Source organism: Mustelus asterias, chromosome 16, assembly GCF_964213995.1.
Source record: "Mustelus asterias chromosome 16, sMusAst1.hap1.1, whole genome shotgun sequence".
In the NCBI taxonomy this organism is placed as follows: domain Eukaryota; kingdom Metazoa; phylum Chordata; class Chondrichthyes; order Carcharhiniformes; family Triakidae; genus Mustelus; species Mustelus asterias.
In genome coordinates, this window is record NC_135816.1 from 66061570 (window position 1) to 66205748 (window position 144179).

Genomic DNA, 144179 nt, shown 5'->3' on the forward strand with positions numbered 1-144179 from the left:
GAGATGAGGGGGTTAGCTTATGAGGAGAGATTGAGTAGATTGGGCCTGTACTCGTTGGAGTTTAGAAGGCTGAGGGGAGATCTTATAGAGACATATAAGATAATGAAGGGGCTAGACAGGGTAGAGGCAGAGAGATTCTTTCCACTTAGAAAGGAAATAAGAACTAGAGGACACAGCCTCAAAATAAGGGGGAGTCAGTTTAGAACAGAGTTGAAGAGGAACTTCTTCTCTCAGAGGGTAGTGAATCTCTGGAACTCTCTGCTCATTGAAGCAGTGGAGGCTACCTCGTTAAATATGTTTAAGTCACAGGTAGATAGATTTCTGATCAATAAGGGAATTAAGGGTTATGGGGAGCAGGCGGGTAAGTGGAACTAAACCACTATCAGATCAGCCATGATCTTATTGAATGGCGGGGCAGGTTCGAGAGGCTAGATGGCCTACTCCTGCTCCTATTTCTTATGTTCTTATATTCTTATGTACATCCTTTGAAATTGCTGTTCGAAGTGACGCATGGGAAAGGAAGGGAGCCATTTGACCCCCCACTCCCCTCACCTGGTTGTAACACTTCTGGTTCTCGACCCATGAGAACAGTTTGTCTCTCTATTCACTTTGTTCCGATCCCTCATGATTTTGAACACATCTATCAGATGACCTCTCAACTTTGTCTAAAAGTGCTATAATCTCTATGTGTCATTGGGGTCCTTTGGAGGGCTGGAATATATCATACTGAAGGACTACATCGGGCCGCTTTGAGTGCCTGGTCTTGGGCAGAACCATCCCTGAATGAGCATAAGCTATCTGAAATGGCTAGCTGGAAAGTAACACCAAGGACACTGAGTTTGGCAGCAGTGAGAGCATGGAGACTGTTATCCTGAGAGAGTACAGCAGGTGAGCCAGAATCACTCCCTGGTGAAGCATCACAGCAAAATTTGTAATGTGCTGGAGCACAGATTTCAGAATCAAGGCCAAGAGCTGAGTGGCCTTGGCAGAATGCAATCTGAGCATCAGTGAACCGGCTATTGCTGAGTAAGTGCCACTTGATTGCACTGCTGATGATCTCTTCCAACACTTTGCTAATGATTGAAAGTAGACTGATGGAGCAGTAATTGCTGAGTTCGATTAGTCCTGCCTTTTGTGGAGAGGACACACTTGCGGAATGTTTCATATTGCTGGATAGATGCCAGCATTGTAACTGTACTAGAACAGCTTGGCTAAGGGTGAGGCTAATTCTGGAGTGCAAGTCTTCGTTGTTCCAGAATGTTGACACAGGGCCTGCAACCTTTGCAATTTCCAGTGCCATCAGCTATTTCTTGACATTTTGTGGAGTAAATCGAATTGGCTAGCAACTGTGATGTAGATGTCAGGATGAGGCCATGATGGATCATCCAGTTGACACTACTGGTTGAAGATAGTTGCAAATGTTTCAACCTTTTCTTTTGTTTCGATTTGATTTCATTTGATTTATTATTGTCATATATATTAGTATCCAGTGAAAAGTATTGTTTCTTGTGTGCTATACAGACAAAGCATATTATATATCGAGAAGGAAAGGAGAAAGTGAAGAATTACAGTCATAGCTAAGGTGTAGAGAAAAATGAACTTAATGTGAGTTGGTCCATTCAAAAGTCTGAAGGCAGCAGGGAAGAAACTGTTCTTGAGTCAGTTGGTATGTGTCCTCAGACTTTTGTATCTTTTTCCCGATGGAAGAAGGTGGAAGAAAGGATGTCCGGGGCGCGTGGGGTCCTTAATTATGCTGGCTGCTTTTCTGAGACAGCGGGAAGTGTAGACGGAGTCAATGGATGAGAGGCTGGTTTGAGTAATGGACTGGGCTTCGTTCATGACCCTTTGTAGTTACTTTTGGTCTTGGTGAGAGCAGGAGCCATACCAAACTGTGATACAACCAGAAATAATGCTTTCTATGGTGCATCTGTAAAAGTTGGTGAGAGTCATTGCGGACATGCCAAATTTCATTGGTCCTCTGAGAAAGTAGAGGCATTGGTGGGCTTTCTTAACTTTCCTTTTGTACAGATGTGTTGGTTTCCCCCATGATTGAGGGTGGGTATTTTTGTGGACACTCCTCCTCTGGTTAGTTGTTTAATTGTTCCCTCTCCTCATTTTGACCTCCTGCACTGAGTCCACCAATGTCGCACCAGAAAATCTAAGGGCATTCTCTCTGAACTGAGGCTCCATTACTAACCTTCTCCTTTTTGTTATTTTAAAAAATAGACAGTGCAGAAGGAGGCCATTTGACTCATCGAGTCTGCACCGACCCTCTGAATGAGCACCGCACCCAGGTCCACCCCCTGCTCTATCCCCATAACCCTGCACATGTACCATGTCACCCAGAGGTACCCACACAGACACCAGGAGAATGTGCAAACTCCACGCAGACAGTCAGCCAAGGCTGGAATTGGACCTCGGTCCCTGGTGCTCTGAGGCAGCAGTGCCACCATACCGACAGAAACCATTCCATCAGTTGCTACATCTCGTATGCCTCTCCCCTTTCAGAGGGACAGGCTGCCCTTAAGAAGTGCAGGTTGACTACTAGTCATATTAGTCACACACGCCCTAAGCCCCCATTGGCAGCACATTTTGTGCCACAATCATTCAGATATTTAGGCTGCGTGACATTTGTCTGCTTACTGTGTCACTTTGTCTGGGGGCCTCACCTGAAATCAAATCCCATTTCCCCATCACCCTGTGCTCACTGGCCTCCATTGGTTCCCAATCAAGCAAGTGCTTGATTTTAAGATTCTCATCCTTGATTGCAAATCTCTCCATGGCCTTACCCCAGCTTATTCCTGTAATCTCCTTCAGCCCCACAAGCACTTGAGATATTTGCATTCCTCTAATTCTAGCCTCTTGAGCATCCCAGTTTTAATCACTCCACTGTCTGTGGCCAAGCCATCAGTTGTCTAGGCCCTAGCTCTGGAATTCCCTCCCTCTCCACCTCTTTACATCGCTTCCCTCTTTTAAGACTCTCCATAAAACCTACCTCTTTAACCAACCTTTTGGTCAGCTGAATGAATATCACCTTTGAATGTCACATACTAAGGTCACACTTTGTTTTATATTGCTTCTGTGTATGTCTTAGGGCATTTAAAAATGTATTTATTAGTCACAAGTAGGCTTACATTAACACTACAATGAAACTACTGTGAAAATCCCCTAGTTGCCACACTCTGGCACCTGTTCGGGTATACCGAGGGAGAAATTAGCATGGCCAATCCACCTAACGAGCACATTTTTCAAATTGCGGGAAGAAACTGGAGCTTCTGGAGGAAACACACGCAGATACGGGGAGAATGTGCAAACTCCACACAGATAGTGACCCAAGCCGGGAATCGAACCCGGGTCCCTGGTGCTATGAGGTAGCAGTGCTAACCACTGTGCCACCGTGCTGCCCTCAAATGCATCACCAACGAGGATGGGATTTTAGTCAGTAAAAAGTGTTTTACAAACATAAATTTTTCGGTACCGCCCATCGCCACTGGAATCATCGTGGGCAAGCCCGAAAATTTGAAGGACCATTTAAAGGAACGTTGACCTTGGGGCAGGAATTTCCGGTCTTGGGGTGGACGCGACTGGAAAATCTTGCACTCAAGTTTTTGTTCTCAGTAGGGATAGGTTAGCGAAGTGTTAAAGAAATCTTCCAAGACACCTTTTGCACAGCTTCAGAGAAGTTGTCACACGTTGAACCCAAAGCAAAAGCATTGAGTGACAATCAGCCCTGAGCTATTAATAAACAAACCACTCACATCATTTGCAAATGCAGTTTGGGTGGTGGCAATACTGAAAGGGGCATGAGCCTTTGTTTTGAATTTCTATGCACCAAAGATGGCCCAGTACATTGTCAGTATGACAGCTACAACTATCAGGGCCTTGATCACTGATGGTCTCCTGTTGCTTTAATCTACGTACACAAATTGGATGCTGAAACCAATTGTCAGCTTGCTAGACTACAAATAACACTAAAAGGGAGAACAGTGGGAACAGAGAGTTCAAAAGCAATCTGGGGTTGTTATTCCCCTACTGAACCATGAGGCACAAGTTGCAATGAAAATTGTTACTTCGACCTAATCTATATGCTCGGAGGGAGCTGCATGCACAGTCACGCCATTGCTTCTTTCCTTCCTAGCTCCATGGGAATAGATTTTTAAAAAATTAAACATGTCTTTAGTTGGTGGTCCTGAGATTAGTCATAATCATACAGCATAGGAAAAGGCCCTTCAGCCCATTGTGTCTGGGCCAGTCAAAGACAAACCACTGATCTATTCTAATCCCATTTTCCAGCACTTGGCCCATAAGACTCAAGAACAACTTCTTACCTGCTGCTGTCAGAATGGACTTACCTTGCATTAAGTTAATCTTTCTCTACACCCGAGCTATGATTGTAACACTGCATTCTGCACTCTCTCGTTTTCTTCTCTATTAACGGTATGTTTTGTCTGTATAGCGTGCAAGAAACGATACTTTTCACTGTATGTTAATACATGTGACAATAATAAATCAAATCATATCAAATCAAATAAAATAGTCTTGTATGCCTTGATATCGCAAGTGCACATCTAAAAATGTAATGTGATGAGTGTCTCTGCCTCCACCATCCTTTCAGATTCTCACCATCCTTTGGGTGACATTTTTCCTCACCTCCCCTCTAAATCTCCTGCTCCTTACCTTAAATCCATGCCCCCCCTAGTCATTGATCCCTCATTTTTTTACACCTCAATCGTGGTGTGTCCCCAGTCTCCACTGCTCCAAGAAAAGCAACACCAGTCTATCCAATCTCTCTTCATAACTAAAACTCTGCAGCCCTGGCAACATCCTGGTAAATCTTCTCTGCACATTTCCAGTGCTGTCACATCCCCCCTATACTGTACATTCCAGAATTACACACAATGCTCGAACTGTAGCTTAGCCAATGTTTTACATAATTCCAGCATAACCTCCCTGCTCTGAAACTCTATGCCTTGGCTAATAAAGGCAAGTATACCATATGCCTTTTTAACCACTTTCTCCACCTATCCTGCTACCTTAAAGGACCAATGTGCATTCACGCCAATATCCCTCTAATCCTCTGTGCTTTCCAGGGTCCTGCTGTTCCATCATAGATTGTTGAAGAATTTTGAATAGGGCGACTCATTCTGTAAAACAAACCTTCTAGGTGCCACGTTAATATGTTCAAAGGTTGCAGTCTAGGTCTCTGCCCTGCACACCTAAGAGATGGCTCCACAAATTTTAGTAGTACTACCCATGCCTGTACAAATTGGGTATAAGCTGTATGTTATCTGTGCAAGAAGTGGGAAAAGCACACACCATTTTCTTTACTCCAGGCACTGCAGTTAAAGATTTCCAGAAAGATTTTGACCAGTTAAGCAAGTAGGCATCTTAGCAGTAAAGGAAGCTTAACTTTGATACACCAATATCAAAACTGGTGTAACAATTCTGAAATTGACTGAATTTGGCAGATAATTTTTGTTTCCTCTGTCAGGGGGAGAGTGCAAAAGGGGACTGTGATGGAATTGAAGTATGAGGGCAGGGATTGTAAAAGGACGAAAGTATAGGAACAAGATTACATAATGAGAGACAGAATTAGTCTAGCACGGAGGGAGAATACTAAAGTGGGTAAATTACCATCTGGTTATTGCTGTGACAGGATTGATAGCTGCCATTGTCCTTTGATGGAGACATGTATGATGCTCAAAGCATTCAGAATAGATCATTCATTTGAACGAAGGACTTGTACTTATATAGCCCCTCTCATAACTTGCAGACATTCAAAAGCATTTTACAGGCAATGAAACACTTCGAAGTGTTATTACTGCTGTAATGTAGATAACGCAGTATTTAATTTGAGTACAACAGGGTCCCACAAACAACAGCATGGTTACCATATAATCTATTATTGTAACGTTGATTGAGGGAAGAATGATGGCCAGGACTACGATCATAACTCGCCTGTTCTCCTTCAAAATTGTGGGATCTTTCATGATCACCTTAGAGGGCAGATGAGCTTCTGACTCATCCGAAAGACTGACAGTGCAGCATTTCCCCTGGGACTGGACTGGAGTGTCAGCTTTGATATTTCTGCTTAAGTCTCCAGAATGAGACTTGATCCTGGGACCTTCAGAGTCAGAATTACAATTACTTACAAGTATCCTATGGTTTTTCTTCTAGTACTCGCTTCATTTTTTTCTTCATTCCTTGTTGGATGTGGGTGTTTCTAGCAAGGCCAGCATTTAATTCCCATCCCTATTGTTTGTACGTGTCTACTGCTGTTGTGTATACAAACGCGGTTTTGAATCCTGGGCATATCTAATTGTCTATGTGTAGTTCTGAGGCATTCCATGGGGGGGTGTTTACTTGCCTTTGGTTATGACTCTGGCAGCACATTGGTGGAACTTTTAGGAAAATGCCATAAATGCTTTTAATTAACAGCTTTCCAAAACCGATAAGTTGTAGTAATATTTGATATATGGCAGCACGCCAGAGTACAGTGACGAGAATTCTTTTGGATATCACTATATTTACATAGATACTGGCTGAGGATGGCATGCTCCAATTCATAGAGAACACCAGGCTTGCTTATCTGGACTGGATGATGTATAAAATGGCTATTCTGCGCAAAACTCCAGTAACATAACAGTGGGGGCAGGGAGAGAAAGACCAAAAGATAGAGAGCATGAGAACATGAAGTCAAAGGAGATGAAGTGGGCCAAATGGGCTCTTGAATTAGCTCTGTCATTCCAAACATCATGTTGAACTTCTACATCAATACCACAGCTTCTGAGCTTCTGTCAAACCCTACAATATAGGCCCATTGTGCTCAATCTCTCCTTATAGGACATCCCTTTCATCCCAGGGACCAATCCAGTGGGGTTTTGTTTCAGGTCATTTGAGTCACATATCCTTCCTTCAGTATGGAGTCCAAAACTGTACACAGCACTCCAGGTGTGGGCTCAGCAAAGCCCTATATAATTGCAGCAAGATTCCTTACTCTTATACTTCAAACAACTTGCATTAAAGGCTAAAATATCATGTGCCTTCCTAAATGCGTGTTGTAAGTGCATATTAAGTTATGTGTACAACCCCCCCCCCCCCCCCCCCCGGCCTCCGCTCAATTAATCTGCATAGAAACACCTAGGGCGGGATTCTCCAATCTTGTTTGCCCTGCCACTGCTGCCAGCGAGAATGGAGAATTTGGCACTCAACCAATACTCCGCTCACTGCACTGGAGGATCCCAGCTGTGGGCAAGGTCAGATGTTTCCAGTGCTAGTCTATCATCTTCCAACAAATATTCTCCTTTTCCATTCTTCTTACCAAAATGGGTGATTTCACACTTGCGCACATGATACTTGATTTGAAATGTCTTGCCCCATGACTTGACTGGTCTGAATCTTTTTGCAACCCTTAGCTTCCTCCTTAATGCTTACTTTCCCATCTGACTTTACATCATCAGCAAACTTGGGAATATTACACTTGGGTGGGAATTTTACCATTTTGAGTCTAAGTGCCAGATCTGGGCGTCAAATAGATCCGCGCCTGGAATCCTCTTTCCAGCGCGCCCATACGCGTTTTGCCGGCTCCGGCCCGATCCGCGCTGTGGGCGGGGCTTAGCGCTGGCGGACCGATCGGAGCTCTGAACTGCGCGTGTGCAGTTCGAAAAAAATCTGACAGCGTGCCCGGGCGCAAAAAAAAAGCAGAAAGCGGAGAGAGCGGCTCTCTGACGTTCACCCTCTGGTCGGGGGGGGGGGGGGGGGGGGGTGTGTGGGAGGGTAGGAGGTGTGACTGATCATCCCCTGGAGGGGGGGGGTGGAGAGGAGGTGTGACGTATCATCCCCTGGGGGGTGGGGGGAGGGGGGTGTGGCGTATCATCCCCTGGGGTGGGGGGGGAGGGTGGAGAGGGGGTGTGACCGATCATCCCCTGGGTGGGGGGAGGAGAGGGGGTGTGACGTCTCATCCTCTGGTCGGGGGGGTTCCGCTGTGTGTCTGTGGCCGATCCCTCCTGGCACCATCACTGGTACACTACCAGCCACAGATTACTCTTCCCTGCAGGTGCGAGAGAGCGGGAGAGATGGTTGTGGCTGGTAGTGAACCAGTGATGGTGCCAGGGGGAATCGGCCACAGACAGGCAGCGGAACCCCCCCCCCCGACCAGAGGATGAGATGTCACACCCCCTCTCCTCCCCCCCCCTCCGCCCCCCCCCCCAGGGGATGATCGGTCACACCCCCTCCCTTCCCACCCACCCAAGAGGATGAGACGTCACACCCCCTCTCCTCCTCCCACCCCCCTCCCGCCCCGACCGGAGGATGACCTGGGTCAGAGAGCCGTTGCAGTCTCTTCGGAGGCTGCAGCGGCGACTTCAGATTTTTATTTTGCAGGTCAGTAACAGTGCGGACGCGGATCGGGCCAGAAGACGGTAAAGTGGGATTTGGCGGTAGAGTTGGGCGCGCGGTTCATTACGTCAATTTAAATGCATGCAAATGCATTTAAATCGTCAGGCCGCCCGATTCGGGCGTGGGCTGCACCCGCGCCCGAATTGGGTGTCGGTAAAGGTGCGATCTGCTCGGATTCGGGTGCAGATTGCATTAAAGGCCCGACGCCCAACTTTACCGTGATTTCGCGCCCGAAGTTTTGGTAAAATCCGGCCCATTGATTGTAAATAGCTGAGGTCCACATCACTAATCCTTGCAGTAGTCTACCACCCACACCGTTATTCCAGTTGTGCAGGCAGGGAAGGAGAGATAAACTGAAACCCCTCCAATTCTCTTTTCTTCTGTCCACGGTGAGTGTGGCTTATTTTTGAAAAGGTAAATGTGTGTGTTTGTAAATGCCCGTTAATGTGTGGTCAATTTTAAAAGTTTATTTATTCGTGTCACAAGCAGGCTTACATTAACATTGCAATGAAGTTACTGTGAAAATCCCCTAGTTGCCACACTCCGGTGCCTGTTCGGGTACACCGAGGGAAAATTTAGCATGGCCAATGCACCTAACCAGCATGTTTTTTGGACTGTGGGAGGAAACCAGAACACCTGGAGGAAGCCCACGCAGACATGGGGAGAACATGCAGACTCCGCACAGACAGTGATCCAAGCTGGGAATCGAACGCGGGTCCTTGTTGCTGTGAGGCAGCAGTGCTAACCACTGTGCCACCATGCTGCTCCAGCCACCTTGCTGCCCCAAGTAGGCCTTCGTGCATTTGAACAAAGAGAATTATTTATTCACATCACATTCAAAAATGTATGCTACTTCGGTCACACATCCTATTCCTGAAGGATACAATTAAGGAGACAGTGCACTTCTGCAAATATAAGCCAATAGAAAGGTTAACAGTCTGTGTGTCTTTGAGGGTCCAGTGAAGAAGGAAGCTTTTTCATATTCTTGAGTTGTAGTTTGGATTTGTTCAGATGGCTAGGAATTGGATATCAGATTTACTTCAAAGAGAAGAATGTTCAGTAGGTCATTAAGTGAGGCCCTCATGGCTGTGTCATCAGGAGGTCTAACTTCTTTACAGGTGATGTTGGAGCTTTGGAATGGGGGCTCGGAGGATATATTTTAAAATACTTTTTAACCTCTTGGTCCTTAAAAAGCAAAGCCAGCACAGTCTTTATCTGCAGCTGTTATTTTGTTGGTGTTAATCTGCAGATTGCCTCCAAGTCTCTTCTGAGCTTTATATCAGAGAAGTAGTTCCAGTTACTGGCAGGGGGGTTAGCTTGAGGAGCCGGGGTGGGGGGAAGGATTGGGGCTGGCCCTGACACATCTGGGAGGCCAGCGATTGAGGGGTGGGGGGGTTGCACAGCCAGCGATGGGGTGTTGCTGGGCTGGCATGGGGGGATTGGTCCTTGGGGGGATTGGTGGGACAGCATTGCAGGGTTGCGCGGCCACCCAGAAATCGAGCTGGCCAGCGATCGGGAGGCCGGCAGTGCGGGGCTACGGCACATGCGCCGACCTCTGTTCTGACAGTTCAGCGCATGTGCATGCCCACTCAGGGCTATGCTACGGGCCTCTCGAGTGAGAATAGGCCTGCCCCTGGATTTTCATCGTGAATCTCTCTGAGGCACTCTGCAGTGTGCTGAGTGTGGGAGATTCATTTTGAAAATCCTGCAAAAGAAACCAGTGGGAGTTACTCCAGTTTTTACATGAATTCGGCACTTCGAATTTTTTTTGGGAGAATCCTGGCCAATATCCTTAAACTAGTAAACGTAACGGGAGTAATTTAAAGGCAAGTCATGGCGAGTTTCATGATAATGGAGAAAAAAAACCAAAATTACATATGAAAATATTGGACATTAAATAAAATCGGAGTTATTTAAAAATGGAAACACAAGTTATTGGCTGAAATGCTGCAAAGTGATTCTCTTACAGACATTGGAACTGCATCATGTCACCAGACAGGGCACTTCTGAAAGTATCCAGAAACTAATTACCATCTCTGGTAGACACAGAGGGACATAATGAACAGAGATTCCCTGTGTAATGCCCAAACAGATTGGATTCAAACACTGGAATAAAAGCCAGTTGAAATCTGCCACAAACGTGCGTCTGTGTGCGTGTGCATGCGTGTGTTTGTGTGTGCGCATGCGTATGTGTCTATGTCTGTTGTGTTTGTGTGTGCATGTATAACAAATGCTGGAATTTTGATTTTGATTTGATTTATTATTGTCACATGTATTAGCATACAATGAAAAGTATTGTTTCTTGCGTGCTATATACACAAAGCATACCATTCATAGAGAAGGAAATGAGAGAGTGCAAAATGTAGTATTACAGTCACAGCTAGGGTGTAGACAAAGATCAACTTAATGCGAGGGTAAATCCATTCAAAAGTCTCATGGGAAGAAGTTGTTCTTGAGTCGATTGGTAATTGGCCTCAGAATTTTTTTTTTCCCGACAGAAGAAGGTGGAAGAGAGAATGTCAGGTGTGCATAGGGTCCTTAATTATGCTGGCTGCTTTGCCGAGGCAGCGGAAAGTGTAGACGGAGGCTGGTTTGAGTGATGGATTGGGCTATGTTCACGACCTTTTGTAGTTTCTTGCGGTGTTGGACAGAGCAGGAGCCATACAAAGCTGTGATACAACCAGAAAGAATGCTTTCTATGGTGCATTTGTAAAAGTTGGTGAGAGTCATAGCTGACATGCCAAATTTCCTTAGTCTTCTGTGAAAGTAAAGGCTTTGGTGGGTTTTCTTAACTATAGCGTCGGCATGGGGGGATGAGAACAAGTTGTTGGTGACCTGGACACCTAAATACCTGAAGCTCTCGACCCTTTTTACTTTGTCCCCATTGATGTAGACGGCGACATTTTCTCCTTTACGCTTCCTGAAGTCAATGACAATCTCCTTCGTTTTGTTAACATTGAGGGAGAGATTATTGTTGCTGCACCAATTCACCAGATTCTCTATCTCATTCCTGTACTCTGTCTCGTCATTGTTTGAGATATGAGGGTTAGCAGGAGTATCTCAAGTTTAGGCATGAGTCCTAATTGTTAGAAATTGCTGATGGGAAAATGATGGTGGTGTGATGCACTGAATAATGTGAGATGTTGATGGAATCATAGCTAAGAGATTCCTTTGAAGGTACATTCACTGACCTTGACCACTTGTCTGAAATCACTGAACTTTTCCTGACAGCTGCCAGCTCCATAAACTCAGGCTCTGGGAATTACCCTGCAAGGGTACTTGCCCCTATTCCTTTCCTTGAGGGCCTCGAAGCATCACTCCTCCTTATGACGTCCTTCAGTAATGCCTTCAGTGCCATATTCAATGACATAGAGCCTTCTTTCTGCCCTGTTACTCCATTTGCTATCCTGTTCCTAACACCAAAGCCTTCTTCAAACTGTTCAAGCAGCTAAGGCGACATTAGTGCCACCTCCCTTTGAGAGGGACAGGCTGCCTTTAAGAGACACAAGCTGAGGTCACCTGCTGAACATTCAGCCAGTCAACAATGCATTCAGCACTGTGTTGCATACTGCACTCAGCAGTCAGTACAAAGTTTGTGCTTCAACAGTAAAATACATGGAGTAATCAAATTGGCAAATATATCAAGTTCATAGAATACATTCAAGTCCCACATCCAATAACGGGCCTAAAGCCGTTTTCTCTGCTTTGCCTCTAGGTTTTGTTAATTTCTTTCTTTTTACAAACTTGTAAAAACTCTTAAAATATACCTTGTTACATTTTTTGCTAGTTTAGTCTCACATTCTATTTTCTCCCTCTTTATCAATTTTCTAGCCATCCTTCATTGAATTTTGAAATCCTCCCAATCCCCAGGCTGAATATATTTTTGGACTCATTATAAGCCACTTCTTTGTCAGAGGCTTTTTCGAAGGATGGAAGTGTCAATTACAAGGGGGCACAGGTTCAAGGTGAGAGGGGGAAGGTTTAAGCGAGACGTCCGGGAGGTCAGCAATCGGTCTGTGGGGGGATTGGTGGGGCAGCGATGCGGGGTCACGGAGCTGGCCAGCGATCGGGAGACCAGCCGTGCGTGGCTATTGCGCATGCGCCGATCTCCGCTCTGACAGATTGGTGCATGCACAGTGACCCGCTCAGCATTATGCTGCCGGCCTCTCCAGCGGGAATCGACCCCAGCCACTGATTTTTAATGATATTTATGCTAGTGCACTCTGCAATGCACAGAGTGTGGGAGATTCATTTTGAAAATCCCACTGAAAAATATGTGATTTACTGCAGTTTTTACACAAACTCCACCGCATAAATTTCCATTTACCTGAGGGAGCAGACAACAAAGGAAGTGACAAAATAGAGAAAGAACAACAAAAACACAAGAGTAGAGAAAAAGAATGAAATATAAAGGAGAATGAATCGAGAGGCAGAGAAAAAGAGCAAGAGAAAAGTAGGAAGAGAGAAGGGAAACATACAACATGAGAAAGAAGAGAGATGGCTTTGTTGCCTTGACATACAAATAAGCTCATTGGTGTGTTTGCATCTCCAAGCTGAACTATTGAGAAATCCACACAGATTGCATTTTGGCTTCTCTGCCATGGAGTGTGCACTTCCCATAAGAATACTTCCTGCTTACCTATGCTCAAATGCTAAAATCACGTGCTAGCATGCTGGAGAAGAGCTGAAATACATTGCTTTAAATTGGAAAATAAAAATATGTATTTCTATTGCATCCTGAAAGTTTCCCAGTGGGCTTCACAGCCAATAAATTACATTGTAAAGTGCAGTCGCTGTTGCCAAACCCAGCGATCAACTTGACAGAGCAAGACTCCCCACGAATGATAAATTAAATAGGTGACCAACTATACAGGCTGAGGGTGAACCTCCTTGTAGCCTTTAAATCTTTATCATGGGATCTTTGCTCGCCATTTGAATTTTAATGCATCATCTGAAAGATAAACCTTCAAAGAGACTGGGGAGAGTTTAAACTAGATAGGTTGGCGGGAGGGGATCAAGACGAGGTGACTGGGAGCGAGGAAGTTAGCTCGCAAACAGAGAAGGGTTATCGACAGTGCAAGAGGGAGGATGGATGGGGGATAGAGAAGGGGAGAGCTCAGACCAAAGAATTGAGATGTGTTTACTTTGATGCCAGGAGTATAGTGAATAAAGGGGATGAGCTCAGAGCGTGGATCAATGCCTGGAAGTGTGATGTGGTGGCCATTATGGAGACTTGGATGTCTCAGGGACAGGACTGGATACTCCAGGTGCTGGGATTCAGATGTTTCAGGAAGGACAGGGAGGGAGGCAAGAGAGGGGGTGGAGTGGCACTGCTGATCAGGGATAGTGTCACAGCTGTAGAGAAGGTGTATGCTGTGGAGGGATTGTCTACAGAGTCTCTGTGGGTGGAAGTTCGAAGTGGGAAGGGGTCGATCACTTTGCTGGGAGTTTTTAATAGGCCGCCCAATAGTAACAGGGAGGTGGAGGAGCAGATAGGGAAACAGATCCTGGAGAGATGCAATAATAGCAGAGTTGTTGTGATGGGAGACTTTAATTTCCCAAACATAGATTGGGATATCCCTAGGATAAGGGGATTGGATGGGGAGGTGTTCGTTAGGTGTGTTCAGGAGGGTTTCCTGACACAGCATGTGGACAAGCCTACAAGAGGAGAGGCTGTACTTGATCTGATACTGACCAATGAACCTGGACAGGTGTCAGATCTCTCAGTGGGAGAGCATCTTGGGGATAGCGATCATAACTCTATCTCCTTTATGCTTGCATTGGAAAAAGAGAGGGTCAGGCAAGCTAGGAAAGTGTTTATATGGAGTAAGGGGAAATATGAAGACATAAGGCAGCAAATTAGAGGAGTAAATTGGAAGGAGGTATTCTCGGGGAAATGTACTGAAGAGAGGTGGCAGTTTTTCAAGGAGTGTCTGTCTAGAGTTCTACAGGACAACGCTCCGAGCAGACAGGGAGGAGTTGGTAGGTTAAAGGAACCGTGGTGCATGAAAACTGTGTGGGACCTAGTCGAGAAGAAAAGGAAAGCATACAAAAGGTTCAGAGAACTTGGTGAAGATAGGGATCTGGATGAGTATACGCTTGTAGGAAGGGACTAAAGAAGGAAATTAGGAGAGCCAAAAGGGGTCACGAGAAGGCCTTGGCAGGTAGGATTAAGGAAAACCCTAAGGCGTTCTATAAATATGTGAAGAGTAAAAGGATGAGACGTGAAAGAATAGGGCCTATAAAAGGTGAAGGCGGGAAAGTCTGTACGGAACCAGTAGAAATGGCAGAGGTGCTTAATGAGTAATTTGCCTCAGTTTTCACAGAGGAGAAGGACCTGGGTGGATGTACTGCGGGCTTGCGGTGGACTGAAAAGATTGAGTATGTGGACTTTAACAAAGAGGTTGTGCTGGAATCTTTGAATGGCGTCAAGATAGATAAGTCGCTGGGTCCGGATGGGATGTATCCCAGGTTACTGTGGGAGGCAAGGGAAGAGATTGCAGAGCCTCGGGCGATGATCTTTGTGTCGTCGATGGAAACGGGAGAGGTGCCGGAGGATTGGAGGATTGCGGATGTGGTTCCTATTTTCAAGAAGGGGAATAGGGATAGCCCGGGAAATTACCGACCGGTGAGTCTAACCTCAGTGGTTGGTAAGCTGATGGAGAAGATCCTGAGGGACAAGATTTATGAGCATTTAGAGAGGTTTAGTATGCTCAAGAATACTCAGCATGGCTTTGTCAAAGGCAGATCGTGCCTTACGAGCCTGGTGGAGTTCTTCGAAAATGTGACTAAACACATTGACGAAGGGAAAGCGGTAGATGGGGTTTATATGGATTTTAGCAAGGCGTTCGATAAGGTCCCCATTGCAAGGCTTCTAGAAAAAGTGAGAGGGCATGGGATCCAAGGGGCTGCTGCCCTGTGGATCCAGAACTGGCTTGCCCAAAGGAGGCAGAGAGTGGGTATAGATGGGCCTTTTTCTAAATGGAGGTCGGTCACCAGTGGTGTGCCCCAGGGATCTGTTCTGGGACCCTTGCTGTTTGTCATTTTCATAAATGACCTGGATGTCCAAAGATGTGCGGGTTAGGTTGATTGGCCATGCTAAAATTGCCCCTTAGTATCCTGAGATGCGTAGGTTAGAGGGATTAGTGGCTAAAATATGTAGGGATATGGGGGTAGGGCCTGGGTCGGAGTGTGGTCGGTGCAGACTCGATGGGCCGAATGGCCTCTTTCTGTACTGTAGGGTTTCTATGATTCTATGGATGAGGAAGTGGAGGGATGGGTTGGTAAGTTTGCCGACGACACGAAGGTTGGCGGGGTTGTGGATAGTCTGGAGGGATGTCAGAAGTTACAGAGGGACATAGATAGGATGCAAGACTGGGCGGAGAAGTGGCAGGTGGACTTCAACCCAGATAAATGCGTATGGTCTATTTTGGCAGGTCAAATGGGATGAAGGAGTACAATATAAAGGGAAAGGCTCTTAGTACTGTAGAGGATCAGAAGGACCTTGGGGTCCGGGTCCATAGGACTCTAAAATCGGCCCCGCAGGTGGAGGAGGTGGTTAAGAAGGCATATGGTGTGCTGGCCTTTATCAATCGAGGGATTGAGTTTCGGAGTCCGGGGATAATGATGCAGCTATATAAGACCCTCGTCAGACCCTACTTGGAGTACTGTGCTCAGTTCTGGTCGCCTCATTACAGGAAGGATGTGGAAAAGATTGAAAGGGTGCAGAGGAGATTTACAAGGATGTTGCCTGGATTGCATGACATGCCTTATGAGGATAGGCTGAGGGAGCTCGGTCTTTTCTCCTGGGAGAGATGTAGGATGAGAGGAGACCTAATAGAGGTATATAAGATGTTGAGAGGCATAGATCGGGTGGACATTCAGAGGCTTTTTCCCAGGGTGGAAATGGCTGCTACGAGAGGACACAGGTTTAAGGTGCTGGGGGGTAGGTACAGGGGAAATGTTAGGGGGAAGTTTTTCACACAGAGAGTGGTGGGCGAGTGGAATCAGCTGCCGTCAGTGGTGGTGGAGGCAAACTCAATAGGGTCTTTTAAGAGACTCCTGGATGAGTACATGGGAATTAATAGGATGGAGGGTTATAGGTAGGCCTAAAAAGTAGGGATATGTTCGGCACAACTTGTGGGGCCGAAGGGCCTGTTTTGTGCTGTTGTTTTTCTATGTTTCTATGTTTCTATGAGACAGCATTTCTTTGGTTTAGCACTGAATTCATGGCCTCAGGGAGATCTAAAGGACTTTTAGAACAGTCCTAAAGCAGCTTCAGAAGGAATGTGGGAGTGATGGTTCCACTGTGTTATTCATTGGCATCTAGCAAGGGTCCGGAATCTGAAATATTTCCCACTGAATATTTACAGCTCCTGATAGATAGATCTCAGCTGTGGCTCAGTGGTGACAATCTCACTTTCTGAGTTAGAATCCAGGGACTTGAAAATGTAATCTAGGTTGATGCTCCAATCTAGTATCTATGTGCATTTTAGTTTTGGACTTAGACATTAAAATGAGTCACCCACTCAACTCTCACCACCCTCTGCCTCCCAGGTGGATGTAAAAGTCCCATGACAGTACTTGAAGACCCGAGGAGTTCTTCTCTGTGTCTTGTCCAATATTTATCCACAGACGAATCTTGGCTAAAGGTTAAGCTCATATTATTGAAGGTACATTATTGATCTTGTGGGGAAGATAGGAATGGCAGCTGACAGAGTCGGGATAATGGGAAGGTACTCTAACTGACATGATGTGACTTGTTGTGATCCGCAAGAATCTGTGTTGATGCCTCAACCAATACTATATTTATTGAGGACTTAGATGATGGGATAGAAAATGACATTTTCAAGTTTGCCAATGATAAATGTTAGACAGTGCTGCAAACACTGTAGATAGAGACATAAATTGATAAAGTGCATCGAGGGCATTGGCAACCATAGGCTTCCACTGAATATGCTTCGCAAAGTGGTTTGCTATTGCCTTCTGCAATGTGACTGACCAGAAAACTCTCCTGTTTTTACCACCTGCCATCAAGGCAAGGCTTACAGACTGATAATCCATCTTGTTTGGCCACATTATGAACACATTTTCCATGCTCATCAAGTCCTGAGTGGAATTTGAATCCAGAACTTCAGACCCAGAGATAGGGAGACGATCACTGCACCACAAAACCACCTTGACATTCAGTGAAATAGGATTAATGGTGCTAGAAGGCAGAAGTTATGCTACAGTTATAAAAAGCCCTGGGTGGATCCCAATTGAAGTCATCTGACTGAAGAGGTTCGAGGAAATAAATGGCCTGCTCCTGTTCCTATCCCACAAATAAACATCACTGAAACACAATGGGTGGAATTTAATATACTGGAAGGTGGCGGGTGGGATGAGGTGGTACCTTCCCAGCATCACTCAGTCAAGTTCAGGGTGGGAAGGGTCGAGGATAGCCTTTTTGCCCTGGGCGAAGTGAGGCCCTTACCAGCCACTTAAGGGCTTCAGTGTGGCCCCAGTGGCAGGTAGGGGCCACGCCATATACACAAGCCGCCAGGTAAACTCTGACTTGCATACCCACAGCCTGGAAGGGGATGTCCCTCCTTCTCAGGCACCCTGTGTCCAATAGAGGGAACCCACTAGCATTATGGAAGGAACATGCAAGAAGACAAAAACCATCCTTTACAATGACCCCTCTCCTCTCCCCTCTGCGGGGCCTCCCTGACATGCCCCAGTGATTCTGTTCCACTCACCTTTGTCCAGGGGCTTCAGCTCCTCCTCAGGCATATTGCAGTACAGCCAGTGGCCACCACCTCCCATGATATTGCCAGGACTGGAGGGCTGCCAACCTCTGATTGTCCTTGGTGAAGCCGAGAACTGCCACCCCCCCCCCCCCCCCCCCCTGCCCCCCATCAATGGAACTCCTGGAAATAGCCATGGCAGGGTTTTCACTGGCTCTGCAGCCACTGGATGAACTCAATGCCACGGCCACTGAATCCTGCCTATCAGCTGGTCATTATCGCAGTGAACGGTGGTGAAGGATGGTTGCTCACCCCTGACCTCAAAGATAGCCCTGCCGAGGGATCCAATAATATAGACGGTCAGAACTTTTATCACCTTGACATGCAATTGATTGTGATGTTGTTAATGAGATTCCCAGTGCGGAGTTGCAGTGATGTCATCGAGCTGCCCAAGTAGCCAATCACATTAAGCAATTCTCACAGACAGCCAGCTAGGAAAAGAAAAAGTACTGATAATCAAATCAGTATTTTAAAATTTTGCAGAGTACAAAATAAAGATTCAGAAATACACAATGGATTGAGATAGGAACTGAAGTGCTGTGAACAAACTGCATTTCTTTAAGTATTGGAAAATCGTAGTTTTAAAAATGTAGTAATTAATTTTAATGAAGTCAGACATTTAGCAGCATTCCACAATGTATTTTTAGTGACGGTTCTGTTGTTCATTAATAGTTATTATTCAGAACACAGTTAAAATCAGATACACCTCATTGAACGTGGCAGTGTGGAAAAGGACAGGATCTGGCCAAATGATTGTTGGGAGTGGGGGCAATGTCCGTAGTGTCGCCCAGGGTGAAACACTGCATGGCAGACCACAACTTCAGTGATTTTGTATCAATCTGTCAGTTCACCATCAAAATCCCAAGCAACCTCTGGATCATGATTGCTATTGGTGAAACCTTGGGCTGGATCCTCCGAACTCACTCGCAGCTGAGATTCTCCAGTCCCACGGTAATGGATAGAGTTTTGACTGAACACCAAATTTTTCCTTCTCGCTAGCAGTGGTGGTGGTGAGGCATGAATCATAGGATCATAGAATCATAGCATCCCGACAGTGTAAAAGGAAGCCATTCAGCCCATTGAATCTGTACTGACTCTGAAAGAGCATTTTATCCAGTCCCACCCCCGCCTCATTCCCGTAACCCATGCATTTGCTCCATTAATCCCCCTAGTTTATATATCTTTGAACACTAAGGGGCAATTTAGCATGGTCAATCCACCTAACCTGCACATCTTTGGAGTGTGGGAGGAAACCAGAGCACCCGGAGGAAAATCATGCAGACACAGGGAGAAAGTGCAAACTCCACACTGACAGCCATCCAAGGCTGGAATTGAACCCGACTTCCTGGCGCTGTGAGGCAGCAGTGCCGTGAACGGCTGAAGAATTCCAGCCCTTGTTTACAAACTGGCTGTCCCACATCCCACAGTTCAACAGCGACTGCGCTTTAAAGGTACTTCAATGGTGGGAGGGAACTTTGTCCCAGGAGGTGACAGGTGCTATTGCTTTATTTCCCAATTTGTAGTTTCGAATATTTTCCTGTGTTCTGTTGAAAGCCAAGAAATGAGGTCTGAAGCTGTTGTAGCAATAGCCACAATAGGAAATCTGACCTTCCGCGAGAGATCTCCATTACAACGAGGCAGGGATAAATTTGGTCTGTGTTTAAAAAATTTTTTTTTTAAACTCAATTTATTGAATCATAAAATCATTATAGAATTCCTACAGTGCAGAAGGAGGCCATTCGGCCCATCGAATCTGCACCGACCACAATCCTACCCGGGCCTTATATTCCTGTAATTTCACATATTTACTCTGCTAATCCTGTGACACTGGGGTCAATTTAGCATGGCCAATCAACCTAATCTGCACATTTTTGGACTGTGGGAGGAAATCGGAGCACCCGGTGGAAACCCACGCAGACACGGGGAGAAGGTGCAAACATTTTTCAAGTTACAAAGCCAGAGTGGACCAGGCAGACCCAAATCCATCTCCTTGCTTGTTCCAAAAAAAAAATTCAAATTGAATCCAATTGATGGTCCCCACAAGAAGGACAAATAAAATCCCAGCTGACAAGACCTGATCCTAGGCTTTGGTCGGATGCTTGATCGTAGCCACCCTTCCTGATCAATGACCCAGCCCTTGGTCTATCACAGAGGTGACCCCCCCCCCCCAGGGGTAGATGTCAGCTGCTCCTCAAAACGCCCATATCCGCTACCCAACTACCCTTTTCTGTCCCACTTCGTGCGTCGAGATTATGAAGGGGTTGTGCGGGAAGATCGGTCAGACCTCAAGCACCTTATTGCAACAAGAAGAAATTACATCAAACCACTTGAGAAACTATAGCCGGATCATCTCAGCAGCCTCATGCTCTGACTGATTGACTGATTCCATCGGCAGCCTCCTGAAGAAGATAAAAAGAAGCGGCAGCGACTTTCAGAGACTCAGGTCTTTAGAGTGGGCAAGACTTCCCCCAGGGCAGTGAGATTCACTGCTGCCTGTTGAGAATGTGAATGAAGGATGTGCCATTTCACACGATTGAAATAGACAAGGAAACTGACCAACTCTCTCCACCGCCTCCCTCAGTCCCTGACTGAGCGGCACTCGAAGCGGGTTTACAATCACACTCCCGGCTCCTGGAGCCTATCCTTGGGCATGGAGAGTTGGAACCGGACCGATGAAGGGAGCTGGAGGCTGAACGCCTCCGAAGGCTGGGGCACGCCGAGCAACTCCTCGGATCTGACCGCGGGGCAGCTGCTGCACGACGCCACCATGATGCACATCTTGCCCTCGGTGTATGGCATCCTGTGCGTGGTCGGGGTGGGGGCAAACAGCCTGGTTATCTACACGCTGCTGGCATGCAAGAGCAAAGGGGTGTCCGACATTTACGTGCTGAGCCTGGCCACCGCCGACCTGCTGTTCCTCCTGGGGATGCCCTTCACCATCCACCAGCTGGTCCGGGACAGACACTGGGTGTTCGGGCAGTTCATGTGCAAGGCGGTCACCGTCCTGGATGTCACCAACCAGTTCACCACGGTGGGCATCATTACCGTCCTGTGTGTGGACAGGTAAGACAAATCCTGGGCGGAGGGGGGAGTGGGGGTCAAGTTACAGATATCAACCCCCAAAACCTTCAAGTTTATGAATGAGATGAACTTTTATGGGACAGTTTGAATCTACCAGCGGCATAATCCTGTAAGAAGTCTATGAGGACATGAACTTGCAAGTATATGTAATGTATGATTAATATCCTATTTCCCAACGCCCCGGGAGCATTTACACTCATCTTTTTTAAAAAAAAGAACTATTGGACAGGATGAGAGTATTTCCCCCCAAAGCAATATTTATCTCTGGAGCCTGTTTGACGTGAAATTTGATTTGCGATCTGGACACATTTCTCAGAAACAGGAATGTGGAGACTGCTTCAGTCTGTGTAGCACAGTGAAGCTCAATAGTTAGGTGAATGCAGCGGACTGGGTAAGAAGCGAAGCTCTGTGGATCAAAGTGGGAGCCCAGTTTCTTTACCAGGGAATCTCATGGTTTGAGGGGTGGTGAGGGGCTGGGAAGAGGGTGAGTAAGGTCGGCAGGTTAATTGTCTTGTCTCGCATCAGGTTTCTTTATTCTATTTCCTTCTTGAATCACGACTGAGTAATTTCGGTTGCTGTATACTAATGCGAACTCTTCTTTCCGCTGTGATTTCTCGACACGATTGTGCTTTCACGGATTGATACTTGCAGAATTTAAGAAAGGGATCATTGGGAGTGTGCCAACATTTGCCCGGGGAAGCCCAGGGACGCGTCATTAGGATCACAGAATGAGGCCATTCGTCCCATCCTGTCTGCGCTGGCTCTCCGAATGAGCGATGCACTTATTTCCAATTCTCCTGCCTTCTCCCCCTAAGAAGTTTAACAACACCAGGTTAAAGTCCAACAGGTTTATTTGGTAGCAAAAGCCACACAAGCTTTCGAGGCTCCCCCTAAGCCCGCTCATTTCTTCTTTTCTGAATACAGCCTAATTCGTTTTTCAATGCTTCGATTGAACCTATTCCACACTCTCAGGCAGTGCATCACAGGCTGCAACCATTGGCTGGGCAAAAAAGCCTTTTTCTCATGTCGCTTTAGCTTCTTTTGCCAATTGCTTTAAATTTAAATTCTCTCATTATGGATCCTTTCACAAGTGGGGACAGTTTGTCGCTATCTATTCTGTTCAGACCCCGCACAATTCTGAATGCCTCTGTTAAATCTCTCATCAGCCTTCTCCTCTCTAAGGAAAACAATTCCAGCTTCTCCAATCTATCTTCACAACCAAAGATTCCTAATCCCTGGAACCATTCTCATGAATCTTTTCTGCGTCCTCTCTAATGCCTTCATATCTTTCCGAAACCCAGTTCCTACAGAACTGGATGCAATACTCCAGTTGAGACCAGTGAGTGTCTTCTACAAGTTCAACATCGTTCCTTGCTCTTGTATTCTATGAATCTATTAATAAATAAATGTTACACCCTTGTTCAAAAAAAGTTGTCAAAATAGCCCCAGCAATTACAGACCAGTCAATTTAACATCAGTAGTGGGCAAGCTTCTAGAAACGGGGGCGATTCTCCCATCCTGACCCGCAACTTTCTGGTGGTTCGGGCTGGGAGATGCGCGTCGCTGGCCTTGTTCCGGGATTTGCGCATCCGCTCAGAATGCATGCGCCTTTCCCAGAGCCGGTGAACAGTCGGAGATCAGACCATGCTGGAAACTGGCGGGACGACTGGTAAATCATTTGAATCTTTTAAAGATATGTTTTAAATGTATTTTAAGTGCAATTATCAGGAACTTACCGGTCCCGATTGAATCTCCCACCCTGGCAGGAGTACTTCATTCCAGCGGGGTTTAGACTAGTTCCCCACGTTTGGGGAGACCCCGCCGGAATGAAGGGGGGGACAATTGGGGCCCCCTGACAGTGCCAGCCTGTATCCCCTGGCACTGCCCAAGGGGCAAAGTGCCCATGCCAAGGGGGCACCTTGGCACTGCCCACTGGGCATCGGGCAGTGCCAAGTGGGTGGTGATTAGGGGCAATCGTGGGGGTGGGGGGTCCCACTGCCACTCTGCATGGGGATCAGTCTGGGATGGAGGGAGGGCAGCAATTGGGAAGGGTTGGGAGCCGGGTGGTCTGCCGGGCATTGCCTGCCGGGGTGAGGGGAGTGGGGGATCGCCACTGCTGGGGGGAAGTAGGCTGGACATCGGTGCGCCCCGGGAGTGGGGGATCGCCACTGCTGGGGGGAGGTAGGCTGGACATCGGGGCGCCCCGGGAGTGGGGGGGGTCAGGGCTGGCCTGGGAATTGTTGTGAGGGTCACGTGAGGGGGTTGGAGGGGCTGCAGTGAGGGGATCCTGGGCTGGCCAGCAAACAGGGAGTCTGACAGATTGGAGCATGCGCAGAGTTCCAGAAATGTCAGACTCTGGCGTGAATAGGCCCCGCCTCCCCTGGGTTTTTAATGAGATTCATGATTGGGACCTCTGCAGTGCACAGAGTGGGGAGATTCAAGTGAGGAGTTGAACTGACAAAACAGTCATGATCTAGAACAGTTTTCCCACTAATTCTGCGCTTTTGGGAGAATCGCCCCCATTCAGGATAGAATCAGTAGTCACATGGAAAAACATGGGTTGATTAGGAAGAACCAACATGGACATCTAATGGGGAAGTCACGTTTAACTAACTTGCTGGAATTTTCTGAGGATGTAACAGACAGGAGGATAATGCTGTTGAAGTGATGTACATGGACTTTGAAAGGGCATTCAATACAGTGCCACACAACAGGCTTGTGTGAAAAGTTCAAGCTCATGGAATGAATGGGACAGAAGCAATGTGAATATAAAATTGGCTGAATAATAGGAAACAGAGAACATTGGTAACTGGCTATTTTTCAGGCTGGAGGAATGTTTGCAGCGGAGTTCCCCAGGGCTCAGTATTGGGACCCTTGGTTTTCCTGATTATATATTAAAGATCTAGATCTTGGTGTGCAGGGGACAATTTCAAAGTTTGTGGATGACACAAAACTTGAAAATATTATAAACTATGAAGACAGTGTAGAACTTCAAAAGGACAAAGGCAAGTTGGTGGAGTGGGTAGATAGGTGGCAGATGAAGTTCAGTGGGGAGAAGTGTGATATGATGTATTTTGGAAAGAAGAATATGGAGAGACAATATTTAAAAAGCAGTAAAATTCTTAAAGGCGTGCGGGAGCAGAGAGACCTGAGAATATATGTGCGTAGATCGTTGAAGGTGGTAGGACAGGAGGAGAGAACAGTTAATAAAGTATATAGCATTCTGGGTTTCACTAATAGGGGCATAGAGTACAAGAGCAAGGAGGTTATGCTAAACTTATACGAGACATTAGTTAGACCTCAGCTGGAATATTGTGTACAGTTCTGGGTGCCACACTGTAGGAAGGATGTGATCGCATTGGGGAGAGTGCTGAAGTGGTTTACAAAAATGAGAAACCTCAGTATTGAGGATAGTTTGGAGAGATTGGGACTGGTCTCCTTGGAGACTAAAAGGCTAAGAGGAGATTTGTTTGAGATGTTCAATATCATGAGAGGCAGACAGAATAGATAGGGAGGATCCTTTCCTGCTCATAAAAGGATCAAAAATGAAAGGGCACAGATTTAAAGTGATTTGCAAAAGAAGCAAATGTGATGTGAGAAAATTCTTTTTCACCCAGCGAGTAGTTTGGGTATGGAATGCAGTGCTTGAACATGTGGTGGAGGCAGATTCAATTGAAGCATTCAAGAGGACACTAGATGATTACTTGAATAGAAATAATGTGCATGGGTATGGGGAAAAGGCAGGGGAATGGCTCTAAGTCATAATGCTCATTTGGAGAGCCAGTACAGACACCATGGGCTGAATGGCCTCTGTTTGCACAATAACTATTCTGTGATTCCGAACTTACTACATACTTTATTAAACGCCCTCCTGTCATCTTTAATGACTTTTGCACATATACAACCAAATCCCTTTTGAATTGCAACCTTTGTTTTATATTTTCTCTCCATATTCTTCCTACTAAAATGAACCACTTTACTGTTCTCCGCATTGAACTTTATCTGCCTATTTCACCAACTTAGACCTTGGTATTTTGGGCTCAATTTCAAAGTTTGCAGATCTTATGAAACTTGGAAGCATTGTGAATTGTGAGGGGGACAGTGTAAAACTTCAAAAGAACATAGACAAATTGGTGGAACAGGCAGACAGGTTACAGATAAAGTTCACTGGTTGAGAGCCGATTAATAAAGCATTCAGTATTGTAGCCATAATTAATAGGGGCATAGAGTGCAAGAGCAAGGAACTTGTAGAAACACTAGTTTGACCACAGTTGGAGTCTGGCATCCAGTTCTAGGTGCTAGACTTTAGGAAGAATGCAAAGGCATTGGAAAGAGTGAAGAAAAGCTTCACGAAAATGGTTCCAGGGATGTGGAACTTCAGTTATGAATATGGATTGGCGAGGTTAGGACTGCTTTCTTTGGAGAAAAGAAGGCTAAGAGGAGATTTGATAGTGGTATTCTAGATGTAATGGATTAGATCTCTTCTTATCCCAGTGAAGTTTGTTTTCCCCCAGTTAATTATTCTTACTCTAGACTGCTCTTTGGCCTTTTCATAGCAAACCTAAATCTTATTATACAATGATCAATGTCCGCTATTTATGCTTATTGATATTTGATCCACATGCCACACCAAGACACACTCTAGGACCTCCTTATCCTTCTATCCTTTAAGCTTTTATTATCCCTATCTATATTCGCATTATTGAAGTCCCCTGATTATAACTGTTCTATAATTCTTGCACCTCCCTGTAACTTCCTTGCAAATTTATTCTGCTACATCTTTCCCACCAGAGTCTCTGGACTACACTGATCAATGGAATTGCACTTTCTTTGTTCCTTAGCTCTAGTCAAATAGATCTGTACATGACTCTTCTGGGATACTCTTTCTCTTCAGCACTGCAATGATCTCCTTAATTAACACCTCCACTTCTCCCTATTTCTTTCTTTGCTACACTTTGTATCCAGCAGTATTTAACATTCAGTCCTGCCCTTCTTTGAGCAAGGTCTCTATTATTGCCACAACATCACATTTCCACTTGGCAATCTGTGCCTGCTCATCAACTTAATTACCATGTTCATTTGCAAGCATGCAGATGAGCCCCGACTTGGACTTCATTACTTTCTCCTTTACTCTGATGCCATGTTAATAAATCACTAGTCTCTACTCCACTACTATCCATTTCTCCCAGTATTCCGTGCATCTTAGTATTCCTCTCTGACATTAACTCTTGGTTCTCACACACCTGCCAAGTTAGGTTAAATGCTCCCCAATATCATGAGCAAAAAACCTTGTGAGGAACTCACTGACCTGTATGGGTCCTATCCCTGCCAGAGCCAACCTCAATGTTCTAAGAACCCAAAGCCCTCTCACTTGCACTGTCTTTCGAGTCACACATTCATCGACTTTATCCTCCTTTCCATACTCGCGTGTGGCACTGGGAATAATCCGGAGATGACTACTTTTGGAGTCCTGTTTGCTAATTTCTAACCTAAATTCTGATGAAAGGACCACATCTCTCTTCTTGCCAATGGGTACCACGATTGCCCATCCTCCTCCACTCACCGTGCCCAAAAAATGGATCTGAAACTCTCCCAGTTCTACGCCCGCCCGGCACTTAGAAAAAAAATAGTAAAATACTGCCCTCAGTCTCTATAACCTCTTAGGTACCCTCCTCTGGGTGAAAATGTTTCTCCTCAATTTCCCCTCTCATCCTTCTGGCTATTACTTTAAATCTATGCTCCACTGGTTATGGGTCTCTCTGCTGAAGAAATTGATCCTTTCTATTCACTTTATCTGGCCTCTCACAACTGTGTACAACTTGGTTTAATGTACAAAGTCTCATCTATTCCAAAGAAAACAAATAGAGTCTATCCAATCATCCCTCATAGTTAACGTTTTCCAGTCCTGGCAATATTCTCAAAACTTTCCTCTGTACCCTGTCGAGGGCTGAACAATAAAATATTTCTCTTTCTCTCGACCATGGAACAAGTCATGCCCATCTGCAGTAACCTCTAATGCCTATTATGACTCCAGTTTGGGTTATATGTTACAACGGTGTATCAGATGAAGGTTCTCTTTTATTGCAATCTTCTACAACACATACGACTGGCTAGGGAAAAGGAGAGCAATTTGAAACTCCCACTCACATGACGAAGGAGCAGCGCTCCAAAAGCTAGTGGCGTTTGCTACCAAATAAACCTGTTGGACTTTACCCTGGTGCTGTTAGACTCCTTACTGTGTTTACCCCAGTCATACGCCGGCATTTCCACATCATGATGGTGGCAGCAGGGGTGGAGGAGGAGGAGGTGGCGGGCTTGGAGAGATCACCACAGGAGCAACCGCTCCCAGACCCTCAGGAAGGAGGGGAGGGGGCTGCCGCTGATGGCCAGGAGATGTGTGGGCAGCCTCCTGAGAGGGTGCACAGAAGGTGGAAGGTGCCGAAGGCAAGGAGGTACAGGCCCCGCAATTCCTTCAAGGCCCTCTTGGAGAAGATGTGCTGTCACTCGCTGCGCCTGTCCAAGACCACGGTGCGACACCTTTGTGAGGTGGTCGCACACCGGGCACCTCAGGGGAGGGGCGGCCAGCCACTCCCTGTGAACGTGAAGGTGACGGCTGCCCTGAATTTCTATGTCTCCGGATCATTCCAGGCTCCCAGTGGTGATCTAGCTGGGATCTCCCAGGCCTCCGTGCACAGATGTGTGCGGCAGGTCACAGATGCCCTGTATGCCTGGGCAGGGCAGTTCATTAATTTCAATGTGGGCCGTGCACAGCAGGAGGCCTGGGCTCTTGGCTTCACATCCATCGCCGGGATTCCCAATGTGCAGGGTGCAGTGGATGGCACGCACATCACCTTGCGGACCCCCACTGCAGGGCTGCAGCAATTTGTGAACAGGAAGGGGTTTCCACTCCCTGAATGTCCAAATTGTCTGCGACCATCAAATGAAGATCATGCAGGTCGATGCACGCCACCCAGGGAGTGTCCATGACAGCTTTGTACTCAGGCAGTCGGACATCCCTGGGTGCTTTGAAGACCAGCCCAGGCTCCCAGGGTGGCTATTGGGTGACAAGGGTTCCTGCTAAGGCCATGGCTGATGATGCCTGTGTGGAGACCCGAGACCGAGGCGGAGACCCACTACAACGAGGCCCATGCAGCCACCTGGTCCGTCGTTGAACATCGGCCTGCTGAAGATGTGGTTCCGCTGCTTGGACCGCTCTGAGGGGCCCTCCAGGATGACCCTGTGCGTGCTTCATGCATCATCATCGTTTGCTCCGCTCTTCACAACATCGCCCGGCAGTAGGGAGACCAGCTGGAGCAAGAGGAGAAGGAGGAGGAGGAGCGGCGAGGGGGTGAGGTGGGCATCCTGCCATATGAAGAGCCGGAGGAAAGAGGGCGGGCACGATGGCAGGTGTCCAGCAGGGAAGGGCAGCGAGGGACACCTTGTTTGCAGCCCCCTTCACCTAGCTGGTGCTGTGCAGTGAGGGGTCTGTAACCACCACACATCCACCACACCCCAAGAGCAAGTGCAGCCGGGTATTCCCCCTTCAAACCAACCTGGGTCCTCAAACCACCACATCAACCTTCCCCTGCTCCTGTCATCCCACCATCCTATCCCCCAGAAACATCCGACACTATCAATGTGCCTGGGCTGGCAATGGTTGCGAGTCTCGGTTGAAGACTGAAGGATGATGACAACTCGTTGTTGTGCACACTGGGATCCTGCCTCTAGTGCAACTCAAGTCTGACTCCTACCTGTACTCCGAATGCACGCTGCCACCCTGGCCCACATAGCTGTAAGGTTAGGGGACATATATTCTTGCATCCCTTGCACCAAGGGTCTGGTGGATGTTGAGGAAGGTAGGGCAGGCACTCTGTAACATGTGGCTGAGTCTGCAAGGCTCAACAGACAGCACCTCTGAGTTTGGGAATCGGGAACACTCAGCCCTGTGGGGGGGACAGGGGGGGAAATCAGAGACACATTAGTCATAGCTGTGAGGTGCAACTAACAGTTTGTTTTCTTAACATTATTGATTAATAAACCCTGACTAATGCTGACTTTCACCTGTGCCCTCTTAGTGAACTACAACTTTCTTGCTTTGTGCTGTCTACTGCTTCTTCTCGATGCTACCCCAGAATGCACATCGGAGGCGTCCAGCTGTAATGCCCGCCCCATTGCCTGTGATGCCCTTGGCGGACGTCCTCTGGGTGGCCGGGACCTGGAGGGCCCCGGCTGCCTTGAGGATGGCACTGTTTCGGTGACACCCTGTTCACCTCGCTGGCCCTGAGATGTCCAGGTGTGAGGAAGGGGGGAATCGGAAGGTCTCGGGATGTCTGGGATCTCCTGGGTGAAAGGCCCCAGCATGGGCTCGAGCCCTCCTTCCTCCGTTGGGGTGCCCAGAGGCCCAGGGGACACTCCATGGGATGCCAGGGTAGCTGGACTGAGCTCCAGAAGCTCCGCCGTCATCTGATTCTGCCAGTCCTGGAGGCCTAGATGTGTCTGCCCCATGATGTGTGATAACTCAGCCCTGGGCCTCTGAGACTGGGCCAAGCTCCGGGACCCCTCCGCTACAGCATTCTGTGAGGCTCTGGAGCCTCTCAGCAGTAGCCCTCTGAGCCTAGGCTAAGTTGTCGAGACTCACAGCCACGGCCTGCTGTGTCTCCAGAATGCCAGTGAGAGTCCCAACCATGGCCAGCAGTGTCTCCCACATGCCCCCGACACCCATGGCCATCGAACGCTGTGCGTCCTGGATGCCTGGACCCTGTCACCCATGAGGACAGACCCCTGAGCTAGACTTTCCACCCTTGCAGAGTTGGCCTGGTTCGCACGCTGTGTCGGCACCACCTCCTGCAACAGCACTCTGTTGGACTCCCCTAAATCGCCTTGCAGTCGCAGCCTGGTTGCTGACAGCCCTTCCACAACTACCCGGGTTTCCTGATGCATCTCCACCAGCCTTGGGAGAAACACATCCAGAGGCCCAGCAGCTGGCTTGGGGACAGCTGAATCCTGGCCTCCGGCAGACCTCCGTGCGCCCGAGCCTTCAGATGTGCCTCCACCCGATGTGCATTAGTGTCTGTGATGTGCCCACCAGATCGTGACCCAGAAGCCTCAACACTAAAAGTACCCACCGTGGTGATTGTCTCTGTGTTGGTGGGTTGTGTGGTACATGCCGGTGCCGCTTCAGTGATGCTGCCCTCGGAGGATTCCTCAGTGCCTCCCTCTGAGGTGTCATCCAGGGGGTCGTGGGCAAATTACTCCAGAGCAGCAGGGGCGGCGGCAACACCCGAAGGGCCGGGTTCCTCTGGGTCCAGAGCTGCAATAAAGAACACACATTAGGGAAAGGGAGGCAAAACATTTCATGCAGCATCGCACTTACCTCGAGGGCTTGTGGACGCCGACCAGGCTGTTGGTGACCATTCGGGATGGCTCATCACCCCCTGCCAGCTTCATGGCACGCTCCTCGATGCTGGTCAGCTGCCCCAGGTCAGGCACAATACCAACAGTCTGTGTCGTTTCACGCACATTGTGAATGTTCTTTTCCTGTGGGAACATAAGGTGGATAGCAAGCATTAACATATTGCAGTGAATGGTGCGCAATGCATGCCCGTGTCTCGGGAGTTGTGCTGACAGTTTTGGGGAAAGTGGTCACCACTGAAGGGTGCTCGATGTGAGGTGAGAGGAAGGGGTTAGATTCTGTTCCTGGGGGAGGGGTCACTTGTTGCATGCCCTTCAGATGTCTAAGCAGGGTTGGCGATCCGTGCCAAGCACGTGCGGGGTTCCAAGTGGGATGCTCACTCACCCTTGCTGCTCGAAGGAGGTCGTACATTTTTTTCCGACACAGAGCACGGTGTCAGGCTCCTGGCATTCACCACTTCTGCCACCTCCCCCCACAATGACGTGGCGGGTGCACCCCTTGGGTTAGGGCCCTGGCCTGAGAACAGACGCTCACGCCTCTCCTCCACAGCATCTAGCAGGTGCTCCTGGTCGACCTCTGAAAATCTGGGAGCAGGTTTGCACGCAGACATCTTTGTGGCGTGACTGGCTGTGTGTCCATTCTAGCTCTGGCTTATTACGGGAGCATGTGTGGCATGTGAGGCAAGAGTGTTCTCTTCCTGTTGGGGAACACTTCAGTGGTCATGGGCATTCAGCCTCTGATCTTCGGGTAAGCGTTCTCCAAGGCGGCCTTCACAACACACGACAGCGCAGAGTCGCTGAGCGGAGACTGATAGCCAAGTTCCGCACACATGAGGACGGCCTCAACCAGGATCTTGGGTTCATGTCACATTATCTGTAACCCCCACGACTTGCCTGGGCTTGCAAAATCTCACTAACTGTCCTGGCTGGAGACAATACACATCTCTTTAACCTGTGCTTAACTCTCTCTCCACTCACATTGTCTGTACCTTTAAGACTTGATTACCTCTAAAGACTCGCATTCCAACCATTATTTTGTAAATTGAGTTTGTGTCTTTATATGCCCTGTTTGTGAGCACATCTCCCACTCACCTGATGGAGGGGCAGCGCTCTGAAAGCTAGTGGCTTTTTCTACCAAATAAACCTGTTGAACTTTAACCTGGTGTTGTGAGATTTCTTATCATTATTACAGGAGAGCAGGTGCAGTGAGAGTGGTCAGTCAAGGGCCCGTTGGCAACAAATCCTTGTGAGAAATTCTGAAGGCTGCATTCAGTTGAGTGTCATGCATCCCTCGGGGTGCTGATTGGCTGCCATTCAATAGGCTGCTGAGTCCGGCGGGACAGGGACGGGGGGGGTGGAGGGGGGGGGGGGGGGGTGGCAATACTCAAGGCTCCCATTCAAGAGAGGGAATGCTCGCAAGTTCTCTGCAGGGCAGCAGTGAGGACAGTATGTTCTAAGGAGTGGAGGGATTGGGTACCCGCATTATCCGGATCCATGGGGGCATGGGGTGACCGGGCAGCCATGTCTGTGTGTGGGGGCAGACGGTGGGGGGGGGGTGGGGGGGGTGGGGGAGGGGCAGCGATGTCTGTGGGGAGATTGTGGGGGCCAGCGATGTCTGTGGGGGTGGCTGTGGGGGCCAGCGATGTCTGTGGGGGTGGCTGTGGGGGCCAGCGATGTCTGTGGGGGTTGGAGGGCAATGATCTGGATGCTGGGAGGTCTTTTCAGTGATCTCCCAGCGATGTGCGCACGTGCGGGTTCCCGCTCATCCCACTGATTTCAGGCTCTTCAGTGCGAACCCCCCCCCCCACTGGGTTTTTAATGATATTCACGATTGTGACCTCTGCAGTGCACAGAGTGGGGAGATTCGGGTCTGAAGGACTGATCTAGAACAGTTTTCCAACCAATTCAGCGCTTTTGGGAGAATTGCCCGGCAGCAGGGAGGCTGGATGCAGCCCAATGTTTACAGCTCCTGCTAATTGCAACTGTGCAATCTCTGTGGTCAATGTGCTTGGCTCATCGTACCTCATGGCGCAACTTCAATCAGCCAGGAGCAACTTGAGTTGTCATTCCAGCATGTTAATTCGTTGTCAGCAGAAGACAAATAATTGAAAGCATGCAGACTGCACTGCTGTGTTCAGTATGTGACCCAGGTCTATTTGCAGACTGGGACCAATCATCCGTCTTTACCCCACACAAGCTGCCTCTGACAGTGTTACAAATATTAGATTCAAGCTGATGAAACTGCCCTCAGGCAAGGTGTATAAATATTAAAGCTTTGTAAGATGATTTTAAAACCTACCGCTGACTTTTCCCCAGCGTGCAGCGAATTGACTTCTCCAGAGTGCGAAGTTCTTCAAATCCAGAACTAATGATGACTAGACTGTAAAGAGCTGGCACTGCAAAGTTCAGAATGTAACAGATTCCTCCCCATTTCAATTTATTGTCTTTGCTCCAGTTGTCTTCCCTCTCCCTAATCCCTTTCATTTCCAAGCTGCTTCATTCTGGTCCCCTTTGGCCCATATCTCTGTTCAATATGCTCCCTGCTCCTTGCCTCCTTTTTTCTCTCTGTGTTCCAAATCCCTATCCTCCAATGATTCTCTGTTGTTTCTTTCTGCCTCATTAGTTTCCCCATTCTATACTTTTAGTCAGTGCATCTTTGTTTTTTTTCTTCTTACACATAGTAGAATCATACAATCCGATAGAACAGAGGAAGGCCATTCAGCCCATCGAATCTGCACCGACCACAATCCCACCCAGACCCTATTCCTGTAACCCCATAATCCCGTGCATTTATCCTAGCTAGTCCCCTATGGTCAATTCAGCCTGGCCAATCAACCTAACCCGCACATCTTTAGACTGTGGGAAGAAACCATGCAGACATGGGGAGAACGTGTAAACTCCACACAGACAGTGACTTGAGGCTGGAATTGAACCCGGGTCCCCGGCGCTGTGAGGCAGCAGTGCTAACCACTGTGCGACCGTGCCACCCATGGCAAAGTACAGGCAAAGCCATGACGATTTTTCTGTGATGGGATTTGTGCCCTTCCTGACCAGGGCATAGGCAATCCGCTATGCTGCATTTCTGTCAGCAGAGATGGGATCCAAGAATTTCTGCACCCTGGAGTGTATGCTCTGTGCCATTCCTTACGCTTTAAGAAATGGTGCTTGAAGGAGGAACAAAATGGTGAGGAGAGAAGAAGGTTTGAATTGCACAGTCCTACCAATGCCTCAGTTAATAAATGCACCGCCTTGTGTGTGACTGAGCCCAGGCAGCAGGAATGGTCTCCTGTATCATTATAATTTTATGGAGTGAATTTTACACTGGGAGTGGTGGTTTCTTCCCCCTCATGTAAAAGTGAGGGGTGAGCCCACTTCTAGGCTGGTTTGTCCCGCAGCTAGTGTACGGCTGACCACCCTTCGACTGGCAAGAGGCAGAATGGCTGCCCCTCACCGAAAGGGAGTCCTGCCTCAGAGAGCTGCCCCAGTCAATGGGAAGATTAACAGCTCTTATGTTCCAGGCATGGTGGCCACTTCTGGGATTGCAGCTAAGTTTAGAGGAAGGTGTTGGAGCTGAGAAGGAAGGTGAGTCTGGGGTGTAACTGGGGCCAGGTTGGCACAGCCTGATGAGGGGTTGATGAGGGGGAGTGTAGGGCATGAAAGGGCAAGGGGAATCCAGGGGGATGTTTCACATCTCAGGGGATGGGTGGTCCTACAATGGATGATATCCCACTAACCTGGTCCCAAGGCTCACCAGGGTTTCCTCTCCTGCCATCTGTATGATGGCAGTGGAGGTGGGTGGTGGCAGGTGGGCACCGGGAATGGCACTGTTGGCCAATTTTATGGCCATTCCCACCTGCCATCTTGCCCTCCGTTTTGGGGGGTGGGGTGTAAAATTCCAGTGCAATTCTCCAGCCCCGCATGTTCATGTGCAAATTGCACCATGGCTGGAGAATCATGGGAGGGGGCAGGGGGTTCTAGCACGGTTAGCGCTGGTGACAACACCTTTTGGGATTCTCCCAACATCTGCGCCCCGACGTAGTGTGGGAATGAACCAGATTAGCATATTTAAATATTCATTTAATTATGCAAGATTGGTTTGGAGCCGGATTCTCCCTGCTCCTGCAATTCTCCGACTGGGGAATTGTGATGGCCACGCCAGGGGGCTCAGTGGCCAATGAAGCGCTGAGTGGTTGGGGAAATTGCTGTGTAATGCCCTGGAATTGCCCCAGGCACCTTGGCAGTGCTAACCTTGCAGCCCCAGTTGGCACTACCAAATTGGCACTGTCATGGTGCTGAGTTGACAGTGCCAGAGTTCAAGGTTGGAAGTGCCAAGGGGGCATGTGGAGGCTTCAGAAGAGGAGGGAGGAGGCCTTTGCCAATCACATGGTGGGATGTTGCTAACTTGGGGTTGAGGGGGTGGGTTGGTACCAGCGAATGCAGGGCCCCTGATGCCAGTAAGTGGGGGGAGGGTCTTAGCTGGCGAGAAGGAGGGTGGCAGCCATGTAGGGTTGTCAGGATATCGGGGCACCCTTTAAAATTTGCACCCCAATCTCTGAGGAGCCGGCCTCTTTTTGGTTCACCCTCCAAACATTGTCAGAGGCTACAGAAGGATATAGATAGGCTGGAAATTTGGGCAAAGAAATGGCAGATGGAGTTCAATCCTGATGAATGCGAAGTGATGCATTTTGGTAGAAATAATGTAGGGAGGAGCTATACGATAAATGACAGAACCATAAAGGGTGTAGATACGCAGAGGGACCTGGGTGTGCAAGTCCACAGATCCTTGAAGGTGACGTCACAGGTGGAGAAGGTGGTGAAGAAGGCATATGGCATGCTTGCCTTTATAGGACGGGGCATAGAGTATAAAAGTTGGGGTCTGATGTTGCAAATGTATAGAACGTTGGTTCGGCCGCATTTGGAATACTGCGTCCAGTTCTGGTCGCCACACTACCAGAAGGACACGGAGGCTTTGGAGAGAGTACAGAGGAGGTTTACCAGGATGTTGCCTGGTATGGAGGGGCTTAGTTATGAGGAGAGATTGGGTAAACTGAGGTTGTTCTCCCTGGAAAGACGGAGGATGAGGGGAGACTTAATAGAGGTGTATAAAATTATGAAAGGCATAGATCAGGTGAATGGTGGGAAGCTTTTCCCCAGGTCAGTGGTGACGTTCACGAGGGGTCATAGGTTCAAGGTGAAGGGGGGGAGGTTTAACACAGATATCAGAAGGACATATTTTACACAGAGGGTGGTGGGGGCCTGGAATGCGCTGCCAGGCAAGGTGGTGGAGGCGGACACACTGGGAACGTTTAAGACTTATCTAGACAGCCATATGAATGGAGTGGGAATGGAGGGACACAAAAGAATGGTCTAGTTAGGACCAGGGAGCGGCACGGGCTTGGAGGGCCGAAGGGCCTGTTCCTGTGCTGTATTGTTCTTTGTTCTTCCAAACAAAATTCCAAATGTGGGTGAATTCAGTGATAATCTCCCCAGATCCAAAAATATTTCTAAGGCCTGAATTCTTGGACCTTGCCTGTGGCTGGGATTATCCATTCCTGCTGCTGTGAATGAAGATTTGGCTGAGTGCTAAGTTCTTCGTTCTTACTGGCAGTGATGGCAGGCTACAAGAAACCAGAGAATTCTGGCCTGAGTGTGGGTGAATTGCAAACTGAATCACAGCGACACTCCCAGTGGGAATCTCACCAGTCCTTCTGGTGGGGACAACACTTGGAAATTCTTTTGAGAGAAATGTGCCCCATGTCTGCAATACCGAACTCAAGGTTGCATTTGCTCATACTCAGAGCTCTAGAGCTTGCTTGTGGATAATGGAGGAGTAGATATTAAATCAGCAAATATTTCTTCACAAAGCATGATCCAGTGATCCTGGTTGGAAAGTATGTGCTTCGTGGATTATAGTTGAAGGCAGGATCAACCCTATGCTACAATGAACATGCATTTGCGAGAAGAGGTGAGTAACCTGGGGAAGACAGAAAATTAAAGTGAGCAACCATGTAATTAGAGCAGAAGCTGGCTTTGCAAGGAGACAACAAAGAGAAAGCTAAAAGGCAAAAGAACCACAGATAAAGAGAGAAGAAAGCCAGACGAACGGATACTGTTAATCAGCAGTTGGAATATGTTGGCAGTATTGTGTACGGTGTGTACTATATTGTGAACAATTTTAAGCACCATATTATGGGCAAGAAATAGAAGGAATGGAAAAGTTTCTAAATGAAAAGTTATAATTATTAAGAGATATGTGAAAGGCGAATGCATATTTGACTAAAACTGACAGAGGCAGGATAATTGTGAGGCAGGATAATGAGGCAAATAACGAAAGGCTACTTCTACAGATTGACAAGATGGTAATAATTGAACAAAAAGAATCAGTGATCACAAATAGTTGTTATAGATTGTGGTAGGTTTCTGAATTTGTCTGTCAAAAAGTGTTGTTGAAGCAGAGTTCATTGTCTTATAAAAGCAAATTACTTCGTTGCATTAAAGTGATTGTTGAGGATATTTATTTTTAATCATTCAAGGGATGTGGATTTCACTGGCTAGGCCCAGCATTTATTGCCCATTGAGAAGGTGGTGGAGAACTGCCTTCGAGACCCGCTGCAGTCCACATGGTGTAGGTAAACCCACCATGCTGTTAGGAAGGGAATTCAGGATTTTGATCCAGCAGCAGTGAAGGAACTGTAATATATTTCCAAGTCAGGATGATGGTGGCTTGGAGAGGAACCTCCAGGTGGTGGCATTCCCATATTATCTGCTGTCCCTGACCTTCCAAATGACCGTGGTCATGGGTTGAGAAGATGTTGTCTCAGGAGGCTTGGTGAATTCCTGAAGGGCAGCATGTAGATGGCACACTGCTGTTACTGTGCATCAGTGGTGGAGGGACCAATATTTCATAGAAATCATAGAAATCATAGAAACCCTACAGTGCAGAAGGAGGCCATTCGGCCCATCAAGTCTGCACCGACCACAATCCCACCCAGGCCCTACCCCCACATATTTACCCGCTAATCCCTCTAACCTACCCATCCCAGGATTCTAAGGGGCAATTTTTTAACCTGGCCAATCTACCTCACCCGCACATCTTTGGACTTGTGGATTTGTGGATGGGTTTTCAATCAAGCAAGCTGTTTTTTTGTCCTGTATGGTGCCAAGCTTCTTGAGTGTTGTTGGAGTTGCACTCATCCAGGCAAGGGGAAAGTCCATCACACTCCTGACTTGTGACTTGTAATTTGTGGACAGGCTTCAGGGAGTCAGGAAGTGAGTTTTTCGCCACATGATTCTGAGTGTTTGGCCTATTCTTGTAGCCACAGTATTTTCATGGCTAGTCCAGTTCAGTTTCTGGTCAATGATGACCACCAGGATGTTGATTACGGGTGTTTCAGTGTTAGCAATGCCAAGGGGAGATGGATAGATGCTTTCTTGTTGGAGATGGTCATTACCTGGCACTTGTGTGGCGCACATGCAAATATGGGGAGCAATCAGGAGAATGAGGTTAGCCTTAGTGGTTCTCGGGGAGAAAAACAACTTCATGGAGTTGATGGGCTGAATGGCACATTTCAAGGAAAAAGATTGTTTGACTATCCAATCTATCCCATTCAGCTGTGTTACAAATAAACAATATAACTTCCATTCTGTGCTGTAATATTCTCTGATTCTGTCCTAAGGAATTATAAGATTGCGTAAAGATAAGAGTCATGGACAGATTCTGTTTTGAGTCATTTGTCAAGGTTTTGTAGGAAATGAAAAGCCCAAATGAAGAGAAGGAACAGCAACAACATGCTCAGGGTCACAGACGTTTGTATAAGTCAACCTGATTTTACCACTAAACAATGAGTGGTTTAGTGTTCATTTCTGTTACGTGCAGTAAAAGCAACTCAAACACACATCAGCTGTCACCAGAGGAAAATGATATTGAAGTAGATCAGAGCTTGGATGAAGATACACTGACAGAATGCTAAGATGTGACAATCATATTAACTGCACTGATGGAAACTGAGGAAGTGGCTCAGTGAGTAATTAAAGTCCTATGCCAAATAAAGTGATCCCTTGCACCAACAAGTTGGACAACTCCATTGTGTTAATTCAGATTAATAGAATAATTGTTCATAGAATCTACAGTGTAGAAGGAGGCCATTCGGCCCATCAAGCCTGCACTGACAACAATCCCAACCAGGCTCTGTTCCCGTAACCCCTCATATTTACCCTGCGAATCCCCCTGTCACTAGGGTTAATTTAGCATGGCCAATCAACCAAACCCACACATCTTTGGACTGTGAGACAAAACCGGAGCACCCAGAGGAAACCCAGGCAGACACAGGAAGAACATGCAAACTCCTCACAGACAGTAACCCGAGGCCGGAATTGAACCCGGGTCCCTGGGGCTGTAAGGCAGCAGTACTAACCCACTGTTACTTAAAGAAAGTTTGGATTGGAATATCAAAGGTGCTATTTTTTTGACACTGAGTTGCACAGGCTAGAAAGGTCACAGGTTCACACCTGCATTATCCAGCAGGGTGGAGGGTGGAGGGCACAGACTGGTGCATAGGGCAGCTGTTTCATTGTCTCCCAGATCAATATCCATAATCCTCTTTTCCTGGCCAATGTCTATGTGGTGGACCTCAGTTGTGCCTTTGTCCTATATGGACCACCGTTGTGTGTGCTTGTCATACCTGGACACATCCCCTTCCAGTATGGCTCCTCCCCTCGGCACCTAGTATAAAGGTGGCTGTCTCCTCCCCCTTGTTCAGTACAGGTTGGTTATTTGTTGGGATCTGCTCCTGATTCTGTTGTGAATAAAAGCCTACACTTGTATTGGCACACCGGTAGTCTTTCGCCTTATTGATAGCACATCAATTTTATTCACAACAGTTGACCAGCATGGAGCAGTTTCTAAAACCCGACAAGTTAACATTAGACCCTCAAGAGGTTGGAGCCTCTGATAAATTCGATCATTGGCTGGACTGCTTCGAAGCATTCGTCGACACCGCTACGGCCATCGACACCGACGACGCTAAACTCCACGTGCTCCGCGCCCGGGTAAGCGAAGCCGTCTATGGAATCTTCCGGGACGCTGCTACATACGCGGACGCTATCGAACTCCTAAAAGGGCAGTTCCGAAAGAGCCCTAACGTGGTTTACGCCAGACATCTCCTAACCACCCGCAAGCAGCAGCCAGGAGAATCGTGCGCCCAATTTCTGCGCGCCCTGTGGGTCCTAGCTCGAGCTTGTGACTGTAAGGCTGTTACAGCAGCTCAGAACACGGAGGACCTGATCCGCGACGCCTACGTTGCGGGCATTGAGTCTACATACATCCGGCAGCGCCTGCTGGAACAAGATGACCTAGATCTCCGAAGAACAGCCACGATGGCTGAAACGTTAGAAGCGGCCTCTCACAACCTCGGATCTTACCTTGCATCCTGTTCTACCGACGGCTCCACCGCGTCGGCTGTTCCGGCGGGGTCCAAATGTTACTTTTGCGGCCTACCCAAGCACCCTCGGCGTCGCTGCCTGGTGAAGGACGCGATTTGCTCCGGATGCGGTAAGCTAGGCCACTTCGCTAAAGTCTGCCGGGCAAAGCCACTTCCGAAGCCTCGTGGTGCCACGTGTGTTCCGCGGGCGCAGCCATCTTTAATGCAGGCGGCGGCTGCGCGCGAATCGCCATCTTTAATGCGGTCACCAGAAGTGCGGAAATCGCCATCTTTGATGCGGTCACCGGAAGCGTGGGAATCGCCATCTTTGATGCGGTCACCGGAAGCGCGGGAATCGCCATCTTTGATGCGGTCACTGGAAGTGCAGGAATCGCCATCTTTGATGCGGTCACCGGAAGTGCAGGAATCGCCATCTTTGAGACTGGCATCAAGACGCGCTGAGCAGGAAGCTTTATCCGTGACGTCATCAGACGGTGACGAAGACGGATTCTTCTTTGATTCGACGGTGGCATCGATTTGCCTGGACCAGTCGCAGCCTCATCAACTCTCCAAGTCAATAATGGAGATCAAGGTAAATGGTCATGCAGAAAACTGCGCAAGTGGTCGTAGTTAAATCGGGGGAGAAACACCGCATGGTGATTGACTACAGCCAGACCATAAACAGGTATACCCAACTAGATGCGTATCCTCTTCCCCGTATCGCGGACATAGTCAACCGCATCGTGCACTATAGGGTTTTCTCGACGATCGATTTGAAATCGGCTTACCACCAGCTCCCTATCCGCTCGGAGGATCGCCCATATATTGCCTTTGAGGCGGATGGCCGCCTCTACCAGTTCCTCCGAGTCCCCTTTGGTGTCACCAATGGGGTCTCAGTCTTCCAGCGGGCCATGGATCAAATGGTAGACCAGCACGGGCTACGGGCCACTTTCCCGTATCTGGATAACGTCACCATCTGCGGCCATGACCTGCAGGATCATGATGCCAACCTACAAAAATTCCTTCGTACGGCCACTCTCCTGAACCTCACATATAATGAGGCAAAGTGTGTTTTCCGGACACGCCGCCTCGCCATCCCTGGCTACGTGATAGAAAATGGTGTCCTTGGCCCCGACCCAGCCCGTATGCGTCCCCTTATGCAGCTTCCCCTTCCTATGACCCTCAAAGCACTGAGGAGATGTCTGGGCTTCTTCTCCTATTATGCCCAGTGGGTTCCCCATTACGCGGATAAAGCCCGTCCGCTTCTAAAATCGACCTCTTTTCCCCTGGCGGAGGAGGCCCGTTGGGCCTTCGACGACATCAAAGCGGACATTGCGAAGGCCGCGATGCATGCTGTGGACGAATCCATCCCATTCCAAGTGGAAAGTGATGCGCCTGACTTCACCCTAGCCGCCACCCTTAACTGTCCGGTGGCCTTTTCCCGGATCTTACACGCCCCTGAGATTCGACACTCCTCGGTCGAGAAGGAGGCCCAGGCCATAGTGGAAGCCGTCCGGCACTGGTGCCATTATCTCGCGGGCCAACGATTCACCTTAATTACGGACCAGCGGTCAGTTGCCTTCCTGTTTAACACCAGGCAAAAGGGCAAGATTAAGAATGACAAGATCTTGCGGTGGAGGATTGAGCTCTCCACCTACAGATATGACATCATGTACCGGCCCGGGAAGCTCAATGAGCCCCCAGATGCCCTGTCCCGTGGATCATGTGCCAGCGCCCAACTAGACCAGCTACAGTCCCTCCATAACGACCTCTGTCACCCGGGTGTCACCAGATTTTTCCATTTTGTCAAGTTCCGTAACCTGCCCTTCTCCCTCGAGGAAGTCCGGACGATTACCAGGCAATGCAGGGTCTGCGCTGAGTGCAAACCGCAGTTCTACCGGCCAGGTAGGGCGCACCTGGTAAAGGCCACTCGCGCGTTTGAGCGCCTTAGCATTGATTTTAAAGGCCCCCTCCCCTCCTCTAACCGCAATGTTTATTTCCTGAATATCATTGATGAATACTCACGTTTCCCTTTTGCCTTCCCCTGCTCGGACATGACCACGGCTATAGTGATTCGGACCCTGAACAAGCTCTTCACCCTGTTCGGTTTCCCAGCCTATGTTCATAGCGATCGTGGGTCCTCTTTCATGAGTGACGAGCTGAGGCAGTACCTGCTCGCCAAAGGCGTTGCCTCCAGCCGCACCACTAGCTATAACCCCAGGGGCAATGGTCAAGTAGAGCGGGAGAACGCAACCGTCTGGAAGGCTGTTCTATTAGCGTTACGGTCTAGGGGCCTTCCAGTCAGCCGTTGGCAAGACGTCCTTCCGGACGCATTACATTCCAATAGGTCACTCTTGTGCACAGCGACCAATACGACCCCTCACGAGCGGATGTTTTCGTTCCCCAGGAAGTCCTCCTCAGGTACTTCGCTCCCGGATTGGCTGATGTCCCCGGGGCCCGTCCTGCTTCGGAAGCATGTCCGGACCCATAAGGCAGATCCTTTGGTCGAGGAGGTCCAATTGCTCCATGCTAATCCTCAATACGCTTACGTAGCGTACCCTGATGGGCGGGAGGACACGGTTTCTGTCCGTGACTTGGCACCCGCGGGTGTCCCTGAGGTCACCACGTCCTTCCGCCCCACGGTCCCTGGTGTTGTCCACTCGGAGATTGCTGCGCCTCTTCCTCCCTCAGTCCCTGTCCCCAATGTAGTGTGCCCAGAGCCTGTTGCGGCCCCCCACCCCCTAGCTCCGGTTCCCACTGTTCCCCATACGCCACCAGGGCCACTGCTCACTCCTCTCGCCCCTATGTACAGCTCGCTTGAGTCGCCGGAGCCGTCGCCACGCAGTACCCGACGACTGGACGGGACGACGGATCGGTCCGCTTCACACCATCTGGCGCCTTCTCTCGACGCTCACTGTACGGAGCCTGGGCCGACATCGCTCCCTGCTCGGACGACTCTGCGACCTGCACTACGACGATCGCGACGGCGGATCAAGCCACCGGTTCGTCTGGACTTGTAATATTGTTTCCGCTTCACCCCCGTGTTGTTTTTTTAAAGGAAGGGGTGAATGTGGTGGACCTCAGTTGTGCCTTTGTCCTATATGGACCACCGTTGTGTGTGCTTGTCATACCTGGACACATCCCCTTCCAGTTTGGCTCCTCCCCTCGGCACCTAGTATAAAGGTGGCTGTCTCCTCCCCCTTGTTCAGTCCAGGTTGGTTATTTGTTGGGATCTGCTCCTGATTCTGTTGTGAATAAAAGCCTACACTTGTATTGGCACACAGGTAGTCTTTCGCCTTATTGATAGCGCATCAGTCTATCCCTCAAATATGCTAAAACTGATTGTCTGATCATTATTATATTGCTGTTTGTAAGACTTTGCTGTGTGTGAATTGGCTCCTGGATTTCTGATATTCCAACAATTTAAATGTTCTTATATAAAAGCAAAATACTGCAGATGCTGGAATCTGAAATAAAAAACAGAAAATGCTGGAAAATCTCAACAGGTCTGACAGCATCTGTGGGGAGAGTATAGAGCATGATTGCACCACCAAACATATCTTCCCCTCACTCCCCCTCTCAGCATTCCGCAGGGACTGCTGTCTCTGGGACACCCTAGTTCACTCCTCCATTACACCCAACACCTTGCCCCCCCCTCCCCCCCCTCCCTCCCCGCCACGGCACCTTCCCATGCAATCATAGAAGGCGCAACACCTGCCCCTTCACCTCCTCCCTGCTCACCATCTCAGGGCCTAAACACTCTTTTCAGGTGAAGCAGCGCTTCATGTGCACCTCCTTTAATCCCGTCTATTGCATTCGCTTCTCCCAATCCTACCAAAATGGATGACCTCACATTTACCAACATTGTACTCCATCTGCCAGACCCTTGCCCACTCATTTCAGCTATCTATATCCCTTTGCAGACGTTCAGCGTCCTCTGCACACTTTGCTCTACCACTCATCTTTGTGTCATCTGCGAACTTTGACACACTACACTTGGCCCCCAACTCCAAATCATCCATGTAAATTGTAAACAATTGCGGTCCCAACACTGAACCCTGAGGCACACCACTATTCACTGATCACCAACCAGAACAACACCCATTTATCCCCACTCTTTGCCTTCCTTTAGTTAACCAATTCTCTATCCATGCTAACACATTACCCGTAACACCGTGCACCTTTATCTTATGTAGCAGTCTTTTGTGCGGCACCTTGTCAAATGCCTTCTGGAAATCCAGATACACCACATCCACAGGTTCCCCATTGTCTCCATGCTCGTAATGTCCTCAAAGAATTCCACTAAATTAGTTAAACATGACCTGCCTTTCATGAACCCACATTGTGTCTTTCCAATGGGACTATTTCTACCCAGATGTTTCACTATTTCTTCCTTGATGATAGATTCAAGCATTTTCTCCATTACAGAAGTTAAGCTAAGTGGCCTTTGGTTACCTGCCTTTTGTCTACCTTCTTCGTGAAACAATGGCGTCACATTTGCTGTTTGCCAATCTGTTGGAACTGCCCCAGAGTCCAGCGAATTTTGGTAAATTACCAATTACCACAAGTACATTTGCTATTTCCTCCATCATCTCTTTTAGTACCCTGGGATGCATTCCATCAGGGTCAGGAGACTTGTCTACCCATTAGCTTATCTAACACTGCCTCTTTAGTGAAAATTATCGTTTTTAGGCCCTCACCTGCCATAGCCTTTCGTCATCAATGTTTGGCATGTTATTTGCTTCTTTCACTGTGAAGACCAACATAAAATACCTGTTCAATGCCATGGCCATTTCCTCATTTCTCGTTACTAAATCCCCCTTCTCATCCTCTAAAGGACCAATGTTTACCTTAGCCACTCTTTTTTTTATATATTTGTAGAAACTTTTGCTTTCTGTTTTTATATTTTGAGTTAGTTTACTCTCATAATCTATCTTACTTTGTAGCTTTTTTTGTGGCTTTCTGTTGACCTTTAAAGACTTCCCAATCCTCTAGTTTCCCACTAATCTTTGCCACTTTGTATGCACTTTCTTTCAATTTGATACTCTCCTTTATTTCCTTAGATATCCATGGCTGATTATCCCTTTTTCTACAGTCCTTCATTATCACTGGTATAAACGTTTGCTCAGCACTGTGAAAAGTCACTTTGAAAGTTCTCCACTGTTCCTCAGTTGTCCCACCATAGAGTTTTTGCTCCCAGTTTACCTTAGCCAACTCCTCCCTCATCCCATTGTAGTCTCCTTTGTTTAAGCACAAGACATAGATATTGGATCACTCTCCAACTGTATTTTAACTTCAACCATATTGTGATCGCTCCTTCCGAGAGGATATCGAACTCATTAATTATCAGAGATAATTAATTATTCCTGTCTCATTACACATGACCAGATCTTGGATAGCTTGCTCCCTCCTAAGTTCCATTACATGCTGTTCGAGGAAACTATCGCGGATGCATTCTATGAGCTCCTTGTCAAGGCTGCCTTGACCAATCGACATGTAGATTAAATTCCCCCATGATAATGTTTATCGCCTGCCCCACCATGATGTTACTATTTGGCAACCTATGGACCACTTAGTGACCTTTTCTCATTACTATTTCTAACTTCCACCCAAATGGATTCAATGCTTTTCTCCATAGAACCTATATCATCTCTCACTAGCGCCCTGATGTCATCCTTAAATATCAGAGCAACACCACGTTCCTTACCTTCCAGTCTGTCCTTCTGAATAGTCTGATAACCTTGGATATTTAACTCTCAGTCGTGACCACCTTGCAACCATATCTTTGCAATGATCACCAAATCATACTCATCCGCGATGATTTGTGCCATCAACTCATTTACCTTGTTTCAAATGCTATGAGCATATAGATAAAGTGCCCTTATGCTAGTTTTTCTACCTTCTCTTTGAATCCTAACACCTCCATTAATACCATTTCCTGAGATCTTCTCCCTTTTAACTTTTTTTGTAATTTTCCATGCAGTTGAAACCTTCTCCCCCACATGCTACCTTGCTGCTTTGTTTCCTATTAACCATTGTACTTGCCATAGTTTTACCCTTCCCTTCTCTCTCACTTGCTAGGTTAAAGTCCTTGTGACCAGCTTTCTGCTAGAGCACTTGTCCCAGATCAGTTGAGGTGAAGACCGACCCAATGGTACAGATCCCTCCTGTTTCAATACTGATGCCAATGCCTCATGAATGAAAGAGCCCTTAGAAATATTAGTATCTAGGTGTGCAGATCCACAGTTCCCTGGTGGCAACTCAAGTGGATAAGGAATGGAGAGGGAGAGGCTCTTGATCAATATTTACTACAAACCCACAGCTACTCGACCATGTCTGTTCCATTTCCTGCAGATCAGCTCCCACCCTTTCTCCTCCCTTCCTCAACCACATTAGGGTTCCCCTTGTCCTCACCTTCCATCCCATCAGCCTTCATATTCAAAGGACCATCATTTCCACCTGATGTCCCTAAGGAACACATCTTTCCCTCCCTTTCCCATTCACCTTTCTAAAGTGACCGCTCCCTATAATAAACTCTGCTCCACCTTTTCAATCACACTCAATAACCCCTCCAACTTTTACCACATCTGTCCGTGCTAGTGTAGGAGATGCAACATTTGCTCTTTACCTTTTCCCTTCCTATTATTCAATCCCCTAGCCAATCTGTGCAGATGATATGGTGATTTATGTGTACCTTCTTCAATTTTAATACACCAGATTCGCCTCTCGGTGCACAATTTCCTTAACTTTGGGGGAGAGCAAACACAAATTGAGCGATCGCTTTGTGGAACACCTCTGTTCAGTCTGTAAGAGTAACCCTGGGCTTCTGGTTGCCTGTCATTTTAATTCTCCACTCCACTCTGACCTCTCTGGTCTTGGTCTCCCACGCTGAGGTTCAACAGAAGCTCGGGAAACAGCATCTTATTTTTCCGATTCAGCACTTCTGTAAAACATTGAGTTCAACAGTTTCAGATCGTGACAAGCATTTCCATTTTCTCAAGATGGCAGCTGTTGGTGATGACTCAATCGTTCCTATTCACACCTCTTCGCTTGTTTACTTGTCCATTTTGCCTTGCACCATCCAACCTTTTGTCGTTTAATCCCTCCTGTCATTCATCCTATTACCAGAACTTGCCTTTCATTGTTTTTCCTCCACCCATTTATTAGTAATTGCAAAAAAGCTGTTACAACTATATAATTTCCAGATTGCTAAAAGGTCACTGACCTGTAATAGAATCATAGAATTCCTACAATAGAAGGAGGCCATCCAGTCCACCAAGCCTGTACTGGCAACAATCCCATCCAGGCCCTATCCCTGTCACCCTACACACTTCCCCAACTAATCCCCCTGACACTAAGGGGCAATTGAGCATTGCTAATCAACCTAACCTTCATATCTTTGGACTGTGAAATGAAACCGGAGCATCTGGAGGAAATCCACGCAGACTCGGGGAGAACATGCAAACTCCACACAGAGTTTCCCAATGCTGGAATTGAGCCCGGGTCCCTGGTGCTGTGAGGCAGCAGTACTAACCACTTGTCACTGTGCCGCCCAATGTTTGTTAGCTGTATTTGTCCCCCCAGATGTTATCAGATATGCCCTGTGTTTCCAGCATTTTCTAATTATATTAACAAAGGATCTCCAGCTAAATTGCATCAAGTTGCCCAGCAGCGTGTTAATTGTATTCACTAGTTGCAGCTTTGATCTTTTCTATCTCGTAATCTCATCCTCAGCATCCTTAAATAGCTTCATTAGTTACATTACCATGTCTGGACATTCATCAAGCCTGCTGCCAGAATCTTGCTAGTTATTTTTTTATCTTAGGTTAAATAAAACATAACCAATTTCAGTTCATTTCTAAATTGCAACATTCCATTGTCTATGCTCTGAAAAATATTAAAATTTGCTAATGTAAATATATGCTGCCAGCTCCCCTCCTAATCAAACACGTGGAAATTTTACACTCGATTTCCAAGTAGTTTTATGGAGGTTAAGAAAACCGGGAATCGATTGCATTCAGAATTTTACTAGAATCATGGAATCCTACAGTGCATTGCGTCTGCACTGACCAAAATCCCACCCAGGCTCCACCCCACGCATTTACCCTAGCTAGTCCCCCTGGTACTAAGGGGTAATTTAGCATGGCCAATACACCTAATCCGCACATCTTTGGACTGTGGGAGGAAACCTGAGGACCCAGAGAAAACTCACGCAGACACGGGAAGAATGTGCAAACTCCACACAGTGACCCAAGCTGGGAATCAAACCCCGGTCCCTGGTGTTGTGAGGCAGCAATGCCACCCCATGAGATATATCTGCCATTTAGCAGCGGGACAATCATTCCCTGGTCCATTCCCCATGGTAATGTTTTGACCAGAGTCAACTTGCCTGGTTTGAATTTGAACAAAAGTTTGGCAGTTAAATGTTATCTGCTGAATTCTCCATGGCAGCACCTCTACCAATCAGCGTCCACTTGTCAACTGTCCCAGAACTAAGACCTCACTTTATGTTTTATAATATATGTATCATCCTGGCTAATTTATAAAATTATTTTTTTTAAACTGGAAGAAGGCTTCAAAGTGGAGAAGTGGAAGTCATATCACATGAACTCCCTGACCTCCCTCCCTCCACACCCCCAAAATGGGAGAATACGTTACTCAGTTCCATTGCCTTGCTGGAACTGCAATACGCAGACTGCCATCTTTCATCAATCAAACAATAGCTGATAATAACGGCTCAATCCAGGCTGGTCCACAGCTAAACAATTTCCACTGGAACTTCTGTACCAGCAGCCGTAACAATTGTTTATCTCTGCATGCAGTACTTCAAAGAATCAATAGTCAAGTAAGGTTTTGTGTCCTGGGGAACCCCCCCCCCCCCCCCCCTGCATGCAGCACTTCAAAGAATCAATAGTCAAGTAAGGTTTTGCGGCCTGGGGAACCCCCGCCACCCCCGCCCCCCACCCCCCCCACCCCCCCCCCACCCCCCCCCCCCACTCCTCCTGCCCCCCGCCTCCCCCCGCCCTCCCCACCTCCCCCCCCCCCCGTCCCCCCCGCCCCCCCCCCGCCTCCCCTGCCCCCCCTGCGAGGTCAACCCCTTCCTTCCAACTCCAACCCCAGTTGCTCCCATTGAGACGAACATGCGCCCCAAGCAAGACCAAAGAGTTTAAAAATGAACACTTACCTCCGAGCTCCCCCTTGAATGTCTTGCCACCAGCTCTCCGCTTTTCAAGAATAACACCAAAATATGCCCGCGAGACTTCCGGCAGTGAGGGCAGGTAAATATCACTTTGCCGCGTGTATCGGGGGTCAGTCCCGCGAATGACATGGAGGTGAAGGTATTTGCATAGTTATCGGGTTGACCCCCGCAATGGGTGTGAACACAATTCGGGTTGGTGGCGCAGGTCGGATGAATCCCGACTGCCTTGATGCTCGTTGGGAATCCCAAATTTGGCCGATGTCTCATTCACTGGGGCATTGGGACTCCTGCTGGCCATGTGTGGAGGTTGGTGAATCATTCTCCCCCACCCCGCTCCCCCCATCCCTGTCCCTTTTGCCAACAATATTCAACTGAGAATTGTTTAGTTCAGACATGATTTACAAGTTGGCGATAGTGTATAGTAGACGATTTTTCAGGTGGTCAGATCCCATCAGTTGCTGGAGGATGGTTTAGGTCAAAACCAGTCCCTCTGAACGGAATCAGAAAATTATAGAATGGTTTCAACACAGAAGGAGGCCATTTGGCCCATTGGGCCCATGTTGGCTTTCACAGTTAGTTCCACTCCTGTACCTTTTCCCCATTACCCCACAACGTTTCTTATCTTTAGTGCTTATCGAATTCTATTTTGAAAGCCATGATTGAATCTGCCTCCACCATTCCCTCAGGCAGGGCATTCCTGAGTGTAGCCATTTGCTACAAAAAAAAACTTTTCGTCACATCCTCTCTGGTTCTTTTTATCGATCACCTTAAATCTTTTGTCCTTTTATTTATCCACCCTCCCACCACCGGGAACAGTCGCTCTCTTCGTCCTCTGCACAGGCCGCTCATGATTTTTGAACACCTCTATCAAATCTACTCTCAATCTTCTTATCTTCAGGAAGGACAAGCCGAGCTCCACCAACCTACCCGTGTAATTGAGTTCTCTGATCTCTGGAACCGTTTCTTTCAACCTTTTCTGCACCCTCTCCAAAACCTCCACATCCTTTCTAAAGATGCAAGACTGGGCACTCTGTCAATGTAATCTCCTAAACTGTTTTAATTCTTCTGAGGGGATTGGAGTGTAGTTTGTCAAAATTGCTTTCCTGTATTATCCTTGTTTACTGTTCCATGTTTCTTACCTTTTCTAGGCGATCACAGAGATGGTGAGAAAGAATGGAGAAGGTCGGAAATAACTAGCTATGATTCTCTAGGCATCAGAAGTGCAGGGCAGACTTTAATATATTTTTTCTTGTCTGTCATTCTCATACGTTTATTACTGTAGGTCCTTCAGGATGAATTTCTTGGTGTTTATGCTCTGCATATCCCCCGATTGCTGTCTGAGACCCAGTGTACATATGCCTTGTTGAGACAAAAAGAAATGCATGCAATCACGTTCCAATAATTTCTGATTGTAAGTGCAGCACAAGCTGCGATATGCCCCCTCGGAGAGGAAAGTTACAAGTATTAGCTTTGATTCTTGTTCCTGGTGGGAATCTTTGGTCATTTTCAGTTGCTTAACTTGATGGAAATCTTTGAAAGAAACGATGAAGCGTTGATAATTTCTCAGCAACAACTCTGACCTGAGTGACTCCTTTCAATCAGTGGAGCTGCTGTAAACATGGGAAACCTGATTATAAACAGAGAAGCAGATGGTCAGCTAACGAGTTTCCACATCAAGCTCACCTCAGGCAAGGCACAAACAATTATTTCACATTGAACTATGTGACAAGTCACTTCCGAGTCTGTGCTAACTTGGCACTTGTATGCCTCAGTATAAGGATGTGGAGATGCCGACGTTCGACTGGGGTAAACACAGTAAGAAGTTTAACAACACCAGGTTAAAGTCCAACAGGTTTATTTGGTAGCAAAAGCCACACAAGCTTTCGGAGCTCCAAGCCCCTTCTTCAGGTGAGTGGGAATTCTGTTCACAAACAGGGCATATAAAGACACAAACTCAAGTTGTTTGTGTGTTTGTGAGTTTGTGTCTTTATATGCCCTGTTTGTGAACAGAATTCCCACTCACCTGAAGAAGGGGCTTGGAGCTCCGAAAGTCAGTATAAGGAATCAGAGGAGAGGCAAAATAGCAGTCAGGTGTCTCAGTCAGGACTTAATTCACAGAATTGTTATAGAATCACAGTGCAGAGGGAGGCTATTCGGTCTGTCAAATCTGCACTGACTCTCCGACAGAGCATCCCACCCAGGCCCTACTCCCATAACCCCAGGTATTCATTCTGCTAATCCCACTAACCTATACATTTTGGGACACTAAGGAGCAATTTAGCATGGCCAATCCGTCTAACCTACACATCTTTGGACTGTGGGTGGAAACCAGAGCACCCAGAGGAAACCCACGCAGACACGGGGAGAATGTGCAAACTCCACACAGACAGTGACCCATGGCCAGAATTGAACCTGAGTTCCTGGTGCTGTGAGGCAGCAGTGCTAACTGCTGTGCCACCGTGCCGCCTATAGCACTGCACAGAAGCCATTTAGCCTGTTGTGTCTGTGCGGCTCTCTGAATGAGTAAGGTGCCACGTGCCATATCTCCCTTCCTCCCCATAGTCCTGCAGATTCATCTTGGAATCATAGAATCATAGCATCCCTACAGTACAGTAGGAGGCCATTCGGCTCATCGAGCCTGCACTGACAACAGTCCCACCTTATCCCCGTGGCCCCACATATTTACCCTGCTAATCCCCCCGAAACTAGGGTCAATTTAACATGGCCAGTCAACCTAACCTGCACATCTTTGGACTGTAGGAGGAAACCAGAGCACCCGGAGGAAACCCACGCAGACACTGGGAGAACGTGCAAATTCCACACAGTGACCCAAGCCGGGAATGGAACCCAGGTCCCTGGCACTGTGAGGCAGCAGTGTTAACCACTGTGCTACCATGTCATCCTTTTCAGATAATCCAATTCCCTCTTGAATGCCTCGACTGAACCTTCCTCCACCACACTCAGGCAGCGCATTCCAAAAGTTAACCACACATTTACCCGTGTATAGACGGTAAATAAGGATCAGATTGGACTTTCCAAAATTTTGTTCTCAGGTATGTGCGTGGTAGGTCATGTTTGACCAATCTATTAGAGTTTTTCGAGGAGGTTACCAGGAAAGTGGATGAAGGGAAGGCGGTGGATGTTGTCTACCTGGATTTCAGCAAGGCCTTTGACAAGGTCCCTCATGGGAGGTTAGTTAGGAAGGTTCAGTCGCTAGGTATACATGGGGAGGTAGTAAATTGGATTAGACACTGGCTCAATGGAAGAAGCCAGAGAGTGGTTGTGGAGAATTGATTCTCTGAGTGGAGGCCTGTGACTAGTGGTGTGCCGCAGGGATCGGTGTTGGGTCCATTGTTGTTTGTCATCTATATCAATGATCTGGATGATAATGTGGCAAATTGGATCAGCAAGTTTGCTGATGATACAAAGATTGGAGGTGTAGTGGACAGTGAGGAAGGTTTTCAAAGCTTGCAGAGGGATTTGGATCAACTAGAAAAATGGGCTGAAAAATGGCAAATGGAATTTAACGCAGACAAGTGTGAGATATTGCACATTGGAAGGACAAACCGAAGTAGAACGTACAGAGTAAATGGTAGGACTCTGAAGAGTGCAGTTGAACAGAGGGATCTGGGTATACAGGTACAGAATTCCCTAAAAGTGACGTCACAGGTGGATAGGGTCGTAAAGAGTGCCTTTGGTACATTGGCCTTTATAAATCGGAGTATGGAGTATAAAAGTTGGAGTGTTATGGTAAGGTTATATAAGGCATTGGTGAGGCCGAATTTGGAGTATTGTGTACAGTTTTGGTCACCTAGTTACAGGAAGGATGTAAATAAGGTTGAAAGAGTGCAGAGAAGGTTCACAAGGATGTTGCCGGGACTTGAGAAGCTGAGTTACAGAGAGAGATTGAATAGGTTGGGACTTTATTCCCTGGAGCGTAGAAGATTGAGGGGAGATTTGATCGAGGTGTATAAGATTTTGATGGGTATAGAGTGAATGCAAGCAGGCTTTTTCCGCTGAGGCTAGGGGAGAAAAAAACCAGAGGGCATGGGTTAAGGGTGAAAGGAGAAAAGTTTAAAGGGAATATTAGGGGGGGCTTCTTCACGCAGAGAGTGGTGGGAGTGTGGAATGAGCTGCCGGATAAAGTGGTAAATGCGGGGTCACTTTTAACATTTAAGAAAAACTTGGACGGGTTCATGGATGAGAGGGGTGTGGAGGGATATGGTCCAAGTGCAGGTCAGTGGGACTAGGCAAAAAATGGTTCGGCACAGACAAGAAGGGCCAAAAGGCCTGTTTCTGAGCTGTAATTTTCTATGGTTCTATGGTATGTGCACTTTTTGAAGTGTCAATGTATCAGTAATTGCAGGCTTTGGCAAAAGAGTAGAAATGAGCACAGCTGGAGCAGTTGGGGAGAACCGTAAGGAGTTTGTAACACTCCTGAGCTGCATGAAGAACTTGCTGAAGGTTAAAAAAAAAGCGACTGTATTGTTCCTCCACCATATGCTGTTAATTATCTAAACTGTAAGGACAACATCCTTAACTGGCCTGGAGGTGAGCTATCTTCTTCACCTTGCCCTTCTCATTGCTGGAGGTTGAAGGTTTGGGAGGATTTGCTAACGAACCTTTGGTGAGTTGCTGCATAGGATCCAATGGATAATGTTCACAGCAGCTACAGTTCCTGATTGTGGAGGGAATGGATGTTTAAGCTCACTGATAGTGCACTGATGAAGTAGATTGCTTTTGTCTGAATGGTGCTGGGCTTCTTGACTGTTGTTGAAGCTGTACCGATCGAGTGAAGAATATTCCATCACATTGCTGATTGGTAATTTGTCACCTGTAGACTGGCCAGACCCTATTTGGAGCATTTGGAGTACTGTGAGCAGTTTTGGGCCCCATATCTAAGGAAGGATGTGCTGGCCTTGGAAAGGATCCAGAGGAGGTTCACAAGAATGTTCCCTGAAATGAAGGGCTTGTCGTATGAGATCGGTTGAGGACTCTGGGTCTGTACTTGTTGCAGTTTAGAAGGATGAGGGAGGATCTTATTAAAACTTACAGGATACTGCGAGGCCTGGATAGAGTGGATGTGGAGAGGATGTTTCCACGAGTAGGAAAAACTAGAACCAGGAGGACTCAACCTCAGGCTAAAGGGATGATCCTTTAAAACAGAGCTGAGGAGGAATTTCTTCAGCCAGAGAGTGGTGAATCTGTGGAACTCTTTGCCACAGAAGGTTGTGGAGGCCAGGTCATTGAGTGTCTTTAAAACAGAGATAGATAGGTTCTTGATTAATAAGGGGATCAGGCATTATGGGGAAAAGGCAGGAGAATGGGGATGAGAAAAATATCAGCCATGATTGAATGGCGGAGCAGACTCAATGGGCCGAGTGGCCTAATTCTTTTCCTATGTCTTATGCTTTCTGGTCTTATGGCTTTGAGAAGTCAGGAGGTGAACTACTAAGCACAGAATACTTATCACATCCTCTGATCTGCTCAATATTTATGTTGCTGGTCCAGCTCAGATTCTATTCAATAGTAAACCCCAGGATGGTGGAGGACTCAGTGATGCTAATGTCATTAAGTATAAAGGAGGGCAGTTATACTCACTCTTCACACTTGCATGGTGTGAATGCTATACTTGTTATTTCTCAGCCTAAACCTCAATATTGGCTCGGTCTTACTGCAAGTGGACATGAACTGCTTCATTTTCTGTGCTTAACATTTAATCATCAAGGAACAGCCCTACTTCAAACGTATTGGTGGAGGGAAGGTCATTAATGAAGCAGCTGGAGATGGTTAGGTTTAGGACACTGTACTGAGGAACTCCAGCACTCATATACTGGGAAGATTGTCCTCCAATGACCATAAAATCTTCCTTTGTGTGAGGTATGGTCCCAACTACCTGATGCCAAGTGACTTCAGTTGACTTGGTGTCACACTTGGCCAAACACTGCCTTGATATCAATGGGGAATCACCCTCAATGCTCCTTAGCTAGAATGTGATTATTTATTGCATAATGGCAATAAAAGGGAGGCATGGTGGCTGGCACTGCTGCCTCACAGTGCCAGGGGCCCAGGTTCGATTCCGGCCTTGGGTGACTGTGTGGAGTTTGCATGTTCTCCCCATATCTGCGTGGGTTTCCTCTGGGTGCTCCGGTTTCCTCCCACAGTCTAAAGGTGTGCAGGTTAGGTGGAATGGCCATGATAAGTTGCCCCTTACTGTCCAAAGATGTGTAGGTGAGGGGAATAGTGGGGTAAATACATAGGGTTATGGGGATAGGGCCTGGGTAAGGTGGTCTGTCAGAGAGTCTGTGCAGACTCATGGCTTCCATCTGCATTTAGGAATTCTATCGCAAATGATATGTTGGCCTCCATAGCAAGAGGATCTGAATACTGGAGCAGGGATGTCTTGCTGTAGTTATACAGGGTGTTGGTGAGACCACAGCTGAAATATTGTTTTGCAGTTTTGGTCTCCTTATCTGAGGAAAAATGCTTTTGCTATGGAAGGAGTGCAGTGAAGGTTTTCCAGACTGATTCCTGGGATGGCAGTATGAAGAGAGATTGAGTTGGTTAGGGTTATATTCACTGGTGTTCAGAAGAATGAGGGGGGATCTCATCGAAACCTATAGAATTCTAACAGGACTAGATTGGACAGATTCAGGAAGGATGTTCCTGATGGTGGGGGAGTTCAGAACCAGGGGCCATAGTCTAAAGATCAGGGATAAATCCTTGAGGACTGACATGAGAAGTTTCTTCACCCAGAGAATGATAAGCTTGTGGAATTCTCTACCACTGAAAGTAGTTGAGGCCAAAACATCGTATGTTTTCATAAGAACATAAGAACTAGGAGCAGGAGTAGGCCATCTGGCCCCTCGAGCCTGCTCCGCCATTCAATAAGATCATGGCTGATCTTTTTGTGGACTCAGCTCCACTTACCCGCCCGCTCACCATAACCCTTAATTCCTTTACTGTTCAAAAATTTATCTATCCTTGCCTTAAAAACATTCAATGAGGTCACCTCAACTGCTTCACTGGGCAGGGAATTTCACAGATTCACAATCCTTTGTGTGAAGAAGTTCCTCCTCAACTCAGTCCTAAATCTGCTTCCTCTTATTTTGAGGCTATGCCCCCTAGTTCTAGTTTCACCCACCAGTGGAAACAACTTCCCTGCTTCTATCTTATCTATTCCCTTCATAATCTTATATGTTTCTATAAGATCTCCCCTCATTCTTCTGTATTCCAATGAGTATAGCCCAAGTCTACTCAGTCTCTCCTCATAAGCCAACCCTCTCAACTCCTCTGCACCCCCTCCAATGCCAGTATATCCTTTTTCAAGTAAGGAGACCAAAACTGTACACAGTACTCCAGGTGTGGCCTCACCAGCACCTTATACAGCTGCAACATAATCTCATTAGTTTTAAACTCCATCCCTCTAGCAATGAAGGACAAAATTCCATTTGCCTTCTTAATTACCTGCTTGAGATTCCTGCACAAGGACACCCAGGTCCCTCTGCACAGCAGCATGCTGCAATTTTTTACCATTTAAATAATAGTCCATTTTGCTGCTATTCCTACCAAAATGAATGACCTCACATTTACCAACATTGTACTCCATCGCCCACTCACTTAGATTATCTATATCCCTTTGCAGACTTTCAGCGTCCTCTGCACACTTTGCTCTTCCACCCATTTTAGTGTCATCTGCGAATTTTGACACACTACACTTGGTCCCCAACTCCAAATCATCTATGTCTTTCAAGAAGGAGTTAAATATAGCTCTTGAGGCAAAAGAGATCAAAAGATATGGGGGAACATGGAAACAGGCTATTGAGTTGGAGGATTAGCCATGAACATAATGAATGGCGGAGCAGGCTTGAAGGGCCAAGTGGCCTATTCCTGCTCCTATTTTCTTTGTTTCTATGCTTGGATCCACACAAAAATGGTTCCTTGGATGAAATACTAGAAGGTTTTTAGCCAAACTCCAGTGTATATTCGTGCACCCAGAAGATTGTTGACAGGGGAGAAAATGAAGGAGAACAGGAAAAAGCAGCCTCTTGCTAAAATTGCCCAATCAAGCACTCAAATTGTTTGGAATAATTGTGTAAAGTGCCCCATGTTACAATTTAGTGAATGCAGCTCTCTGCATAATGAAGGTACGGGTGCTGTAGGAACTCATAACCGACTGGATTCGTGACAGATTTATTCATGCAAAAGAAAGATAACCAAGTAGGGTGCAGGGAACAGCCAACTGTCAGAACTTAATGAGCCACGAGGAAAATAGAGATTACATTAGTGTCATCATCTTGCTTAGTTCGCTAGACATGATTTGCACTTCTTTTGTAAACAGTCTTCCAGATCACACTTGAATCCCCAGGCAGATATGAGAGTAGGCAAATTGAAAGTTCATTACCATCTTGATAATTAAAGGAGTGTCAAAACTGGTGAGAAGTGCGTGAGGTAAGTGTAGCACAAATGAGATCACTCACACCAGTGAGCGTGGCTGCTGAAGGAGAAAAAAAATAGAGAAACATTCCTCTATCTTTGTGACTTAATTGGTACTGAGACTGTGATTTATTTTCATAGAATCCCTACAGTGCTGAAGGAGGCCATTCAGCCCATTAAGTCTGCACCAACTCTCTGACAGATCATCTTACCGAGGTCCCATCCCCTTAATCCCACTTTTTTACCCGGCTAATTTCCCTACCCTACACATATTTTGGACACTAAGGGACAATTTACCATGGCCAATTGACCTAACTTGCCCATCTTTGAAGTGTGGGAGGAAACCGGAGCACCCGCAGGAAATCCACGCAAACACGGGGAGAATGTACAAATTTCGCACAGACAGTCACACAAGGCTGGAATTGAACCTCGGCCCCTGGTGCTGTGAGGAAGTAGTGCTAACCACTGTGCTGATGAGGCTTATAAACTATTAAGTCCCACAATTTCTGGGCTGGACTGGGCTGATATCAAAAGCTGGCAGTGGCTGAAGAGACTGAATGACCTATTTGCTGTTAGTTTGTTCCTATGGTTAACCAGAGTAGCATTATAGACATTCAGACATTATTATTGGTCCAGGATTAGGGAGGGGGACATTGGTTAAGTCTCCTGTTCTTGATCATTGTTCAGTGACCCTTACTGTAAGTTTATAAGTGTTTAGATTTAGGGGAGCCATTACTGATTTTCTCTCCCGTGCCATTCTGAACAGAATGGCAATCAGCAAAATGATGAAAGGTGTCATTGACAGTATCATAAAGCAGAATTTACTCACCAAAACCGCTCACTAATGCTCAGTTTAGCTTTCTCCAAGGCCACTCAGCTCCTCACCTCATTACAGCCTTGGTTTGAACATGGACAAAAGAGCTGAACTCCAGAGGTGAGGTAAGAATGACTGCACATCAAGGCAGTATTTGACTGAGTGCGGCATCAAGGAGCCAACCATCTTCCTTTGTCCCAGGTATGACTCTAATAAGACCATAAGACATAGGAGCGGAAGTAAGGCCATTCGGCCCATCGAGTCCACTCCACCATTCAATCATGGTTGATTTCAACTCCATTTACCCGCTCTCCCCCCATAGCCCTTAATTCCTCGAGAAATCAAGAATTTATCAATTTCTGTCTTGAAGACGCTTAACATCTCGGCCTCCACAGCCCTCTGTGGCAATGAATTCCACAGACCTACCACTCTCTGGCTGAAGAAATTTCTCCTCATCTCTGTTCTAAAGTGACTCCCTTTTACTCTAAGTCTGTGCCCCCGCGTCCTAGTCTCCCCTGCTAATGGAAACAACTTCCCTACGTCCATCCTATCTAAGCCGTTCATTATCTTGTAAGTTTCTATTAGATCTCCCCTCAACCTCCTAAACTCCAATGAATACAATCCCACGATCCTCAGACGTTCATCGTATGTCAGGCCTACCATTCCCGGGATCATCCGTGTGAATCTCCGCTGGACCCGCTCCAGTGCCAGTATGTCCTTCCTGAGGTGTGGGATAGAGGATAGAGGCTGGCAAGTAACTCACCTCGTGACTCCCCAAAGCCTGTCATCTACAAGGCATTAGTCAGAAGTGTGATGGAATACTCTCCACTTGCCAGAAAAGTCCAGCTTCACCAACACACAAGCAGCTTTTTTAAAAGATCATTTCCGGGTTGTGGACATCACTGGCTGGGTTAGCATTTATTGTCCATCTCGACTTGCCCTTGAGAAGGTGGCATTGAGCTGCCTTCTTGAACTGCTGCAGTCCCTGAGGTGTAGATACACCAACAGTGCTGTTAGGGAGGGAGTTCCAGGATTATGACCCAGTGACAATGAAGGAACTGTGATGTATTTCCAAATAAGAATAGTGAATGACTTGGAGGAGAACCTCTGGGTGATGTTCCATGTATCTGCTGTTCCTGTCCTTCTAGATAGCAGTGGTCATAAGGAGCCTTGGAGAGTTCCTGCAGTGCATCTTTTAGATGGTATACACAGCTGCTACTGTACAATAGTGGTGGAGGGAGTGAATGTTTGTGGAAGGGGTGCCAATCAAGCAGGTTGTTTGTCCTGGAGGATGTAGAGCATGTTCAGTGTTGTTGGAGCTTCACCCATCCAATTAAGTGGAGAGTATTTAATCACACTTGTTCCCTCTAGATTTTGGGCAAGCTTTAGGGAGTCAGGAGTTGTGTTACTCACTGCAAGATACCTAGCCTCTGACCTGCTGTTGTAGCCACAGTATTCATGTGTCTTGTTCAGGATAGTTTCTGGTCAATGATAACCCCAGGATGTTGATTAGTGGATGGGTGATTCAGCAATGGCAATGCCTTTGAATGTCAAAGGGCAATGGTTAGATTCTCTCTAGTTGGAAATGATCATTGCCTGGCATTTGTACTGCACAAGTGTTACTTGCCATTATCAGCACAAGCCTGAATGTTGTCCAAGTCTTATTGCACAATGACATGGACTGCTTCAGTATCTCAGGAGTAATAAATGGTGCTGAACATTGTGCAAACATCTCTATTCCTTACTGTATGATGGCAGGAAGATCATTGATGAAACAGCTGAAGATGGTCGAGCCTACAACACTATCTGAGGAACCCCTGCAGTGATGTCCTGGAACTGAGATGATTGACCTCCAACAATCATAACCGTCTTCCTTTATGCCAGCTATAACTCTAAACAGTGGAGAGTTTCCCCCCTGATTCCTATAGGCTCCAGGCACATAATCATAGAAATCATAGAAACCCTTCAGTACAGAAAGAGGCCATTCGGCCCATCGAGTCTGCACCAACCACAATCCCACCCAGGCCCTACCTCCATATCCCGACATATTTTACCCGCTAATCCCTCTAATCTACGCATCCCAGGACACTAAGGGGCAATTTTTTAGCATGGCCAATCAACCTAACCCGCACATCTTTGGATGTCATGAGTGACTTTGATAAGAACTGTTTTGGTACTGTGTCAGGGCAAAAACCTGATTGGAAGGATACAAATATGGAATTCGGGAAGGATGGGAATGAATTTGCGGGGATAAGAGCACATACAATGGGTGGAATTCTCCCATCCTGCCCAGGATGAGTTTTGTGGTGGGTGGGAGCAGAGAATCTCATGAAAGCCAAAGTCGCAAACCCTTCAGCTTAAAAGGTGACTGCAGTTGTCCCAGTGGCGGGTTAATGACAGGTAGGTTATTCCACTGGCTGGTGGTGTGAATGCCGTTTGCCTCCCATGAATACTCATTAAAACAACAGTCTGCCAAAATGTCCCTGTGCCTTCCAATCTTGCCAGCAGCAAACCATTTTGGCCTCAACCCCATTTGAAAAGGATTGGCATGCACAAGGCAGGCCTCAGCTTGCTTGAGACTTTGAGGTGAGTGCAACATGCATAGCCTTTGTACTGCCTTTTCTTGCACTGAATGCGACACTGCAGGGGTATTCGTGCCCTACAGCTCCTTGCCGATGGTCGATGTTCTCTCCAAGGACAGAACTGTGCTGCAGGACAGATGCATCCTCCACTTTGACTAACCCTGCCCAGTACTGCACCCAGGGTTGTGGACTGCAGGGGTCTTCTGCTCCTGGTGTCTGACACCATCGTCTGTATGGACAGCACTGTGCTGCGGGACATATGCATCTCCACTTTGACCGACTAGATGTTCGATCGGGGGACGTGGATGAGGTGCGAGGTGAAAGTGGGACTGATGAAGTCAGTGGGGGGCAATGGGGTTGGAAGGCTGTGCAACGACAGGAGGGAAGGGCGAATGGAAAGGGGGCGATGGGAAAGTGGGCTGTGTTGGTGGGGGATTGGGGGGGGAGGGCAGGGCGAGGGGCAAAGGGGTGGGGGAAGATGACAAAAAAAGGAAGGCACAGGGATGATGAGGGGTGGGAAGCCAGACCCCGACAAGTTCATGGAATGCAGACAAACAAGGGAGTCAAAGGAATATCACATTGTTTACTGGAATCGGATGCACAAAGACTCTGGAAAAATTGGGGGGGGTGGGCTCATTATCCGTACTAGGTTGTTGGGAGAGGCCAATCACACCTTCCCCACAGAGATGATCCCTGACCTTCCAGGCTGCAGCCTCCTGAAGTTCAGTGAGGGTGAGTATCTCAGCCATCCCTCCCCCTCTGCCAGTCTGTGTTCACTTACATTAGTTGTGTGCCAGCTTGGACTGTATGACGATGAAAGAAAGGCATGTGATCAGAGAGATGGAGCAGGGATTGGGTTAAATGCATGTCCCTATGTGTGGTGAACCCTCCCCAGAATGGCCAGTGGACAGAATGTGAACAACATGGTCGATGGGGTGGCAATGATGTGAAAGTCTCCATGAGAGAGTGTGTCAATATGTGTACCCTGCTCAGGGATGCGTGAGATTGGTGAAGAGAGTAGCTGTTTGAATACATGATGCCCGTGCTATAAGTTTGATAGTGGAGGGAGCTGAAAGAGGACTTACCCTGGCAGAGTGGATGAGATCATTCATCCGCTTCCTGCACTGTGTGACACTTAGGACGCTGTTGTCAGCCGCGCTGACCGACTGGGAAACGGCCTCCCAAGCCGCTGAGCTGATCTTCAGGAACTTCCTGGAGAATTCCCATGGGTAGAAGCCTCTGTGCCCTCCGATTCCACTCCGACTCCGCAGACCAAAGCCTCGAGGGCCTAGTGGTTGAAGTGGTGTGCTCCCACCTTCCTGAAGCTGGATTCCTTCTTTGGCAGTCTTCCGAGAGGTGGACTGGAGAGAGTGAAATATACGTGTTGAACTGGTGTTTAAATATGGCAGTGGGTCCTTTGAACCCACCCGCTAATGGCAGACGAGGCGGGCAAATCAGCTCCTGATCCCATCAGGTGATTTAGAGGGAGGCTGACCTGTGCATAATTAACAAGTTAATTATGAAGCAGCAGTGGTCGTGTCTCCAGCGCGGAGTCTGGCCTTGTAGCACAGAAGGGTAAGGAAAGGAGGAGGAAGGCAGTGGTGACAGGGGACTCTACAGTGAGGGGGTCAGACAGGCGTTTTTGTGGAGGAAGTCGAGAAACACGGATGGTGGTTTACCTCCCAGGTGCCGGGATCAGGGATGTTTCTGACCGTATCCAAGAAATCCTGAAGTGGGAGGGAGAGGAGCCAGAGGTCGTGGTACATACTGGTACCACTGACATAGGCAGGAAAGGGGAAGGGGTTATGAAAGGAGAATATAGGAAGTTAGGTAGGGAGTTAAGAAGAAGGAACGCAAAGGTAGTAATCTCGGGATTGCTGCCTGTCCCACGGGACAGTGAGGGAAGGAACGGAATAAGGTGGAGGATAAAAGCGTGGCTGAGGGATTGGAGCAGGGGTCAGGGATTCAGGTTCCTGGATCATTGGGACCTCTTTAGGGGCAGGTGCGACCTGTACAAAAAGGACGGGTTTCACTTAAATCCCAGGGGGACCAATATCTTGGCGGGAAGGTTTGCTAAGGCTACTGGGGAGTGTTTAAACTAGAATGGTTGGGGGGTGGGAATCAAAATGAGGTGACTGGGAGAGAGGAGGTTAGCTTAAAAATAAAAGGGGCTTGTAGACGGTGTCAGAGGGAGGATAGGCAGGTGACGGAGAAGGGGAGTGCTCAGACCGAAGGGTTGAGATATGTGTATTTTAATGCAAGGAGTGTAGTGAACAAAATGGATGAGCTTAGAGCGTGGATCACTACTTGGAAGTATGATGTGGTGGCCATTACAGAGACTTGGATATCTCAGGGACAGGACTGGATAGTTCAAGTGCCGGGTTTCAGATGTTTCAGGAGGGACAGGGAAGGAGGCAAGAGGGGTGGGGAAGTGGCACTGTTGATCAGGGATAGTATCACGGCTGTAGAAAAGATGGATGCCACAGAGGGATTGTCTACGGAATCTCTGTGGGTGGAGGTTCGCAACAGGAAGGGGTCAATAACTTTACTGGGTGTTTTCTATAGGCCGCCCAATAGTAGCAGGGATGTGGAGGAGCAGATTGGGAAGCAGATCCTGGAGAGATGTGATAATAACAGAGTGGTCGTGATGGGAGATTTTAATTTCCCAAATATCGATTGGAATATCCCTTGGGTAAGGGGTTTAGATGGGGAGGAGTTTGTTAGGTGTGTTCAGGAGGGCTTCCTGACACAGTATGTGGAAAAGCCTACAAGAGGAGAGGCTGTACTTGATTTGGTATTGGGAAATGAACCTGGGCAGGTGTCAGATCTCTCAGTGGGAGAGCATTTTGGGGATAGTGATCATAACTCTATCTCCTTTACATTCGCATTGGAGAGAGATAGGATCAGTCAAGCTAGGAAAGTGTTTATTTGGAGTAAGGGCAATTATGAGGCTATTAGGCAGGAAATTAGAGGCATAAATTGGAAGGAGGTTTTCTCAGGGAAATATACAGAAGAAATGTGGCAAATTTTCAAGGAAAATTTGTCTGGAGCTCTGCACAGCAACGTTCCAATGAGACAGGGGAGTTATGGTAGGTTACAGGAACCATGGTGCACGAAAGCTGGAACGAATTTAGTCAAGAAGAAAAGAAAAGCCTACAAAAGGTTCAGGGAGCTAGGTAATGTTAGAAATCTAGAAGAGTATACGACTAGTAGGAAGGAACTTAAGAGGGAAATTAGAAGAGCAAGAAGGGGTCATGAGAAGGCCTTGGCAGACAGGATAAAGGAAAACGCCAAGGCATTCTACAAGTATGTTAAGAGCAAGAAGATAAGATGTGAAGGAGTGGGACCTATCAAATGTGACAGTGGGAAAGTCTGTATAGAACTGATAGAAATAGCAGAGGTACTCAATGAATACTTTGCTTCAGTGTTCACAGTGGAAAAGGATCTTGATAGTTGCAGTACAGACTTGCAGTGGACTGAGGAGATTGAGCATGTGGACATTAGGGGAGAGGATGTGTTGGAGCTTTTGAAAAGCATCAAGTTAGATAAATCACCGGGACCGGATGGGATGTACCCCAGGTTACTGTGGGAGGCGAGGGAAGAGATTGCTGAGCCCCTGGCAATGATCTTTGCGTCATCAATGGAGATGGGAGAGATTCCGGAGGATTGGAGGATTGTGGATGTGTTTCCGTTATTCAAGAAAGGGAGAAGAGATAGTCCAGGAAATTATAGACCAGTGAGTCTGACCTCAGTGGTTGGTAAGTTGATGGAGAAGATCCTGAGGGGCAGGATTTATGAACATCTGGAGAGGAATAGTATGATCAGAAATAGCCAGCATGGCTTTGTCCAAGGCAGATCATGCCTTACGAGCCTAATTGAATTTTTTGAAGTTGTAACTGGACACATAGACAAGGGAAGAGCGGTAGATGTAGTTTATATGGATTTCAGCAAGGCGTTTGATAAGGTGCCCCATGCAAGGCTTATTGAGAAAGTGAAGGGGCATGGGATACAAGGGGGGCATTGCTTTGTGGATTCAGAACTGGATTGCCCACAGAAGGCAAAGAGTGGTTGTAGATGGGTCTTTCTCAGCATGGAGGTCGGTCACCAGTGGAGTGCCCCAGGGATCTGTTCTGGGACCCTTGCTCTTTGTGATTTTTATAAATGACCTGGTTGAGGGAGTGGAAGGATGGGTTGGCAAGTTTGCTGATGACACAAAGGTTGGTGGTGTTGTGGATAGTGTAGAGGGATGTCAGCAGTTGCAACGAGACATAGGTAAGATGCAAGACTGGGCGGAGAAGTGGCAGATGGACTTCAACCCAGATAAGTGTATGGTGGTTCATGTTGGCAGGTCGAATAGGATGAAAGAATATAATATTAAGGGTAAGACGCTTGGCAGTGTGGAAGATCAGAAGGATCTTGGGGTCCGGGTTCATAGGACGCTCAAAGCAGCGTCGCAGGTAGAGGCTGTAATTAAGAGGGCGTATGGAATAATGGCCTTCATCAATAGAGGAATTGAGTTTAGAAATCGGGAGATAATGCTGCAGCTGTACAGGACCCTGGTCAGACCCCACCTGGAGTACTGTGCCCAGTTCTGGTCGCCTCATTACAGAAAGGATGTGGAAGCCATAGAAAGGGTGCAGAGGAGATTTACAAGGATGTTGCCTGGCATGCCTAATGAGGATAGGTTGAGAGAGCTAGGTCTTTTCTCCTTGGAGAGGCGAAGGATGAGAGGTGACCTGATAGAGGTGTATAAGATGTTGAGAGGTATTGATAGAGTGGATTCTCAGAGGCTTTTACCCAGGGCTAGAATGGTTGTCACAAGAGGTCACAGGTTTAGGGTGCTGGGGAGTAGGTACAGAGGAGATGTTAGGGGTAGGTTTTTCACTCAGTGGGTGGTGGGTGTGTGGAATCGGCTGCCGGTAGTGGTGGTGGAGGCGGATTCGATAGGGCCTTTTAAGAGACTTTTGGATAAGTTCATAGAAGTTTGTAAGATAGAGGGTTATAGGTAAGCCTATGTTCGGCGCAACTTGTGGGCCGAAGGGCCTGTTTGTGCTGTAGCTTTTCTATGTTCTATGTTCTAAGTCTGCAAGTGTGGAATCGGGAGTGTGTTCCCACCATTCCGGCCAACCGGAAAACAACACCATAGGCACCGCCCGCCTCCACACTTTGAATAAAAAATGGAAAATTCCACACAATGACTTTGGGATTGTTGTCGGTGCAGACTCGATGGGCCGAATGGCCTCCTTCTGCACTATAGGGTTTCTATGATTCTTTGACTTTGGGGAGAAAAGGGAGGTTGGAGATGGGACAGTAGTTTGCAACACCAGAGGGGTCAAGGGTTGTTTTTTTGAGGTAAGGGATGAGAATTACAGGAGGGAGACAACAGCTGAAGAGAGAGAACTGTTTGCAATAACAGTTAAGATGGGGACCAGGATGGAAAATTGGGTGATAAGCAATATTTATTTTGCCCTTTGCATTCCTGCAATGTGAAAATTCGCATTCATTGCACCACCGCCTACTCTTAGCTATTCACAGAAATTGTGAAAAGACGATCATCTTCCTCAGTCACATCTGCCCACGCAATTATATTCAAGCTTTTAAATTCCAATCTTGTCAGTGGCTCATCATTCATTCCTGACACTCCACTTTTATGTTTAACTCTCCTCATTTGTTGGCGGAGGGGGGGCGGGGGGGGGCGGGGGGGGGGGGGGCGGGGGGCGGGGTTGGTCATTTTGAGACGTGGCCTCCCAACTCTGGCACTCAGTTAAAGAAAAAAACAACAAGCGGTTATTACAAAACTGGGCCGGAGAGAAAGAGAAAGGATTGACATTTCTGTATCACCAGTCGTGAGTGAGCTCAGCCTGTCTCCCGTTGGACTAAAATTCTAATAACAGTCACTGTTCTATTATGGTCCGGTTTGCATTTGGAGCCAGACAGCAAGACTCTATCCAGAGATGGGTATCGATATGCTGCTCCAATTCATATGGAAGAAGTGCATAATCATGATAGATTAGAAGAAACTCTGTCCTCCACATTGCTACCTATTTGCTTTTCTCTATGATCCATAACGATATAGAGAGACACAGCTGGATATTGCTGTATATAAGACCCATACATGACACGGAGTCACAGGTGGATATTACTGTGTATATGACCCATACATGACGCAGATACAGGTTGATATTGCTGTGTATCAGACCCATACATTACACAAAGACGCAGGTGGATATTGCTGTGTATACGACACATACACCACACAGAGACACAGGTTGATATTGCTGTGTATACGACCCATACATTACGCTGAAACACAGGTGGATATGGCTGTGTATAAGACCCATACATTACACAGTGACGCAGGTGGATATTGCTGTGTATATGACCCAGACATTATGCCGAGACACAGGTTGATATTGCTGTGTATAAGACCCATACATTACACCGAGACCACAGGTGGATATTGTATAAGACCCATACATTACACAGAGACACAGGTGGATATTGCTGGGTAAAAGACCCATACATTACACAGAAATGCAGGTGGATATTGCTGGTTAAAAGACCCATAACATTACACAAACAAAGGTGGATATTGCTGTGTATAGGACCAACACCAGGTTAAAGTCCAACAGGTTTATTTGGTAGCAAATGCCACTAGCTTTCGGAGCGCTGCTCCTTCGTCAGGTGAATGGGAGATCTGCTCATAAACAGCGAACAGGGCATATAAAGAAACAAACTCAATTTACAGAATAATGAATAATGATTGGAATGCGAGTCTTTACAGCTAATCAAGTCTTAAAGGTACAGACAATGTGAGTGGAGAGGGCATTAAGCACAGGTTAAAGAGATGTGTATTGTCTCCAGACAGGGCAGCCAGTGAGATTTTGCAAGTCCAGGCAAGTTGTGGGGGTTACAGATAGTGTGACATGAATCCAAGATCCCGGTTGAGGCCGTCCTCATGTGTGCGGAATCTGGTTATCAGTCTCTGCTCAGCGACTCTGCGCTGTCGTGTGTCGCGAAGGCCGCCTTGGAGAACGCTTAGCGAATATCAGAGGCCGAATGCCCATGACCGCTGAAGTGCTCCCCAACAGGAAGAGAACAGTCTTGTCTCGTGATTGTTGAGCGGTGTTCATTCATCCGTTGTCATAGCGTCTGCATGGTTTCCCCAATGTACCATGCCTCGGGACATCCTTTCCTGCAGCGAATCAGGTAGACAATGTTGGCCGAGTTGCAAGAGTATGTACCGTGTACCTGGTGGATGGTGTTCTCACGTGAGATGATGGCATCCGTGTCGATGATCTTGCAGCGGTTTCTGTGGCAGGGTTGTGTGGTGTTATGGTCACTGTTCTCCTGAAGGCTGGGTAGTTTGCTGCGGACAATGGTCTGTTTGAGGTTGTGCGGTTGTTTGAAGGCAAGAAGTGGGGGTGTGGGGATGGCCTTGGCGAGATGTTCATCTTCATCAATGACATGTTGAAGACTCTGGAGGAGATATTGTAGCTTCTCTGCTCCGGGGAAGTACTGGACGACAAAGGGTACTCTGTCCACCGTGTCCCGTGTTTGTCTTCTGAGGAGGTCGGTGCAGTTTTGTGCTGTGGCGCGTCGGAACTGTCGATCGATGAGTCGAGCGCCATATCCTGTTCTTATGAGGGCATCTTTCAGCGTCTGGAGGTGTCTGTTGCGATCCTCCTCATCCTGTGTATATGGAGGGCTTGTCCGTAGGGGATGGTCCATAGGGGATGCCGCAAACATATAGGATCATTACACAGAGGTGCAGAAGGATATTGCTGGGTAAAAGAACAGCAGCAGCTATCTATGTTCTATCTATGCTTGCCTGGAAGTGAAAACACAGAACTTGTTTTTGTTTCTCTTGGTTGTATTTGGTTTCAAATTCCTGCTTAGTTTATTCATAAGATACAGATACAGTGGAGCCCCGTTGTAACGCGAAATCGGATATGATGCGATGAATCATTGGACCTTTTTTTAACTATTTTCGGTTTAGTGATTTAGCGCGACCCCGATAACATTCGTGATAACATTTTATGGACCCCAACCATCGCGTTACAACGGGGCTCCACTTTCCTTAATTGAAGAAGCACTCTGCAAAAGTTAATGCTGTCTGACAGAATCAAAGAATGCTGTCCCACTCCAGTGCTTTAGCACATTTGCTCATCATCTATACAGTGCTTTGGAAACAATAAATATCAATGAGCTTCGTAAATGGATTTCACAGTGAAGTGATGTTATTTACAGAGATCAGCAAAAGCTGGAGATGTATGTCATCAAGGCTTTTGGACGCTTTATTTATAGACATAGTGATAATATGACGAGACTAATTAATCCAGAGGCCCAGGCTGATGTCTTGGGCTCACGGATTCAAGTCCCACCATGCCAGCAGATGGAATTTAAAGTAAATAACAGTAAAACTAGTCTCAGTAATGGTGACCATGATAGCTACTGCTTCAGCCATTGTTGTAAAAACCCAACTAGTTCACTAATGACCTTTGGGGAAGGAAATATGCCATCATTACCCAATCTGGCTTACATATGACTCTAAACTCCAGAATTGTTGAATGGTTTCAGGAAGGAAATAGATGTATTTCTAATTTTTAAAAATGGATAAGGGGATGTGGGGAACAGGTGGGGAGGTGGATTTGAGACCAGGGAGAGAGCAGCCATGATCTGACTGAATGGTGGAACAGGCTCGAAGGACTGAATTTGCCTACTTCTCCTCCTATTTCCTATGTTCCTATGACTCACAGCAATGTGGCTGACTCTTAACTGCCCTGTGAAATGACTCAGCAAGCTACTCAGTTCAAGGGCAATTAAGGATGGGAAACACATGGTGGCCAACGACACCCATGAAAGAACAAAGGAAAACACATTTATATGGGCCGAGATTTTCTGACCATTCCCGCCAATAGGATCTTCCAGTCCCACCGAAGTAGACCCCCCGCGTCCCCCCCCCCTCCCCACCCCCCCGTGATAGGTTCCCCAGTGGCGCCTCCGGTCAGCAATCTAAATGGCCATTGACTTTGGTGGGATGGGAAGATCCCACCAGCAGCTAAGGGCAAGCTGCCTCCGCTGCTGGTAGACCCACTGGTAGTCCCGGGCATGGGAGTAATGAATACCTGGATGGACAATAGATCAGATTCCGATAAATTCAGGCAGTGGTATAGCCAACCATTTGAATTCTTCCCGTTCTTCGGATGATATGTGGAAGCGCATGTTATGCTGCTGTTGAGATGAGCTGAAATAATAGGTACAATGTATACATTATATTCAGTATAAATAGTACATCCTTGAATTCAAAGAGATTATACATGGAACAATGGATATCTTGGAATGTGTTTCCAGCCATAATCTAATTCTGAGGCGGCACAATGGCACAGTGGTTAGCACTGCTGCCTCACAGCACTGGGAACCCACGTTCGATTCCTGGCTTGGGTCACTGTGTGGAATCTGCACGTTCTCCCTGTGTCTGCATGGGTTCCCTCTGTATGCTCTGGTTTCCTCCCACAGTCCAAAAGATATGCTGGTTAGGTGCATTGACCATGCTAAATTCTCCCTCAGTGTACCCAAACAGGTGCCGGAGTGTGGCGACTAGGGAATTTTCACAGTAACTTCATTGCAGTGTTAATGTAAGCTTACTTGTGACACTAATAAAAAAAAAATTAAACATTTAATTGTTCAGGTGATGATTCAGATCATTGTTATGCAGAATACTGGATACTTGTAATGGGGTGTTTCAGGTTGAATACTAATCAAGGAATTCAGGTGGTCTACATATAATAGATTCAAGGAGTGAGTTTCAGCTAGAATCTAATCAAGGGGATAAGAGTACTTCTATGCAGAATGATGGGATGCCTGGGAGTGAATTTCAGGCTAGGGTGCTTTATATAAAGAAATGGCCTTGCAAATAGTTGAAGGATTCAAATAGTTTATATGTAACTCTGTTTTTTTCTTTGATTTATCTCTATGTTTTTTTGCTCTGTCTGTAATGGCGTGTTGTAATCACAATCAATTGGTAAACAGCCCATCCAGTACTTTGTGATCTCCAAACAATGAGGGTTAATTTACATCCCAAGTGAGCTGAATGATGATTGAGTGTCCATTTTTGAACCACTCAACAATTCCTTGTCTGAAGAATCCTTGAATCATATTTCTGATTTAAAAAAATGAAATGCCATAGTGCCTTTACCTTCCAGAGTTTGAAAAAAAGCACCAGAATGTGCAGGCAGGGAATCTGCGGCTGACCTAGTGGAAGTGCAATGTAGTGGGCTGCAGCTCGTGGGCAGAGGGTGGTTGGTTACTGATATCTGGTTGGGAGAATGTATGATCTCCGATTCTGGGGTAGAGGTTCTGGCAGCTCACTGTGCCATCTGTTGCAAGGACATCTACAGCCAACCCAAAAGATGGCACTGCCAGTTCACCAGTACCTTTCCGGGAAGAAGGCAATGATGATGCGAATGGAAGAATCAATGGGCCGGAGGATTCATTCCCACTCCACCTGACCCACAATTCAGTGCCACAACCTCACCTTTTCCACAAATGGTTTTCCCCTCCATTTAGCTGATGAGAAGATGAGTTACATTTCAGACATTCTGGTCATTTAAATATCCTAATGAGGCAATCTGCCTCCTGGGAGTAGGTCAGTTGCCCGCCCAGCCTGTTTTTGGGGGTTAGAATTCCCCCTCATTGATGTTGACAATGGAAGAGGGTTGCATTAACATTAAGAAAGGTGTCGCATAATGCTTCAGTTACTCCTGGGCAATTTTGCCAGAGAGGAACAAATGGCTGGGCCAGAAAAGTGGGCAGATGTTTCTCTCTGAGTCTTTGTTCGATCGTGAGACCTTTGTGGACAGCTTTCTTCGAGGGCAGGTACTTTGCCACTGTCCATAAAATCCAGGATATTATCTGCAAATTTACTATAAAACTAACTGTAATTGAAATATTTACCATCCATTGCTAGGACTGGAAGAGATTTAAGAAAAGAGGAAATTTTAAAAAAAGGAGGAATCTCTTCCAGTACAACCTGCACTGGCGTCCGAGAGAGAAATCTAACATTTAAATACAAACTACAGATTCATGTGATGGTTGACCAATCAAATGAAAATCAATAGTGCGTATTGGATTTAGAACACTCCGTTTCATGGTTGAAAAAGTATACAATGAAAGAAAATATTGACACTAGAACCAGACTGAGCACATCGTCTTTAAGTGAGCAATCCTATCTGCAGGCCGTTGCATTTCCTTCATCCCAGCTTGAGTTAAAACGTTAAACTGAGGCTCCCTCTGCCTCCTCACATGGACATAAAAGATTTCATCATCGTATTTTGACAAAGAGCATGGCAGTTCTTAGAATCATAGAATCCTTACAGTGCGGAAAGAAGCCATTCAGCACATCAAGACTGCACCAACAACAATCCCACCCAGGCCCTATCCCCATAACTCCATGTATTTACCCTGTTAATTCCCCTTACACTAAGGGGCAATTTAGAATGGCCAATGCACCTAACCCGCACATCTTTGAACTGTGGGAGGAAACCGGAGCACTCGGAGGAAACCCACACAGACACGGGGAGAGCATGCAAACTCCACACAGACGGTCACCCGAGGCTGGAATTGAACTCAGCTCCCTGGCACTGTGAGGTAGCAGTGCCAAGCACTGTGCCACTGTGTTGCTGTTCTTTCCCATTGCCCTGGCCAATATTAATCCTAACCAACATTGCTAAAGCAGATTACCTGGTCATAATTATGTTGATGCTTGTGGGATCTTCCTGTGCACTAAATTAGTTGCTGTGTTTCCTATACAACAGTGATAATATTTCGTTAGTTGTAACCCGCTTTGTAGGGGGAGTGGGTGGGTGTTGGGGATGGGGCTATATTAGTGCTTTGGCGGGTAAGAGGGTACTGGGGAGGGAGTATATTAAAGTCTAGCTCCTCTCTTGTGGCACATCTACCGGGGATTGCCTCTGCAGGCTCTGCTCAGCAGGGTGATGGACAGCTCGCTGTGCCATCTGCTGCAAGGACATTTACAACCAACCTGAGAGATGGCTCTGCCAGTTCACCAGCATTTTTCTGCTTTCACCTCTTTACACCTTAGCAGTGAGCTTATTTGCAATGTCAAACACTCTGCCGCTCACTTCAGTGGCTCAACAAGTGACTGATGCATTGCTCAACATTTTTAGTTGAACATTTCCAGTTGTTTCAGCTATTTTACCCATTGACAGCAATGTGACACCATGCTCTCAAGCTAACACGAATCTTGATGCAGGCTGGCAGAGTGAGAGAGCTGGATGAACGTCAATAGAAAACTGTAATTTGATACAGCATGTTCAGTTAATTTCCTCACTGTCACATTCTCTCAGCACCTGCCCAAGCCACTTAACTACAATTGCCTTGGCATTCACCGTCCAAACAGCTTCCAAAATGTTCCTGGAATGATTCTCTGTCACAGATTGCTCCTGTCCCTTCTCAACTGATGAATCTAAGTTTAATTAACTCTGCAATATAATTAAGGAGAATTCCAAAGCACCATTTCAGTACTATTAACACAGTTCCATGGTGGGCTAACTCAGAATTAATCCGAACTAGCTAAATCTATTTTCTAAAAATTCAGCAGGTCTCACAAATAATTACAGCAATAATCTTAACACATCTGTACCATAAGGACAATGTTGCTATCGTACTTCCACTATTAATGTATCTTCCAAATCTGCAACCTTTCCTACCTAGAAGGACAAGGGCAACAGAAACCTGGGAGCACCATCACCCGAAGTCAGGATGGTGAGTGGTTTGGAGGGGAACTTCATAGAACATAGAACAGTACAGCACAGTACAGGCCCTTCGGCCCTCAATGTTGTGCCGAGCTTTGTCTGAAACCAAGATTTAATGTTTAAATTTAAATTTAGTTTAAACCAAAATGTTCAAATGACCTAAGGGTGGGTCAGTAAATTTGCTGATGACACCAAGATTGGTGGAGTAGCGAATGAGGTGGAGGGCTGTTGTAGGCTGCAAAGAGACATTGATAGGATGCAGAGCTGGGCCGAAAAATGGCAGATGGAGTTTAACACTGATAAGTGCGAGGTGATTCATTTTGGTCGGACAAATTTGAGTGCGAATTACAGGGTCAACGGCAAGGTTCTGAGGAATGTGGAGGAACAGAGAGATCTTGGGGTTCATATCCACAGATCTCTGAAGGTTGCCACTCAAGTGGATAGAGCCATGAAGAAGGCCTTAGTGTGTTAGCGTTTATTAACAGGGGGTTTGAGTTTAAGAGCCGTGGGGTTATGCTGCAACTGTACAGGACCTTGGTGAGACCACATTTGGAATATTGTGTGCAGTTCTCGTCACCTCACTATAAGAAGGATGTGAAAGCATTGGAGAGAGCGCAGAGGAGATTTACCAGGATGCTGCCTGGTTTGGAGGGTAGGTTTTATGAGGAAAGGTTGAGGGAGCTAGGGCTTTTCTCTTTAGAGCAGAGGAGGATGAGAGGCAACTTAATAGAGGTTTATAAGATGATGAGGGGGATAGATAGAGTGGACGTTCAGAGACTATTTCCTCGGGTGAATGTAGCTGTTACTAGGGGGCATAACTATAAGATTCATGGTGGGACATAGAGGAGGGATGTCCGAGATAGGTTCTTTACTCAGAGAGTGGTTGGGGTCTGGAATGGACTGCCTGCTGTGATAGTGGAGTCGGACATTTTAGGAACTTTCAAGTGGTTATTAGATAGGCACATGGAGCACACCAGAATGATAGGGAGTGGGATAGCTTGATCTTGGTTTCGGACAAAGCTCGGCACAACATCGAGGGCCGAAGGGCCTGTACTGTGCTGTACTGTTCTATGTTCTATGAAGTTCCCCTCCAAACCACTTACCATCCTGACTTGGAAACATACCACTGTTCCTTCATCGTTTCTGGGTCACAATCCTGGAACTCCTCCCCTAACAGCAGGATGAGTGTACATACACTGCAGGAACTGCAGCTTTTCAAAAAGGCAGCTCCCCACCACCTTCTCAAGGGCAACTCGGGATGGGCAATAAGTGCTAGTCTAATCAGTGACGCCCACATCCCAGAAATTAACTTTTAAAAAAAAAGTACTGCCAACAGTTAATAACAACAAACTTGAACCACCAAAACAGTGTTACTGCATTAATCCCTGAATAGCAACATCAGAAGGACAATATTACTCCATTAATCTCAGGCATAATGCTACCATCGGAACTGTGTTACAGCAGTAACCCCAGCATATCAGTAACATCTGATTCCAGCAGGCTAACACAATGTTACTGTACTAATCTAGCAAGACAGTATGGGAGTTTAACTCTAACCAATGAATTATTTTGTTCTTTGGCAGGTATATCGCAATAGTCCACCCCACCACGGAGAAAAGAACCATCTGCCGAACAATGCTCGTGAACGCTCTCGTGTGGCTGGGCAGCTTATTGCTGACAATCCCAGTCATGTTATATTCCAGGACTATTCAGATGGGAGGCTCTGAAATATGTGCTCTGGACCTACCTTCTGGAGCGAAGGATATGTACTGGTACACACTCTATCAGTCCATATTGGGATTTATCATTCCCCTCATTATTATAAGCACTTTCTACTCAATGACTCTCTTTCATGTCTTCAAATCACTCCGGCGAGTGGGCAGGAAGCAATCAGTGCAGGCAAAGAGGGCGACCCAAACTGTTCTCATGGTAATAGCTGTCTTTCTGATGTGTTGGTTGCCTTTTCACGTGATGCAGGTGCTCAACCTGACCTCCGTGACCCCCACCTCACTCTTTCATTACATCTACCATGTCAGCATCTGTCTCAGCTATGCCCACAGCTGCATCAACCCCCTTCTGCTCCTGTTCTTCACGAAAAATTTCCAAGAGCGCTTGTGTGGCACTGTGACAAAGAACAACTTAACCTCACATGTCAAGTTGACCACTACCAGGAAGGGTGGAACCTGCGAGAGTATGGAAATAGAGTGTAAAAGCTCAGTGTAAAAGTTCTCTGAAAAAGTGGCACGCACTTAACAGCGAGGAAACATTTTCAGACCAGCGTTGTTCCCACTTTGATCGGAACAGAAAATATTTGGAGCACTCAGAAAGTGTGGAGAGAAGAACTGTGTTAATTTATAAAACTGATGAGCTTTCTCTCTCCACAGATGCTGCCTCAACCGCACCAGCATTTTTTTGCTTTTTAATCCAGATTTCCATCAACAGTATTTTGCTTTTGCTTTATTGACAACCCATTTCCAAGAAGTAAACTTATTCCTGTATGAATTTGGTGTTCATCAAACTGAAGGAGTTTTGCCCTCACAATGGAATTCTGCCTCTTTCAGATGCCCTGAGCTCAAGCACAAGGTTGTTAGATCCAGAACAGAACACCTTCGATTTTGTCCCAACAACATGCTTGGAATTGAGGGAAATTAACCTGTTATGAGATATTTCACTTTCTCTTGAAATCAGCTATCCAGCTGAGATAACCAATTTAGTGGTGCATTTAACACCAGTCTTCGCACCCACTGGGAACTGGATTGAGACTGCGTGAACCCATTTCACATACAACTACTTTGGAATCAGCCACGCTAGTGACAGTGGTCTCCCATTTGATATAGGACCCTTCCAGCCAGTAGGTAGTGACTTTCCTTCCATTTGTTGGGACTGAAGTAGACATTATGGAGAACAAGGATAACATCTAGAACACTGCACCATCCAACACTAATACCTTGTCCTATCAGATGTGTTTTGGGGGCATTTCGCCCATGTATATCTGTCTAATTGCAAAATTTACCATTGTTTTCCCATGTTGTGGTTCAATGAGAAAGTGGATGTCAGTAAACAGGCAAGAAAGAATGGTAAAATGGGGGAAGAGTTTCCTTCTGCTATTTTCTCCACAGAGGTAAGCTGCAATGAATGATAAAGCGCTGAGGAGAATGAACAAAGACTTTTGCTGAATGTAATTGGGGAAAGGCAGAGAGTTTGGGCAGGGCAAATCTTATAGGGAAACAGACAAACAAGAGATGTTAGGGAGGAAAGATTTCAAGGCAAGGGAAGGAAGAGAATATCAATGCTGGATGGCTTGAAAGATGAAAGAAGTTAATCAAAAATTAAAAGACTGGTACAGGATAGAGAGAGATGGGAATAAAAGCTATGAGCCATGGACTCGCCTTTCGGGTGGGGTACACATGACAATAATGAGGATGAGTAAAAAGTATTGAGAAATGATCCACCAAACAGAAAAACATGCTCATGAATATACCATTAAATGCTAAAGGCAAACACAAAGAATTAACGTAGCTTTGCTCTGAATGGAGTAGATTTTTAAATTGCCATCTTGCTGTAAATCTGTGGTCACCTATTATTAATTTTTAAAAATGCCCAATTTTCTTTGTAATGAAATCAATGTACAGTTTCTACAATGAGTGACTGCTGGAGTGAAATCAAAGTAAAGGACACAAAATGGTTACCTGGCACAAAATGGACTCTGGGAAAGGACATTAAGAGGCACTGACTTTGGGCACAGACATTACACAAAGAGTTAAAACCTGTACTGTTTAAATTACTGCTGGAAACAGGTCAGACCTTGAGGCACCTTAAACTTGAGATAAAAGCAAACCCAGAACAATGAGTTTGATAACGAGATCAGCCACTGATGGGGACATAAATGCATAAATGTATATAACAAGATCAGCCATTGATAGAGGACATAACTGCATAAATGTATCTACTCTATGTACAATGATGTGATAACTGTCAATGTCCGTACTTGTCTATGTATAATGATGTGTTAACTGTCGATGTCTGTACCTGTCTACTCAACTTGTAACGATGTGCTAACGGCTAATGTCTGTACTGTCTATTATCTAAAAAGTATAAAAGATGCTCAACTACCACTGTGTAGTTGAGAAGGTGACTGCCTGTACTGCGGAGTGCCAGCGCTTCTCCCAAAGCTTTGTCCGAATCAAACTGTTCGTTGAACATCCAAGTCTGACTCCGAAATGGTGAATTTCCCACAACAAATTGGCATAGTCGGCAGGATCTCATTGCTGGTAAGTTCGATCGGTTGACCTCGATTGGCAAACCGAGGTAGAGATCACTGAATCTGTGGGAGTCAGACTGAGTCAACAATACAGTTTAAAAGAGGTAAAAATTAAGGGGAATTTATGGTATGGATGGTATAGTAATAAGTATTGATTGACTGTTACTTGTGCTGACTGACTAGAGGACAAGGAAGTGCCTGTCTCAAACGCGCAATCTTAGACCAGTTGTTAAGAGGGGAAAAATCCCCCACGCGAAGGTCAGGACCCTGAAGTGGGCATAGAGGCACAAGGGCACTTAGGATCGTGAAGCACAAGTGGCAAAGGTCGGTTAACATCAAACTCTGTAGTGGCGAACAAACGCAGAGTTTGCCACCTGTTTGCATGAAAGTTTGTATAGTTGGGTACTGGACTGTCACGTTGTAAAGCGGTGCGGAAAAGGAGCTGATCACTCTGACCTAGAGCCGGACTCCGGTGGAGAAACACGTTGCCAAGGAGACAATAGTGGCCGTGAGTATAAATAGAAACCCTTAACGGTGGAGAAACACGATGCTAGGGTAGTAATTGTGGCCGGGGGTAGTGAAGTCCTTAATGGTGGAGAAACACATTGCTCGGAAGTAATCGTGGCCATACGGTAGATAAAACATGTTGCCAAGGAGGCAATAGTGGCCGGGGGTAGTGAAGTCTGCGAGATGGCAGATAAAGAAACTAAGTGGGGACCGGCAGGATCTCTCATTGGAAAGTACATGACAGACAGACATGCATTGATAAAGAGGATGCAAAGGGATGGCTGGGATGTTTCTCAGACCTTAGAACAGCAGAGAAAATGGATAGACGGGGAAAAGAGAGACAAGACAAAGAAGGCAGGGGTATTATTAATACATCAATTAGCGGGACTAATTGAACAAGTAGTTGCTTCCACTAAAAATTGGACCGAAGATAAAGAGATTAGAAAGTTAGAATCCAGAGTAAGGGAACTGGAGAAATGGAACCGAGTGTGAGAAGAGAATCAATGGGGAGGGGACACTGTTCCTCTGTCCCCTTATGAGTCCACACGACAGGGACCAACTGCCCCTCCAGAGGAATGGGAAGCGCTAGAACACAACTTAGCGCCAGTAACCCGAGGGGGAACAGATGCGCAGCCAACAGCAAATTATAAACCATTTACCCCAGGTGAAATACAGCAGATAATGGCTTCCCTGGGTAAACTACAACCTAGAAGCGCGAACACTAAATTCTGGGAAGAATTAGATACAGTATGGATAGGACACCAACTGCACCTGAGGGACATACACCAACTGGTCAGGGCAGCATGTCCAGCAGATAAATAGAGGCAGGTAGCAGGAGGACCCGCCACTCCCCCAGCACAAGATTATAGTGGGGGACGTTGGACACACGTAGTCGCCCTAACAGCAGAAATAGATGCCCAACAGGCACCCTTCGCCCAGTTTAAAACAGAAGTCCAGAGAGTTTTAGGAAATGCTCCTACTAATTGGAGCAGAATTACAACGACCAAGCAGCTAAAGGGGGAAGAAGCCTCTGAGTACGGGGAATGGTCGTTCCAAGTATACCAGGAATGCTCAGGGCAAGGGAACCCAGGCTGTGGGGATCGAGCGCTCATCCAGGCTTTCAATGATGGTCTCTCTAGCACTCACCAAACCACCCTAAAAATGGGAGTGATTATGTCCCAGGATTATGATGAATTAGTGGAATGGGCTAGTGGTGTACTTGGAGACGGGGAGGAGAAATCTTAGTTTTTGTACTTCAGTGTGGTCTGGTTGCTTGTCGAATGTAGGTGGTTGTTGTTGCATTAGATTGAGAGCAGGAGTTGTTGAAGCCTGTTTGTTCTTGTGGAGTGTTTGTTGCGGGCAGTGGATGCGGTGCTTTGCACTTTGGTTTAATTTCGGGGGGGGGGGGCTGAGGAAGTGTTAAAACTGTTAAAATTTAAGTATAAGATTTCTTGAATTTACTTCTGTTTTTGAGTTTAATTACAGTTTGGAAGAAAGAAGAATAAAAGCGACTGTCTTAATCAACTTTCTGTATTCTCTTTAAATGTTTTATTTTAATCCCAGTTTAAAATGTTAAGTTTGAATGAAAGAGGAATTGCTGTGGAATGAATGTTGGAAGCTTCCATGTGTGTCTGTGTGTGTTTAATAAAGTGGTTGCGTGGATGTTTTTGTTGTTGTTTGCTTTAATGTTTTAATGTTCTTCCGCTAATTATGATTTTACAACAGTGGGTTTGATAGAGTTTAAATAAAAATGGGAGAGTAAATTGAAATTTCAAAATCAAAGTACATAAATTGAAGTTTGAAATAACCAATTTGAATTTTGAATGATCCTGGGTTCAAATTTTGTTAAGAAAGGATTTAAACCTTGGAGGGAACCATGTGCTCTTTCCTTTGTCTTGAAGTAGAAATTATGAGAGAGTTAGTTGAGAAGTTGAGAGAAGAAAATAAGTAATTTTGTGGAAAAGTAGAAAAACAGGAACAAAAGAATGAGGTAAATGTATTGTCTATGAGTCAGTTTAAAATATATCAAGTTAGTGAAATGAATCGTAGTTCTGATTACTCCAAGTTCCAGCAGGAGATTAATCAATTAAAATCTCAGTTGTCAATGCAGATAAGGATGTTGTCGTTATGTATTTTTAATCTGCATTTGTTGCCAAACATTGCCAAACATTGTAACACCATGAATTGTTGGAACTTGTTTTGCCATCAACTGGCCATCAGTCCTAGTTCTAAATAACATTTGGACCAATATGAAATTCAAGGTTTGTATTATGTTGTTTCGTTAACATGCAACAAATTACATCGTCTAACATTGATGATAGTTCTGATTAGCCCATCCAAAGGAAAACCTGACTACAGTACTAACTTCTGGAGAACAACAACAATGCAAATTGCCCAGTTAGAATGCAGTATTAAGGTCCACAGAATATAGTGATTTACGAACGTCTGATAGCTTGGTATTCTGTAACTGGTTAAAATTATGTACTGCCATTGGAATTTCATGTGCCATCTATTGATCAAGGTTTGCCAAATATAAAAACACTACAAAGCTTAAAATCTAGCCAGTTAAAAATCAAACCAAAATGTTTCTAATCAATTAACCAGTATGTATTGTACTTACTTTGATTTTGATTTGGCGCCTGTTACTTTTCTAAAATGCAGGGGTTTTAATCTGGAACTCAGTTTAAAAATAGAAACAACTTAAATTAAAAGGGTTTGGATATCACGGTTACGATGTGTAAAGTGGTACGATACAACTGCCACTTGCTCATTTTTATTATACAGTATAGCACTGCCATATAGACCCGAGAATAAAATCAAATCCTGAAAAGCCTTAACCAATTTTATATAATATATTTATATACAGTGGAGCCCCATTGTAACGCAACGGTCGGGGTCCACAAAATGCCATCGCGAATGTTATCGGGGTCGCGCTAAATTGGGGTCGCGCTAAATCACTAAATCGGAAATAGCAAAAAAAAGGGTCCATCTCGTCATCGCGTCATATCCGATTTCGCATTACAACGGGGCTCCACTGTACTATATATTGTGTATTGATAAAAACATAATTCTGTAGGAGCTTCCTGTTTTCCTCCATGAAAAGGCTATTTATTCCAAGCATCTAACCATTCTTTGCCATAGCTTGTAATAACTTGCACAACGCTGCTAAATGTTGGTGCTAAGTATTTGAATGCACTTCTTTGTAGGTAGGGTAGCGGCATTTTGTGAAGTACTGTAATGCGGCGCTTGCAAGCAAACAAATGACCAAATTAGATATAATGTAAGAGTACATCAAATAAAGATTGGAGCTATATGGCATGTGATTTTAATGAGGAAAGCGATATCTTTTGATAGGATTACATACAAATGAATGGATGTCCAGCTGCAGCCAAAAAGCCAGTGCAAAGTGTTATTTGATTCACACTAAGCTTTCTATGGAGGGGGGATATGTAATTAAATATTTTGCACTACTGACGTATAAGTGAATTGATGAACTAGTTGGCATGGTTCAAAACCACCTTTTAATTGGAGGGGGTGCAAGTGTTTTGCTTTTGGCTTTGCAATCCCCATTCACCTCTGCAGCCTCATACACCTTTCCCTCGTAGGATGCATCCATCAAAAGTAGCAGGATCTTGAACGGCACGCTCTGCCTGTGAGAAGGGAAAACGACCAATGCTTTTGTTGCACTGTCACTTCTCTCTTAATCATTCATTCAGTGGGGAGAAATTGCAATGATTTAGGAAAGATGTTTTGTGGGTGCAGTAATGATGCGGAGTTCTGTGATTTTCCACAACCCAGCCTCTATCTTCATGTTACTGACTGACTTCCATTCCACCAAAATAGCCTTCCGAGTACTGAATACATACTGTCCCTCTCCCTGATGCTGGTAAAAGTGATCCACTTCAAATTTAAATACTGGGAGTTTAATCAAGAATTGTACAGAGCTAGAGAATATTTCTTTAAATTATTATGCGAAGAGCAAGATTTTATAATTAAGTTTTACTTCAGTGTTCAGTATTCTAAGGGTTAATGTGACTTGCCGTTTCTTATGTCTGAATCTGTAACTTTTCAAGTTTTACTGTCCTGGCTTTGTACTTTGATAGAGGAGGAATGGGCAGAGAGAAGAGGCTTCATATTCTGGTCTAATCAGAGCCACCACAAACCGGACAACCAGATTAACCCCTTATGAACTGATGACAGGAAGGGCGATGCAATTACCAGAAAGCATCATAACAGGTGGGGCCGATGTAGGCCCACTAAAAGACAAAATCAAAAGATATGTTTTGGAACTAAGCGCCCAACTAAAAGGGATGCGTAAATTAGTAAAGGATAATCAGGAAGAAAGAGACGCACAGAGAGAGCTTGAGATGCTCCCTGACGTCCCAACAGCGGGAAGTCGCGTCCTAGTAAAAACATTACCTGAAAAACCAGGGTTTGCACCAAAATGGAATCGGCCATATGAAGTTCTAATTAGTGGAGATACCTGTGCCTGTCTGGACATAAGAGGGAAAGGTGTATGGAAACATTGGACCCAGCTGAAATTACACAAGGAAACGAATGAATGAACTAAAGTGACCAGAGTGCTTTCCCCAAAACAGGTGATGACGACAAGCAAGAGTAACTGACGCGTTCGGGTTGGCAATATAACTTTTGGAAAATTGTTAACATAAAGTAGTAAGATTGATACTTGCCTGTTGTGGACATGTATAAGATCGCGTATCTAACTGTATTACTCTGTGTTGTCGCGACTGTAAACTTGACTGGACTAGAGGATAACCTACTCTACAAGGCTCATGTACATTTACACGGGAATCAAACCGTATGTTACCCGTTAGCCCAACCTGTAGAAGCCCTATTTGTGGCTACCCCTGGGTGGACCCCCCATGACTTATATACAGCAGATACGTCAGACGCACCCTGTAAAGGACAAATTGGCAAATATAAAAGGGTTGTACAGGGAAGATGTGTGGAACTTATAAATCCCACAGATCCTGTGTGCAGGGGGCTCCAGGGAGTGAGGGGGAGTATGCACAATCATAGGAGACAAATGTATAACACATGTCACAGATGAATCCTATAACATCACCCAAGTCATTAATAACATAAGAAAGCAGCTTGATGACTTTAGACAAGGACCCAAGAAGGGAAGTAGCTGGCTCGAATGGCTAGTGGGGGGATCCTGGGGATCCTATTTAATGCATGGACTGATCATTCTCATTGCAATAATACTTGTCTGTTACTTAATTGTCAGATGTCTTAATGTCTGTTGCAAAGTAATGATGACTCGAATTGTGCCAGGAGCTAGTGTAATCATCGAGGAAGAATCCCTGATGGGAACCCCCGAAGATACCAAGGATTATGAGGAAGGAAAGGAGAAGATGGACATCTACCTGTGAACGATGCTGCTGTTGTTGGTCTGTGGATTATTAAATAATAATCCTGACCAAAAGGGGGAGTTGTTGGAGTGAAATCAAAGTAAAGGACACAAAATGGTTACCTGGCACAAAATGGACTCTGGGAAAGGACATTAAGAGGCACTGACTTTGGGCACAGACATTACACAAAGAGTTAAAACCTGTACTGTTTAAATTACTGCTGGAAACAGGTCAGACCTTGAGGCACCTTAAACTTGAGATAAAAGCAGACCCAGAACAATGAGTTTGATAACGAGATCAGCCACTGATGGGGACATAAATGCATAAATGTATATAACAAGATCAGCCATTGATAGAGGACATAACTGCATAAATGTATCTACTCTATGTACAATGATGTGATAACTGTCAATGTCCGTACTTGTCTATGTATAACGGTGTGTTAACTGTCGATGTCCGTATCTGTCTACTCAACTTGTAACGATGTGCTAATGGCTAATGTCCGTACTGTCTATTATCTAAAAAGTATAAAAGATGCTCAACTACCATTGTGTAGTTGAGAAGGTGACTGCCTGTACTGCAGAGTGCCAGCGCTTCTCCCAAAGCTTTGTCCGAATAAAACTGTTTGTTAAACCTCCAAGTCTGACTCCGAAGTGGTGAATTTCCCACAACATGACCAATCTATAGCTCAGCTATAATTTGAAAATCTATCCCTAGAAGACCGGGAGCTTGATATGTTGCTTAATATGATTGTCTCCAATTTCTCTTTTGGTGGAAGCGTGATTATTGATTTTTAAATCAATAAACATTGAGAAGAAAGAAACACGGGCAACCTATAATAACCTCAAACTGCTTGTGGGTGGTACTGTGGCACAATGGTTAGCACTGCTGTCTCACAACGCCAGGGACCCAGGTTCAATTCCTACCTTGGGTGACTGTCTGTGTGGAGTTTGTAAGTTTTCCCCACGTCTGTGTGGGTTTCCTCCGGGTGCTCTGGTTTCCTCCCACAATCCAAAGATGTGCGGCTTAGGTTGATTGGCCCATGCTAAATTGCCCCTTAGTGTCAGGGAGATTAGCAGAGTAAATATGTGGGGTTACGAGGATAGGGCCTGGGCGGGATTGTTGTCAGTGCAGGCTCAATGGCCGAACGGCCTCCTTCTGCACTGTAGGAATGCTATGATTCTATTGTAGGTCTCAGCAGCACTACAAAACCTAGTTGTGAGGTTCATACTCACAAGATCAGAAAGCCTCTTGGAACAGGAGTAGACCATTCAGCCCTCGCGCCTAATTTACCAATCAATTAGATCATGACTAATCTGTACCTGAGCCACATTTACTATCCTTTAACCCAGATCCCGTGACATCCATTCAAAAGTCTATTATTACAGTCTTGACAATGTTATCTGCTCCAACCCTCTATCGCCCTTTGGAGGAGCAAGAGTCAGATTTCCACAACTCCTATGCTCATGATTTCACTCATTGATTTAACCATTGTCCCTCCATTACACACTGAGTGAAGTGTATTGTTTTGTACCGTGCATTCTGTACGTATAAAAGTGGAGTAATTTTTCTGTGAGTGTTTATTGATTGTATTGTTCAGGTTTAATCATTCACAATCTATTGCGATGATCAACTCCTTAATGTGCACGCTTATCTATATATTTAATTTCAAGCACTTTAGTTTGTGTAAACGTTATTACTTGTTCAACTTTTGCTGTGACTGCAAGATGATTTATTTTCATTAAAGGTTCGATCAATTTAAATAAAGCGTTTTTTGGGAAGGCAAGGGTGTGTTGAGAGTGGTCGATTCTATCTGCATTCTTCTGTGTTAATGTTTCGATAGCAATCATTCCTTACAGGACAAATGTAATGTGGGCAGGATTTTCTCACCCATCTTGCTGGCGGGATCTTCTGGTCTTGCTGAAGCTGACTCTCCGTGGTGGGTTCTCCATGGCACAGCTAGTGAGCAACACAACTGCAGCGGGCTGATAGCAGGTCGGGTATCCCACTGAGTATTGGTGTGAAGACTAGTTGTTACTTATCATATTACCATATCATGGATACTCATTAAATTAGCTTCTCACTGGAATCACTTGCTGCCTTCCAAACTTGTGTCATGTCAGCCTCACGTCAGCCTGAATCTCATGTGAAAAAGTGACATGCACCTGTCAGTACTCAGTTCGCTCATGACTTTGAGGCGAGCGCAACATATACAGCCTACCTGCCACAGCACTGCGCCGATCTCATTGCAATGCCAGTGGAATACCACATTGTTGGGGGTGCAGTGCTGGTCTGCTCCCAGTGGGTGCCTCCATAGTCACAAGGATGCCACTATGCAGTCGTATTCAGACCAGGAGATCAGGTATTGCAATCAGGTGGGGTGGTGTACGTTCGGTCTGCTCCAGGTGGGTGCCACAATTGTCTTGGGGGGCTCAACTGTTCATGAAACTTAGACAGGGCTGAACATTCACAGGCTGGCATTTTGATCAGGGTTGAAGGAGGGGGTGGTGGGAAGGGTAACAGGCAGACTGGGAGATAGAGGGGCAGGAAAGCTTTGCAAGGGCTTGGGGTGGAACGATTAACAGCCACACAGGGGGCATAGGGGCAGGAAGGCTTTGTAAAAGGTTGTGGGGTAGGGCAACAAAGATGTGGGAGGGGGTGTGATGCAGGCAAAGTGGCAGGAATGCTTTGCAAACGGTTGTTGGGGAGGGAAGAGGAACCTGTCTGCCACCACACTTAGGGCCTGATTTTACCATTTTCATTCCAAGTGCTGAATCTGGGCTTAATTCAGATCCAACTTAGAAATCTGCTTTCAGGCGCTCCCATACGCACTTTGCCCGAAAAAAAAATCGCGGGTCCCATTTCCGCTGTGGGCGGGGCTTAGCGTGGCCGAAATGATTGGAGTACTGAACTATGCATGCGCAGTTGGAAAACAATTTGAAAAAGCGCGCCCCGTGTCAGATCGTTCCCGGGCCACTAAAGGTGGAGAAAGGGGCCCGGGAGCGAAAAGCGGGAGCCCGCCCCAACCAGAGAATGATCTGACCGCCTCCCTCCCCCCCCCCCCCCCCCCCCACCGCCCATGATCTGAGTCAGAGAGCCGTTGGAAGCAGTGAACACGCCCCTTCAGCAGCTGGAGCGCCCGATTCAGACTTTTATTCAGCAGGTTCACTTTGGCGCGATTCTGGATCGGCGAACACGGTGGTAAAGGGGGAAATGCTGATAAAGTTGGGCGGGCAGTTCATTAATTCAATTGAAATGCATGCAAATGCATTTAAATCGCCGTTGCGCCCGTTTCGGGCGCGAATCGGATCGCCGCCATTCCCGGGTTTTGGTAAAGTGGCCACACACATCACTGCCCCCCTTATCCAACCCCCCCACCGATCGCCCGCAGAGTGGCAGCAGATCCCCCTGCCCCCCTCCCCCCCACCAGAGATCAATCTGACCCATCCCCCACCAGTGAGCGAACGGGCCTCCCCTCCCGCACCCCCCACCAGAGATACATCTTACCCGCCTCCCTCCTCTCCCCCCCCCTCAGAGAACGATCTGGCCTCACACCCCCCCCGACCCCCCCCAGAGAATGGTCTAGCCTCACTCAACCCCCCCACCCCCCAGACAATGATCTGGCCTCACTCATCCCCCCCCCCCAGAGAATGGTCTGGCCTCGCTCCCACCCCCACCCCTGAGGAACATCTGTCCCACCTCCTCCTCCCTCCCCACCAGACAACGATCAGACCTTCACCCCCGCCACCACCAGACAACGATCAGCCCTCTCCCCCCCCTCCAGACAACGATCGGCCTTCCCCCCTCCCCCAGACAACGATCGGCCCTCCCTCCCCCCACCATCAGACAACGATCGGCCCTCCCGCCCCCCTCCAGTCAACGATCGGCCCTCCCCCCTCCCCCCCACACTAGACAACAATCAGGTCTCCCTCCCCCCACCGCTCCCCCCCCCCCCCCCCCACCGGAGATACATCTGACCCGCTTGCTCCTCTTCCCCCGCCCCAACCAGAGAATGATCTGACCGCCTCCCTCCCCCCCCTCCCCCACCTCCCATGATCTGAGTCAGAGAGCTGTTGGAAGCAGTGAACACGCCCCTTCAGCAGCTGGAGCGCCCGATTCAGACTTTTATTCAGCAGGTTCACTTTGGCGCGATTCTGGATCGGCGAACGCGGCGGTAAAGGGGGAAATGCTGATAAAGTTGGGCGGGCAGTTCATTAATTCAATTGAAATGCATGCAAATGCATTTAAATCGCCGTTGCGCCCGTTTCGGGCGCGAATCGGATCGCCGCCATTCCCGGGTTTTGGTAAAGTGGCCATCTGCGCGGACGCAGGTGTGGATCGCGTTAGTGGCCTCACACCCGACTTTATCACGTTTTCATGCCCGAAAACGGGCGCGGCGCAATGGTAAAATAGGGCCCTTAGTCTCAAAAACAGGAAGTTCTGCCCACTGATCATTCTCTGCACTATCAGCAGTGCTGCACTTTAGATGACCTTTTAAATTTAGGCCACATCTCCCCTCCCAGATCGATATAAAAGATCTTGGCTCGTAACTTCCTGAGAGTAGCAACCTCCAGCAGATTGCCATTCTTGATGGATTTACCCACGTCAAGATTGCAAAATCTCTGTCTTGCCCAACCTTCCTCCTCAGGCTGGGTGAGACAGGAGCAGTGAAGCGCACCCCCTGGCAGCATGAGTGAGGAGCAAATGGGCTGCAGAGAAAAATGGAATGCCCCTTTTTATGGCATGAATGGCCTTAAAGGAGATGTTTAAAGGGACAATTTAAAGTGAGAACGTAAGTTTCATATGTAAGTGGTTCAGACCAGGAAGGGTGGGTGGGGGTATGGGGGGATGTGTTGGACTGGAGTCAGACCGGAGAAGGGGGTATTGGACTTTGGAGAGGTGGGGGGTTTAGAGTGGGGGTCAGCTTGGACCAGGGGTGGGGGGCAGTGGTTGAACTGGAGAGTGGGGGGTCGGACCTGAGGGTGGCAAGTCGGAATGGAGTGGGGGTGGGGATGACAAGTCGGACCAGGAGTGGGGCTGTTCGGGGTTTGGACTAGGAGTGGATGTAAAAGGTCCGGTCTGTGGGGGTGGTGTGGTGGAGCCACTGGGAGGCTGAGTGTGTGTCTGTGTGTGTGTGTGTGTGTGTGTGTGTGTGTGTGTCTGGGTGTTTAAATAGTTACTCTGGAGTTAGAAGTGTTTCATTCCTTCTAACTCTTTCAGAGTTACAATCAGGGAAAACTGGCAGAACGATCCGGAGGTACTGATTTAAATTACTTCTGTTGGGTGGTTCCCAGCCCAGTGCAATTGTCCAGGGGAAGTTAGACTTCTGGACAATTGCTGGGTAAGCCCTTATGTGGGAATTTCCTAGAAGGATTCCCTAGTGCATCGTGGGGGAGGCTGTGGCATAGTGTTATTATCACTGGACTATTAATCCAACAATCCCGAGTAATGCTCTGGAGACCTGGGTTCAAATCCTGCCATGACAGATGATGAAATTTGAATTCAATCAAAATCTGGAATTAAAGTGTAATGATGACCATGAAACCATTGTTAAATGTTGTACTAATCCATCTGGTTCACTAACATCCTTAAGGGAAAGAAATCTGTTATCCTTACCTGGTCTGGCCGACACGTGACTCCAGATCCACAGCAATGTGGCTGTCTCTTAACTGGGCAATGATACTGGCTGGTTCAGCCAGCAATGTTCACGTGCCAGGAATGAATTTAAAAAACCCTTAAATGCAACATGGGTGAACTAGGAATTTATGTATTCTTGTGTCAATGTTTCAAAGAGCAATTATATTTTTGTCTGAGCCCTGGCTGACATTTATGTCCTCAACCAACCTTGCAAAAGATTAGACTCCCTGGTAATTATCGTATTGGTGATCATGGGAGCTTGCTGAGTGCAGATTATCTGCTACGTTTCTTACGTTTCAACAGTGGCTACACTTCAAAAAGTGCTTAATTAGCTGCAAAAATTAGTTGCATATTTTTCCAGTTAACAACTCACCCAACTGCCCACTATAACTTGAATGTAAGGCACCCTAAAGGAACAGCATAAATGGGCGCTTAGCGTCATTTCTTCAGATAACAGCAAATTGCTCACCATTTCTCCAGAGTTTGTGCTGATCCTGCGTTGAAATGATGGCAGCAAAAGGCTTGGCAGAAAATTTGACATTATTAGTGGATTCAGATCCAAACAATGGACCTGTAAATCTCATGATGTGGAGATGCCGCGGTTGGACTTGGGTAAACACAGTAAGAGGTTTAACACCAGGTTAAAGTCTAACAGGTTTATTTGGTAGCAAAAGCCACACAAGCTTTCGGAGCCTTAAGCCCCTTCTTCAGGTGAGTGGGAATTCTGTTCACAAACAGGGCATATAAAGACACAAACTCGATTTACAGAATAATGGTTGGAATGCGAATACTTACAGCTAATCAAGTCTTCAAGATACAAACAATGTGGGTGGAGAGAGCATCAAGACAGACTAAAGAGATGTGTATTGTCTCCAGACAAGACAGCCAGTGAGATTCTGCAGGTCCAGGCAAGCTGTGGGGATTACAGATAGTGTGACATGAACCCAATATCCCGGTTGAGGCCGTCCTCATGTGTGCGGAACTTGGCTATCAGTTTCTGCTCAGCGACTCTGCGCCGTCGTGTGTCATGAAGGCCGCCTTGGAGAACGCTTACCCGAATATCAGAGGCCAGATGCCCGTGACCGCTGAAGTGCTCCCCAACAGGAAGAGAACAGTCTTGCCTGGTGATTGTCGAGCAGTGTTCATTCATCTGTTGTCGCAGCGTCTGCATGGTTTCCCCAATGTACCATGCCTCGGGACATCCTTTCCTGCAGCGTATCAGGTAAACAACGTTGGCCGAGTTGCAAGAGTATGTACCGTGTACCTGGTGGATGGTGTTCTCACGTGAGATGATGGCATCTGTATCGATGATCCAGCACGTCTTGCAGAGGTTGCTGTGGCAGGGTTGTGTGGTGTTATGGTCACTGTTCTCCTGAAGGCTGGGAGGTTTGCTGTGGACAATGGTCTGTTTGAGGTTGTGCGGTTGTTTGAAGGCAAGAAGTGGGGGTGTGGGGATGGCCTTGGCGAGATGTTCGTCTTCATCAATGACATGTTGAAGGCTCCGGAGGAGATGCCGTAGCTTCTCCGCTCCGGGGAAGTACTGGACGATGAAGGGTACTCTGTCCACTGTGTCCTGTGTTTGTCTTCTGAGGAGGTTGGTGCAGTTTTTCGCTGTGGTGCGTCGGAACTGTCAATCGATGAGTCGAGCGCCATATCCTGTTCTTATGAGGGCATCTTTCAGCGTCTGGAGGTGTCTGTTGCGATCCTCCTCATCTGAACAGATCCTGTGAATGCGGAGGGCTTGTCCTTAGGGGATGGCTTCTTTAACGTGTTTAACGTAAAAAACCGCACCGACCTCCTCAGAAGACAAACACGGGACACGGTGGAGAGAGTATCCTTCATCATCCAGCACTTCCCCGGAGCGGAGATGCTACGGCATCTCCTCCGGAGCCTTCAACATGTCATTGATGAAGACGAACATCTCGCCAAGGCCATCCCCACACCCCCACTTCTTGCCTTCAAACAACCGCACAACCTCAAACAGACCATTGTCCACAGCAAACTACCCAGCCTTCAGGAGAACAGTGACCACGACACCACACAACCCCGCCACAGCAACCTCTGCAAGACGTGCCGGATCGTCGACACAGATGCCATCATCTTACGTGAGAACACCATCCACCAGGTACACGGTACATACTCTTGCAACTCGGCCAACGTTGTCTACCTGATACGCTGCAAGAAAGGATGTCCCGAAGCATGGTACATTGGGGAAACCATGCAGACGCTGCGACAACAGATGAATGAACACCGCTCGACAATCACCAGGCAAGACTGTTCTCTTCCTGTTGGGGAGCACTTCAGCGGTCACGGGCATCCGGCCTCTGATATTCGGGTAAGCGTTCTCCAAGGCGGCCTTCACGACACACGACGGCGCAGAGTCGCTGAGCAGAAACTGATAGCCAAGTTCCGCACACATGAGGACAGCCTCAACCGGGATATTGGGTTCATGTCACACTATCTGTAATCCCCACAGCTTGCCTGGACCGGCAAAGTCTCACCGGCTGTCCTGTCTGGAGACAATACACATCTCTTTAGCTTGATGCTCTCTCCACTCACATTGTTTGTATCTTGAAGACTTGATAAGCTGTAAGTATTCGCATTCCAACCATTATTCTGTAAATTGAGTTTGCGTCTTTATGTGCCCTGTTTGTAAACAGAATTCCCACTCACCTGAAGAAGGGGCTTAAGGCTCCGAAAGCTTGTGTGGCTTTTGCTACCAAATAAACCTGTTGGACTTTAACCTGGTGTTGGTGAACTTCTTACCCTATAAATCTCAGCCAGAAACCTTCACCTACCAGTTAGCTTCTTGATGTTCTAACCTCTGTAATTACACATAGTTGATGAATTCTGAAGGCTCCTTTTAACAATGCAGTGTTCATTAGTTGATGACTCATTGGCCAAAACCATGCTGTGTCATTTACCACATAATCTGAAACTAATTAACAGATCATCCAAAAGGATACTGCAGATGCTGGAACTGATAATAACAGATCATCCAAAACCTGTGAACAGCAAATTTGTCACCTTAGCAGCTCGTATAAATTTAGAGCCAATTGCATCTCAGCTATAGCGTGATTAAGGTTATGTTACAGAAGTGGTTTTTCGGAATTCCTCCCATTACGTTGCAGGGTGGATCATTAGCCCAGCGACATCTGCAACAAAATAGCTGTGGAGATGCAGTTGTTCAATGTTATTATTAAATATTTAAGTGGTTGCATGATTCCTTTAAGATTTTGTGATGGTGTCATTGAGATGCAGTTGGCTCAGTTTAATTAGCTGTCAAATGTTTTGGGACATCCTTGAGGTTATGATTAGTGCTATACAAATTTTCTTTTTGACTTCAACTGGATTTAATCCTGCAGCACTGATGGGGTATCAGAATCACAAACCGATAGTTGTAATGTCCTAGCTATGTTAGGGGCTGTGGGTTTTACACAAGAAGAAAAAGATGTGGTTTGTACATGTAGATTCAAAGTAACAACAACAAGGTTTATTGTTAGAGCTGTTGCCTGTACAGAGGAGAAACCGAAACTAAGCAGCAGCTAGTGAAACACCCCAATGATACCACAATGCAGTTAGCTTTAAATTGACACTGCTTCTTTAGGGTGACTTGCATTGCAGTTGCAGTGGGCAATTGGGAGAATTGTAAACTGGAAAAATATGTAACTAATTTTTGTAATCTGTATATTTGACCCAATCAAATTTTACAGCTCATTGGTGTTAAAACCCAGCTCTGTAATGTTAGGGATTTCCCCCCCAAAATCTGCTTTATTCATAAACGACATAATTTGGTGGCATGGTGGCACAGTGGTTAGCATTGCTGCCTCACAGTGCCAGGGACCTGGGTTCGATTCCTGCCTTGGGTCACTGACTGTGCGGAGTCTGCACGTTCTCCCCATTTCTGTGTAGGTTTCCTCCGGGTGCTCCAGTTTCCTCCCACAGTCCGAAAAAAAGTGCTAGTTAGGTGGATTGGCAATGCTCAATTGCCCCTTCGTGTCAGGGGGATTAGTTAGGGCATGGGGTTATGGGGATGAGGCCTGGGTGGCTTTGTGGTCGGTGCGGCTTGATAAGCCAAATGGCCTCCTTTTTCACTGTAGGATTCTTTGATTCTATGAGACAACATTTTAACATGAAAATTACAGAATGTGCAATGAAATTCAACTTGTCTCCATACAGCGTGTTTCACTTTGAGCTGCCTCAATACAATTGTAATGCTCTTGATATTTACAATGCACATTATATATCAGGCATACAGCCTGTGGCAAAAACGTTTCAAATGGAAGGTTATAGAAAGTACAACCACTTTTGGTGCTATGGATGCCACTTAAAGTGCAAAATATCAGCCTTGGCTGGATGATGACTTCTGGTGTAGCCTACGTTGATTGTCACCTTGGTGAAGGTAGCATGGGCATTATCTGAGAAATAGACAAACATAATATTAGTTAGTGCTAACTGCTGATGCCTGACCTGCCATCTTTGAACCCACTGCTCTAGTTAACACCCTTTCTTAAATACACATAGCGTAGGAGGTAACTTCTACCAATGATATTTGCAATCATCAGCATCTAACTTGAAAGATAGTTTCCGAGCACTGTTTACTGTCTCTTGCAGAGTTGGTGGAACAAATGGGTTGTTAGAAAAGTTCAGAAAATTTGGTAAAGTTTGTAGGAAGCATTGCTAAATTGAAACAGCATTGGTTGTTGTGTCAAAACAGAGTAAATTCAAAGTAATCAGGTAGAGTCAACATGGTTTTGTGAAAGGGGAATCATGTTCAACCAATTTATTGGAGTTCTTTGAAGAGTCACAAGTGTTGTAGATAAAGAGGAACCAGTGGATGTACTGTATTTTGGTTTCCAGCAGACATTTGATAAGGTGCTTCATCTAATGTGGAAATTATTGTGTTATTGTGGAAAATAGAAGTTCATAGTATGCATTGAATGTTGGCTCGCTAACAGGAAGCAAAGCAGCCATAAACAGGACATTTTCTGGTTGTCATGATGTAATGAGTGGGGTGCCACAGGGATCAGTGCTGGGGCCTCAAATCTTTACAATTTATATGAATGATTTGGATGAAGGGACAGATGGTATTGTTACTAAATTTGCTATTGACACAAAAATAGATGGGAAAATAAGGTGTGAAGAGGATACAAGCGGGCTACAAAATGATATAGGTTGGTTAGGTGAGTGGGCAAAGATCTGACAAGTGTAACATAATATGGGAAAATGTGAGGTTCTCCATTTTGGCATCAAAAGAAGCATATTGTCTAAATGGTGAGGCATTGCAGAGCTCTGAGCTTTTTCTCATTCGTTCAAGGGAAGTGGTCTTCGTTGACTTGGCCAATATTTATTGCCCATCCATAATTTTCCTTGAGAAGGGTGATGAGCTGCCTTCGTGAACTGAATGATAACCCCCAGGATGTTGATGCAGTGGGATCTGGGTGTCCTCGTGCATGAGTTGCAAAAGATGAATAAGCAGCTAGTAATCAACAAAGGTGGCATTTCACTGTTTATTGCAAGGGGAATTAAATATAAGAGTAGGGAGGTTTTGCTTCAGTTAGACAGGGCATTGGTGAGACCATATGCAGTGTACTGTCTAAACAGTATTGGTCACCTTATTTAAAGAAAGATATAAATGCATTGGAAGTAGTTCAGAGAAGGTTTATTGGACTAGACTGAAATGGGCAGGTTGTCTTATGAGGAAAGGTTGGTCAGGCTAGACTTGTGACAATGTAGTTTAGAAGAGTAAGAAGTAGTTTGATTGAAACATAAGATTCTGAGGGGATTTGACAGGGTGGATATGGAGAGGATGTTTCCTCGTGTGGTAGAATCTAAAACTAGGGTTCATTGTGTAAAAAATAACGGGTCATCCATTTAAGACAGAAATGAGGGAACATATTTTCTCTCAGAGGGTTATGAAGGTTTGGAATTCTGTTTCTCGAAAGGTGATTGAAACAGAGAGCAGAATTCTCCCATTTTGAAACTACGTCCTGTGGTGGGGGTGGGAAAATGGAGTGTTTCCCGCTGTGTTGGACAACACACCAGACCTTCCAGCCCTGCCCTCATAGCTTGGTGTTTTGTGCCATATTGAGTGGCGGAGAAGGCCTGGATGGCATGTAGTCTGCTTGTCGTGCCTGGGTGCCATATTGAAAAGGTGTCCAACATCAGTGACCCACTATTGAAGAAAGAAGATGGACTTCCTGAAAATGAAGATAGATCTTTGGGAGTACTTTGAGACTGGAAGATGGGCTTCGTGAGAACAAAAATGGATCTCCTGGAACATTCTGAAGCTGGAGGATAGATCCCCTCCTGGACCCCAAATCTGGAAAGTCCACCTGCTGTGGAGTTCTAGAGTCCAGGGTTGTGAGTGGCCTACATCCTGAACACTGGAGACCACCCCAGACATGTTCAGATGAGTCCTGACATCTGCAAGCCATGTTGTTCACAGAGGATCTGGTGTGTGTTTGTGTGGTGGCGGGTGGTTGGGCCTTCATCTGCATCCCATTAATGGGATGCCAATATGGTTCACGCTAGCTTCTGGTGGGTTTTCCAATGTGGCATTGTGGGCACCAGCAGAATATCCCGCTGTAAATTCGCAAGAGTATGAAAACAATTTCTGGGCTTCCTGTCATATTCTCCCACTGTGCCCACCAGCAGGGTTTTGAAGAATTCCACCCAGGGTCTTTGAATATCTTTAAAGCAGAGATAGATAGTTTCCTGTTAAGTAAGGGGTTCAGAGGTTATTAAGCATAGGCAGGAATGAGAAGTTGAGGTTAAAATTAGATCAGCCATGATCTTATTGAATGGCGGAACAGGTTTGAGGAGCTAAGTGGCTTATTCCTGCTCCTAATTCATGTATTTGTATATATGTCTGTTTGTTACTGGGAGACCACTTGTTCCCAGTCAAGGTGGCTATAGTTTCCCCTTGGACTGCAGCATCAGAGGGAGATGCAGGAGAGGAGGATAAGAGGCTTGCAGATGGAAGGGGAGAAGGGTTCTCAGCAGGAGGCGTCACCCACTTAGGATCTTTAGAATGCACTTCTCCTATACCAAGGCCAGAAACAGTGTGTTCAGCTGCTGTTCTGCGCCAAAAGACTGGTCACAGGAAATGTACTGCCTCTTAGAACCAAACCTGCAGCCTCAGGGTAAGGATGCTATCGTTACAGGTGATCAAGATGATCATGGCACTGAAATTCTTTTGACAGCTGATCTGTCCAGGCTGGAACAGGCAAATACCTCACAGTTCACCATCAATCGCTGCAAACGAGAGGTCACAGGGGCTCTGTATGCCAGAGAGAAACAAGAGGAATGTGCATGTGTGACTATGTGGAATGGCAGATTTCCACACAGTGCTGGAGATTTTGACCATATGCATGTGGCATTGTGAGAGGTACTGCCACCTCAAAGGATACCATTCACTCAATGTGTAGCTGATGAAGGCCTGTTAACCTGGCAGCTGTCTGCTATTCCGGCAGTCCTTCAGTCACCACATTCAACCAGAGGGTGTGTGCTCTGCTCTCCATTGTGCTCCCAGCTGAAAACCTGCATCTACAACTGGACCACATGTAACTAACACTCATACAATGTGAGCCATGCTGCTATGAAGAACACCACCGGGTAGACTATCGGGGTGCTGAAACAATGGTTCTGCTCACTGGACCACCAGGGGGAAGCCCCTCAGATGCAGAGCAGGTGTCCCAATTTGTGGTGGCCTGCTGCATTCTCCAAAAGCCCTGTCTACAACCTGGCACAGGCCTCCCTCTTGTGGCTTTGAAGTGGGGTAACTGAAATGATTTCATATTAAAATTGATGTTAAGACATGCTTTAGAATAGGCAAATATAGTTATGAGAGCTCTTTGTAAGCATGACGGGAAAAATAGTCCACACTGTAGCCAGTACTGTGGGAATCCAGCTAACAATCACAAGTTATAAAACTTACTGACCTTCACAGGAAGGGTAAACAAATGTTATGGTGATAAGAGCACAGACTGGGAGGTGTTAGATCCGAAGTATTCACAGTCTCTCATTGAGTCAACAGAGAACATCTGCACCATGAATAAATGTGCTCATTAAGAGTTTATCTGGAGGTTGTACTAGACAGTAAAGTGAAATGTGATAACTGAAGGATATAAATATGTAACACAGCTTTGTATCAGAGAGAGACACCCTGTAAAACCAGGCTGTGTTCCTCCCAGCATATATTTGTGTAATAAAGTCATTGCCTGCTTGAATCTCACAAGACTCGAGACGGCTAATGTTTTTCACTATAATAGCTTCGGTAACCAACAGAGAAGAGAAGAAAGAAAAAAAGGAGGAGGTGGGGATAAGCAAACAGGCAGCTGGCACAATGACATTCCAGATGACTTGCCCCATGAGTGTAACATTAGTCTCTGGAGTGAACCCCCAATGCTCAATGCTTCCCCACCTCACCATCCTCTTGTCCAAAACCCTGAAATAAAAATAACTCTACACAACCATTCCATACCAACTTTATTCAATAACACATCCAATGCCTCAAACAATACTAGTGCCTGTCCTGTAGGTACCTTTGCCTGGCCTACTGCTACTACACAGTGATACATAGTAGGAGGGTTGTTGGAAGGCTGCTGACTTTCACTGGAATAAAACTGCAGAACCTCCTCAAAGCAGCTTTGGAAGCGGAAGATAGAGAAGTGTGTTCTGAAACTCAGAAACTCCAAAGTGTCTGATGGAGCCCTCCTGGATTATAAGTTTTGCAGCATGAACTTGGATAGGATAAGCATGATAGGCTTCCCTTCAGATATGATTCAAATGACCCACGAGGGAGCTTTTATCAAACAAATTTTATTTAAGAATAGTCAACATGTATAGTAAAAAAATTAGCAAGAACTTGAACAAAGAAGAAACAAAACAACCACATAATATATAATCCTTTACAAAGATATCTAATATGTCCCAATCAAACCAAAACACTTGCTATCGACAAAACCCTTTAAACAGGTTCAATACAGCAAAGTCTACTGCTCACATTGTATGGAAATTGAGTCCTCTGGTTGAAATCTGCAGTTCTCTGGATTCATTCTGAACAGTTTGAAGATTAGACAGCTTCCCAAAGCACCAGAGAGACTCTAGTCCAGCCTCCAACAACAGCAGGTTTTCACCCTTCAAGAAAACAAATCATGTTTTCAGCGAACCAACAGAATTTTCAAAACAGCAGGGAGAGAGGGAAAACACTTCTTTTTAGCCTGCTGCCCCTTCTAAAACTAAAAGTCAAACCTGCAGCTCCAAACTGAAAATGAAAAAAAGACTGCATGACAGACACATGACAGTCCTCCTAGCAATGCAGGATCATAAAACTAATCCCAGAATAAACACAAACAACCACATTTAAGCCACTTAAGTAGCAATAAAAGGACATTTCCAGTCAAGCCGGTAACAATGACATCACTGAAGTTGTGAGCTAAGAAGCCACTGTGAGACCTGCAGAAATAATGATTAAAAAGAAAAACCTTTTTAAAGGTACACCAACGTCACAAGTCTAAGCTCAGAGCCAGACCAACTGTTATGGAAAGGCAAATACAAAGCCATTGGTATTGGCATTCACTTAATGCCCAAAGTACAGAAACACATGTCAGAAAGAGGAGACAATGGCTACTGAAGTACCCCAGCCCATGGCATACTGTGGGAGTTGATTTACTCACACACAATAGTGGCAGACTATCCCTCAAAGTTTCCTTTTATCTGGAAGATGAAAGATTTGAGAACCACCACCATCATCACAGCAGTACGAGTTCTATTGGCTGAACAAGAGATTCCTGAAAGATTGATGTGCAACAATGGCACACAGTTCAGATGTCAGTTCTGAGCCATAGTTCAGCCCAAGGAAGAAGACGCATTCTAAGGGGAGGATGAGGCAACCATGGCTGATGAGGGAAGTCAGGGACAGCATAAAAGCTAAATAAAAAGCATATAATGTGGCGAAGATTAGTGGGAAGCCAGGGGATTAGGAAGCCTTTAAAAAACAACAGCGGACAACTAAAAAAGAAATAAGAGAGGGAGATGATGAAAAATGAGGGTAAGCTAGCCAGGCGTATAAAAGAAGATTGCAAGAGTTTTTTAAAAGTATATAAAGGGGAAGAGAGAGGCAAGAGTGGACATTGGGTCGCTGGAAAATGACACTGGAGAAGTAGTAATGGGGAACAAAGAAATGTTGGAAGAACTGAATAGGTACTTTGCGTCACCAATAAGGCACCAGTAACATACCAAAAATTCAAACGTGTCAGGGGGCAGAGGTGAGTATGGTGGCCATTACTAAGGCGGAGGTGCTAGGTTTAAGTTTCAGGGCAATCCTCCATATTTCAAAAGGACTCAGGAGAAACCTGACAGTTTAAAAGTGGCCAACTCTGGCTGCTGGCTGATAAAAACCTCCCAGAAGGCTCGGCAGGACAAACAAAACCTGCCTGTGGACTGTGCTAAGGAAAGGTGTGAGCCCCCTGAATATGCAAGTGGCCAGGTGCGGCAGAAAGGCAGACACACCAGTGATCTAATCAAAAGAAGGACAAAGGGAGATGGAGACCAGCAGATGAACAGTAAACAGACCAGCAGGGAGACAATGGCCATGGAAATTGGCCCATCCACAGAAGACAAGAAGACCCATCCCACTAATGGGATACCGTTCAGGAAGCTGCGGAGGAGCATTAAAAAGACATTAAAATAACGACCAACGGGGGTCAAGGCTGTTCCAGCCTTTTGTGTTTGGACTTGACTCAATTAAACCGAGACTGCCGGTGATCGGAAGCCCATTGTCCTTGAAAATCATCTACGGGGGCAGGGAAGTTGGTTGTTAAATTGGGCTGAAGTTAAGATCAAGAGAGGCAGACAAGCCAAACCGAGCTCTCTTCCAGAATCGCAAACTCATGTGCAGAGGTGAAGACCAACAGCAGCCCAGTTCCAACCCTGCACTGAGACGTTTGAGCCCACCACAAAGGAACCCCTTTTAGAATTGTGAGTATCCCGGCCAACCTTGTGAAGCTCCTGAGGATAGAATAGAGGTTGAGGCAAGGGGAGGGGTGATGTATTGTAATTTTAAAGTTCAGTAATCTTGTTTTGAACTGTGTAAAGTAAGATTTTATGTTGTATCCGTTAGCATTTCTCCCATAGTGATAGTATAAAGTATAAGCTTTATTCATGTGTGGTGGGGTATTGGAGAGGTTGATTCTATTGTTAATAAATCACTGTAAGTTTTGAAACTCATTTGGAGTTTGTCTTGCCTCTTGTCCTCTCATCAGCGCACACTGGCGAGGTCACAGTTTCAATATCCCTTACCATAAATCCGGAGTCTAGAACCGAGGGTGATCTGAGCGATTCGAACCCACTCACTCAAGGGAGACTGCTGGTCAGGAGATAAAGAACAGAGTCTCTCTGTTCTCTCTTTTGTAGACCTGCTCGAGTGGAGTGGGTGCAGGGTGGCCGTTGTTCCACCGACAAGGGAGAGAATCACTCAGGCCTTGGTGGCGGTTTTGGGATGGCTGTGTGATATAAGTATCAGGTTACCGGTCAGGTATAAACGGTGAGCCTGGTTCAGCGCTCTCTCCTGCGGAGTAGCCCCAGTGCAGCATTCCCCGGCCTTTGAAATTTCAAGGCTTGTAAGAGAGAGACACTCGCAGCTATCGGCAGACCCTCAAATACCGGCCTGTAAGTGGAATAAAGAGAAAGATCCCGCTACATAGGGAAGCTGAAAGGTCTGAAGGTAGATAAATCATCTGGACTAGATGGACAACACCCCAGAGTTCTGAAGGAGATAGCTGAAGAGATAGTGGATGCATTAATGGTGATCTTTTTGGATTTACTGGAGTCAGGGAGGGTTCCAGAAGGCTGGGAAACCATTAATGTAATACCCCTGTTTAAGAACAGAGGGAGACAAAAGACAGGAAATTACAGGCCAGTCAGCCTGACCTCGGTCGTTGGTAAGATTTTAGAGTCCATTATTAGGGCTGAGATTTCGAAATACTTGGAAGTGCATGGTAAAATAAAGTCAGGATGGTTTCATCAAGAGGAGGTCATGCCTGACAAATCTGGTAGAATTCTTTGAGGAGGTAATTAGCAGGTTAGACAAAGGAGAGCCAGTGGATGTTATCTACTTGGATTTCCAGAAGGCCTTTGACAATGTGCCACACAGGAGGCTGCTGAGTAAGATAAGAACCCATGGTATTAGAGGCAAGGTACTAGCAGAGAAAGAAGATTGGCTGAATGGTAGAAGGCAGAGAGTGGTGTAAAAGGGTCCTTTTCAAGTTGACAGCTGGTGACTAGTGGAGTTCCGTTGAGTCAGTGTTGGGACCACAACTTTTCACTCCATACGTCAATGATCTAGATGAAGGAACTAAGGGCATTGTGGCTAAATTTGCAGATCATACAAAGATAGGTAGAGGGACAGATAGTATTGAAGAGGCAGGAAGGCTGCAGAAGGACTTGGACAGGTTAGGAGAGTGGGCAAAGAAGTGGCAGATGGAATACAACATGGGAATGTGTGAAGTTATGCACTTTGGAAGGAAGCATAGAAGCGTAGACTATTTTCTAAATGGGGAGAGAATTCAGAAATCGGGAGCGCAAAGGGGCTTGGGAGTCCTAGTTCAGGATTCTCTTGAGAATAACTTGCAGATTGACTTGGTAGTTGGGAAAACAAATTGATGCGCGATTAAATCACTCGGGAGACTGAATCGTACCCGGGAAATAAAGGCTTTTATTAGTAACAAGAATGGAGCATACTGCATAACAATACAATCCCAGACTAAAGGGTCACCAGGCAGTGCAGTGACCTTTATACTCCTACAGGTAGGCGGAGCCAACCGGAGTGTACCACAGAACAATACCAACAGGTAGAACACCCCAACCCTAACCCCAACAGTGACAACAGTAACATATGTACAAGTACCCATAGTGGTAACCATCTATGGTTCACCACATTCACCCCTCCTTTAAAAACAAAGGCCAGTGGGGCAAAAAAACAGTACGAACTGTCCATATATTCAAAAGTTCAGTCGTATTGGAGGGCCGCACTGTCTCTGCGACCTCCTCAACACTGGCGGTAGCGCCGGTTCTGGTGACCATGATGACCCTCTCTCCAAGGTGGTGTCCAGTGACTCCTCCAGTTCCTCACGGACGGGTGGACCACGAGGTGGCGACAATCTCCTGGACTCAGGAACGCCTCGAGGTGGCGACAATCTCCTGGACTCAGGCAAGCTGTACACGGGAGTAAGAGGATTAAGTAGTGGTCCCGATACTGCCCGCGCCGTGTCAGGGGGGAGATAAAGTGCAAGGGGTCCCTAACCAGGGGTGCGGGAGCGACGGGGGTTTCCAAGTCCCCTGCAGACGCCAGATCTCGAATAGAGACCGTGTCCTCTCGCCCGTCAGGATATGCTACATAGGCATATTGAGGGTTGGCGTGGAGGAGATGGACCTGTTCAACCAAAGGGTCGGACTTGCGGGTCCTAACATGCCGCCGCAGGAGGACATGTCCTGAGTACGTCAACCAAGACGGCAGTGAGGTCCCAGAGGAAGACTTCCTAGGGAAGGTAAACATCCGCTCATGTGGGGTAGCGTTGGTTGCCGTACACAGGAGGGACCGGATTGAATGGAGCGCATCAGAAAGTACCTCTTGCCAACGGGAGACTGGAAGACCCTTAGACCTCAACACCAGTAAGACAGCCTTCCAGACTATAGCATTTTCTCTTTCGACCTGCCCGTTACCCCTGGGGTTGTAACTCGTAGTTCTACTTGAGGCAATCCCTTTTGAGAGCAGGTATTGCCTCAAGTCGTCACTCATAAACGACGAGCCCCTATCACTGTGGATATAGCTGGGGTAACCAAACAGGGTGAAAAGATCCCGCAATGCTTTGATAACCGTGGCAGCGGTCATGTCTGAACAGGGAATGGCAAAAGGGAATCGGGAGTACTCGTCAATCACGTTGAGGAAGTACACATTCCGATCTGTCGAAGGAAGGGGGCCCTTGAAATCCACACTCAGTCTTTCAAAAGGGCGAGTGGCTTTAATGAGGTGTGCCCTGTCAGGTCGGTAGAAGTGCGGCTTGCATTCAGCACATACCTGGCAGCTTCGGATTATTGACCTGACATCCTCTACTGAGTAGGGTAGATTCCGGGCCTTTACAAAATGGAAGAGCCGAGTGATCCCCGGATGGCAGAGATCATTGTGGAGAGCCTGTAGCCGATCCTCCTGCACACTGGCACATGTTCCACGTGACAGGGCATCTGAGGGCTCATTGAGCTTCCCCGGACGGTACATGATATCATAGTTGTAGGTGGAGAGTTCGATTCTCCACCTCAAGATTTTATCATTTTTGACCTTACCCCTTAACGTGTTGTTGAACATGAACGCCATGGACCGCTGGTCCGCGAGCAGGGTGAATCGTTTTCCAGCCAAGTAATGGCGCCAATGCCGGACGGCCTCCACAATGGCCTGAGCCTCTTTTTCCACAGCGGAGTGCCGAATTTCAGGGCCTTGGAGGGTGCGAGAGAAACAGGCGACGGGCCTGCCCGCCTGGTTAAGTGTGGCGGCCAGGGCGAAATCAGATGCATCACTCTCCACCTGAAAGGGGATGGACTCATCGACAGCGTGCATCGTGGCTTTCGCGATGTCAGCTTTTATCCCTTCAAAGGCTAAGCGAGCCTCTGCTGCCAGGGGAAAAGAGGTAGACTTTATGAGCGGACGGGCTTTGTCCGCATAATTGGGAACCCACTGTGCGTAATACGGAAAGAAGCCTAAGCATCTTCTCAGTGCTTAGGTGCTAGTGGGTGGGGGAAGTTCAAGGAGGGGATGCATACGGTCTGGATCAGGGCCAAGGACCCCATTTTCCACCACGTATCCGAGACTTGCTAGGCGGCGCTTGCTAAATACACACTTCTTCCTGTTATAGGTCAGATTCAGGTGAGACGCAGTGCGTAAAAACTTTAGGAGATTGGCATCGTGGTCCTGCTGGTTATGGCTGCAGATAGTGACGTTGTCCAGGTACGTGAATGTAGCCCGTAGCCCGTTTTGGTCCACCATTCAGTCCATTGCATGCTGGAAGACCGAGACCCCATTCGTGACACCAAAGGGGACCCTTAAGAAGTGATAGAGACGACCATCCGCCTCAAAGGCCGTATATTTTCGGTCCTCTGTGCGAATGGGGAGCTGGTGATAAGCTGACTTCAAGTCGATGGTGGAGAACACCCGGTACTGCGCAATCTGGTTGACCATGTCAGATATGCGCGGGAGAGGGTACGCGTCCAGCTGCGTGTATCTATTAATGGTCTGACTATAGTCTATGACCATCCGGGGCTTGTCTCCAGTTTTAACCACCACGACTTGTGCTCTCCATGGTATTTTTTTCAACCAAAATTGTTACTAATAAAATTGATGCGCGATTAAATCACTCGGGAGGCTGAATCGTACCCGGGAAATAAAGGCTTTTATTAGTAACAAGAGTGGAGCATACTGCATAACAATACAATCCCAGACTAAAGGGTCACCAGGCAGTGCAGTGACCTTTATACTCCTACAGATAGGCGGAGCCAACCGGAGTGTACCACAGAACAATACCAACAGGTAGAACACTCCAACCCTAACCCCAACAGTGACAACAGTAACATATGTACAAGTACCCATAGTGGTAACCATCTATGGTTCACCACACAAATGTAATGTTAGCATTCATTTCGAGAGGACTAGAATACAAAAGGAGGAATGTATGGCTGAGGATTTATAAGGCTCTGGTGAGACCACATTTAGAATATTGTGAGAAATCTTGGGCCCAGTTTCTAAGGAAGGATGCGCTGACCTTGGAGAGGGTCCAGAGGAAATTCACGAGGGTGATCCCGAGAATGAAAAGCTTGATGTTTGAGGACTCTGGGTCTGTACTCGATGGAGTTTAGAAAGATGAGGGGGTCTCATTGAAACTTACAGAATAATGAAAGGTCTGGACAGAGTGGACATGGGGAAGATGTTTCCATTAGTAGGAGAGACTTGGATCTGAGGGCACAGCCTCAGAGTAAAGGAACGCCCCTTTAAAACTGAGATGAGGAGGAATTTCTTCAGCTAGAGAGTGGTGAATGTATGGAATTCATTGCCATAGAAGATTATGGAGGTCAGGTCATTGAGCATATTTAAGACAGAGATAGAATAGGTTCTTGATTGGTAAAAGGATCAAAGGTTACAGGGAAAAGCGGAAGAATGGGGTTGAGAAACCTACCAGCCATGATTGAATGGTAGAGCAGGCTTGATGGGCCAAATGGTCTAATTCTGCTCCTATATCTTATGGTCTTATTGTCTTATAGATCCAGGGAAGCTCAGGAATTCACTGAACTGAGTATGGGTTCAAATCATCACACTCCCCTCACGGACACAGGTTTATAGAAAAACAAATCCAGATGGTCAAAAGAATACTTGCAAAATGCCGAGAGACAAAGGAAGACCCAAACCTTGCCTTATTGTCGTCCAGATCGAAATCTCTCAAGGCTGACATGAAATCATCTGCAGAGTTGTTGAATGGAAGAAAATAGAAGACTATTCTGCCAAGCAAAATGTCCCCTCCAAGTGACCAGGAAAAGGTGAGACAACAACTCACCGACACACAGGAAAGAGGAGGCCAGCACTTCAACAAACAAGCTAACTCCCTACCCGAGCTGTTGAAAGGAAAAGTGTACATGTCCAGAAATCCAATCATGAAAACCTGGAGCCCAGCAAAAATTGTTGCTCAAGCTGAGACACCCAAAGGCCAAACATCACTGAGAGAAAAACTGTCAAGCAAATGAGAAGAAACAGAGTCTATAATCTGACTGGAACTGGACTAGAACTGGAAAAACAGAAAAGGCCATCAACAACACTGCAAACATTAATATCCAGAGAGATAACATTAACAACATCACCACAGAACCACACCACACTAACAACTCCTGGAACACCAGGGACAACATGCACAACATTGCCTGTACAGCATGCCAACTCCACACTAAGACCAACATAGCCAAGGCTACAAGATGGAGGCACAACACCTTACCACCCAAGCAATACTGTGAATAATACTTTTAGAAGAAAATACATGCTATAAAAGACTCTGAGAAGTTCAGAAAGGGGTTTAGTTTATTTCCCAAAATTCCTTAGTTTTGAACAGTTAATGATTGGAACAGCTACACTGACAGGAGCATTGCGTTTTAAAGAGAAAAGGGATGTTAAACATTGTTGTATTATCTGTAGACAGGTAAGAATTAATTAGCTAGGAATTAATGATTATGTCCGAAGGATCACTTTTCATTGGCGCATGAGAAGTGCATGTGATGTGTGACAAAACCTGTTCGAACTGACCCTACAAGGCAGCATGGCCAGTATTAATCATAAAGAGCCCTCATCTTTCCAAGCTTAAAATACAATTTTTACCAACATTTGAGTCCAAAAGGCAACCAGACCACATAACAGTGTTGAGATTCTACTTGTCCCTGGTGTTGCGAAGAACATGTCTGGCCGCACTGCCGCAGAATGCTTCATATAGTTGGACTGTGCCATACCACTTGTCCTTTGTGGAGGAATTTATGCAGAAAAACACATAGTACTGAATTGAGACATTCCTCCAGGGCCCGATCGACTGAACTTGTGATGAGATTTTCCTGGTGTCTTGTACTTTATATGCCTATGTTTAATGATATTCCTTTTGTTTCATTCATAGATGAATTCAGGAGTTGGGGGGAATGAGTGTGATAGCGTGGCCCCTTTTAGGGGGTGATCCCTTAGGGCCACATGATCGGTCCGGACCCTGTGGAGAAGCAATCAGGTACAAGGGTGTGCGTCCTCGATCGGTGAGGAACCTTAGTTGGAGACAGGGAGGAGAAGAGAGAAGATTGTATTGCAGTTCTGTCAGATCCTTGTTTTATATATATATATATTTAAATATTGTTGGGAATAAACATTTATAATTTGAAATCACAATGAGTTGCCTTCAAATTTATTGCACTTCATTATTAGAATAATTAGCAGCAGCCAGGTCGAGCTTGGGGCCACTGGTTATTACTTTCTGCATTGCAACAGTGGACTCAATTTTCTGCTCACAGTAATTAGCACATATTCTGGCAATCACTTACAGCTAATTGACAGATAACTGCCAATCATAGGCTTCTTCTCTGAAGTGCTAACAAAATTGCAGTTTCCCTTAGTTTTTCTTTAAGCTCTAAACTCCCTGGCACTCCAGCAGAGTTTAAACTAACTCATATTGGTATTGGATTCAATACTGGCACTATTTGTAGGTAGCGTTGCCAATCCTCCAGGATTGGCCCGGAGTCTCCAGGAATTGAAGGTTATTCTCCAGAACACTGCTGCATGTGACTCTGGACATTAAAATGGATCTTTTCTTATCATTTTCTTTGAGCATTTATCTTTACCAGAGATTACAATATTGGAAATTGGGATATATAGCTGACAGTCAAGCATCATCCAATTAGGTGATGAGTCAGATAAAAATAGAAAATGCTGGATAAATGACCAACATGGTGGCACAGTGTTCTGCAGATTCTGGAGCACTGCTGCCTCACAGCGACAACAACCCGGGTTCAATTCCGGCCTCGGGTGACTGTGGAGTTTGCATATTCTCCCCGTGTCTGCATGGATTTCCTCTGCATGCTCCGGTTTCCTCCCACACAGCAAGGTGTGCAGACTAGGTGGATTGGCCATACTAAAGTTGCCCCTTAGTCCCAAGATGTGTAAGTTAGTGGGAGGGTGAATGTGTAGGGTTAGGGGGATGTGGTCTGGGTGGGATGCTCCCTCAGAGAGTCTGTGGATACTCAATGGGCTGAATGGCCTGCTTCTACACTGTAGGGTTTCTATGAACTCAGTAGGTCCTGGCAGCATCTGTAGAAAGAGAAACAGAGTTCATGTTTTGAGTCCATGTGCATGGAAGCTGCCAGACTTGCTGAGTATTTCCAGCATTTTCTGATTTCATTTTAGATTTCCAGCATCTTCAATATTTTGCTATTTTAGTGGGAGAAGAATCCTTTTACTTTCCAATTCTCATGGTGGGGCCTGTGTGACATGGGGGTGGATGTGTTGGCAAATTAAGGGATGGAGCATGAGGCACGTCATGTGACAAAATCTCCAAGGATACAATTAATCACAGTTGGCAACCTTTTTTTGCGTCTCAAACATAAGTTCCTAAAGCTTTTACATTCAATTGCTTTTGATCTTTATGAGGAAACACAGCTGCGGTCTTATTCTCAGTTCTTATCTCATGTATGCACTACAATATAATGCTTTGCTAAATGCTAAAAACTAAAAGCAAATTGACTCTGCACTGTGACCTTTGTATAAAATTTGCACTTCATTTTCTATAAAACCGCATTCATTAAACTTTCCTAAGCAAGCCCATGGTAAGAGCTTGTATTTTGCGTGAGCTGAATTTGTAAGCAATCCTTTCGATTTACCGAGAATTCTGTCTCTTGAAAATTGGGATCATAATTGAGGACATCAAGGTACATCTCATAACCTACGCATCTAGGGACACTAAGGGGCAACTTTGGCATGGCAGGGCATGGTCAGGATGGATAAGGAGCAATTGTTCCCCTTAGTTGAAGTGTCAGTTATGAGGGGACAAAAATTAAAAGTGAAGGGTGGGACGTTTAGGGGGGAATTTGAGGAAAAATGTTTTACCCAGAAGGTGGTGACAGTCTGGAATGCACTGCCTGGGAGGGATTAGTACTTGGCATGCCATAACATTCAAAGCTGTGGGCCAAGTGCTGGCAAGTGGGATTTGGTGGGCCGTTTATGCATCAGTGCGGATCAATGGGCCAAAAGGCCTCTTCTGCACTGTAGTATTCTGTGATTCTGATATAAAATAAAAGCAAACAATGCTGGAAAATCTTAGCTGGTCTTAACAGCATGTGTGGAAAGAGAATAGAGCTAACGTTTCGAGTCACAATGACACTTCATCAAAGCTAACCTGGCCAAAAATCATACGGTCACTGTTGGAGCTCTTATGAAGAAAAGGCACATGGGTGAGGCATTTTGTGAAACTGTATCTTGGCAATGAACTGGTAGCTTCAGGCGCCAAGCACATGCCATGAGTTTGCATCAGGAAGCTTCACACTCAAAACCTGTAGATTTCTGAGCCTGCTTGAAACATTATAGCTAAAGGAGTGCAGAATTTCCCATTGCATGCTCCCAGGCATTGCCAGGGATGCTGAAGTGGAAAATCCTAACCAACATCTGCAGGAGAGGAGAGACAAATAGCAAAAATAAACAGTAAAGAGAGCATTGAACACGAAGGACAAAATGAAGAACTGTAAAGGCTCACATTAAATATGTAGAGCTTGCAGGGTTGGCCAATTCTCTAACTCTGCTGTGCAAATGTTTGGTGCAGAGGTCGTGGGTTTTCCAGAATTGGTGCTAATTATTGTGACCAGTCAGGTGCCTCTCATTGGGGCCTGTTTAAAAAGAAAAATCTTGCATTTATATAATACCTTTCTTTTTTTTGCTTTACTTACATTTGGAAGAGAAAGAAAAAGGAAAGAAAAAGAGAAGTAGGAGGAAGAAAAAGGAAGAAGAAAGAAACAGACGAGAAAATCCCCCCCTAGTCTCCCCAAAAAATAATAAAATCAACAGCAATCAGAGGACAGATTTAATTTCACATGGAATAATATACGCAACCGAATGAGGGTCAGTTATAGTTTAAGTTTATTTATTAGTGTCATAAGTACGCTTACATTGATACTACAATGAAGTTACTCTGAAAATCCCCCAGTCGCCACACTCAGGGAGAATTTAGCATGGCCAATGCACCGAACCAGAGTCAACTTGCTTTTAGATTTTAGCATTTAGCAAAGCATTAAATGAAAGTAGAGAGTTGTAGTTCTTCAAAATAATCTAGGAAAGGTTGCCAAGCTACACCAAATCCATAGTAAAGCCTCTTATAGTCTACTTTATTTTCTCAAGTTTGAGATTGTGCATACGATCACATATCCAATTCGTAAAATTGGGTGGGCCAGACTGCTTCCAGCTTAATAAAATATGTATGTAGCCAATAATGTTAAACAGGTGAGTGCATCAGTCTAATTTTTTTGCAAGGGGGATTGCATTTGGTTCCACTCCAAAGAGTGCTGTAATAGGAGGAGGCTTAATGTTACTACTTAAAATATGTGAGAGCGATGTTAAATAATTTGTCCAAAACAAAGCCAATTTAGGACATGACTAGGTCATAAACTTGGATCAATTTCAGATAATTTAACTTTAGATAAATGGATGAAGTGTAAGATTTAAAATTGTAGCAAACCATGTCTTGCACATAGCTCTTGGGGCGAAGGGAATCAAAGAATATGGGTGAAAGGTGGGATCAGACTATAAGTCGGCGACGTGGCTTAGTTGGCTAACCCACCTGTCCAGTGACCAGAATATTCTGAGTTCAAATCCCAGTACATTTGGGGCAGCATGGTGGCACGGCGATTAGTGTTGCTGCCTCATAGCACCAGGATTTGATTCCCTGCTTGGGTCACTGTCTGTGCAGAGTCGACGCGTTCTTCCCTGTGCCTGCTTGGGTTTCCTCCTGGTGCTCCGGTTTCTTCCCACAGTCTGAAAGATGTGCTGGTTAGGTGCATTGGCCATGCTAAACTCTCTCTCTGTATCCGAACAGGCGCTAGAGTGTGGTGACTAGGGGATTTTCACAGTAACTTTATTGAAGTGTTAATGTAAGCCTACTTGTGACACTAATAAATTAACTTAAACTCTAAACTGGAGTTGGATGATCAGGCATGATCATTGTGAAATGCGGAGCAGACTCGAAGGGCCAAATGGCCTACTCCTGCTCCTATTTTCTATACAGATGAGGAACGTACATGAGAGAGAATAGATATAGAGCCATTCCTTCACCTCAGGATCACCCACATCACTTTACAGCATTGAAGTACTGTTGCACCATAGCCACTATTGTAATTTAGGGACCATAGCTGCTAATTTGTGCACAGCAAACTGCTACAAACAGTAATGTGATAATGGTCAAATAATCTGTTTGAATGATGTTGGTTGAGGCATAAATATTGGTTAGTGTACTGGGAGGAACTCCTCTCTTCTTCTTCAAAATAGTGCCACAGGATCTTTTACACCCAGCTGAAATGTCAGCTGCCTTGGTTTTAGCCTCTCTTCTCTGACGTACAGCGCTCAGCACTGCACCTGGATTTTGTACGTAATCTCTAGACCTAAAATTGTAACTGACCTTAATAATTCAGCCGAATGCCAGTTTCCTGTCACCAAACACCTTCTATTATGTACCAAGAAAGAGGTTGCTCCCATGGCTCACAGCTAAGTAGTGCAACAGCACAGGACCTACAACACTGGTCCGGGTGAACTGACAGGTTTATAAGCCCCTGCTGAATGCTTCCAATTGGGCAAGGCTCTGCTTCCTCTATAAGGGAGTTTATACTCCATGAAGATCATTGGGAGATCTATTGACAATCTCCCATGGCCTTTGTGGCCTTCCTAACACTACTGATTCAGAGGTCAGAGGTCAGTGCTCTTTTACTGAACCAAGGCTGACACAAAGATGCTGATGGCTTATTTGGGGTGGGCCAGTGACACATGAGCTGCAACAGATGTAGGGAGAGAGCAGCAAAATGGAGAAAGGCTAATTTCAGATAATGTTTTCAGAAAGTTGAGTAAGATCTCTAGTTACATCCTTGTCCAGGATTTGTGCGAATCACCCTCTTATACTTAGCAACCTAGAATCTTGCCTGACAGCTTAATAAGAACATACGAACATAAGAAATAGGAGCAGGAGTAGGTCATCTAGCCCCTTATGCCTGCTCCGCCATTCAATAAGATCATGGCTGATCTGATAGTGGGTTCAGTTCCACTTACCCGCCCGCTCCCCATAACCCTTAATTCCCTTAATGGTTAAAAATCTATCTATCTGTGACTTAAACACATTTAACGAGGTAGCCTCTACTGCTTCATTAGCAGAGAATTCCAAAGATTCACTACCCTCTGGGAGAAGAAGTTCCTCCTCAACTCTGTTCTAAATTGACTCCCCTGTATTTTGAGGCTATGCCCCTAGTTCTTGTTTCCATTGTAAGTGGAAATAACCTCGCTGCTTCTACCCTGTCTAGCCCCTTCATTATCTTATAAGTCTCTATGAGATCTCCCCTCAACCTTCTAAACTCCAATGAGTACAGGCCCAGTCTACTGAATCTCTTCTCATAAGCTAACCCCCTCAGCTCCGGAATCAACCTGGTGAACCGTCTCTGTACCCCCTCCAAAGCTAATATCTCCTTTCTTAAATAAGGGGACCACAATTGTACACAGTACTCTAGTTGCGGCTTCACCAGTACCCTGTACAGTTGCAGCATGACCTCCCTGCTTTTATACTCCATCCCTCTCGCGATAAAGGCCAACATTCCATTTGCCTTCTTGATTACCTGCTGCACCTGCAAACTGAGTTTTTGTGATTCATGCACAAGGACCCCCAGGTCCCTCTGCACAGCAGCATGTTGTAATTTTTCACTGTTTAAATAATAGTCCATTTTACTATTATTCCTTCCAAAGTGGATAACCTCACACTTACCACCATTATACTCCATCTGCCAGATCCTTGCCCACTCACTTAGCTTATCCAAATCTCTCTGCAGACTCTGTGTCCTCCACGCAATTTGCTTTCCCACTCATCTTTGTGTCATCCGCAAACTTTGTTACCCTCCCCTCCTCCAGATCATCTTGCTAAGTAAAAGTGTATAGATGGGATGTCCAGATTAGACACATTGTTGATTATGATTCTTGGGGTGCACTCATTGTGCTAATGGACCAATGGTTTGCCACAGCTGCCTATTAGCATCCCCAAACAGATGTGATCAAACCCTATTTAGAAATGAGAGCTGGGGCAAGAAATTCAGGATCACAGAGACACTCTGGAGTATGAATTATTGAATTGTTCTCATTGAAAACACGGTACGGCGTGTTTGCGGCACGGGGCGGCACGGTAGCACAGTGGTTAGCACTGCTGCTTCACAGCTCCAGGGTCCCGGGTTCAATTCCCGGCTCGGGTCACTGTCTGTGTGGAGTTTGCACATTCTCCTCGTGTCTGTGTGGGTTTCCTCCGGGTGCTCCGGTTTCCTCCCACAGTCCAAAGATGTGCGGGTTAGGTTGATTGACCAGGTTAAAAATTGCCCCTTAGAGTCCTGGGATGCGTAGGTTAGAGGGATTAGCGGGTAAATATGTGGGGATAGGGCCTGGGTGGGATTGTGGTCGGTGCAGACTCGATGGGCCGAATGGCCTCCTTCTGCACTGTAGGGTTTCTATGATTTCTATGATGAAATTCTGATTGAACCACTTCACATTGAGTGCAGCTGCACAATGGTTTCAAAAATGGAGAATTACTAATTTTTACAGAGCCCATTACACGCAACAGATGCCAAATGCACAACAAGATTAATGCCAATCATTTCAAACTCCCTTTCCTTTCTTCAACACTCAATCAAAAGTCTTTAGTACACATCTAAATCAGAGGGTAATTGAAAATGGAGTGGTGAAATTTGCATTTATTCACGCCCAAACAACCTGTGACGTGTCAATCAACTCAATCATTGAGGCAATCATGAAACCAGAACAAAAGGCAAAATATTGCAAATGCTGGATACAAAAACAGAAATGCTGATCAGGCAGCATTCGGCAAGAGAACACAATGCAACATATTGGATATTGAGCTATTCCTCAGATTCATTCCATTGTTGTGCTCGCTCATTGATAACAATTTACAGTTAATAAATCAGGACAGCAGTTGTTGGCCTTCCAACAGCAATAACCAATCAGTCTGCTGTTAACACGATCAGCAATATTCAGTTTGCTGTTAACATGATCAGTAATAACCTGATTGCTGTTAATAACCAAAGTCAGGGATAACCAGTTTGCTGTTAACATGGATCTTACCGATTTGCCACACTGGTCGATCAGCATGCTGAATCAGTAAGATAGGGTGAGAGGCGAAAATTTGGGTTCGTGCCCAATTTCTCACCGTTTGAACATACTCAATGACCAAGCTTCCATAGCCCTCTGGGGTAGAGAATTCCAAAGATTCACCACCCTCTGAGTAATAAATTCCTCCTCATCTCAGTCCTAAATGGGCTACTTCCTTATTATTAGACTGTATGCCTTGATTCTAGACCCCTCAGCCAGAGAAAACATCTTTCCTGCATCTACCCTGTTGAGCCCTATAAGAATTTTGATATCACCCCTCTCCTCTAAACTCTAAAATATGAGGGAATATAGGGCCGATCTCCTCAATCTTTCTTCATAAGGCAATCCCACTATCCCAGGGATCAATCTGGTGAACCTTTGCTGCACTCCCACTAAGGCAAGTCTCAACAAGGCACCGTGCAATTGCAGCAAGACTTCTTTACCCTTGTCCTCTTGCAATAAGGGACAACATACAATTTCTGCCTAAATGAATGTTAGCTTTTAGTGACTGACACCCAGGTTTATTGTAGAGAAAGTGGCAGAGCGTCCTGCTGAGGGCAAAATATCCATAGGGTGGGAAGTGGCCCATAATTGGGCAATTAAGCAGTGGGCAGCCATGGCGTTAAGGTTTCTTTTGCTGGTATATGACCTGTTGGCAGGAAGACATCGGGCTCCCCTCCCCTCCCCTTATTGACTGCCCACCTGCCTCCCAAACCACCGATATTGAACCAGGAAAATTCAGTCCAATGTTTCAGGTCAATAGCTTTAATCAGAATGGATGAATGATTGTTGTCCTGAAACATTGGATGGAACTCTCTGGCCTCCCTGCATCATTTTTCTCATGGTGGAATGTGGTGGTGCACCATTGGCCTTTGGTGGGATCTTCAGGTCCTTCGCTGTCAAAGGGATTTCCCATTGACTCATTCCCACAGCACTGGGAAACCCGCAGCAGGAGTACACTGTCAGCAGGACCCAAGGATCCCACCAGCGTGAACAGCCGGAAAGTTACAGTCATTAACTCTTTTCTCTCTCCACAGATGCTGCCTGACCTAATGACTATTTCCAACATGTTCTGTCTGTATTTCAGCACATGCAGTAATTTGCATTTGTAAACATTAGTTTATTCCTATCCTTACAAAAAGTAACTCCACGAATCAATTGGAGCAACCGGAGGAAACCCGCGCAGACATGGAAAGAATGTGCAAACTCTGCACAGGCAGTTACCCAAGGCTAGAATTGAACCTAAAGGTATGATTTCTGAATGAAATATAATTGAAAGATATTATTGCCTGCTATTACCTGAGGATAAAGGCGCCTGATGGAAATTGGTATTTCACATCATCTCATGGAAATGAAAAAGATGTGGGATGCTGATTGAGAGTAAATTGAAGCAGTCCCTGGTGCTGTGAGGCAGCAGTGCTAACCACCATGCTGTGTTCCTCATAATTTAATCCCTCCATCCCAGGGATCATTCTTGTACTATCTTCTGTATTCTTTCCATGATGTGGAGATGCCGGTGTTGGACTGGGTGGGCACAGTAAGAAGTCTCACAACACCAGGTTAAAGTCCAACAGGTCTATTTGGAATCACAAACTTTGGGACACTGCTCCTTCGTCAGGTGAGTGGAGAGGTAAGTTTCACAAACACGGCATATATAAGCAAAGAAACAATTGCAAGATAATGGTTGGAACGCAGGTCTTTTCAGGTAATCAAGTCTTTATAGGTACAGACAGTGCAATTGGAGAGAGGGCTAATCACAGGTTAAAGAGGTGTGAATTGTCTCAAGCCAGGACAGTTAGTAGGATTTTGCAAGCCCAGGCCAAATGGTGGAGGTTACATGTAGTGTGACATGAACCCAAGATCACAGTTGAGGCTGTTCTCATGTATGCCGAACTTCATGACCAATTTCTGCTTCGGGATTCTGTGCTGTCATGTGTCTTGAAGGTCGCCTTGAAGAATGCTTACCTGAAGATTTGAGGCTGAATGTTCTTGACTGCTGAAGTGTTCCCCGACTGGAAGGGAACACTCCTGCCTGGCGATTGTCGTGTGGAGTCTATTCATCTGTTGTCGTAGCCAACATACCATGCCTCGGGACATCTTTTCCTGCAGCATATGAGGTAGACAACGTTGGCCGAGTTGCAAGAGTATGTACCATGTACCTGGTGGGTGGTGTTCTCATATGTGATGGTGGTATCCATGTCGATGATCTGGCACGTCTTGCAGAGGTTGCTGTGGCAGGGTTGTGTGGTGTCGTGGTCACTGTTCTCCTGAAGGCTGGGTAGTTTGCTGCGAACAATGGTCTGTTTGAGATTGCGCAGTTGTTTGAAGGCAAGTAGTGGGGGTGTGGGGATGGCCTTGGTGAGATGTTTGTCTTCATCGATGACATGGTGAAGACTCTGAACATGATGTCATAGCTTCTCCGCTCCAGGGAAGTACTGGACGACGAAGGGTACTCTGTCGGTTGTGTCCCGTGTTTGTCTTCTGAGGAGATCGGTGCGGTTTTTCACTGTGGTGCGTCGATCGATGAGTCGAGCATCATATTCCGTTCTTATGATGGTGTCTTTTAGCATCTGTAGATGCCTGTTGCGTTCCTCCTCGCTTGAGCAGATGCTGTGTATATGGAGGGCTTGACTGTAGGGCATGGCTTCTTTAACGTGTTTAGGGTGGAAGCTGGAGAAGTGGAGTTGTGCGCCCTCAACTGGGATCTTGCATTCATGTCACACTACATGTAACTCCCATCATTTTGCCTGGGTTTGCAAAATCCTACTAAATGTCCTGGCTTGAGATAATTCACACTTCTTTAACCTGTGATTATCCCTCTCTCCACTCGCACTGTCTGTACCTGTAAAGACTTGATTACCTGAAAAGTCTCACATTCCAACCATTATCTTGCAATTGTGTCTTTGCCTATATATGCCGTGTTTGTGAAACCTACCTCTCCACTCACCTGATGAAGGAGCAGTGCTCTGAAAGCTTGTGATTCCAAATAAGCCTGTTGGACTTTAACCTGGTGTTGTGAAACTTCTTACTGTGTATTCTTTCAATAGCTGCATTGTAAATTTAGTCTTGCTGCAATCAGAACTGTGCAGTGTGCTAAGTGTGGTCAAACCATGATTTATAAAGTGGCATGGCTACCTCATTACATTGGCTCAGTATTGACCCTTTAATGCGTGCCAACATCTGACCTGCTTTACTTATTGTCTAAGAGCCATTTTACAATCGCTTCAATTTACTCTCAATCAGCATCCCACATCTTTTTCATTTCCATGAGGTGTTATGAAATACCAGTTTCCATCAGGCGCTTTTGTCCCCAGGTAATAGCAGGCAATAATGTCTTTAAATTATATTTAATTCAGAAATCATACTTTTAGATTGGAAAATTACATGCAGGTATGCCACTATGCCATTTCATAAAAGTGAGAGATAGAAACCAAGGAATTATACACAAGTTGGCCTAGCATCTATGTCGGGAAATGATTAGAGTTCATAATTACGGCTAGGGTAGCTGAACAGCTCGATCGTTTTCTGATTGGAGAGAGGCAGTATAGATTTTTAATGGGTAGGTCATGACTAATGAACCCCCTTTTGGCGTTCTTGTGGAGTCTGTAGACCATGTCGATGTTTCATGTTATAGACTGCACTCCCTTTTCAGTTCCCTCAAGAACCTCCTGTTATTTTTGCACTTCAGTTCCATGCTCCTGATCTACGGGCACCTGCTGCGGAGGGGGGCGGGGAAGGCAGAGGACCTCCTCGTGAACCTGCTCATGGGCCTAGCAAAACAAGCTATTAACTGGTCCAGGCAGCGGGTGACCAAGGGGGTCTTCTGACCCTACTGTCTGCCCTTTGACTGCAGCTACATTTGCAGCCGGGTGTCCGTGGAAAGGGAATATGTGGTGTCCGAGGGCACTGTTGAGGCTTTCCGTGCTCATTGGGTACTGCAGGGACTGGGGTGTATTATCAACCCCTTTAACCACATCTTGGTTTCATGTTTTAAGTTTCCTTTCCACTTTTTTTGTTTCGGGCGGTTCCCTTCTTTTTGGGGGCTGTCCCTTTTAATTTGTCCCTCAGTTTATTTGGTCTAAAAGATTGACTAATGAACCCAATTGAATTTTTTGAAGAGGTAACTGAAGTAGTAGACAGGTAAATGTCTATGGATATTATTTATTATATTATAAGATGCTGGGGGGTTGGGTGCTGAAAGGCTGTGAGGTGTCAGGGAGTGGATTGATGTGGACATTCCACGTGTGACAGACAGGACTGATGCCAGGATGTGGCGGATGGACACTCACCCTTGCAGCTCGAATGAGGTCATTCAGTTTCTTGCAGCACTGGACTGCAGTCCTCAGTGTCAGGCCGCTGGCACTGATCACTGCAGCCACCACATCACAGGCCCCATTTGCTTCCCAGCGCCTGGATCATCTACCCTCTTGGGATACAGGGTGGTCTGCCTCTCCTCCACTGCATCCAGAAGCCTTCCGAGATCTGCCTCCGTGAAATATAGCGCTGCTGTGTGCATTGCGAACCTCCTGACTTGACTGGCTGTGAGTGCAGAGGGAGTGTTTAAATACAGCTCCCCCTTGTTAACAGTGCACAGCTGCGAGCCAGTTTGGGCACGTCACATGCCTGGGACTCCATACCGGCGTGTTCCAGGTGGGGATTCTTTCAGTACATTAAATATGGGATGATTGCAATCTGATTCACACCGGGCATATAAGTGTGGATCGCACATGTTTTTCCCACCTGAAAAGACACTTATGGCTAGATTCTCTGACCTTGCTTGCAGCAGGGATTCTCCCATCTCACTGCAGTGAACAGAGATTTGGCTGAGCACCTATTTCTCCATCCTCGCTGGCAATGGCGGCAGGGAGAACAGCCGGAGATTTCCATCCTTAGTCATTTTTTGGGAAATTCTGCACTCAACTTTCCCTACATCTATTAATAACTTAGATGCTGTGATAGAAAGTCACATATCCAGATTGGCTGATAACACAAAGTGATGTGGCACTTTGAGCAGTGTTGGTGAAAGTGTAAAATTAGAAAGAAATATTGATAAATTAAGTGAATGGAACAAAATATAGATAAATAAATTTCAATGTTGGCAAACGTGGGGTCATCCATTTTGGACCAGAGAAGAATAGAACAGAGTTCTTTTTAAATGTTGAAAAGTTTGAAACAGAAACTTCAGGGTCAAGGACATAGATCATTAAGATGTCATGAACGTCTACATTAGAATTTAATTCAATCATTTGACCCGAGCAAGTGATGGAATTTTATTACACTGGTGCAGGTAAGAGTCTGTTTAGAAACTCCTTTAGTTAGTCCCCCTGATGCTTCAGGGTATTGAGCATTTAAACAGACATAAAAGAATGCTGAGTTAAAGACCATTCTCAGAAATGTGTGAGGGACTGATCATGCCCAGGGCAGCATGGTGGCTCAGTGGTTAGCATTGCTGTCTCACAACACCAGGCCCCGGGTTCAATTCCCAGTTTGGGTCACTGTCTGTGCAGAGTCTGCACGTTCTCCCCGTGTCTGCGTGGGTTTCCTCCGGGTGCTCTGGTTTCCTCCCACAGTCTGAAAGACGTGCTGGTTTAGATGCATTGGCCATGCTAAATTCTCCCTCAGTGTACCCGAATAGGCTCCGGAATGTGGCGACTAGGGGATTTTCACAGTAACTTCATTGCAGTGTTAATGTAAGCCTAATTGTGGCACAAATAAATAAAATTTAAATACCTGATCATCATACTTAACACAAGCAACACACCACAGACAGGCCGCCCTGCTCCCTGCACTTGAACCAAGACATGCATGCTAGGCACAGCCCTGTAGCAAGGTTCCCACTGCCCCAGGATTGACAGAAACATCTCCCATTCTTTCTTTAAACCTTGCTCCCCAAGTGATATGTCTCTCTCCACCTCTTCCCTTCCATCCTCCATTTGTCATTTAATCTGTACTGCCTTCCACCCAATTTCAAACTTTACCTTTGCCACCCCCCCCTCCATCCACCCCCCCCACCACCTCCCCCCTCCTCCTCCCCCCCCCCCCCCCCCCGCCCCCCGCCCGCCTCCTCCCTCACCACATCCCCGCATTCCCTGCCTTTCATAATACCTATTACATTTCTAACATGCTCCATTTTGGAGGGGAGGTCATGGAGCTGAGACACTAACTCCGTTTCCCACTCCTCAGATGCCGCCTGGCTTGATACGTATTTCCAGCATTTTTGGATTTTATTTCATGTTACTGGCATCTGCAGCAATTTATTTTTACGTATGAAAATGGACAAAGGTTACTTCCATTTTACATACTAAGTGCCCTTTACGAGGTTGTACTAATCAATGCTCAGCACTTATGCTTCACAGCATTATCTATTCTTAACCAAGATAATGAGGACCAGCTTAATCATAGGGATGTTTTCAGCTTTGAAAATGCGCTTGGCTTGGCTCCAAATTTACTTCATCAGCAGCCTGAGCTTCCTTCCTGCTGCTGGTGACCAATTACTTGATAAGATTAGGATTAACACTAAACAGTCTTGTCAATTCATTACATCTACAATTAAATTTTCTTCATTAGGAAGCTACGATAATTGAAATGATTCTGCTGTGCCCTTTACATTGCTTAATGTAATACCTTTTGGACAATTCAACATTTCTGGAGCTGAAAGAAGTGACTTTCAATTATCAGCAGTGGACTCCAATGACTGCAAAATTGAAGCATAATTAAAAATGGAAAATGCTGGATAAACTCAGCAGGTCTGGCAGCATCAGTGGAGTGAAAAACCGAGTTAACACTTTGATACTGATACGACTATTTGGAATTCGAGAGAGTTAGGAATGTAATGGACTACCCACTAAGCACAAGGGCTGGAAGTTTACCTGCCCGCCCACCACAGAATCGGAGGGGGGGGGCGGGGGAGCAGAGCATGGGTAGGTCCGTTGACCTCGGGCTGGATATTACGGTTTCGGGATTAGCGAGGTCGTAAAATCCCATCCAGGATCTCCCACGTTTGGGGTGGGACCACAAAACCCTTACAGTGCAGAAGGAGGCCATTTGGCCCATCATGTCTGGATCGATTCTCCGACAGAGCATTGTACCTAGGCCCATCCCCTGCCCTATCCCTTTAACCTCATGTATTTACCCCGCTAATCCCCCTAACCTACACATCTTGAGACACTAGGGGACAATTTAGCATAGCCAATTCACCTAACCTGAACATCACTGGACTGTGTGTGGAAACTCACATAGACACGGGGAGAATGTGCAAATTCCAGAGACAGTTACCCAGTTACCCAAGGCCAGAATTGAACCCGGGTTCCTGGCGCTTTGAGGCAACAGTGCTAACCACTGTGCCACCATGCCGCCCACTGGGATGGAGGTGATTGGGGTGGAGATGGCGGGAGGTCACACAGAGGAGACCTGAGATTTTCCTTGGCAGCTTTAAGGAGTTTACTGCTTCGGTTTCAAATCCCACTGACACGTGAATCAGGCAGCTTTTCATCAGATGCGCACTGAGTTTGCTCTGACGATTGTGGAATCAAATCTTAGTCTGGAACTTCAGTGCATGCATTTACTGAAAATCCACTCTGGTAGTGAGCAATTCCAGGTTAAAGTCCAACAGGTTTATTTGGTAGCAAAAGCCACACAAGCTTTCGGAGCTCCAAGCCCCTTCTTCAGGTGAGTGGGAATTCTGTCAGAATTCCCACTCACCTGAAGAAGGGGCTTGGAGCTCCGAAAGCTTGTGTGGCTTTTGCTACCAAATAAACCTGTTGGACTTTAACCTGGTGTTGTTAAACTTCTTACTGTGTTTACCCAGTCCAACGCCGGCATCTCCACATTGTGAGCAATTGCCACAGGCGCCACCTCTCTTGAGAACAGATAGGAGTTTATAATGCTCTAATTTGTAACTTATTTCATGGCCTGTTATTATTATGGTTGATTGAGAAAAAGGATATCATAATAAGATTGAAAACAATATTTCAGCAGTTCATTGTCTACCACCAAGCTTTTTGTTCCGTCCCTGCCAGCTGAATAGATAGTCATATGGCAAAACCTCTTAAAACACTAAGGAATCGTCTCCGAATTAAATACTCAAACTTTCCTATTAGTGGGATGCAAATGTTTCTGGCTCCAGACGCCTCCTGCAGCCAAATTGAAACTAAGTAATCTTGCTGGATTAAGGCTGCCTGTTCAGTTGATCCATTCTGGTCTACACAAGCAGCAGTAGCTCCCTATGAAATCCAATAATGATAGCACTGAATGAAAGATTCACAGCTCTTGTTAAGGAAGCAAGTTGCAGTATTCCAGGAAGATTGCAGATTGGTATTTTCCCATATTTTTTCAAAATAGTCCCGGCGAGAAAACCAGGCAGAATCGCACTGATGACGGACAAACTCACCGGAAGTGATCCTACCAACTCTCCGTGCCAGTGGTCAGTGTGGCGAGCTGGGAAAATAAGACGCTATTCTACGACCTCGCTCGGCAAGCCTCGTAAAATCCAGCCCAAGGCCAACAGAGAATTCCGTTCTGCGAACCTCGCCCATTGTGATTGCGAAGCGGGTGTGGTAGTAAAATTCTGGTTACAGTGGGAGATGCTAAAATTTAGAATAGTACCTGGTGCCAAATTGTTTGCTATCTTTCCAGCCCCTTTTTACTGGCCCAAAGTGGGAGCAAAACTCATTAGCATGAATTTGAAAGGATTTCAATATCATTGGCGAGGTCGGCAAGCTATCGTCCCTCTTCCCAAATGTTTCCCACCTCTCCGGTTTGACGTCATGACGGTGTGAATCACTGCTGTTCTGTAAAAGTGTGGTTAAAGTGCAGCAGTAGTGAAGCGGAGTGAGGAGGTGAATACCACTGAGCACCAACCCCTAGGGTGCATGGGGGGATCTCAGCCACTGTTATGGTGCCGGTTCGGGGGGGCTTGCATGGGGGCAGGGATTTGGGTGGGCTTGTGCCGGCATGGGGGTCCTCAGGTCTGGTGTTGACCCTCGCACGGGTAACGTGTTGCGCACATTCCCCTGGCTGCTGAATGAGCCCCAAAGGGTTGCTCATGAGGTCAACTCCCAACTGCACTGATGTTGCTCAGGTTGCCCTGCTATCTGTCTGCTGAATAGGCTCTGTAGTTTATTCCGGACATTCCATCCCAGACCCCACTAACAGTTACACGCACCAGGCCTGGCAGATTTCTCCCCAATCAAGGGAGCTCTGCAGGTATTAACATGGCTCCGCACACTGGATGAACTCTGCAGTGCTGCCTTCAATGGGAACCCATCTCGTGATAGTCTGTCTGAACTGCTAGCCATTCCTGAAAGCCACTGCAACAGATGCCCAGATGGGTGCACTCATGTCTACGCTTCAGGAGTTACCAATGGGGACCCTCTCACAGCCACCCGTGTGCTACCCATGCCTGCCATCGCGATGATGTGGCAGCGATCGGCAGCTCGAACAATTGTGGCTTATATCACTAAGGTGGATATTAGAGTATTGTGATTTTGGAGCCACCTTGAATGATATGTTAAGGGACAGATTGGATTGTGGGGTGAATAACAAGGCGATTCAATGGAGATTAATTACAGAGGTCAATATAAACTTTAAACAAGCAATGGAGACAGCACAGGTAATGGAAAGCACTGATAAAGGTGCACAAAAGTCACAGAGCATGTAAAATGGTATTGTTCACCAGTTAGGGCAGGAATTTGCAGTCAGCAGTAATGTCAAAACTGAAGAAGTAGCTGTAACAGAAACAAGCTCAGCCACAAGTAACACAAGAAGGTTTAGAAGGGGCAATCAACCAGCAAAGTCTGAAGTGGAATGTTATCGATGTAGAGGTAACCACTCCCCTGAGTCCTGCAGGTATAAGGAGGCTGAGTGCTTTTTTGTCACAGGAGAGGCCACTTAAGGTATAATGGGCTAAAATTTGGCAGATGGAGTTTAATGTGGATAAGTGTGAGGTTATCCAATTTGGCAGAAAAATAGAAAAGCAAATTATGGAAGTACAGCACATAATAAAACAGGCAAATGGGATGTTGGTATTTATTGCAAAAGGACTGGATTATAAAAGTAGAGAAACGTTGTTGCAGTTGTATAGGGTGTTGGTGAAACTGGAGTATTGTGTCCAGTTTTGATCTCCTTATTTGAGGAAGGATGTGGTGGCATTGGAGGCAGTTCAGAGGAAGTTCACCAGATTGATTTTGGGGATGAAGTCGTTGACATATGAGGAGAGATTAAACAGTTTGGGCTTATACACACTGGTGTTTAGAAGGATGAGAGGGGATCTGATCGAAATATATAAAATTTTAAAAAGGATTGATAGAGTAAATGTAGACCAAATGTTTCCTCTTATGGAGCAATCTAGAACAAGAGGTCACAGGTATCGGTTGCGAGACTGTAGATTTAAATCTGAGATGAGGAGGAACTATTTCTTGCAGAGGGTAGTGAATTTGTGGAACTCGCTGCCCCAGAGCGCGGTAGAGTCTGAATCGCTGAATGGTTTCAAGAGGGAGATAGACATGTATCTAATTACAAAATGGAAAGAGGGATATGGGGAACAGGTGGGGAGGTGGATTTGAGACCAGTGAGAGATCAGCCATGATCTGATTGAATGGTGGAGCAGGCTCGAAGGGCTGAATTTGCCTTCTTCTGCTCCTAATTCCAATGTTCCTATAATGAAATAAGACATCCCCAGTATACAATGTGGAAGAGTGATGCGCGACAATCAAGCACGTGGAACCAAGGCTTCGATATTGAAGGCTTTTATTGTGTAACAATGGAACTACTAACACGAATACACCAGTTCAGACTGAAGGGGTCCTGCCGGAGCAGAGGGTCTTATACCTCGCCACCGGAGGCGGGGCCCCACCGGGATGTGCCATGATAACACTTATAACAGGTAAACGCCCTAACCCAACAACATTGTACAACCCCCACAGTAACAACACCCTAGCCCAACAGTAACATAATAACAACCCCCAGTGGTAACCAACGATGGTTCACCACATTCACCCCTCCTTTAAAAACAAAAGGCGGCGGGGTGCAAGAAAAAACAGGTCATATATACAGAATTCACAAGTCCAGACGGTCTGGAGGACCGCACCGACGCTGTGATCTCCTCAACACCGGTTGCAAAACCGGAGCAGGTGCTTGCGGTGGCGTTCTCTCCAAAACAACGTCCGGCTGTCCCCTCAAGGACTCCCGGGCCGGTTGGCCCTGGTGAGGCGATGGTGCAGGGGATCCTGGAACCTTCGGTGGTGGCGCCGATCTCCGAGTCTCAGGCAAGCTGTACATGGGAGTAGAACTGTTATGCACTGGTCCCGGTGCTGACCGCGCCACGTCTGGGGAAGCAATGAGGAGTAGTGGATTCGTGACTGGGGGAATAGGAGCGACAGGAGTTGCTACGTCCCCTGCGGGTGCCAGGTCCCTAATGGAGACAGTGTCCTCTTGCCCGTCAGGATATGCCACATAGGCATACTGAGGGTTGGCGTGGAGGAGTTGGACCGGTTCGACCAAGGGGTCGGACCTGTGAGCCCTCACATGTCGCCGCAGAAGGACGGGTCCTGGGTACGTCAACCAGGCTGGTAATGAGATCCCCGAGGACGACTTCCGAGGGAATGAGAACATCCTCTCGTGGGGAGTAGCATTGGTTGCCGTACACAGGAGGGAGCGGATAGAATGGAGCGCATTTGGAAGGACCTCCTGCCAACGGGAGACTGGAAGGCCCCTGGATTTCAGTGCCAGTAGGACAGCCTTCCAGACTGTAGCATTCTCCCTTTCCACCTGTCCGTTACCCCTAGGGTTGTAGCTCGTGGTTCTACTAGAGGCAATCCCGAATGAGAGCAGGAATTGCCTCAAGTCGTTGCTCATGAACGACGAGCCCCTGTCGCTATGAATGTAGCAGGGGTACCCGAACAGGGTAAAAAGCTCACTGAATGCCTTGATGACGGTGGCAGTCGACGTGTCCGCACAGGGGACAACAAACGGGAACTGGGAGTACTCGTCTATTATGTTGAGGAAATAGACGTTCCGGTCCGTTGAGGGAAGGGGGCCCTTAAAATCCACACTCAGCCTCTCAAAAGGGCGAGTGGCCTTGACCAATTGTGCCCAGTCTGGTCGATAAAAGTGTGGTTTGCATTCTGCGCAAATCCGACAGCTTCTCGTCACTGACCTGACATCCTCCACCGAGTAGGGCAGGTTGCGGGCTTTGACGAAATGGTAGAGTCTGGTGACTCCAGGATGACACAGATCATTGTGGAGGGCCTTCAAGTGGTCCTCCTGCATGATGGCGCATGTTCCGCGCGAGAGGGCAACCGAGGGCTCATTGAGCTTCCCTGGACGATACATAATATCGTAATTATAGGTGGAGAGCTCAATTCTCCACCGCAAGATCTTATCGTTCTTGATCTTGCCCCTCTGCGTGTTGCTGAACATAAACGCCACGGATCGTTGATCCGTGATCAGGGTGAACCGCTTCCCCGCCAGGTAATGGCGCCAGTGTCTGACTGCCTCCACAATGGCCTGAGCCTCCTTCTCCACCGCTGAGTGCCGAATTTCGGGGCCTTGAAGGGTGCGGGAAAAGAACGCGACGGGCCTGCCTGCCTGGTTTAGTGTGGCGGCTAGGGCGAAATCAGATGCATCACTCTCCACCTGGAAAGGGATGGATTCATCCACCGCGTGCATCGTGGCTTTCGAGATGTCGCTTTTCAAAGCCTTGAAGGCCAATTGGGCCTCTGGCGTAAGTGGGAAGGTCGTGGACTTGATGAGCGGACGAGCTTTGTCCGCGTAGTTGGGGACCCACTGCGCATAGTACGAAAAGAACCCGAGGCATCTCCTCAGTGCTTTCGTGCTAGCGGGCAAGGGAAGTTCAGTAAGGGGGCGCATACGGTCTGGATCAGGGCCAATGACCCCGTTTTCCACCACGTATCCGAGGATGGCTAACCTGCGCGTACGGAATACGCACTTCTCCCTGTTATAGGTCAGGTTCAGGCGAGATGCGGTGCGCAGAAAGTGTTGGAGATTCGTGTCGTGGTCCTGCTGGTCATGGCCGCAGATGGTGACGTTATCCAGGTACGGGAAGGTAGCCCGCAACCCGTTCTGGTCCACCATTCAGTCCATAGCACGCTGGAAGACCGAGACCCCATTGGTGACACCAAATGGAACCCTGAGGAATTGGTATAGACGACCATCCGCCTCAAAAGCCGTGTATTGTCGGTCCTCTGGGCGGATGGGGAGTTGATGGTAGGCGGACTTAAGGTCTATGGTAGAGAACACTCGGTACTGCGCAATCTGATTGACCATATCAGAAATGCGCGGGAGAGGATACGCATCCAGCTGCGTATAACGATTAATGGTCTGACTGTAGTCGATGACCATCCGAGGTTTGTTCCCACTTTTGACTACCACGACCTGCGCTCTCCACGGACTAGCACTGGCCTGTATGATCCCTTCCTTGAGGAGCCGCTGAACCTCAGATCTAATAAAGATCCGGTCCTCAGCGCTGTAACGCCTACTTTTAGTAGCGATGGGCTTGCAGCCTGGTACCAGATTCTTAAAGAGGGATGGTGTAGTGATTTTCAGAGTGGAAAGATTGCATGCGGGGCGCTTTGGGCAATTTGGAGGCTGCGGCTGATTCCCTACTGCCAGTGAAGGGAGTGGCCCACCGTACTGTAGGATCACACTCTTCATGTGGACCATAAAATTTAGTCCGAGGAGAATTGGCGCACAAAGGTGAGGTAACACAAGGAGCCTGTATTGCTCGTAAATTGTGCCCTGTACCTCAAGAGTTACCATACATTGTCCTTGGATCGGTACAGACCGGGACCGTGATGCCATGGAAATTGTCTGCTTGGCAGGGAGAACCCGGAGTCCACACCTTTTAGCAGTTTCAGGGTGTATGAAACTTTCGGTGCTCCCACTGTCAAACAGACAATTCACAGTTCGACCATTTACCTTTATATCCATCATGGAATTCTCAAGCCTGTGGTGCTTAGTCTGGTCCAGGGAGATCGACGCCACCGTTGGCCCCTGGGCGTCACTGCATGCCGCCGATGTTGATGCTGAGGACCCCTGCTGGTCGCTCCTAGTCGTCGTGGACCATGATGGCCGCCCCCATGAATCGCACGTGGGCGAGGGCGCCAAACGCAGCGACTCCTGGTGGTCTTCCTCCTCCTCCGTCAGCCACGATGGCGCCGTCCTGGGTTCGCACGTGGTCGGACCTCGTGGGTACTGCAACGCCGAAGGAGATTGTCTCCGTTCTGGAGGGTTACAAGCTGCACTGCCGTTTTTAGACTTCGACCTGCAGACTTTACCGTAGTGGCCTTTTTTACCGCACTGGCTGCAGGTTGCCGTTCTTGCCGGACACTGTTGCCGTGGATGCTTGGCCCCACCACAAAAATAGCATCGCTGGCCACCTGGAACTGCCGCCGTCGTCGGATCGATCTGGGAGCGCGGGTTAGCGGGGCGAGGAGGGAGCTGAGCTTGCTCCTGCCACGTTGACTGCACGTGGTCCTCGGGGTACAGCGCCAAGCTTTTCGACGCCGCTTCCAGCATCTCAGCCATCTCCATTGCTTGGGTCAAGTCGAGGTTCCCCTTTTCCAGCAATTTAAGCCTGATGTACGAGGACCCTACCCCTGCTACGAACGCGTCTCGGGCGAGGTCGTACATATATTGTTCGGCTGATACGTCTTTACAATCGCAACCCCTGGCAAGCTGCAGGAGCTCATTGACGTAGTCCTCCATGGTTTCGCCCGACTGCCGACGTCGTGTAGCGAGGAGGTAACGAGCGTGTATCTCGTTGGGTGGTTTCGTGTATCGTTTCTTCAGGAGCTCGACGGCCCTCGGGTAAGTGGGAGCCGCACGAATCGCGAGATAAATCGTGTCGCTTACCCTTGCGTGGAGGACTTGGAGTTTGTCACTGTCTGTAGTGATAGCTACAGAGGCAGCCAGGTAGTCTTCGAAACACTTCCACCAGTGGTCGAAGGTGTTAGCGGCACCGACCGCACGTGGGTCCAGCGCCAGACGATCTGGTTTTAAGATCTGTTCCATACTCTTTTTTTTGTACAGCTGAGAGTTTTCTGTTACACAATAAAATTGATGCGCGACAATCAAGCACGTGGAACCAAGGCTTCGATATTGAAGGCTTTTATTGTGTAACAATGGAACTACTAACACGAATACACCAGTTCAGACTGAAGGGGTCCTGCCGGAGCAGAGGGTCTTATACCTCGCCACCGGAGGCGGGGCCCCACCGGGATGTGCCATGATAACACTTATAACAGGTAAACACCCGAACCCAACAACATTGTACAATCCCCACAGTAACAACACCCTAGCCCAACAGTAACATAATAACAACCCCCAGTGGTAACCAACGATGGTTCACCACAAAGAGTCTAGCACCAATGGTTTAAATATTCATTCAAAAGTGGGTAAGATAGCCCCTATTACTGTAATGCTGCTGGTAAATGGGAAGCCTCTTAAGATGGAAATTGATTGACTGTAACAAGTTTTTTTTTAAACATAGCCACCAAAAAAACTCAAGTTAAACAAAGCAGACAAACAATGAGACTTCCCATGCTAAAGGTCCATGAGGTTTAAAAAAAGTGTGGCTTTTGGATGTGTTTCGCTTTCAGATGTATGGAGAAAGAGTAGACGAACTGTTAGGGACCTGATCAGAAACTCCACAGTATTTTGTGAAGATACCCTGGACCCCAACTTTTGATTTTGGTGTTAGGGTGAGCTTAAGGTATTTTGCTCCAGATATGATTCAACTAACCCATTAGGAAGCTTTTATCAAAACAAACTTTATTTAAGAACAGAGTTAGAACATAACAAAAATTAGCATAATTTTAATCAGCTAAAATATTTAAACATGACAAAGTGTAATTCTTAACAACTAGCAATCTCTATCATTCTAATTTAAAGCAACATCCCTATAAACATATAGGGGACAATTCTGCCAAAAAAGTGCCGAATTCATGTAAAAACTGGAGTAGCTCCTGCTGGTTTTTTTAGCGGGATTTTCAAAATGAATCTCCCACACTCTGTGCATCACAGAGTGCCTCAGAGAGATTCACGCTGAAAATCCGGAAGTGGGTTCTATTCCCGCTGGAGAGGCCGGCAGCATAGCGTGGAACGGGCCATTGCGCATGCGCCAATCTTCAGAGTGAAGGTCAGCGCATGCGCAGTAGTCTCGTACTGCTAGCCTCGTGATCGCTGGCCAGCCCCACAACCCAACATCACTGCTCCTCTGACACACTCCACCCTCCGATCGCTGGCCTCCTGGACCTCTCCAGTCCAGTCCCGATGTTTCTTGACCGACGCCAGTCTCGGTCTCCTCGACCCCCCACCCAGCTCCCCCCCCCCCCCCCCCCCCCCCCACAAAAGCTCCGCCAATGGACCCCACCCCCCCCCCTCTGGCTACACTTCCTTGGCAGTGCCCGATGCTCGTTGGGCAGTGCCAAGGTGCCCCTTGGGGATTGCTAGTTTGCCCCTTGGGCAGTGCCAGGGGACCAGGCTGGCAATGCCCAGAGGGCACTCCCCTGCTTACCCCAACCTCCGGGGGAGGGTGCCTCCATGGCTTCCCTTCACTCCAGCGGAGTCGGGCAGTGAGCTCACCGTTAGTGGGGAGCTGTTGCAAACCCTGCTGGTGTGAACCACTCCTAGCAGCGGGGGAGAAGCTAGCGGACCCAGAGTCCCGGGACCGCTAATGGGATTTAACTACAAATTTTAATATTTAAATCAGCTCCGCGACGATTTCCAGCGCAGAGCTGACGACTCTGGAAATCCTGCCCCAGAGATGTGTGGAGGCTGTGGCGCCCAGCAGGGAGCCTGCTAAATGGCCTCCACTGATGTCTTCTGGCCCATTGCGTCGCTGGAGCAGCACAAGGGGCTGGGAGAATTGCCCCACACCCTTCTTTAGAATTATATAGCACATAAAAAAATATGTTCATGTGGTGCCAAGTTTCCAGCCTTTTAACACCTTTGGACAGAAATCCAGGCAGACACCTGTCTTCTGAAGAATTTTCTAACTCTGCTCGGACCCTCCACACAAAATCCAACCCAGCCCCCTACACCCTCCACCCCAGATTATTATCAAATGCTGGAATATATTGATTCATCGGTTGAATGCAATTGTTCAGTATTATTGTATGTTTTACCTGGTGTCCTTTATTAGTACTGGATCCCAGGTCTCAGGTCTTCTCCTGGATTTGTCTGTTAACCATTCTGGATAGTTTAAATCGGTGATCTGGTCGTGTACGTTCTGGCTTGTCCGTTTATGATCTGACACAGTATTTGATGTGGCTCACTCGAGATATGATTATAACAGCCCCATCTATTCTGTTACTTGAGGGGCAGATTTGCCAAGTGCCATCCCATTTGTTTGAAGAAAAACACAGCATATTTCCATATCCAGTAACTCTGAGGCCCTCTGACCGAGTTCACACCAAAATATTATGACTTATAGCAGAACAAAACTCAGCTAAAGAACCAACAAGTCTGCCATAACCACGAGACACTGAGGCAATGACAGATGTCGATTATATTTTGAATTGGAAGGGTATCATCTATTACTGGGATTCCTCTAGCAGCCTTGGTAACTAAATAAACTTAAATTGCCATTTATTACCTGATTAGCAGATGCTCGATATATTAACTTCTTCTCCAGATTGCTGCCATTTCAAATCTCTACTCCAAGTGGACTAATCCCATTTACAGCCCACAGGATAATTCAGCAGCATTGCTGAAATTGGCACCAGTTAGCGTCCTTTCTCGCTGTTGATGCCAATTGGAGGGGTGGGTGTCAGAGTTAGGACAGGTGTTGTGAGAAAACAGATGGTACTGACAGATTCTCACTCTTCCTTAGCCCGATTGTTGCTATGGACACAATACTGTAGTGACGTTTCTGGAGCAGTAACCCAGAGGAACTGACTTGTGTGGAGTTTGCACATTCAATTTATTTATTTATTAGTGTCACAAGTAGGCTTACATTAATACTGCAATGAAGTTACTGTGAAAATCCCCTAGTCACCACACCCCAGCGCCTGTTCGGGTACACTGAGAGAGAATTTAGCCAATGCACCTAACCAGCACGCCTTTCAGACTGTGGAAGGAAACCGGAGTATCCAGAGAAAACTCACGCAGGCATGGGGGGAACGTGCAGACTCCGCACAGACAGTGACCCAAACCGGGAATCGAACACGGGTCTCTGGTGCTGTGAGGCAGCAGTGCTAACCACTATGCCACCATGTCTGCGTGGGTTTCCTTTGGGTGCTCTGGTTTCCTCCCGCAGTCCAAAGATGTGCGAGTTAGGTTGATTGGTCAATTTAAATTGCCCCTTAGTGTCAGGGAGGTTAGTAGGGTAAATATGTGGGGTTACAGGGATAGGGCCTGGGTGGGATTGTGATCGGTGCAGACTCGATGGGTGGAATGGCCTCCTTTTGCACTGTAGGGATTCATCACTGATGATGTTTGAGGCTCAGAAGTGAATGTTAATTTGTGGGGCATCATGGCAGACCTCTGTGAGTAAAATTATCATTCAGATTTGGCAATTCCCGCAGACTCCCATCTTATTCCTGGTCTCTGCTGCGACTACTCTGTGTGAACGTGAGAAAAATCTATCATGAGCAATGAACAGAGTTATAAACAAAGCTCTCGATAACAATTCTCTATGTTCTTGGATATACGCACTTATACATTGACTGGATGCTGCTGACTCTGTGGTGCTGAACCTGCTGATAACACTCTTCACTGTAAGGCTGGTGATCCATTGATTCAGGTTCCATGAATCCACTATAAAGCTGATGATACTCTGACCCACATTCCGTGGGTGCAGTGTTTTAAAGAGTGGCAGGAAAAATTGCCAAAGCTGTGAAGAAGGTACATGGGATTTTTAGCTTTATAAATAGAGACATAGAGTACAGTAAGTTAGGCTAAAGTTTATACAACACAGGTGAAAGACTATAAAGGCCTCAGCAATGGTGTAAGAGCTTTATTAGAGTGGCAAAGACTTCAGTTATGGGAGAGACTGGAGAAACTGGGGTTTGTCCTTGCAATAAATCAAGGGCAACTCAATGTGGTTCAAACTAACAAAGGATTTATTGCTAACAATAAATAAGTATTTACAATAAAAGGGTCAGACAAAATAAACTATGTGACACTCCCCCATGGCTCCAACTGAGGATCCTCCCCAACCCAGATACGCACCCTTGCTTCATGCGTCAACACTCCATAGGGTCCGGCCCAATCATGTGGTCCTCGGGGAACACCCCCTTAAAGGGGCCACGCTACCACAGTCCCTGTTAGAACAAAGGGGATTAAGGAGAGAATTGACAGAGGATCTCAAATTCAGGGAGGATTTTGACAGTGGAAATAAGACCATAAGATATAGGGGCAGAATTAGGCCATTTGGCCCATCGAGTCTGTTATGAAATGAGGTGGAACTATTCCCAGTAGCAGGAGAATCAGTAACCAGAGGACACAGAGATTTAAGGTTATTCACAAAACAGCCAGAAGTGACGTGAGGACTTTTTTTGATTTTACTATATCTGGAATGCACTGCTTGAAAGGATGGTGGAAGCAGACTCAATAATAACTTGCCAAAAGGAATTGGATTAATATTTGAAGGGGCAACAGTTGCAGGGCAAAAGAACAGGGGATTGCGACTAATTGGGTCACACTTTCAAAAAGCACAATAGTTGAATTACTCATTACATGCTGCATCTTTCAATGATTCCATGAAGGCTGGTGTCTTACAGGCTTACATTTCACAGGTCAAAATGCAAGCCTGGTGATCGAGATGTTCAGCTTTTAATGAGATGATTTTCTTTCTCAAAGGTAAGCTGCAGATGTCATGGGTCATTGATGAGAAAGTGTTAATGCAGGGTTGTGTAATTAAATATACAAAGAGAGTGCGCAGGCGGCTATGGATGAATAACTGCCCGTGTGTCTTTGTGCATGTGCGTACGACTTTTTTGTAAGAAAGCGACTTTAGTGAAATTGCTTTGCCTCCTCGAAGCAAGCTGCTTCAACCACATCAAATATAGAACATAGAACATAGAACATAGAACATTACAGCGCAGAACAGGCCCTTCGGCCCACGATGTTGCACCGACCAGTTAAAAAAAAAAAAAAACTGTGACCCTCCAACCTAAACCAATTTCTTTTCGTCCATGAACCTATCTACGGATCTCTTAAACGCCCCCAAACTAGGCGCATTTACTACTGATGCTGGCAGGGCATTCCAATCCCTCACCACCCTCTGGGTAAAGAACCTACCCCTGACATCGGTTCTATAACTACCCCCCCTCAATTTAAAGCCATGCCCCCTCGTGCTGGATTTCTCCATCAGAGGAAAAAGGCTATCACTATCCACCCTATCTAAACCTCTAATCATCTTATATGTTTCAATAAGATCCCCTCTTAGCCGCCGCCTTTCCAGCGAAAACAATCCCAAATCCCTCAGCCTCTCCTCATAGGATCTCCCCTCCATACCAGGCAACATCCTGGTAAACCTCCTCTGCACCCTCTCCAAAGCCTCCACATCCTTCCTGTAATGTGGGGACCAGAACTGCACACAGTACTCCAAGTGCGGCCGCACCAGAGTTGTGTACAGTTGCAACATAACGCTACGACTCCTAAATTCAATCCCCCTACCAATAAACGCCAAGACACCATATGCCTTCTTAACAACCTTATCTACTTGATTCCCAACTTTCAGGGATCTATGCACACATACACCTAGATCCCTCTGCTCCTCCACACTATTCAAAGTCCTCCCGTTAGCCCTATACTCAACACATCTGTTATTCCTACCAAAGTGAATTACCTCACACTTCTCCGCATTAAACTCCATCCGCCACCTCTCGGCCCAACTTTGCAACCTGTCTAAGTCTTCCTGCAAACTACGACACCCTTCCTCACTGTCTACCACACCACCGAATATGAAAGGGGTTTACTGATTTTGGCAAGAATAAAAAAAAAACAAGACAGTTGAGGGGAAGCCTGTCCAAAAAAAAAACATTGAAAGCCAATCTACAGAGATATGAATCCAATTCACAGTTCATCATGTCTCTGATCGGCTATGCTTGGTCTCTGTAATTGACTTCCTATCTTGAGATTCATCTTTTATTAATATTTTGTATGCACAGCCACAGTCAATGCACCCAGGAGAAAGTGAATTGCTGTCACTAAGTTAATTCAGGAAGAGGCCATCTCAAAGTATAGTGTTATTAGAGATAAATCACAATAATAATTTTCACAAATTTGCACGCTGAGGAAGAAGGGATTACTTTTCCATCCACTGATTTGAAAGAAAACTTTGTTTAACCCTCCCACGAGAAAACTGGCCCCAAACAGTGCACAATACATCCTGTGAACCAGAATCCAACTGCAAATATCACACGATTAACATCTGGCTTTTGAATTCTAAGCCTTCAGATATAAAATCAAGGCTTCTATTTGCTTTTCTTATTGTTTTATCGCTAATGCTGCTGCCTTTAATTAGACATGTGTTTGCACAAAATGGTCCCTTTGCTCCTCGAATACAATTTAAGATTTTTTAAATTCATTTTTATGGGATGTGGGCTCTGCTGGCTGGGCCAACATTTATTGCACATCCCTGACTGCCCACCATTTCAGAGGGCATTTGATAGTCAACCACATTACTGTGGATCTGGACTCCTCCGGAAGGCTGCTGCCCTTGACTTGACATGTATGCCCAAGCCATCAGGAGGTGCGTCAACACCAAATTCATCAGCCGCACTCACAAGACAGCCCCAAACATCACCCAAGCACAACGCAACGCCATCCACGCTCTCAAGACCAACTGCAACATTGTCATCAAACCAGCAGACAAAGGAGGGGCCATCGTCATACTGAACGGAACGGATTACTGCAAAGAAGTGTACGGACAACTAAACAATGAGGAACACTACAGACAGTTACCTGCAGATCCGACCAAAGAACACACCCGTCAACTCAACACTCTGATCAAGACCTTTGATCCGGACCTTCAGAGCACCCTCCGTGCTCTCATCCCACGTACTCCCTGCATTGGAGATCTCTACTGCCTCCCGAAGATACACAAGGCAAACACACCCGGCCGTCCCATCGTTTCAGGCAATGGGACCCTGTGCGAGAACCTCTCCGGCTATGTCGAGGGCATCCTGAAACCCATTGTACAAAGAACCCCCAGCTTTTGTCGCGACACTACGGACTTCCTACAGAAACTTGGCACACATGGAACAGTTGAACCAGGAGCACTCCTCGTCACAATGGATGTCTCGGCACTCTACACCAGCATCCCCCACGACGATGGCATTGCTGCAACAGCCTCAGTGCTCAGTGCCGACAATTACAGATGCAACTTTATAACTCATCCACTTCATCCTGGACCACAATATCTTCACCTTCAACAACCAGTTCTTCATCCAGACACACGGAACAGCCATGGGGACCAAATTTGCACCTCAATATGCACAGGTTCGAACAAGACTTCTTCATCGCACAGGACTTTCAACCGATGCTATACACTAGATACATCGATGACATTTTCTTCCTTTGGACTCATGGTGAACAAACACTGAAACAACTATATGATGACATCAACAAGTTCTATCCCACCATCAGACTCACCATGGACTACTCTCCGGAATCAGTTGCATTCTTGGACACACGCATCTCCATTAAGGACGGTCACCTCAGCACCTCACTGTACCGCAAGCCCATGGATAACCTCACGATGTTCCACTTCTCCAGCTTCCACCCTAAACACGTTAAAGAAGCCATCCCCTACGGACAAGCCCTCCGTATACACAGGATCTGCTCGGATGAGGAGGATCGCAACAGACACCTCCAGACGCTGAAAGATGCCCTCATAAGAACAGGATATGGCGCTCGACTCATCGATCGACAGTTCCGACGCACCACAGCGAAAAACCGCACCGACCTCCTCAGAAGACAAACACGGGACACGGTGGACAGAGTACCCTTTGTCGTCCAGTACTTCCCCGGAGCGGAGAAGCTACGGCATCTCCTCCGGAGCCTTCAACATGTCATTGATGAAGACGAACATCTCGCCAAGGCCATCCCCACACCCCCACTTCTTGCCTTCAAACAATCACACAACCTCAAATAGACCATTGTCCGCAGGAAACTACCCAGCCAGTGACCACGACACCACACAACCCCACCACAGCAACCTCTGCAAGACGTGCCGGATCATCGACACAGATGCCATCATCTCACGTGAGAACACCATCCACCAGGTACACGGTACATACTCTTGCAACTCGGCCAGCGTTGTCTACCTGATACGCTGCAAGAAAGGATGTCCCGAGGCATGGTACATTGGGGAAACCATGCAGACGCTGCGACAATGGATGAATGAACACCGCTCGACAATCACCAGGCAAGACTGTTCTCTTCCTGTTGTGGAGCACTTCGGCAGTCACGGGCATTTGGCCTCTGATATTCGGGTAAATTTTCTCCAAGGCGGCCTTCACGACACACGACGGCGCAGAGTCGCTGAGCAGAAACTGATAGCCAAGTTCCGCACACATGAGGACGGCCTCAACCGGGATATTGGGTTCATGTCACACTATCTGTAATCCCCACAGCTTGCCTGGACCTGCAAAGTCTCACTGGCTGTCCTGTCTGGAGACAATACACATCTCTTTAGCCTGTCTTGATGCTCTCTCCACTCACATTGTTTGTATCTTAAAGGCTTGGTTAGCTGTAAGTATTCGCATTCCAACCATTATTCACGTAAATTGAGTTTGTGTCTTTATGTGCCCTGATTGTGAACAGAATTCCCACTCACCTGAAGAAAGGGCTTAAGGCTCCGAAAGCTTGTGTGGCTTTTGCTACCAAATAAACCTGTTGGACTTTAACCTGGTGTTGTTAAACTTCTTACTGGATCTGGATGTAGGCCAGACCAGGTAAGGATGACAAATTTCCTTCCCTAAAGGACATTAGTGAACCAGATGGGTTCTTCCGACAATGGTTTCATGGTCATAATTATTTTTAATTCCAGATTTTTATCGAATTCAAATTTCACCCTCTGCTATGGTGGGATTCGAACCCAGGTCCCCAGACCATTACCCCGGGTCTCGGGATTGCTATTACCAGTCATAATTCCACTGTGCCACTGCCTCCCCCTTCCCAATAAAGTATATTCCTTTTCCCTATTCTCACTTCGAAATGCATCACTTTACACTTCTCACAATTGAATGGCTAACCATCTGCCTTTCCTATTAGTGTATCAATGTCCGCCTCATTTTTCAATTCCCAACATCATCCATATCTATATCATAAATAAGAGTGGTCCTCACCACATCCTCCAGTTTAACAAAGTTTCCTCTTCCTCCTTCCCCTTCCCTTACCTTTTCTCCCCCTTTGCTTCCCCTTTTCTAAATTTTACCTCTGTCCCATCCTCCCCCCCGCCCCCCAACACCTTCATCTGTCACAGCTTACTCTTTCATTTTAGTTTCTCTGCCGTTTGGCCATTCACACCCTTCATTCTCTCTGTGGACAACCATTAGCGGTCTTCTCCCCTGGTTTCTGTGTCTATGGCTCATCTTTCATTCCCTCACCCTGCAATATAAATATCTCCCACTTTCTATGCCTTTTAGATTTGACAAAGAGTCATCTGGACTCGAAACGTTAGCTCTTTCCTCTCATTACAGATGCTGCCAGACCTGCTGAGATTTTCCAGCGTTTTCTCTTTTCCTATTCCTCCTACTTTCTCCTTTCAGTTCTCCAGTGGCCTCGTTATCCAACTAATCCTCTTTCCATTGATTCCGAACGCTGTTATTTTTGTTTCGAGTCTCAGTTTTACCCTGGAGACTTGAACACACAATCGAGGCTGATGCTCCTGTGTAGTACTAAGGCAGGGCTGCCTTTTGCTTGAGATGTTAAACCAAGGCCCTAGTCAGATGTGGGGCTGCAGTTGGGGGACAGCAATTATCCTTTTAAGTTGGGGCAAAGGATGGAAAGAGAAAAAGAATCAGCCAAGTCACTTTTCAGTAATACGTGTATATGGCTGAGTGTCAAGCACAAGCTGGAAGCACCATGTGAGGAATTTCTCCCTTAGTGAAGTACTGGAAGATAGGTAAGAGTGTGGGTTTCTACCTCAAAACTAGAATCATAGAATCAAAGAATCGCGACAGTGCAGAAGGAGGTCATTCGGCCCATCGACAACAATCCCACCCAGGCACTATCCCCATAACCCCACACACTTACCCTGTTAGTCCCCCTGTCACTAAGGGGCAATTTAGCATGGCCAATCCACCTAACCCACACATCTTTGGAGTGTGAGAGGAAACCAGAGCACCTGAGTAAACCCATGCAGACACAAGGAGAATGTGCAAATTCCACACAGTCACCCAAGGCCAGAATTGAACCCAGGTCTCTCGCACTGTGAGGCAACAGTGCTAACCACTGAGCCACCATGTCACCCCCAAAATGTGAAAGCCCCGGCCCTGGATATTCTCGAACCACCAACCATTCGGTTAATAGTCGAACGCGCTGACCATTTGCGCCACAGAGACTGACTAGATGAAGCTCTGGAGGAAGCTCAATTGTGTTTTTTTAACCTTTCTTCTTTAAAATGTATTCTTTCATGGGATATTGGACGTCGTTTGATAGGCCAGTGTTTAGTGCCCCTCTCTAACTGTTTTTAGGTGGTAAGTTACATAGGTAAGTACTGTCCCCGGGGAGGGAGAGGGCCATGCCCAGGTACTGAGGGAGTTTCTGATGGGGAGATCTATGGGAAGGAGGATTCTCAGCGGTGCGGGGTGGCGGGGGGGGGGGGGGGGGAGGGGGAGGATATGAGTTTTTGGGAAGAGGGGGGGTGGTCCCTGTGTCCCTGGTGGGGGGGATGGGGAGCGGGCAGGGGCGGGGATGTGTGATGGGGTTTTTCCATGTCTGTGGTGGGGGGCGGAGGGGAGAGATCCTCTCTCTTTTCTTGATTTGTTTCGATTGAGGCACCCTTGAAAAAAAGATGCCACGATCTCTTGGAGGCTGATGTTGCTGATGGGGCGGGTTCATTCTGTACCACTAGCGTGATGTCTGACCCACTTCTAGAAGTCTTATTGGCCAAATGGCAAAAGATATGGCAGGAAAGTACTGCAGTGGGGCCGGTGGGCTTTACTTGCCTGAATTAGTCAAAAAAAAGGGAACATTCCACCCAATGCTTGCTAATCTGGTGTTGTTAGTTGGAGGATAAATGTTGGCCAGGACACTAAGCGATCTGCTGTGCTCTTAATGAAATAATACCACGGAATTGTTGACACCTGCCTAAACAATAGATGGGCCACAGTTTAACATCACACCTGAACTCACACTGTGACAATTAAGATAACTTAAATCCAAGGATGGGGCTTGCAGCCAAAGTCATCTGACTCAGTGCCTGTAATAATGTCAAGCTTCCAAAAAACAGTGAGGAGAGGCTCACAGTTACTGCTTGCTAATTGGTTGTCAGGACGAGAACCTCCAGGTCAAGGAAAGGGCATGACCTTCACACAGGGGGCACTAGGTCACTTTCCACCTAAAAGACTGGTTTCCATTCCTCAGGGATTCGACTGACAACTCAGTGTCAATTCCTCAGTGATACTGCTGTCCACTCACTGTCCATTCCTCAGGGATACTTGTTGTGGTGAACCATCATTGGTTCCCACTGGATAGTACTGAGCCAGGGTCTGGCCAGTACTACAAGGATGTACATATGTTACTGTTGGGTTGGTCTATTGTTGCTGTTGGGGTTAGGGTGGGGTTGTTACACCTTCGTACTGTAGTGTTGTGGCACATCCCAGTCGGGCTCCGCCTCCTGGGAGAGGTATAAGAGTCCCTGCTCTGGCCGGGACCCCTTCAGTCTGTGATAGTGTATATAATTACTGGCTGCTTCATTACAGTAAATAAAAGCCTTTCATTTACCGAGCATCAGGCCTCGTGTTTGAGTAGCGCATCAATTTTATTTACTGTCGTTAAACTCTCGTCGAAAAAAAAAGAAGAGAGAGTATGGAGCAAATCCTGAAGCCGGAACGTCTTACACCTGATCCACGTGCGGTGGGCGCTTCTAACACCTTCGACCACTGGCTGAAGTGTTTCGAAGACTACCTGGCAGCCTCCGCAGCGGTCACCACAGATGATGACAGACTCCGGGTCCTCCATGCAAGGGTAAGCGACATTGTCTACCTCGCGATCCATGCGGCCATCGATTATACTAAGGCCCTCGAGCTTCTGAAGAAGCGCTATATCAAACCACCCAATGAAATACACGCTCGTTACCTTCTAGCCACTCGACGACGGCAGTCTGGCGAAACGATGGAGGAATATGCGAACGAGCTCCTACAGCTAGCCAGGGGCTGTAACTGCAAAGCTGTGTCGGCTGAGCAGAGCATGAACGACCTCGCCCGAGATGCGTTTGTGGCGGGGGTCAGATCGTCGTACATTCGACTTAAACTGTTGGAGAAGGGTAACCTTGATCTTACCCAGGCCATCGAGCTAGCGGAGATGCTCGAGATGGCCTCCAAAAGCTTAGCATTGTATCCGGAGGACCATGTGGAAACAACATGGCAGGAGCAGTCGCCAATCCCTCCTCGTCCCTCGGGTTCGAAATGCTGCGTAATGGCGTGCTCACACTCGGGCCAGACGACGGCAGCAGCCCCGGGCGGCCCGCGGTGCTATTTCTGTGGGGGAGCGAAGCATACTCGGCAACGGTGTCCCGCTAAAGCTGTGTTGTGCACCGCATGCGGTAAGAAAGGGCACTATTCGAAAGTGTGCCGATCTAAACCCAGGAACGGCAGTGCAGCCTGCGATTCTTCAGAGCTCGGGTCTTCGTCGTCGAAGTCATCGAGGGGTTCGTCCATGTGCGAGGCCAGGACAACGCCATTACGGTCGACGGAGTCGGAGGTGTGTGACCACCAGGGGTCGCTGAGTTTGGCGCCCTCACCCACGTGCGACTCATGGGAGCGGCCATGTTGGTCGACACTGACCACGAACGACCAGCAGGGGTCCTCCTCATCGATTTCAGCTGCCTGCAGTGGCGCTCATGAACCAACGGTGGCGTCGATCATCCTGGACCAGGCCAAGCCTCATAGACTTGACAAATCTATGATGAATATCCAGGTAAATGACCACGTGATTTATTGTCTGTTTGACAGCGGGAGCACTGAGAGCTTTATCCACCCGGACACTGTGAAGCGGTGTGGACTCCAGATTCAACCTGCCAAACAGACAACCTCTATGGCATCAAGGTCCCGGTCTGTTGCCGTGCTAGGGTGTTGCGTGGTAACTTTGAAGGTGCAAGGCACAGTTTACGAGCGTTTCAAGCTCCTCGTGTTGCCGTATCTTTGCGCGCCAATACTTCTCAGACTAAACTTCATGGTCCACTTGAGGAGTGTAATCCCACAGTACGGTGGGCCACTCCCTTCACTGGCAGTGGGAAAACAGCAGCAGCCTCCAAATTGCCTGCAGCCTCTCGACGCTGAAGATCACCACACCCTCCTTGTTCCAGAATCTTGTGCCAGGCTGCAAGCCGATCGCAACTAAAAGTAGGCGTTACAGCGCTGAGGATCGGATCTTCATTAGATCTGAGGTTCAGCGGCTCCTCAAAGAAAGGATCATACAACCCAGTGCTAGACCGTGGAGAGCGCAGGTCGTGGTGGTCAAGAGCGAGAACAAACCCTGGATGGTCATTGATTACAGTCAGACCATTAACCGATATACGCAGCTGGATGCGTATCCTCTCCCGCGCATATCTGATATGGTCAATCAGATTGCGCAGTACCGGGTGTTCTCCACCATAGACCTCAAGTCTGCCTACCACCAACTCCCCATTCGCCCAGAGGACCGACAATACACGGCTTTTGAGGCGGATGGTCGCTTGTATCACTTTCTCAGGGTTCCCTTTGGTGTCACCAATGGGGTCTCGGTCTTCCAGCGTGCTATGGACCGAATGGTGGACCAGAACGGGCTGCGGGCTACCTTCCCGTACCTGGATAATGTCACCATCTGCGGCCATGACCAGCAGGACCACGACACGAATCTCCTGAACTTCCTACGCACTGCATCTCGCCTGAACTTGACCTACAACAGGGAGAAGTGTGTGTTTCGTACGTGGCGTTTAGCCATCCTAGGATACGTGGTGGAAAACGGGGTCATTGGCCCTGATCCAGACCGTATGCGCCCCCTTGCTGAACTTCCCTTGCCTGCTAGTGCAAAAGCACTGAGAAGATGCTTAAGCTTCTTCTCTTATTATGCGCAGTGGGTTCCCAACTACGCGGACAAAGCCCGTCCGCTCATTAAGTCCACGACTTTTCCCCTAACGCCAGAGGCCCGATTGGCCTTCGATAAATTGAAAGCCGACATCGCGAAAGCTACGATGCATGCTGTAGACGAGTCCATCCCCTTTCAGATGGAGAGCGATGCATCTGATTTCGCCCTGGCCGCCACACTTAACCAGGCGGGCAGGCCCATTTTACTCCCATGTACAGCTTGCCTGAGCCCAGAAGATGGTCGCCACTGCAGGGCGTGTCAGGATCCCATGGACTACCGTCACCTCAG

General features: G+C 46.7%; 1 protein-coding gene across 1 annotated transcript; it reads left to right on the forward strand.

Moving 5' to 3' along the window:
- The first annotated feature begins 20835 nt into the window (after positions 1-20835).
- mchr2b (melanin concentrating hormone receptor 2b) lies at positions 20836-84067 on the forward strand. The gene is made up of 3 exons (XM_078231479.1): positions 20836-21248; positions 75487-76122; positions 83923-84067. Exons 1-3 carry the CDS (start codon positions 20836-20838, stop codon positions 84065-84067), a joined length of 1194 nt encoding a protein of 397 aa, XP_078087605.1.
- Positions 84068-144179: the final 60112 nt, after the last annotated feature.

Coding starts and splice junctions, on each gene's coding strand:
- mchr2b (XM_078231479.1), top strand. CDS start 20,836: ATGGAGAGTTGGAACCGGACCGATGAAGGGAGCTGGAGGCTGAACGCC. Junction 21,249..75,486: donor ACCGTCCTGTGTGTGGACAG/GTAAGACAAATC, acceptor GTTCTTTGGCAG/GTATATCGCAATAGTCCACC. Junction 76,123..83,922: donor ATAGAGTGTAAAAGCTCAGT/GTAAAAGTTCTC, acceptor CTTAATTGTCAG/ATGTCTTAATGTCTGTTGCA.